Here is a 144,179-nt window from a genome sequence, read left to right as displayed (position 1 = left end):
TAGCGTAATCATGGTCTTGAATCTAGCCATGTGTACCTATGGGTCATCAGATCAGTCATATTCCATGTTAATGGGTTTGTAGTGATGAGGCAACAGATCTGCCAAGATGTACTCCGAAAATGGACTTGATCCCGTCCTAGCAGTAGTTTCAGGATAATATTGGTGGTGACGACTTTCTTCTTTTTCCTCACCTGGGAAGCGCCGACTAGCATGCTTGCACTTACTTTTGCCAGCTCTGCTGGTATGCTTGTTTTTCTCCCTCAAATGGTCACGTTGATCCCGGTGACTCTCAGCCCTGGAATGGGTAGAGTCTTCATAACGTCCCCTCTTTCATGAGACAACCTTGCTTCTTTCTTTCTTTCTCTTTTTCCTCAATCACTTCCTCTAACTCTTGGAGGTGTCGTTGCATAGCTGAGACCCTCTCTTGCAACCGGACTGGATCCTCCAGCTCTGTACCCTTCTCTTGTCGTTCCGTGACATATCTAGTTTGACTGGAAGTGTCCCTGATATCCTCAATACCCTCCATATCTCCCGGAAACAAAGGTTCCGGACGACGCTCATCTCTGACCTTCTCAACCCTGGCCTCCCCAGTCCCTTTCAGGGGAACAACAACAGTGCTCTTTACCAAGGGTGTTGGATTTTCAGTTGGCTGTCCCCCAGGAATAGTTTGAGTCGGCAGCCCTGAGGTCCCTAGCCCTGCAATCGTTGGTAATCCCAAGTTCAGTGGTGGTGTGGACGTTCGCAACACCTGTCTCATGCAGGCGTAGCTCAGAAAGGATAACATTTGTTCCGTCATAGTGACATTAACTAGTCCCGTTCCCTATGCAGTCGATCCCTGTGCAGTTGGAGTCACCTGCAGCCCTGACAGTACAGGCCTGAGTGGGCCAGTAGGTGTGAAGTCCTCAACCCGGATTCCCTCATTAGTTACGGTAGCAGTTCTAGTAGGAGCAGGAGCCATGCCTTTTTCTGCAAAATCCCCCATCAGATTTTTGATGATGTTTGCGTCTTCCATTACCTGTAGAAACAAAGTTAAAAATCTCAAAAAAGAATAATATAAGGTAAATTCCCCAGATAATACGTGTTTTTATTCGCAGAGATAACAGCTCATAATTCCCATGAAGAATTGCCATAAAAAGACCAATTCCCACTCGATACAGAGATCATGCAAGAAATTCCCAAGAAATTCGGTGAATCTGAAAGATCCCTGCCTCAAATAAAGCGACAGAAAGCCAAATCCCAAAAATTCCATAGATATGCAAATAAGAAACTCCCAACACCACAAGAAACATGAATTCAAACGAAAATCAGTGCAAGAAACATCATAAAAATACGAAAGACACATAGAATCTAAAATCATCTAAGATGCATGTAAAATTAGGAAGACCCAAGCAAACACCCCATCATGAAACCGATCGAAACACCACAAAATACCCACAAACGAACATATATGCCCCTCAAACCCGAATTCCCGACAAAGATATGCAACTTTTGCCAAGAAATTTGGACGAGCAGAGTTCATGCACAGATTTCTTCACGTCTTTAACTCGATCCGCAGTTCCCACAGACAACGCCAGTTGATGTGTTCGATAATTTCACCCTTTAATTATGGAGAGAATAATTCACCTGTAATGCGTAGTGAATCGAGAGAGAGTGATGAAAATAGCTAAAGCAGGAGAAAAGTATTGTATTGAGTGTTTAGAATAGCGTGTGTTTACAATGGCAGGCACATCTCATATTTATAGGCATTTACAAATAGGGGTAGATCGGTAATTTCACATTTGATAGCGACCCCAGTAGTTAGGAATTATCTTCGAGATTGTTATTGATCAGTTATGCCTTCAGTCCTTTCCAGCGCTGCACGCGTTCGCCAGCTCTGAAGCTTTTTCCCTGGATACGTCAGCCCTGCCTGAATCCGCTAGTTCTTTGTCGCTTTATTTTAGATCTAACTTCTGATCTGCTTTCCTCTTCTCTAACCATATCAGCCCTGACACCCTTAGTGTTAGAACCCTCTCGAAATGGTCCAGAAGCTTCTGCCCTTCATGTTTTTCCCTAAAAATATTATTCTAGCCCTTTGTTTCCTTTCTGTTTCCAACGCTGACTCCTCCGATGCTGCCAGGTTTACCTTACGCATATTTTACTCCTCATCAAGTTGTTTTATAGCAAAAAATTCCCCTAAAAGACTTATTTATGTTTGAGGGTCTCTTCAAAATTATTAAAAAATTGCTGAACCAAATTGAAAGATATTGAATCACAAAATGGTATCAGAGTGGGTTTTTATTGGAAAATTATATTTTTTAATTAATCCTATGTGGGAGGAGACTCCAAATAAAAATATGGATCCGAACAAATATTCGAGATGCAATGCATACAAGATTATTCTTCAAGGTATGGAGGGTATGGGAGATAGTCTACGAGACAATCTCATATGGTGCGAACAATGCCTTGGAGGGCATGCTCATCGAGAAGAAGGTGTGAAAACTATTCGTGAAATTATCATAAATATTGAATATCATCAAGACAGAAGATCCCGAGGAAGAAGATAAGAAGAGAAAGATGATGTTACACAAGAATGTTCCTCCTCCCAAGGACTATGGACGTCCGAGGGGTTCCTAATGGAATGAAAAGATGGTGGTGGTCAACAATCAACGCCACCCACAAAAACAAAAGAATCAGTTTCAGTTTCGGAGAGATGAAGGTCCGTCCAGACTGAACTATTATCAGTCTAGACCACAAAAGACCTAGAACCCTCACAACCAACCAAGGGGGAAGAAGAATGAGAAGAGACTGAATCAGATTCAGTCTAAACGTGAGCAGCAGCCGATGAGACAAACTGACTATCAGTCTAGACTAACTCAGTCTTATCTGAGACAGTTTCAGTCTAGACACTTTTAGTTTCAGTCTAGACAATTTTAATCTAGACACATGAAGGCATCAGTCTAAGCAAACATCAGTATCGCAGATGAGATATCACACTGATAGGAAGACACCTCCAGTTTGCTAGAGACAAGACATAAAGAAGAAGGAGATGCTAAAGAAGAAGCAGAATGCTCCAAGAAGGCCACCAGTGCAAACTGAAGTCAGAGCAACCTCAGTCAAACTGGACAACCTCAATAAAAAAGCATCTCCTCCGCATGCCAAAAAGAAGATTTGGGTTCCGAAAGGAACAACTAATGTGCAAGGACCCAAACAATAAATGGGTACCTAAAACTCTTCTTTCTTACAGGATAAATCCAGGAAACAAAATAAAGAGAAAGAAGAAGCACAGGCACCAAAGACCACTTGGTACCTAAACAGTGGATGCTCAAAACACATGACTAGATTCAAAGAATATCTAACCCATTGGCTGGAGAAGGGTGGATCCAAAGTCGCATTTAGAGACAACTCACTAGGAGAAACAAAAGGCCACGGTGTTCTAAACATGGGTAACACATGTATCTCGAACGTTAGCTATGTTTTTGGTTTAAAACATAATCTATTATCTGTGAGTCAGTTTTGCGATAGTGGATTTTCTGTGAAGATCAAGAAGGATAAATTCACAATGAAAAATAGCAATAAGAAGGTGGTACTAAAGAGGATCAGACAAGGAAACCTTTATGTGGTTCATGGGAAGATAGTCATCCGGAGACCTGCCTCAACAACAAGAGCCATGCCGAACTCAACTGGTTATGGCACAAGAAGCTCAACCACCTAAACTTCAAAACCATCAATAAGCTTGCCAAGCATCAGCTGGTGGAAGGATTACTATAAATAGTCTTGCAGAAGAGGCAAGAGTGTGGAGCATGCCAGAGAGGAAAGAAGACCAAAGCTTCATTCAGATCGAAAACTGGTCACTCATCAGAACGCATATTGCAACTGCTCCACATGGATCTATTCGGACCTGTGTCACCTCGAAACTATAACGGTAAAAAATATAATTTTGTTATAGTTGATGATTACTCACGCTATACATAGGTTGTTTTCGGGCACAAGAAAAACAAAACACTGGAGAAGCTGCTAAAATTGAAAAGCAGACCGGCGTCATCAGTATCAGATCAGATAGAAGGACTGAATTCCTAAATGCTACAGTAACAAGCCCATTTTTCGTGCTCTTTTTGTGCATCTTTTAGGTCTAGATCGAGTCTTCTTTTTATTTGTTTTGTGTCTTTTGTGTTTGGGAGGACACATTTTGGATATAAGGACAGGTGGACGGGATCTTGGGCATAGCATACTGCATTCCGCAAAAGAGATAAAGATTTGAGATCATTCATAGGCACAACAATTGTACTCCTATGCCCAGCCCAAGTACCGTGCGGGATCCAGTTGCGTTCCAAGGCACAACGGCGACACAGGAGCAAAATATGGCATTCAAGGGCAAAGCAGAAAATATTGGTGTTCAAGGGCACAGCCGCAAGTTAGAGGACAAGCAAAATCTAAGCAGAAATATGAAGTTGACTTTAAGGCACAACCTAGCATACAAGAGGAAATCCACTTACCATGTATAAGAGGATCGAACCTGATTTACTTGATAAAGTTATGGGATGCATATTTGATCTGGGCTAAACATATATGGAAAGAAATCTTAGCAACTTGGCTGCACCCAAAAACACTAGCCGTCGTGCCTAGAAACCCTAGCTGCTGCGTCCAAAAGTCCTAATGTACATGGACCTGGCCCAAGGCCCACTACCACTCTCTATATAACTCTCTATATAAGGATGCACTCTCCTACGCCCAGGATAACGAATTTCAAGAGCTGCGACTTTAAATCATCTTTATCATTTTGTTCACTTCACTTTATCACTATTTAGTCATTAGAGTAGTTTGGGAAGCCATGGCTTAGTTTAGTTTGTTATTTTGTCTTGTTTGTATTTGCTCTGCCCAAGGTTGGTTTTGGTCAGCGATGCTTTTCGTATTGAGCTTCGATGATAAATCCAAGTATGTTATTTTCTATCTTTTCCTTTACCTCTGTTTATTTCATTATGCCTAGTTAATTTTTTCTTCCTGGTGTGGGCATATCGAGTTAAGTTTATGGGCATATGAAATCGTGAGGTCAAAGTGGGCACAAGATTTGTGCAGTCACATTCCCGAAGCATTTGGCCTGATGCTTATACAACTTGGGCAAACCCGGCACTTATCCGGTAGGTACTGTTCTAGGCACGATCATGTTACAAGCAAGAAGTGGGCTCAAGTTAGGAGAAATCCAGCTCCACATAGTGCGGCAAATGTGGAAAAGGTGGCCGTATGCCTTCGGACATGCTTATGGGCCATTTGGGTCCGCCAAGCCAATGCGTCTTGGGTATACCCACACAACTTAAGTTTTGCCGTGGGGAATCTACCAAGGCAGAGGGAGGAGGGGTGTACACCCCCACTCGACATGAAGGGCGTGGATGAGGACGGGGTAGGCATGCGCACGTGACACCAAAAAAGGGCCCCAGCCTATTAATCGAGTTTCCATAACCAAAGATGTGTAGGCACAATGAAAATCCTTGAACCTATGAGCAATGATTGTACCCAGACTTAACGAGATTGTGCCCAGACCAGGTTATCTTTACTTTTAATATTTTTCTTTATTTTATTTCAGTTTCTCCTTTCCGGGCACAGCCTTCTGTCCCACGCTCTTACCATAGTGATACTACTGTGATTATGACATCGTGACGGGAGAGAAGTATACACCAACTCCTCGTAGGATCAATTCTATACTTATCGCTAGCGGGACCTAGCTGTGGGCATAGAAAAATTATAAATGTATTTGCACGAAGAGTTTCTTCCGCACAACGACAAAAGGCAAATGATCACCTCCATCAAATTGGCGCCGTTGCCGAGGAATTAGATTTTTCAGTATTTTTCTCTCGATGTTTTTCATTGTTTGTGTTCTAGTCTAACATGGGCTGGTTAAGACGTGAGGAGATTACCACCATTGGAAACGGAAATTCCGACATGGCTCCTCAAATTGGTGTCATTGTTGGGGTGTTAGGTTTCTAGTAATTCTTTTCTCGTTTTGACCATAGTATTTTCCTCTCTTTTGTTGGAGCCTAACATGACAGGTAATGACGAGAAAAGGGTGTGACCCGAGGGCAAAGCTAGTGCATCAGAGGCACAACGTGAGGATGGTGGAGTCTGCCCAAAGCCTCCGATCAGAGCAACAATGCAACGCTCTCTACCTAAAACCTGCTCAACCAGTCCATCTAACCAAAATGATGACATCTAAAAAATCTTGGGCATAACCCAAGAGATAATGATGGAGGTTCTCTGTGCCTAGAACGCCTGATTTGCCCACATATGATTCATATCCCCATCTTAGTGTCCTTTTTTGTTTCCTCCCTTGTCTTTTGTGTGTTTCAAGTCTTTTCTTTTTTTGTGTCTTTTTGTGGCCCTCTTTGCCCTGGCACTTTGCCTAAGGTAAAGTGTGTGAGTGGTTAAGGCCGTTTGTTGCTTGTATGTATGTATGTGTTCTTTTTGTTTTGGTTGTGTTTGCCTCCTTTCTAACTCACTTTGCCCAAAGCAAAGTATGTGAGTGGGGAGGCATTCCGTGTTGCTTTTGTGTGTCGTGTCTGACCTAGCATGATGTGTGATTTGAACTTTGGGCATGATAATTATGTATTATTATATGAATATTTGATTTGAGCATGCCTAGGGATAGTGAGTATGAGGGATTACTTATGTTAAGCATTTATCATGTGAGGTTTGAGCTTATCATGCAATATATGTTTAAACCAAGCATGATTTCATTTTTGTGTGCATTTTTTCCTTTGACTTTGAGTAGAACCAGAACTTGCCTGCATTCTGGTCAAAGCCTCATTGAATTGGTCTATGGAACTTAGATGATTTAGGCATTTTCTTTCACTTAACTCATATGACAAACCCTACGTACTAACCTTTGTACAACCCCTTTGAGTTTGTTCGTTTCAATTGAAAAATCACTTAAATTTGCCCATATAAATGAGCCTGCCCGGTCTAATGAATTAGGGAAAAGAAGAAGTCAAAAGAAAAGAGAAGTCGTAGGAATAAAAGGGGAGAGGTTATGCCTATAATCACAGATTTCATTGTGCCCCTTATGTGAAAAGAAAAAAAAAAGAAAAAAAAGAAAAAAATAAAGAAAATAAAGTCCATGTTGTTTGTGCTTAGGCCCGTAAGAATTAGTGCAAAGTCTTATGTAAGGAAGGGATGGGTAGTTGTGCCCAGAACAGAACTCATTTGACCTTAGTCCAGAGCCATAAATTTTTCCCCATGTGTCTTAAGCCACATTACAACCCTAATAAGACCTAAGGATAAGGACCTAAGACCAATATTTTTGAGAGACGGAGGCATAAGAAGGCAGGCAAGCTTATGGTGAACGCTCTGGTCAGAGGATACGAGTAAATATACTTAGCCCATATACACAGAGCGAAGAATGTTTAGTAAGAAACCCCCTCATTGCTCAACATGTTTTTCCCGAATCACTTTAGGGCAAATCTTTCTTTATTCTGCTTGCATGCATAAATGTTTCTCTGCCCAGAGTGCTTATTATGTTGATTGCTTTGGTCTGTTTGAGTCTTTATTTTCTTTATCTTTTTATTTTTAGTTTTATGCATATTGCATTAACACGCTTGAGGACAATGCATGCTTAAAGTGTGTGAGTGTAACGAGCCATTTATTCGTGCTCTTTTTGTGTGTCTTTTAGTTATAGATCGAGTCTTCTTTTTGTTTGTTTTGTGTCTTTTGTGTTTGGGAGGACACATTTTGGGCATAAGGACAGGTGGACGGGATCTTGGGCATAGCATACTGCATTCCGCAAAAGGGGCAAAGATTTGAGATCATTCATGGGCACAACAGTTGTACTCCTATGCCCAGACCAAGTACCGTGCGGGATCCAGTTGCATTCCAAGGCACAGCGGCGACACAGGAGCAAAATCTGGCATTCAAGGGCAAAGCAGAAAATATTGGTGTTCAAGGGCACAGCCGCAAGTTAGAGGACAAGCAAAATCTAAGCAGAAATATGAAGTTGACTTTGAAGCACAACATGGCGTACAAGGGCACAGCACGCACCCATCAACATAAGGAAAGAAGAAGGCGGATATCCACTTACCGTGTATAAGAGGATCGGACCTGCTTTACTTGCCAAAGTTATGAGATGCATATCTGATATGGGCAGCATATATGGAAAGAAATCTCAGCAACTTGGCTGCGCCCAGAAACCCTAGCCGCCGTGCCTAGAAACCCTAGCTGCTGCGCCCAAAAGCCTTAATGTACATGGACCAGGCCCAAGGCCCACTACCACTCTTTATATAACTCTCTATATAAGGATGCACTCTCCTACGCCCAGGACAACGAATTTCAAGAGCTGCGACTTTAAATCATCTTTATCATTTTGTTCAGTTTACTTTGTCACTATGTAGTCACTAGAGTAGTTTGGGAAGTCATGGCTTAGTTTAGTTTGTTATTTTGTCTTGTTTTTATTTGCTCTGTCCAAGGTTGGTTTTGGGCAGAGATGCTTTTTGTATTAAGCTTCAATGATAAATTCAAGTATGTTATTTTCTATCTTTTCTTTTGCCTTTGTTTATTTCATTATGCCTAGTTACCTTTTCCTTCCTGATGTGGGCATATCGAGTTAAGTTATGGGCATATGAAATCGTGAGGTCAAAGTGGGCACAAGATTTGTGCAGTCACATTCCCGAAGCATTTGGCCTGATGCTTATACAACTTGGGCAAACCCGGCGCTTTATCCGGCCGGTACTGTTCTGGGCACGATCAAGTTACACGCAAGAAGTGGGCTCAAGCTAGGAGAAATCTGACTCCACATAGTGCGGCGAATGTGAGAAAAGTGGTTGTATGTCTTTGGAGATGCTTATGGACCATTTGGGTCCACCAAGCCTGATTGGGCGTATTTATACGCATTTATTTGGGGGATTTTTGTATGTTTTATATGCTTAATTCGTGTTAAATATCATCTTTTGGATTGAATTTAAGTCTCATGTGAATTTTGATGGTATTTGATAGATTTTTGAAGAAAAGACTTGGCTTTGAGAAGAATTTTGAAGCTTTGAAGTGGTAGAGAATGAAGGCTGCGCGCACAAAGATTAATAGGCCGAAGCTTGAATTTCTATTGGTGGATTAAATTTTTGACTTTCGTGGGTTTGTCATATGCGCCACTTTTTCTTAGATCAATTTAGTTTATTAGTATTAGGCCTTTATTATGTTTTATGGGCTTTCACGCCACTTAGTTAGATTAGTTTAGGTCTTTAGTTTTGTTTAATTAGTTAAGGCCCATGTAGGCGCCCCTGATCTCAGTTTTAGTTTATTAGGTTTTGTTTTATTTTATTTCCTTATCATATTAGGCTTATAAAAATATACTTATTAGACAACACCATATCAGACGAAAATTTTGGGAGCAGAAGTCTGGACGTGAATTTTTGGAGCTTTTCAATTCAAGTTTTATTCCTTCGTCTTTCCTTTGCAATTAATTATTTATTTTGTTTGATTTATTTTATTTATGAGTTGTAGCTAATTTCGTTTATTCCAGCAACGATTAGGAAAGCACTAGCAAGATTATTCTATGAGATCTAATTTGTTCTTATACTTTATTTTATGCTTGTATCTGTGATTCTCCGTGTTTATCATCATTAATTGTTTTAATCCATTAGGTAGTGCGCAATATTTAGTGGGTTATAATTAATTATACAGCCAATTGAACCGGCCATCCGTAATTGTGGTTTAGGTTTGATTAGTGGTAAATTGACACATCAGGGTCAAGGGAAAAGCAGTCTTAATTCAATAATCCTGCGTCAGAGTTTATTGGTTTTGAATCGGGTTTCTCTAGATATTAATGCTGTCGGCTCATTAAACCTATATAGCGTCTCTTACGGTTGTCAGTCGATTAGGGTAGTAATTAGTGAAGCGTCTTCCTGGTTACCGAATAATTAAGGAGAAATAAGATCACGTCAGAAGCGTCTTCGGTGGTTATAACTGGTTTGCTTGCATAAATTAAAGTTATATATGCATCAATGATCAGAATAATTAAGCTAGGGTGGACTTAATTGATTGCTGGAATTCTTTATTAATTGTTAGAATTTTCTATTTATTTATTTATTTAATATTAGAACCGTTGCACTTCTTTTGAATTTTATTTATTTATTTCTATTTTAGTATTTCATATTTTCCCCATAAATCTCGTTTGTTGAGTTACTTTGCAGATTGAATTTTAGGAAAATTCTCGCCGATCCCTTGGGAGACGATTTTGCTTGCTACTGTCTGCGCAGTATGGGCATACCGGCTGACTGTCGGATATTTTTAGTGTAAAACGACGCACCAAATTTTGGCGCCGTTGCCGGGGATCGGTTTTTAAGTAGTAATTTTTCTATTATTTCGATTTGCTTTTTTATTTTATTTCTTTTTTGTTTGATATTGATCTAGAGCTGAAGCTGAAATGTCTGAAGATGGGGATGATGACCGTGATGATAATCTGCCACCAAGACCGTTAATAAGAGAGTTGGGCCGCCACAAGAGAAATCATCCGCTATGCATTGTGTTGCCCACGATTAATCAAAATGCTGAAATCAGGCCTGACTTCATTCAAGTTCTTCCAAAATTCAGCAACTCGCTTGGAGAGAGTGCACATAAACATCTTGCTGAATTTGATTTAGTTTGCATTACTTTACGCCCTCAAGGTTTTTCTGAAGATCATTTAAGATTACTAACTTTTCCTCATACATTGCAGGGTAGAGCTCGAGATTGGTTGTTTGATCTATCACCTGGATCAATAAGAACTTGGAACGACTTAGAGGAGCAGTTCTTGCGTAAATTCTTTCCAGAATCAAAGGCTGCAAATCTAAGAATAGCTATTAGTAGCATCAAGCAGAGGCAACAAGAGTGTTTGTCTGATTATTGGGAGAGATTTCAACAATTATGTCATAGATGTCCTAACCACGGATTTTCTGATTATCAGTTGCTCATTAATTATTTTTATCGTGGTATGTCTTCTTTTGACAGGAGGATTGTTGATGCTGCTTGTGGAGGAAGTTTGACCAACAAGACCTTAGATGAAGCAAAACAATTGATTTTTGATATGGTCACCAATGGTCAACAATATGAGGATGAGGATGATGATAGGTACAGGCCGGTCAACAGAGCAGAAGATGTATGTGTGAATGAGAAACTCGATGCTCTAACTTCCTTAGTTAGAGGCCTGGTTGGAGCTCAAATTCAGAAGGATAATCATCCAAATCTCAGCTGGAATCATTCGCCTGAATTTTTCACCAGCGCACAGCCGCAGGCTGGGCGGTATGCCCATACCGACCGCCCAGAGCCCAGTATGAGCGATATTCTTCAGAGTCTGGCACAGAGCAGCCAGATTGTTAACAATTTGGTGCAAAGTCAACAAGCTTTCCAGCAAGAGACGCAAGCTGCGTTGGGTAGTATGGGCACACAGATCACTCTGCTCACCACTCAAGTGAACAAGTTGCAAGCAAATCTTGAAAAACTTCCATCTCAAGAAGAAGTAAATTCCAAGGAGTATGTTTATGCTATGAATTTAATGAGTGATGAAGATTTCTTTGATCCAAAGCCCATGGAAGATCAAAAGGAGAAGGAAGAGCAAGAAAGTGCTCAGAATGATGAAGTTGTCGAAGAGGCACAACAATATGAAAATCTCTCTTCTTCCGAGGTAAGTGTTGAATCTGAAATTTATAATTCTAAAGCACTAATTCCTCTCACTTTTCCTTTCAGTTTGGCTCAACGTAAGAATGGAAATGAGGAAAATGAGATTCTGGAAATATTCAAGAAGGATAAAGAAGCACCACCAGAATGTTATGCTGAAATTCAAGGGTGTAAAATGCAGCTGAACCCCACCAATGATGTTCTCACTCAGCATCTGTCACGCGGTATGCCCATACCGACCAGCACTGGACAGATTGTGCCTTCGATTGTGAAACTGCCAAAGCGAAAATTGAAACCACCTGATGATTGATCCAGTTTCAGGGAAGTTCTTTTTAGTTTTCTTTCGTTTTTATTTTATTTTAGTTTTTTTTTTCTTATCTTTTATGCTTTCTTTGTTTTTTGTGTCTTTGTTCTTAGTTTTTCTCCACACAATGAGGACATTGTGTTGTCTAAGTGTGGGGGGGTGTCTTTGTTTTGTTTGTCCTTGTTTTGTTGCTCTATTGGTTTTCGAGTCAGTTTCGATTCTTTGGCAATTTTTATGATGGATGATGTGAAGAGTTGAGATTAAAATATTGAATTGGTATGATAGGCTGTTACTCTTATGATGGAATTGTGCATATGTTCGTAGGTATTCTTGTATGAGAAAAACGTGCAAAATTTGATCAAAATTACTTGAAGCCTACTAAATTGTGAGGATTGAGCCTTAATGAGCACACATGACTAGCTCTTATTGTTTCTTTGATGAGTGATTGATTCGAACTCTTATGCTGAATTTCTGGTTTGCCCTGTTGCCATAGTCAAGACTGAGTTTGAGAACTTAATGCATGAAAATGATTAAGGCATTTAGGAATAACCATTGTTTGACCTGAACATATTATCCGAACCTTCATTATTCCCTTAGTGAGCCCGTTTGTGCCTCAGTTACTCCTGTTTTGTTTGATTAAAACTCACATATATTGAGCCTAAGCCTATTTTAGCCTGCTTTTGTCCCTTGAAAACATGTGAATGCACTAGGTTATGACGAGATGAGAAATGAGTACTCCTACCATTTTAGTGTGCTGAGTGATGATTCATTGATTTATTGGGGATATATATTGTTGAAGAAAAAAAAAAGAAAAAAAAAGAAAAAGAAAAAAAAAAGAAAAAGAAAGAAGAAAACAGAAAAAGAGAAAGAAAGAAAAAGTGCAAAGGAAATAAAGGGCTTATTGTGTATACATTCATTCATTTTTATGCCCTATATGTTATATGTTGGAGTTGAGCACACCTTTTTGAGGATTGTGGATATCTTGAGGAGCTACTCTAGAGTTTCATTGATGAAAAGTCTGGTGTGTTTGCATGTTTTCAGTTACATATTGAGCATATTTGATCCCCTTTTCTTGTTTATCTCACCTATACGGACCCTAGCCCCATTACAACCAAATTGCAAGACCTTTTGATTTGTGCATTGGTTCCATATTTTGGTGGAGATAGTGACATAAGGGCAAACTGTGTTTGAAGGCATAAAGTTGTGAATTGTGTGAATCTATTCTGTCCATATTTGTCTTTTGAGAGAAATTGAGTGAACTTGGTGAGGCAGGATTGAATTTGCACAATTTTGACTTGAATGAAGAACATGGCATGATTTTTTTTAAGCAAGAGCGTGGTTAATGGTTTGTGGATGATTGTATCTTGATCAAGACTTTGAATATTATCTATCATATTGTTGCCAAAGCTTTGTTTTTGCTGTTTTGAGTCTTCTTTTGTTCCTTCCCTGTCGTTTTGTTCTTTTTGGTGCTCGAGGGCGAGCTTTGTTTAAGTGTGGGGGGATTTGATTGGGCGTATTTATACGCATTTATTTGGGGGATTTTAGTATGTTTTATATGCTTAATTCGTGTTAAATATCATCTTTTGGATTGAATTTAAGTCTCATGTGAATTTTGATGGTATTTGATAGATTTTTGAAGAAAAGACTTGGCTTTGAGAAGAATTTTGAAGCTTTGAAGTGGTAGAGAATGAAGGCTGCGCGCACAAAGATTAATAGGCCGAAGCTTGAATTTCTATTGGTGGATTAAATTTTTGACTTTCGTGGGTTTGTCATATGCGCCACTTTTTCTTAGATCAATTTAGTTTATTAGTATTAGGCCTTTATTATGTTTTATGGGCTTTCACGCCACTTAGTTAGATTAGTTTAGGTCTTTAGTTTTGTTTAATTAGTTAAGGCCCATGTAGGCGCCCCTGATCTCAGTTTTAGTTTATTAGGTTTTGTTTTATTTTATTTCCTTATCATATTAGGCTTATAAAAATATACTTATTAGACAACACCATATCAGACGAAAATTTTGGGAGCAGAAGTCTGGACGTGGATTTTTGGAGCTTTTCAATTCAAGTTTTATTCCTTCGTCTTTCCTTTGCAATAATTATTTATTTTGTTTGATTTATTTTATTTATGAGTTGTAGCTAATTTCGTTTATTCCAGCAACGATTAGGAAAGCACTAGCAAGATTATTCTGTGAGATCTAATTTGTTCTTATACTTTATTTTATGCTTGTATCTGTGATTCTCCGTGTTTATCATCATTAATTGTTTTAATCCATTAGGTAGTGCGCAATATTTAGTGGGTTATAATTAATTATACAGCCAATTGAACCGGCCATCCGTAATTGTGGTTTAGGTTTGATTAGTGGTAAATTGACACATCAGGGTCAAGGGAAAAGCAGTCTTAATTCAATAATCCTGCGTCAGAGTTTATTGGTTTTGAATCGGGTTTCTCTAGATATTAATGCTGTCGGCTCATTAAACCTATATAGCGTCTCTTACGGTTGTCAGTCGATTAGGGTAGTAATTAGTGAAGCGTCTTCCTGGTTACCGAATAATTAAGGAGAAATAAGATCACGTCAGAAGCGTCTTCGGTGGTTATAACTGGTTTGCTTGCATAAATTAAAGTTATATATGCATCAATGATCAGAATAATTAAGCTAGGGTGGACTTAATTGATTGCTGGAATTCTTTATTAATTGTTAGAATTTTCTATTTATTTATTTATTTAATATTAGAACCGTTGCACTTCTTTTGAATTTTATTTATTTATTTCTATTTTAGTATTTCATATTTTCCCCATAAATCTCGTTTGTTGAGTTACTTTGCAGATTGAATTTTAGGAAAATTCTCACCGATCCCTTGGGAGACGATTTTGCTTGCTACTATCTGCGCAGTATGGGCATACCGGCTGACTGTCGGATATTTTTGGTGTAAAACGACGCACCAAAGCCAATGCGTCATGGGTATACCCACACAACTCAAGTTTTGCTGTGGGGAATCTACCAAGCTAATTGAGTGTTGCATGTTTGTTTTGTGCCTTTATTGTTTTATCTTGTGAAATATGATACTTACTCGAACTTTGATGGATTTTACAGGAATCTTGAGATCGAATTTAGAATTATGGTCTGAAATAGAAGTTGTAGTTCATCTCGAGAGGAGTTCGGGAGCACAAATGGATTGGAAATTAGTGTTCGGACGAAGAAGATATGTCCAAATCAAAAACATCGCGCACAGTAGTCCAGATCAAAAACATCGCGCTTATCTGGCAGGTACTGTTCTAGGCACGATCATGTTACAAGCAAGAAGTGGGCTCAAGTCAGGAGAAATCCGGCTCCACATAGTGCGGCAAATGTGGGAAAGATTGTCATATGTCTTCGGATATGCTTATGGGCCATTTGGGTCCGTCAAGCCAATGCGTCTTGGGTATACCCACACAACTCAAGTTTTGTTGTGGGGAATCTACCAAGGCAGAGGGAGGAGGGGTGTACACCCCCACTCGACATGAAGGGCGTGGATGAGGACGGGGTAGGCATGCGCACGTGACACTAAAAAAGGGGCCCAGCCTATTAATCGACTGTCCATAACCAAAGATGTGAAGGCACAATGAAAATCCTTGAACCTATAAGCGATGACTGTGCCCAGACTTAACGAGATTGTGCCCAGACCAGGTTATCTATACTTTTAATCTTTTTCTTTATTTTATTTCAGTTTCTCCTTTCTGGGCACAGCCTTCTGTCCCACGCTCTGACCATAGTGATACCACTGTGATTGTTACATCGTGATAAGAGAAAAGAATACACCAACTCCTCATGGGATCGAACCTATACTTACCGCTAGCGGAACCTAGCTGTGGGCATAGGAAAATTATAAATGTATTTGCATGGAGAGTTCCTTCCGCACAACGACAAGGCAAAGGATCACCTCCGTCATACAGTTAAAGCATTTTGTGAAGAACGAGGAATCTGTCATCAAACCTCTGCGGCGAGGACTCCTCGACAAAATAGTGTAGCCGAGCACCGAAATAGAACTATCAAAGAGGTGGTGCGAACGATGCTTGCTGAATCCAAACTGCCACCAAAGTTCTGGGCAAAAGTAGTCAACACTGCTTGCTACACTCAAAATCGTTCATTTCTCACGCAGCGATATGGAAAAACTCCATATGAGATATGGAACAACAGGATGCCTTCTATCTCTTACTTTCATTCCTTCGGAAGTAAGTGTTGCATCCATAATAATGATAAGAAGAGGCTAAACACTTTCGATAGCAAGGCAGACATAGGAATTTTCCTTGGATATTCAGGAACTGAAGAATCTAGCAAAGCCTATTGAGTGTTTAAATCTTAGTCTTTAGCTGTGGAAGAAACACCTCATGTTGTTTTTTATGAGTCACTTGATGATCTCAGACAACAGGAAATTGGTGAGAGCTCCAAAACTGATGGAGCAGCCAACACTGAAGGAAGAGACTCTGAAAGAAGAGAGGTGTTGGTTTGGAGTCCAAAAGAAGAAGAAAATACTGAAGCTGAAATGTTTCAGTATACAGGTCCTAATACTGAAGGTCAAACTGAAATTCCTTCAGTAAGCATCAGTTAAGGGGGAATTCCACCCACTGAAAACCAGATAGAAGCAGAAACTGAAGTTCAAACTGATCTTCAGTCCCCAACAGTCCAATGTTCCCCAGTACGAGCATAAACTAATGCTAATGCTTCACCCCTCGTCTCCGACGACCCACAACCATCACCAGAGGAGATTAGAAGATACAAAAGACGGTTCGAGGATGACCCCCAAGACAACATCATCAGAGAACCGTCAGAACGACCCGGAGTTTAGTGTGCAACCTCATCTACAACATAAATCAGTGGACCATCAATGAGTCTGAACATTTCAGTTGTTTGTTATCTCAAACTGAACCAACTGACCTTCAGGAGGCACTGAGCAGCACACAATGGATCACGGCGATGCAAGAAAAACTGAATGAATTCAACAGGAACTCAGTTCGGGAACTGGTTGACAAACCAGAAAAGCGGAAGGTGATCAGACTGAAGTGGATCTTCAAGAACAAGAATGATGAGAATGGTTTCGTAGTCAGAAATAAGGCTAGACTCGTGGCAAAAGGCTACAGTCAAGAAGAAGGCATCTACTACGACGAGACTTTTGCTACAGGGCCAGACTGGAAGCTGTAAGACTTTTTCTCGCCTACGCCGTACACATGAAATTCAAAGTACATCAGATGGACGTGAAGTGTGCATTTCTCAGTGGAGTTCTTACTGATGAAGTATATGTAGAGCAGCCTCTAGGATTTGAGATTGCCGGACCTGATAAAATTTACAAACTGAAGAAAGTGCTTTATGGACTGAAGCAAGCTCTAAGAGCGTGGTATGACACTTTATCAGAATATCTCCTAGAGTAAAGATTCAAGAAGGGATCAGTGGACAGAACTTTATTCACACTGAAGGAAGGAAAAAATATTTTACTTGTCAAAATCTATGTAGATGACATAATCTTTGAATCAAGGTCCAAGAAGCTATGCAAGAAGTCTGCTGATCTCATGAGGAACAAATTTCAGATGTTCATGATGCGAGAGATGAATTTCTTCCTTGGACTGCAAATCAAGCAAATTGAAGATGAAATACTGATCAATCAGTCTAAGTACACCAAGGAATTGATTACCAAGTTTGGTATTCAACACGTGAAGATTGTGAAGATTCCAATGAATACAAACTGCAAAGTAGATCCAGGAACTGAAGGCAAATTAGTATCTCCAACGAAGTATAAAGAGATCATCAGATCTCTACTCTATCTCACAGCAAGCCGCTCAGATATTGCATTTGTTGTTGGAGTATGTGCAAGGTATCAGTCAGACCCAAAGGATGCTCACATGGATGCTGCGAAGAGAATCCTCAGATACCTCAAAGGTACACCAAATGTAGGACTCTGGTATCCAGCTGATGATAGCTTGAAACTTACTGGATACTCAGATTCTGATTTTGATGGGTGCAAAATCAACAGAAAGTCCACTTCCGGCACTTGTCAGTTTTTGGGCAATAAATTGATATCGTGGTTTTCAAAGAAGTAGACTTCAGTGGCCACGTCAACAACTAAAGCTTAATATATTGCTGCTGGAAGCTGTTGTTCGCAACTACTCTGGTTAGTGCAACAACTAAAGGATTATGGCATTGAAAAGAATGAAGTCCCCATCAACTGTGATAGCTCCAGTGCCATAGCTATCTCTCAAAACCCAATGTTACACACTAGGTGTAAGCATGTGGAAGTGCGCCATCACTTCATTAGAGATCACGTAGAGAAAAAGGATGTTGTTGTCGAGAAGATTCATACAAGTATTCAACGGGCGGACATACTGACGAAGGCCCTTCCCAAAGATAGATTCAATGATCTATGCGGAAGATTGGGACTGTTGAATCCAGAAGACTGACGCTGATGGAGGACCGCATTAGAAACTGAAGACGAAGTATTGGACACTGAAGTTTTGTGGTGAAAACTGAAGTTTAATACTAGAGTAGTGCACACTGAAGCAAGGCATAAGGACCCTACTGGAGATAGGGAGAAAACTGATTATCAGTGTCACTCGCTAAGGGGGAAACTGAAGACCGGTGCTACTTTTGAGGGGAAAACTGAAAATTTCAGTTTTACACGTGGTATCGATTGACTATAATGATTAGTCGACCAACAAGTAATTCTCTCTCATAATATTTTAATTTCAATTTCTATATTTCAGTATATTTGTTTCAGTCTAGCTGTTAAAATCCTTTGATTTACCTTTAAAAATAGCCTATTGATCTTCTTTCAAAAGCTGATTGAAATATCTTTTAAAAATAACCTATTTGATTTTTTAAAAGTAGTCTACTGATTTTGGTCAAATACTGATAGAAATATCCTTTTTAAATTCAAGGGGCATACTGAATTGCTGAACACGCCTCATTTTCAGTTTCAGTATAAGTTTTCTGTCTAGACTAGCATAACGTGTGTCAAAAATAATTTAAATCACACATTTTTAGGTCTACGTAGGCTAGGCATTAAATACGAATCTCAAATTTATTGCAATGCAGTTAAGGCACGTAGAAGCACCGCCTGTCGCACGTGTGAAGCCATACTTGACTGTTCACGTTCCACTTTCTATATAACTGACGTCTTCCATACTTAGGCTTTTTCTCACAAACTTTCATCTACAACTAACATTTCAAATTCCACAGTGATCATCTCTGTGAGAAAAACCCTACTCTTTCTCAGTTCTCTTCACAGGTACTCAACTCAATGGCTTCCACCACTTCCTACGCTAAAAAAACTGTGTGCTATGAGCCTTCTGTGTGGCTCCCACACTTCAACAGCGAAGAGCACCAAAAAGCGATGGTGGCTCTAAACACACACAATTGGAGGAACTTCATGACCGCCGCCCCAGAGTTCTTCCTTACAACCCCCATGAATCAGTTCTACGATTCACTGGACCTTGACGAAGCAACAGGCGACTACGTCGCCAGTATCAAGGTGTTCACTACACTGAATTTCAAGGAATCAGAAGAGTTCCGAATCAATGTCACTGCGACTGTTCGGAAACTTTTTGGTCCTCTGAACACTAGCCCGCTCCCAATCGCCATCTCAGAATAGGAGGCAATCCGTCTCCTCAGACCGTAAGTCAAAGACAAAGGGAAAACTGAGGGAACCCTCAAAGTATCATCTTTCCATCTGTGCCACAAGATTTTGATCAAGATTATCCAACGTTACTGGTTTGAGATTGAGGGATCCCCAGATCAAGCATCCCTTCCCTGGAAGGTCCTTCTGGCCACCCTGATGCAGCCAGGCCCCTACAACTGGGAGGCGGCATATCTCCGCCTCCTCGCTGATGAAAAGAACTAACCCCGTTTCTCCAAATTCCTATGCCAAGGGAATAAGGTTTCTTCTATCATCATTGAGGCCACCAAGCACCTCAATGTCCACTAGTAGGCGGTCGTGAATGTCACCGACGATCACCGCCTTTACAAGCGGTCCAACAGCACCGCTTCACGCTCATCTGCCTCCTCACAACCACAATGCTCAGCGGAGACTGAAGTACCATTGTCTCTTGTTGCTGCTTCCCGCTGAGCCCGCACCACCAAGACCAAGCCCCATTCGGGCAAAATCACAGTGGACATCCCCACGATGGCCACTACTTCCACCCCTTCTTTTGTTTTAGCCCCTTCATCTTCCTTATCTGGGTGTGAGCCAACCCACACTGAAGGCCCATCCATCATCCTCCCTTTCACTCCCACTTAAAAACCTATCCTTCAACCCATTCCTGAGTCTGGCTCTACAGACTCAGATGTTCTGATCACCAAAACTCTCCAACCTTCGAAAGTTATGCAAAGGGACATTGCACTTTTCAAGCAATCCCTCCTAGAGCGTGGCCATTCATACATCAATGCCTATCTTTCAAGCTTTGAAAATTTTCCCGAGGCCTACGACGATGTGATCCGCCTCCTCTTTCACTCCTACCTCAAAATTTTTCCCTCGACGCAGATCCATGATCTAATTGTTGTGAATCTGCAGCCAATTTAGCTTTCGAAGAGGCAGAGCTGTACAACAAGTTCAACATCTCCAATTTGTGGGATGTCATACATGACTTTGAGATGGTAGTCCAGAACTACCTTGTTTCTTGTGGTGTTTTAACTCGTAGAGACGATGCTGGTACCTCGAGCACAAAGGACCATGCTGGCATGCAGGTCGATGAGATGCTTTCTGCCACACATGAAACTGAAGTCCATGCACTTCAAACCAACGAGACTGAAGCTCCTGATAATGAGCAGCCAGTGCTCGAAGAAATTGGTACCACTGCTGATATTGATGCTAAAGTAGTGGAAATTGAAGAGCCAAAGCATCATACTGAAGCTGTTGTGATTGAAACACCGGCCCCCAAGGTCTAAACTAAAGAGAATGTGGCCAGAGTGTTGGATTTGTATACTGAAAGTAAGAACGTTTTATGCTTGTATACAATACTTCTTAAGTTCACTATTTTAATCTCCTATCTGATTGTGTTCATGATTGCATATGTATGTCCTTTGTCTCTATATAAGTAGATTATATGGTGTGTTGTAGATCACAAAAGACCATACAATTGGAATAACCTTAAGAGATACAAAATGATCACAACCGAGATGACTTTAGGACGAGTCATTGGTTTAGGCTGCGGTATAGATGGAAGTAGTTTGTCTTGACTACTTGTCTATACTGGTACGTCATAACATATTGATAGGACCATAGTGAGATGTATTCTTCTGTCTGACTTAAGTGAAGAATCAAAGATCTCGGTGACTTAATAGAATCTTAATACTAATAAGATTTCAAATATATATGTTGATTCGTATATCACTTTGACTTACTATGGGTGAGAGTTATATAGTAACTTGAGTACTCTGTATCTTGGGTGATAGCGGTCAATATATGATATTTGATTATCTGTATTAGTATGTAACACCCCGTACCTTTCCTTATGATAAGAGATAGTGTTTTAACACTACTGAGAATACTGAGATGTCGAGATGTGAAGATTATGAGTTATGAGTGGACAAACTCATGATGGAGTTAGAGTGAAGAGATTAGAGAAACGAGTCGAGTTATAGATGCCGATTATTTTGAGTCGGGATTTTATTTATTTCCGACTACCGGGAATAGAATTTCCGGATACCGAGTTATCAGAGGTTGACAGTCCTATTAAGAAAATAGGAATAATGAGTTTGACATAGAGTCAATGAAGATGCCGATGAATGGCGAGATGAGTAAAATGGAGATGTTGATAGGACTGAGAATGATGTTAGAATTGAGATGGAGATGGTAATTTGATTTTGATGATGAGATGAGAGACGAGAGATAGAGTCGAGGTAGTGATTGTGAATCACTATAAAGAGGATTAAGTTAGAGTGATGATGAGTGATGATCCGTTTTTAATGTGATAGCCTTGTGAGCTATTTGATTGACGTTATGTGATTTATTTGATATGTGTGCACTTATATTTGTGCCTGTATGATTTTTGAAATTTAGCGTACATGATTTATTTTCCACCACACGTTCCTACACTCACACCCATTATTTTAATCCCTTCTCACATGTGGGAAATTAGCCAATTTAGGCTTGCTGCTAAGGGAGGAGACAAAGAACTATTGAGCATTTAATGCTTCTTATCTTAAGGAATAAGAATCTTGCTAAAACCGAAGAGCTTCTCTCTCTCTCCGTCATTTCTCTCATTTCGGCCCTTCAACTTCTTCTCTCTCCCTCAAGACATTTACTCTCTCCTCCATGGGAGACCAAGCTCGAGTTTACACAGACGTAACCATAGTGAAATCCTCCACTAAATCTAGTCCATAAACACTTACTACTCATAAATCAAGAAGTTTAGTGGAGTTTGATGCTTGAAGAATAGAGACCGGAGCTTTCCTTTTCTTGAAACTACCTGAGTAAGTGTTTGATTCCTTTTGGATCTAGACTTTTTATGTGATCTATGTGTTTAGAAGGATGATTGAAGCATGAGAAACTCCCCCTCCACCTTTTTCTTCATTTTCGAAAATTATGGATTCATGCCCTTTTTATAATCTTCAAGTTCTTTTCGAAAACAGGGGTGAGAAATGTGTTATATGTGATGATTTGAGGTGTTTAAGATGTGTTTTGCAAAACTGAGTCTTGAGATATGAGTTTTTACAAATCTTAGTTTGATTTATGAATTTGGAAAAAATCTGTAAGTTATGTCTTGAATGATGTTTTGACGATGAGCATGAATAGATGAAAGGATTAATGTGATGTTTGATGATTTCTGGGTATGAAAAGTTGATGAAGTTTTGAGTTTACTCTTGTTCGCTTTGTTCTGCCTTGAGTTTTGCTCTGCCAAGTCGTTTTCCCGCTGGCATGCCAGAGAAGTCGTTTTCCCGCTGGCATGCCAGAGAAGTCGTTTCCCCGCTGGCATGCCAGAGAAGTCGCTTTCCCCGCTGGCATGCCAGAGAGTTCATTTCCCCGCTGCTCTGCCAGCGAGTTCATTCCTCTGACGATCGATTCCTCTGAGTTCGATTCCTCTGACGATCGATTCCTCTGACGATCGATTCCTCTGAGTTTGACTTCTCTGACGATCGATTCCTCTGATGTCTGATTCCTCTGACGACGAATCCTCTGACGATCGAGTCCTCTGATGATTGATTCCTCTGACGTTCACCATTCCTCTGGCGACAGAGAGTTCATGATTTCGCTGCCTTGGCAAGTTGATTCCTCTGCCCTGGCGAGTATTTTCCGCAGTATTGCCAAGCTGCTCCGCTCCGTTCTGCTGAGCTTTTCCACCTTGACCACCGAGCATTTCTCTGCTCTGGTCTCCGAGTCAGACTTATGTTTGTTTGTTGTGATGTGTTATGTGAAGTTGTATGCTTATGTGATTATGTGTACCTATGTGCTTGACTGCTATGAGTATGGTCCGAGTTGAGAGTTAAATCGAGAATAAGACGTGTGAATCCTTAGAAGTTGAGTATGCCTAGGGATTTAGTTTTACTGAGTAAATAGACGTTGAGTGAGAAGTTATCGATGAAACGAGATTGGATTTCAGTATTGAGTACTAACTAAGGTTGTTTTATCACATGAACCTTCGTGATGATGTTGATGATTTATGAAGACCCGAGCAAGACGAAGAAGTAAGTCCCCTGTTCCTATCCGAGCTTAAGCGAAGGACTCCAGGTGGGCATTATTTTGAGTATACAGTTTAAGAGCTTTTCTAAACTGTTTTAAATGATGATGAGATTATAAGATGTTTGATGTTTTGAGATAAATGATGTTTATGAATTGTTTGACTTGCCAAAATTTTGATGATAAGTTTGTATGTTACCCTCTACTGATGAGACGAATTCGGTCCTGCCACAAGCGGGATTTTGTGCACAGATGTGATTGTGAGCCGTCTTCGGGTCGGCCAGTCACGGTACTTGAGAGGGAGGCCTACTTCTCAGTATCGATAATAATGATGATGTTGTAGACGTGGTACATACATGATGAATATTTTGACTGCAGTCATTTCTTTATGATGTTATGATGTTTAAAACTGCATGCACAGATTTCATTGATGATAAACTTATTTCTGTGTATTGCTGATGATATGGCAAGCTTCAAACATATAGCTCTAAGAGCGCCTTTGATGTTTTTCCGGCGATTGCCCACTGAGTATTATTACTCACGCCCTGCATATATTTCTAAATGTGCAGGTTAAGCTTTGGAGCGAGATTGGACTGGTGCTGGTGGGGGATGGTTTCACCGATGAAGTTTTCCTTGTTGTTTTCCTTTGATGTTGGAGTCTTAAGGATGATGAACTTTGTTTTCCTTCTGATGTTGATAAAACCTTAGTGAGATGATACACTAATCTTTTAAAAATCAAGCAATATACTCGCGATTATATGTCTTCATACATATAATTGATACGTCTTTTGCTGTGTTACTTTTGATACTATGATTCCTTATAGAAAATAAGCAGTACCTACTTTGTTTTTCTTCTTGAAATTCCTAATATTCAAGAAGTCATAACGATATTGATGAATACACCCTTGAGTCAAACTATGAGTCTTTGCCTTGGCATGTTTTGATGTAAGCTTCCGCGCCGATGTTCAATTTAAGTCTTATGGTTCTTTATCCATTTATTTTAGTCGTATCGATACTCGTACCCCGCTATTACTAGCGTTGGGATTTCGGGCTGCGACATAGTACCTGTATCCGATATAGGATAATGACATCCCCTTAAGAAGCTCAATAAGGTTTATTGCGTTAAACCCTGCAGGTTGATTAAGTCCAGGCGCAATAATAAGGTTTGAGTGGTACTGCTTAAGGATTACAAAGAGATTAATTAATTTAAGCTGGCAGAGCTATAATTAATTAATGGATGTCGGATATTTTAAATACGAAGATTTAATAAGTGTAAATACAAGCCCCGACTCATTATCGGCAATAAAGGGGTAAGTCAGTATTAGTTCTCTAATGGAATGAACTAATATTTATAAATTAATTATGGTCTGGGCTGACCATGGAGAATTAATTTATTTGAGACCCATTTTTATTCCTTGTATCTGGTCCCTGGACTGGCCCAAAGTCTCCTAGCCCTAGCAGAGAGAATTTTCGTCCAGCACAAGGAAACTGGCGCCCCAGCTGTGATTTATTTATTTAAATACAGCTGTCTGCTCTCAGGAAAAATACACACAACAAAATATTAGGGTTTTGAGAGCATAGAGCGACGCTAGGCGTGCAGGGCTGAATTCTCTCTTGGGACTTTCACAGCTCGTTGTCCATCCAACGGTGAAAGCTGAGCGGGATACAGTTCAGAAGATCTGAGCTGGAGTCAGATTTTCGCAGGAAATCAAGTTCTGGCAGTTTCGGGAAAACGGCCATAACTTCCTCCACAGAACTCCGATTCAGGCGAAAAAGATGGCCATGGAAAGCTCTCTCGAAGACGAAGAAGTCGTATTTCTAGGAAAAATACGATTTGAGAACGGTTGAGGCTTCAAACGAAGGCTTGAAGCTGACTGGTTTGTTCAGCTGCGAATTTGACGAATTCTTCTGAATTCTTCAGGTATTTCTGAACTCCAACGTGCATCACTTAAATTCATAGGGGCATGTTAGGGATTAATCTTGGTATGATAAATTAATAATAATCCAAGAAGCGGTCTTCGGGCAAATCGAGTATTAATTCAGTTTAATATTCATTCACAGAGAGCCATAGACTGAAGCCATTCATTTCTCACTGCTACAACCACTCTTTTGTACTTCTACAGGCTCTGCTGAGCCAGCGAATACGGTTGAACAGAGGTCTCCCTCGCCAACAGCGCAGGACGTCGAGAAAGCAATGAATACGGCAAGAACTGTTGCGGAGGTGGCAGCTGATGCCTACATCATTTATCCTCCGCACTCTGAAGTCCAAATGCAGAAAGCTGAAGAATCAACCAACAAAAGCACAGCTACTGCAACCGAAGAGTCAGAAAGGCAAGAAACCGAAGCCTAGTAGTCAGAAACTGAAACGGCAAGGCGTGCAACTAAAGCAGAAAGGCCCGAAACTGAAGCCGAAAGGCCAGCAACTGAAGAAGCATCCGCCACTGAAGAAGCTAACACTGAAGGAGTTACGACTGAAGCCAGAAAAACTGATCCAGCAGCGGAAGCTCCACAAAGATAAGGCTCCAGAAGAAAGACAATCTCAGAGAGATGCCAGTGCAGCTGTTGAAGAAGAAGAAGAAGAAGAAGAAGATGTAGAAGAAATCGATACTGAAGCAGCTGTTGACATTGATTCTGATCCTGACATCTCTGCAGAGCTAGAGCTCTTAAAGCTGAAATCCAAATGGCATACCAGTCTAGCTCTCACTGGCACTGTTGAAAGCAAACAAGAGCAGCTTGAGAGGCTGGTTGAACAGCAACTGAATGAGATCCAAGAGCTCAAATACAAACTGAGTGCCACCCATCTCCTTGCAATGAAGCAGGTACACAAACTTCAGACTCTGGAGCAACTAATGAAGGACATGCATGAGGATCACGTCAACTACATATACACCTCCAGCCAAAGCTTCAAAGTCTTGAAGACAACATTCTTCGAGTATGTAAAGAAAGCAGCTCCCTTCATGGCAGGGTTTTTATCTCTGAAGAAGAATGTTGACATCATGGAATTACAGCAAAAACTTTCTGCTGCTGAGGGCAAGCAGATGTACCTCACAGCACTGGAAGAAATCCAAACCCTTCTCTATAATGACATCATCTCCAAGGTCGATGTCCGAACCATGATAAACGAAGTTGTCCAGCCACTCCAAGAGAAGGTGGCGACACTGGAGATTGAGCTGAATGAGGTCAAAGACCTGGCCAACCCCGTGAAGTTTTGGAGAATTGAGCATGACATCGACTAATTATATACCAAAGTGGACTTCCTCCCTGATGATGCCAAAAGGGGGTAGGATACATAGGAAAAAGTCAAGAATTCTCCGTCGGGTCAATTGGTCATTCTCCTTTGAAAAATGGGGAAGAAAGCAAAGGAAAAGCAACTGCTCCTGCACTTCAATATCAAACAACATCCAAGGAGCACCGAACTGCTGCCACTAAGAGGCCCCGTCCTGAAGAGAAGGATTCCCCATCAAAGAAGAAGCTAAAACTCGGTCCATCTGCCCCTGCTCCTCCTGCTGCCTCTAAGGAACTGAAGATTTCTGCCACCCAGCTATTGAAGAATTATGAGACGGCGAATCTTCTGAGGTCCCACGCCTCTATGACAACTTTTGAACACAAAGATACTTGGGTGCCCAGAGACTTAAACAATTGGTGGAAACGATTGAAAGAAATATTCACCAAGTGGTCTCAAATCTTTGCTAACATTCCTAAAGACCCCAACTATCATAGGCAAGCGTGGAGATGCTTTCTAAACAACTGGAGTGAGCGGGATAAGATCAAGAAACTCTTGGATGATGTTGTTGCTGCCCGAATTCAAATGATTCCATATCCAACGCTGACCTAAGTGACACCACCAAAGACTGGTGGACATATCAATAGGGAAGCCATCAAACAAGAAGTCCAAGAAGTTTGTCACATCTGGAGACTCAATAAGAAGAAGGACCCCAAGCAGGTGGACGCCGTGAAGAAAGCCGTTTTTGGGATTTACGGTCAAAATCCCTAACTTGTAATCTACTGTTTTCTTCCTTGTATCATCTGATAGTGTATATTCTCAGAAAATGATGTTTTATCAGTTTCTGAAGCAATGAAGCTATATCATTCCAAATCACCCTATAGACAATTTCTTTTTGTCCAGGCTCTGTTTTGTTTTTTTTTTTTTTTTTTTCTGCTCTGATTTATGCTCTGAGTCTGCTGATTTGTAAGTCAGCTTATAAGCTTTGATACTGTTATTTTGAGTTGCTCTGATGCCTTTGTTTAAATAGCTCTGATACAGGATTTGAGTGTTTTTAAGTCTTGATTGTTGTATTCTGTTGGTCCAGTTTTCTGATTGTAGGTTTTAGGACTATTTTGTTAAGGGGGAATTGTTTTCCCTCAGTATGTAGAAACTTGCTTTAAGTTTTTTGTCTTAGGATTTTTTGTATGGTTTTGGTAATTTATACCTAATTGTTCTAATTTTAGGGTTTTGCATGTGTATGTTTTAAGTATGATATCCTGAAAATTGGTGTGTTTTATGGTTTGTTTTATGCTTTGCAAAGATTTAGGTTTTATAGATGGAAGAGTGTAATTTTGGAGATTTTGGAGTAGAATGGCGTATTCTGGCGCACTCTGGTGTTCAGAGCTGAAAAGCCCGCGCCAGAGCTGAAAAAGCCCGCGCAGAGCAAAGCAGAGAGGCTCGCCAGAGCAGAGCGTAAATGCCAGAGCAGAGCTGAACTTCCCTATCAGAGCTGAAATCTCCAAAGTAGAACAAACTTGACAGAGCAGAGCTAAACTCGACAGAGCTGACTTACGCGCCAGAGTAAACTTGGCAGAGCAGAGCTAAAGATCGACAGAGTCAACATATTTTGCCAGAGTCAACTTGTGCAGAGCTGACTTTAAGCTCTGCCTTTTGCCAGATCTGAACTTTATAGAGCTGACTTTCAGCTCTGTCATACCTTTGCAGAGCCGAACTTCCAGAGTTAGCCAATCCACGCCAGAGCTGAGATAACTTGCAGAGCACGATACAGTTGGACTTACCTTTGGATGCACGATTCTATTTCCTTAAGAGTCCAGTTTTGAAGCCGAGTTTGATGCTAATTAGGGTTGAAAGAAGTCTATAAATAGGGCCATACTTTTCATTGTAAAACTTAACATCCTTTGCCCTAATCTTTAGTTTCCGCTAGGCAGCCAAAGTTTAGGTTTATTGCTTTCACAGTTCTAGTTTCGATTTCTGTTCTTAGTTAGTTTATTATAGTTCTTTCAATTCATGTTTTAGTTAGTTCTTCGTTTAGAGTTGTAATCACGCGACAGGCTGCTTCTCGAGACGTTTTACGGTATTTTTTAATCAAGTTTATTTATTTGCTTTTACTTGCTTTCTTTAAATTATGCACTTTTAATTATGCAATTTAGTTTATGCGTTTTTATTATGCTTTCCTTTAAATTATGCAATTTAGTTTCATGCTTAGTAGATTAGAAGTTTTTAATTAAAGTTATTTAAATTCAACTTGCCTAGTTAATTCCTTTACTTTTATGCGTTTAATTTTGCCTAGGGTTTTATAGTTTATTTCGCCTAGATAATTTTAAGATTGAGTTTTAGTTAAGTTTAATTTACAAGCTTTAGTTAATTCCTTTTCGCCTAGTTAATTCTTAAGTTTAAGTTTCTAGTTAAGTTTAAATTCCAAGTGTTAATTAATTTTACAGCTTTTAATCTAAGTTTACTTTCCAAGTTTTAGTTAATAATCCATAGTTTACAGTTTTCTCATGACATAATTAAAAGCCCTTAAAGATCTTCCTTGAGAGACGACGTTGGGTTAACTTACCATTGCTAGAGTGTCCTTGTCCTATTGCAAGTCAATCTAGAGGTGTTCTAGTTGAGTCAAATTTTGGCGCCGTTGTTGGGGAAGGTTTTAGGCTTTTTAATTGTGTCACTTTTCTTTCTGTTTTTACTTGCTTTCTTTATTTTACGTTTTGTTTTTACTTTTTCTCCCGCCGGTGCGTTTGATCTGTTCGTTTAGTGTTGTGCATGCAGGGATGCCGTAGTCTTAAAGGCAAACTTGTGTCTTCATTGCATAGGACGAGCGAAGGGATTTTCAGTTAGAAAAGGAGCGTGCCAGAGCAGAGGCCTTCGACTCTGACTCTGGCTCTGGATCGAACATTGACTCTGACTCTGACTTACCAGAGTAGACCGTAGAAGAGAAGAAAAAAAAGCTTCCAGAACCGCCCGCGAGCTCTGACTCTGACCATTCAGAGTAGCCCGCAGAAGAGGAAGCCAGCTATGACCGTACAGAGCAGAACATAGACACAAAGGAGGAAGCCAGCTCTGACCTTACTGACCGATCAGAGCAGAACACAAACAAGGAGATGGCGCTAGACAACTTACAGTACATGGGAGATTTCACCCGGCCCGTCATAGGAGACACTAAAACTTCGGCCATTGTGCTTTCCACCGCCGTCAGAAACTACAACTTAAAGCCGAATGATTCAAGTCTTCTACCTCTGTTCCATGGGATGCCGTGTGAAGATGCCCTACAGTTCATCCGCGATTTTTGCACGCAAGTGCAAACCATCCCATTGTTGGATCTCACGAAGGACCAATTAAAGCTCAAGTGCTTCCCTTATGCACTTAAAGATCCGGCGAGGACATGGATACTAACTCTGCCGCCCAACTCCATCACCACTTGGGGAAAAGCTTGTGAGAAGTTCATGCTAAAATACTATCCGAGCCACAAGACACAGGAGCTCAGAACGCAAATCATGGAATTTACCCAAGGAAAGGACGAGCCTTTTCATGAGGCTTGGGAAAGATTCCAAGAACTCCTCCGCCAGTGCCCGCAACATCAATTTACCAATGTGATGTTGATGCAATGTTTCTATGACGGGTTAGTGCAAACAACCCAATTCATGGTGGACAGCACGGCAAGAGGGAACATAGTTCGAAAAACTGTAGCAGAGCTAAAAGAAATATTCAAAACATTAGCGGAGAGCTCTCAACAAAAGTCGGTGCGTGGAAAGAGAGTTGAGGTCAGCTGTCACGACCGGCCTTAAGTAAGGTAATTAAACCGGGAAACCATGACTAAGGGAGGGAGATAAGAAGCGGGAGTAGAAAATGGGAGTGAATAAATAGAGAAGGATCGTACTTTTCATTAATAACGAAGGAAACATCTAATATATATATAACGAAGGTTTAGTTGCAATGATTAGATTGAACTAGTAAGTTCGGATATCTCCGACTTAGCCAAAATAACATAAGACTTCTTTGAGTACGCAGCGGAAGTAATAAGGTTTCTGATTACATGTATGAAGACATGTACCCAAGAGTTTTTCAAAACATATAACATCGAGACAAAAGAAGATCCTGCTCGTCACTTCATCACCATCGGCTACTGCTCAACCTGCACATTTAGAAATACATGCAGGGCTGAGTACAAAGGTACTCAGTGGGCACATAAGCCTATAAAGAAATATAACATGCTTCGTAGAGTTAAATATTGTCATGCCATCATAAACAGTACAGCAAGGGGGTTTTTCGCTAAAAAGGCCCAAGCTTACTAAATTCATTTGTGATTCTTAAAGTTCGTTTGCAGACTAAGTTCTCTTGTAATCTATCATATCTGGAACTCCGTGCCGGAGAGGTGGCCACCTCTCACGGACACTTGACCGGCCAACCCGCTAGATGACTCACGGTCACTGGTGTACACTAGTCCTGGCAGGATAGCTATCAACTGCTCAGGACCCGAATTCGATTACATAACACATCAGATAGATATCATACTAAACTTGAAACATTTATGGCAAGACAATAGTTGTAATAATTTCAATTCAAAGATTTTGTCATGAAAATAACTTGCTTGAACGTAACATTTAAACTCATTTGATATATATGAAAGTAATGCCCACCTGATAGCAAAGCTTTGCTACAGATTAGTGACTCCTTGACGAGCTCTTATTCTTGCGCTCGACCTTTAATTCGAGAAAATAACGTAAGACTTTAAATCGAGGGAAAATTCTCAATTAAATGAGAATGCGTAATTTAACTATGCATGAATCTCGTATGCATGAACTATTATTCTGAGATAATAATCAGGGAAATTCTATTGTTAATCCAGGCTATCGGATTTAAACTAAAGCTAAGTCTCGTCTCATGAAGCCGGATAGTTAACTAAAATTAATCCGTTCTCTTCAGGGTGTTCTAATCCGCCGATTAAATAAACCCCGCTCCTCGTAGTCAATAGAAAAGAAAATAAATAAATAAATACTTAGGCTTATTCGCTGTATAACCTCATAAAACTCAATCGGGCTTAATAAAGAGGAACAAGTAATACTATAAGTTTAAATAATTAAAAGGCTCAACATAAGGCAGCCTAATAATTAATTAAGTAGAAGTGGGCTTGAATAATGAATATGAGATGCTCAATTGAAATAATTTATTGGCTCAAGTAATTAAATAAATCTTGGCCCAATGAATAAATAATTGATTAGTTGGGCTCAAATAAATAAATCAATCAAGGCCCAGCTCAGATAATACAACAGCCCAATTAAAATAAACTGCAGTTGGGCTTTAATCTAAATAAGCTCGGCCCAAAGAAATAATGTAATAGAGGCCCATCTGAATAAATAACACAAGGCCCAACTGAATAAAAGATATTCTGGGCTCAGATCAATAAAAGTGGCCCAAATGAAATAAAACAACAGCCCATATAAAATAAGGTGCAGTTGGGCTTTAATGAAAGAATCGGCCCAACTAAATAAAATAACAAAGGCCCAAATGAATTACTCTCTCTCTTTCACTCCCAGATCAGTCAAGCCCCTTATTCTCTCAAATCAGTCAAAAACCCTCTCTTTCTCATATCAGTCGAGCTCTTTCTCTCCCTCTCTCTCATCAGTCGCGGTCTCCGCCGCCGCCGTATCTTGCTCCTCGCGAGCTCCGCCGCGAACTGCTCCGGCGAGGACGACGGCCAGCCGAGCTTCCTGCCTTCGTCTCGTTTCTTCCTCCATTCAATTGTCAGCCCTAACTCACAAATTGAAGGTCGCCGTCGCCGCTGCAACTGGGTGTCCGGCGAACGGCCGTCGTCTGCGTCTCTGAGGCCGCCGCCTTCGCTCGTCCTCCCTCCTTCCTCGAAGGGAAAGAAAAGCCCCAATTCTCCCTTGAAGTTTCAAACGGGTTTTCTCCCCCAAAATCCGATCGGCCTTCCCTCTCAACTCCGGTTGGCTTCTCCTTCCCCGGCCGTTCAGCTTCCGCCAGCTCCGTCCGGCGTCAGCTGTCTCCGTGTCTAACCCCGGCGTCGCCCCTTCTCGGTTCAGCCACGTTGCTGCTGGTCCAGAATCGGCGAGGGTCGTCGTGAGGTCAGGAGTCGTCTGCCTTTCACCGCTCGACGCCGACGATGCTTCTGTCCCCGCGAGTTGCCGCCCACTGGACGTATCTCGGTCTGAACGAACAGGGCAGCAGTCCTGCCCTCTCTAAAAGCTGAGTTCTCGTCTCCCTCTATTTTCTATTAGTCCTTAAGTCTACTGATGTTATCCCTTAGAGAACATGTAACTTTGCTAAGTTTAACATGCTTATGGCCATTTACTAATCGAGACTAGTCATGCTTTGAAATGAATGCGAACTGGTATTGAATACTTGGGATAGTGAAATACCTTGAGTATGTTCAACTGATTGGTTGGTGATTTGTTGCTGAGTTTAACGAACTGGGACGAATGAACTGAACTGAAATAATAGAATAGATCGAACTTGTTCCTTTAAAAACTGTAAGTTGTAATTGGAAGGAGATGATGAATCAATACTAATCTTTACCTTAATGTTTCTGGCAGGGAGTGAATGAGTGATTTCTCTCACTTTTCGGTTGTGGTGTTTTGAATGAACTGTAATTTGAGAACATTGGCAGGTTGAAATGGAGGCTTCCCTGCCCTTTGGGAGATTCTTGGTGAAAAGTGATAGTGAGTCTTGCATTGTTTGGCTGAAGTTGAGACTAAGAGAAGGAAGAGATGTTGCTGCACACTTGAGTGTGCTATCTAAAAGGTGCAGAGATAGGGTGGCTGGATTAGATGGGCTGACATGGGGAAGGTAGCTGGACTGCACACTTGAGTGTGCTAGGGAGAAGAATGCAGAGATAGGGGTGGGAGCTGCTGCTCCAGCATCCCCTCACGTCCTTTCCCCTTTTTCTTTCTTTCTTCCTTTTGCAGTTAGTAATATAAAGAGATAGGAAATAGGATTAGAAGGATTTGTAAGTAAAAGTTGTAAGGTATGAGAATGGGATTGTGGTGAATAAGTGAAGTATATTCTTATGTCTCGGTGATTCTGTAACTGTAATAAGAATCGCGTGCTCGTATCTGCTTGCTACTGTCTATTTAAATAAATCTCGCATTTCGATATATGTTTTCCCGCCTCGCTAAAATTAACAGATTATAAAATGAATCTAAATTAAATCCGCAGATTTAATTAACTCACGAATCGGAAATAATCCACGACTTAAGTTATTAATAAATAACAATATCTAGTTCCATCTCGCTTAAATAAATAACATGACTTCGCTAAGTCAGTTATAGCTCTGAAATAATATCATTGACTGCTTTAACAATATAAATTCAGGATCATAAGCTGAATTCATATCAGGATAATAAACGGGTTTCATTCACTGATGATAAATAAACATGCATTACTGGATTTAATAATATATAAAAGAGCGGGTCACTACATCAGCACTGTGATGCACCAGTATGAGCTGCAGAAGCAATTAGCGTCAATTATGAGAGATGTGCAGCAAATGAAGATAGGAATAATGGAACCAACCCCTGTCCCTATGCAAAATGTACAGCCTTGTGGGATTTGTGGTGATTTCAGCCACGGAGTTGATCAATGCAATAGAATGGGCGAATTCACATCGGAAGGGCATGCTAAAGTTCACTCTGCGCAAGGATTGCAGAGCAGACCAGACGGACAGAGCAGACTGCAGCATGGGCAGAGCTATAATCAAAGGCAACAGAATTTTAATGGTGGATGGAGAGGACAGCAGCCCTATGCACCGCAGCCAAACTACGCCCAACAATACCCTCCAAGGTATCAGCAGCAAGGGAACTTTCAGCGCAATCAATTCCAGAATGCACAGCAGATGCCTCCGCAAAAACAGTCTCTGGAGGATACATTGCAGGCTTTTATGGAGGTTAGCAAGCAGAGCATGGAGTCTCAGGCTGCCACTATCAAACACCTCGAGACAACTGTGGGGCAACTATCGGGCATTCTGGACCAGTTGCAGCAGCAGCAGTCCGGGAAAACAAATCAGGCGCTAGCTCTGGCAAGGATGCCAAAGCAGACTAGGAGGCCAGCTCTGGCGAGGATGCCAGAGCAGACTAGGATGTCAGCTCTGACTTGGCAGACAGAGCAGAGAAGGCCGCCAGAGCAGAGAAGGCCGCCAGAGTAGAGGAAAAGGGCGCCAGAGCAGAGAAGAGAGCCAGAGTTGATAAGGCCAGAGCAGAAACTTCACAAATCCACTACGCCTTATCAACCACCGAAGTCCAGCCCACCTCTGCCACCATCAATTGTTGATCCAACCCAACCATTACCGAAGCAAAAAGATCCAGGGAGTTTCATTATGGGTATTGGTTTGGGTCGAGCTGGAGAGTTCTCGGGCATGTTAGACTTGGGTGCGGCAGTCAATTTGATGTCGTTTGCTATATTTCAGAAATTGGGCAGGAAGGAAGAGGAGCTTAAATGCACAAATACAAGACTTCAACTAGCTGATGGAGCAATTAGCAGCACGCGTGGACTTTTAGAGGATGTTGAAGTCATTGTGAGAGGAATTACGGTGCTAGCAGATTTTGTGGCGCTCGAGGCAGGGCAAGGTATTACAGGAGAGAATGGGCAACTTGTTCTACTTGGCCGGCCTTTTATGGCTACTACCCAGACACACTGGAACTTTGAGCATGGTCGGGTCTGGTAGATCGGTAACGTTCTCCGTTTTTTATAAGAAGCCTGTTATTTCTAACTCTTCAATGCATATTTGTTCTCTTGTTGAGATTTCTGACCATGTGGAATAAGTAGAAATTTTCAGAGCTAACAATCTTTTGCCAGCTCTGCCTAGCATTCCAGCTCTCCCCGTTCTGCCAGCTCTGACGAGCCCAGTTCTGTCGTGTCCAGCTCTGACGATTCCAGCTCTGACGCTGGACGCCAGAGTAGACATTCTTCCGCCAGCTCTGGAAAGCACATGCCAGAATGTTGCTGAGGAGAATTTGATGTGCACCAGCCCGGAAGAGGACGAAATTATACAGAATTTTCTTGACAATCTGCAAGATGAGGAGGCCATTGAAGACGAGTTTTTGGCCAAGCTTCCACTCGACGTAAATGCAGAGCAAGAAGTACCGACTAATGTGAAAGATGATGCAACCGTTGAGGAAGAACGGGCTGATGTACTGCAATGCAATGATGATAATGTGCAAGGAGTGCAGAGTGTACCACCCTTGGAGGAGAAGAAAGAAGGGAGATCTCGACCTAGCTCTTGGTTCGAGAGAATGATGAATGTGATGAGCTATGCTTGCTCATTAAGAGGACCCACAGTTGACATGGAGGATGATGTGTTATCACAAGGATTAATTCAGCTGACTTTTCATAGTGATTTTGGTTAAGGGTTCCTCTACGTCGGGCTGGCGACTTTAAAACTAGCGCTTGGTGGGAGGCAACCCACCGTTGGTTTAGTTTTTTGTTTTTATTTTTCTTGTTCTTTGCTTTCTGCTTTTCATTTTTATGTTTTCCTTGTCTTTGGTTGCTTGTGCGGATGCTTTGATTTCTGGGTGTTAATGTCTTTATTTTCAGCGCTGCATTTTCTACTCTGACTTTGCCGCCAGCGCTGAAAAAGCCAGCTCTGAACTGGCCAAATCTGAAATTCTACTCTGAAGAATGTCACCACTGCACGTCTACTCTGACTCTGCCGTACAGAGTCAGAGCTGAAATTCCACTCTGCGAATGCCAGCGCTGAAATTCTACTCTGCCACAGAGCGCAAGTCCCACTTTTCGCCACCTCTCATAGTGCTTCAGTTTTCATTGCTGATAATCAGGGATGTTTTCTAACTCTTTTTATTTTGTGCCCTGAGGACATGGCATGCTTTAAGTGTGGGGGGGTGTCTTGTTTTGCTTATGCTTTCAATTGGGCGAGATTGATCTCTCTATGCTTAGTTTTTTCTTTAATACTTGCTAATTTTTATGAATTTATGGAAGAGAAGATGGTTTTCGATGTGAATTTCGGGTTTTGTGTTTTAATGGTGGTTATTCTTGTTTTACTTTTGATATATGTTTTTTGGTTGTGCAAAGAATTATGAGTTTTGTTGCAACACGATTGTAAGTAAGTAAAACGTGATTTGTCCGGTAGATGCTAGAAGGAGTGTTGTCATTGTGATTGCCTACGATCGTATCCTTATCTGTGAAAAATGCTGGACGAATTGTCAGTTCTGAAAATGCCAGCTCTAAAACATCTGGCCAGCTCTGAAACGTGACAGCTCTGAGTCTCTGCTCCTCTAGTTTTAACTATGAGCATGGGAAACCACGTGAAAAGACTTTGGATTACATCCAAATGGTTTTTATTTCATGAATTATGGCTCAACTGTCGAAAACTTAAGCATACAAAGTGTGAAAAATGGTGATATTGATTATAAAGGCGATCACATTAGGGAATTCACTTCTAGCGGAGAATTGGGTCTGATCGAATTACTTACATTACTGTTTTGTTGCTTCTTAAACTTTAAGTTATTTGCATGATCGAGAGATGTGTGTTGATTGGAAAACTATGAATTGACTTTGTTGAATGTTTAGATGGAAATAAGCATCGTTGAAATCAATCTCTTCCTAGGATTCATATTAATTTTGCTTAAGGACAAGCAAAAGGCTAAGTGTGGGGGGTTGATTAATGCCTAATTGTTCTAATTTTAGAGGTTTGCATGTGCATGTTTTAAGTATAATATTCTGGAAATTGGTGTGTTTTATGGTTTATTTTATGCTTTGCAGAAGATTTAGGTTTTATAGATGGAAGAGTGTAATTTTGGAGATTTTGGAGTAGAATGGCTTATTCTGGCGCACTCTGGTGTTCAGAGCTGAAAAGCCCGCGCCAGAGCTGAAAAAGCCTACGCAGAGCAAAGCAGATAGGCTCGCCAGAGCAGAGCTGAACTTCCCTATCAGAGCTGAAATCTCCAGAGCAGAACAAACTTGGTAGAGCAGAGCTAAACTCGACAGAGCTTACATATGCGCAGAGTAAACTTGGCAGAGCAGAGCTAAAGATCGACAGAGTCAACATATTATGCTAGAGTCAACTTGTGCAGAGCTGACTTTAAGCTCTGCCTTTTGCCAGATCTGAACTTTACAGAGCTGACTTTCAGCTCTGTCATACCTTTGCAGAGCCGAACTTCCAGAGTTAGCCAATCCACGCCAGAGCTGAGATAACTTGCAGAGCACGATACAGTTGGACTTACCTTTGGATGCACGATTCTATTTCCTTAAGAGTCCAGTTTTGAAGCCGAGTTTGATGCTAATTAGGGTTGAAAGAAGTCTATAAATAGGGCCATACTTTTCATTGTAAAACTTAACATCCTTTGCCCTAATCTTTAGTTTCCGCTAGGCAGCCAAAGTTTAGGTTTATTGCTTTCATAGTTCTAGTTTCGATTTCTGTTCTTAGTTAGTTTATTATAGTTCTTTCAATTTATGTTTTAGTTAGTTCTTCGTTTAGAGTTGTAATCACGCGACAGGCTGCTTCTCGAGACGTTTTACGGTATTTTTTAATCAAGTTTATTTATTTGCTTTTACTTGCTTTCTTTAAATTATGCACTTTTAATTATGCAATTTAGTTTATGCGTTTTTATTATGCTTTCCTTTAAATTATGCAATTTAGTTTCATGCTTAGTAGATTAGAAGCTTTTAATTAAAGTTATTTAAATTCAACTTGCCTAGTTAATTCCTTTACTTTTATGCGTTTAATTTTGCCTAGGGTTTTATAGTTTATTTCGTCTAGATAATTTTAAGATTGAGTTTTAGTTAAGTTTAATTTACAAGCTTTAGTATATTCCTTTTCGCCTAGTTAATTCTTAAGTTTAAGTTTCTAGTTAAGTTTAAATTCCAAGTGTTAATTAATTTTACAGCTTTTAATCTAAGTTTACTTTCCAAGTTTTAGTTAATAATCCTGAGTTTACAGTTTTCTCATGACATAATTAAAAGCCCTTAACGATCTTCCTTGAGAGACGACGTTGGGTTAACTTACCATTGCTAGAGTGTCCTTGTCCTATTGCAAGTCAATCTAGAGGTGTTCTAGTTGAGTCATTTGGCATCATCAAAAAGGAGGAAATTGTTGGGAAAATAATAGAAATATCATATCCTTATTTTGATGATTCCAAAACACTTAGTTTATCTTCACTAGACTAGAGTTATTCTATACTCAAGTGTTAAAGTCCATATTTGTAGCTAGACTGAAGACTGAAGACTGAAGATTGAAGTATTGAAGGCTGAAGACCAAAACTCAAGACTGTTGACTCACACTAAAGGACACGTATACTGAAGTATCAGTGTTAGGAAAACACTGATACACGCCACATTGGATAAGTAGACTGTTACTGGAGTAACGAATCAGCTGAAACCTTGGACTGATTCTCTATCCCAAACTAATTCTCAGTTTAAGGTTGTCTCATTCATTTCAAATGAAGCCACGTGGAAAGCACGTAAGTACAACCGCATTTAATACAGAGATATGCAGAATCGTTCTTCATAATACAGAGTTTTCCCTTCCGTGCTGCTTTATTCTGCAGCACCCTCTCATACGAAAAGAAGGACGGTACCTTCTACTGTTTAGAAACGACGAAGACTGAGGACCTTAGCCCAAATTCAAATCTGATTCACACGGCATAAATCTGAAGACTGGCCTCCTCCAACGGATCTATCTCAGAACGTTGCCTATAAATAGAGCTCAAAGATCAATCTCAATCTTCACCGATTCAACACACAAGCTGAAACTCTGTGGAACTCAAGAGCCAACATTTTCACTACACAAAGTTTGAATCGAAGAACAGAATCCCTACTATTGTAAACTATCAGTCATAACTGATAACATTTATTCTCTTAGTTTTTGTAGGCAATACTATCTTTACCCTAAGCCTTGAAACTGATTACTGAGATCCTGTTATCAGTATTCCTAGTTGGATATTCGAACCCCTTTTCAAAGAGAGAGAAAAGAGAGTTTGAGAAAGTGTTCGAGACAGTTGTCTGAACATTAGTACCCACAAACTAGACGTGTGGTTTACTTAGCACCAGTAAGCTAAGGAACAAAAGTCCAATAGGTGTTGGCACTGAAAAGAGTTTTTCAGTTGTAAGGTTTGGTGTGCACCCGTAAGCATGACCCTAATCAATTGTCAGTGTGATCTACTGACAGTGGACGTAGGAATCAGTATTCCGAACCACGTAAAAATCTGTGTGTTCTTATTGCTTTCAATTTTTCAGTCTCTATATGCGTTTTAAATCTGACATACACTGAATACTGATAACCTAAAGGATAAACTCTAAAACTGATACTCTTTACACTAAAGGTTATTTCTTAAATCGCTTCCGCAAAAGTGTTATCAGTCTAACTGACAAGTCTTCTGACAGTCAGTAAGATTGCTAACACTACTCTGATTTAAAAACTGAAAAGGTTGCACCCTTAATTGAACTTCAGTTTGTTGATCAGTTCCTCACATTGAAGTTACCTGACTAACTCATAATCAGCCTTAACATTTTCCTAAACTGATTATATCACTCTCTGACCAATACAAATATTTTTTTTAGAATTATTATTCATTTTCTTAGAATTAAAAATGTTACTTGATTTAACTGGATTAACCAATAATCGGATTGAAAAATTAAATTATTTGATATAGGTTAGAGGGAAATTCAGTTTAGCGTAGATGTGAAAATTCTAAATTTAAGTTATCTAATTCAATGTTTTTTAATGACGAGTGTACCACAATACCAACATTGAGAAGGTTGAAAATTCTAATTGTCTATTAATAAGATGATTTTCTTAACACTAACATTTATATATAAAATAAATATAAATAAAATAAAATTTGGCTTAATATATTTAAAACTAATTCATATTGATATGTCTGCATAAGTTTTTTGTTTATTCAACGTGAAAAAAATATTTTTTTTATTAAATTAATGACAATACAAATTGACCAATTAATTTATAAGCAATTTTCGCTGAGTATATGCTTCTTTATAGCTCTAGACGAGATGATTTTCAAAATTCACTTTTTATTTTTAAAACTCCAGACGGGATAATGTTAAAAAGTCAGAGGTGATCTATCAAACTTCATAAGAGATGTACTCACAACTCAATTTTGGTTGCAAACAATATAATGCTTACAATATAGAAGTGATTTGTCAATCTCCAAACGAGATGATGCGCATAACTTAAATTCGGCCTTTTAAGCTCTAAACGAGATAATGATTAGCAGTCAACTCCGGTATTTCAAGCTCTAAATGAGTGGTGCTTAGTGCTCAGCTCCGGTCCATCAAACTAAGGATGAGATGATGCTCACAAGTCAATTATGGTCTTACGAGTATTTTGGTTCCAAACAATATGATGCTCATAAGTTAGAATTGGTTTGTCAAGCTCCAAACTACATCGGTTAATTTCGACATTTTAATATTCAAATGAGATAATGTTTAGTACTCAGCTACGATCTTTCAAACTCCAAATGATTGATGCTTAAAAATTAGCTCCAATCTATCAAACTATGGATAAAATGATGCCCACAAGTCAGTTATGATTTTTCAAGTTCCACGCAAGATAATGGTCGCAAATCAATTATGGTCTTATGAGCTCCAAATGAGATGTTGCCCACAAGTCAGGTTTTATTTTTAAAGCTGCAGATGAGATGATACTCATAAGTCAAGTCTCATATAACAAGCTTCAAATAAGATAATGATTAGAAGTTCGACATACAAAAGTCAAATGTGATATTTCAAACTACAAACAAGATGATGCTCAAAAGTCTTGTAAGGTTTGGATGAGATGATGTTCACATATAAGATGTGGTCTTAAATTATACTCCTATAGTAAATTTATACTATGATTAATAAGAAATACGATGTATTAATCCTTCCTCATATCCCATGTCAAATACACCTAAATATTTGAGTGGATTTGTAAAATGTCTACTTTCATATTGTAAAGATAAAAGAATGTCCACTAAAATAAAAAAAAAACTTAAAAAATGTCCACTGTTACCAAATTGCCCTTCACATTAAAAAAAAAATGTCCACTTCATTTTACCTTTAAACACTACCCCTTTAAAAAATCCCGCATTTCACAACCAGTCGAATTCACAACCAAAATTTAGTTGTGAATTAGACTGAATTCATAACTAATCGAATTCACAATTTGAATTTAATTCACAATCAGAATTTTTTGGTTGTGAATTCACAACCAGAATTTTTCGATTGTGAATTCACAACTAGTTAAATTCACAACCAGAATTCTTTTGTTGTGAATTCGACTGGGTGTGAATTCACAACCAAAATTTAATTCACAATCAGAATTTTTTGGTTGTGAATTCACAACCAGAATTTAATTCACAACTAGAATTTATTTTGGTTGTGAATTCACAACCAGTCGAATTCACAACCAGAATTTAATTCACAACAAGAATTTATTTTGGTTGTGAATTCAAGTAGTTGTGAATTTGAATTTTTAAAGTTTGAATTCACGACTAAAACTAGAATTTATTTTGGTTGTAAATTCGAGTTTTAGTTGTAAATTCATAGATTTGATTGTGAATTCAACAATATTAAGTTGTGAATTCATCGAGCTGGTTGTGAATTCATCGAGCTGGTTGTGAATTCATAGATCCAATTCTGAATTTAAAAACATAAAGTTGTGAATTCATAGATCTGGTTGTGAATTCAAGAATATTAAGTTGTGAATTCATTGATTTGGTCGTAAAATCAAATTAAAATGGAGAAATAAGAAGAACATGGCGAAATAAGAGAAATATTAATTAGATTGGGTGGAATTCACCATCACACATCAATTCTACTCATCATTTTTTTAAAACACAGAAATCCCTCAAATAAAAAAAAAGAAACAAACACTAACTCTTCTAAGAGCATCAACAACGGCGGGTGCAATGGCGGGATCGAGCCCGGCCTATCGCACCCGCCAGCGTTGCCGAACCCGGGAGCGATGGAGAGGGAGCAAGCGGGCGCACCGGGTGCAAAGGAGGGGCGGTGGCAACACGCGCCCCTTTTCAAGCAAAACAAAACTATATCAAAAATAAAATTAATCCATTGCACCCAAGTGGGTGCAATACCATTGCTGGAATGGGTGCAATAGAAGTGGGGACCACTTTTATTGCACCCAACAAAGCTCACGGTTGTTGATGCTCTGAGTAAGAGTCGGGCGTTCAATATGTAAATCAACATATTTAAATTAAATTTCCAACTAATTATGGATTAAACTTTGATCCTGGACAAACAACACAAAATAGTTAGATATCACACTCCAACTCAAAAAAGGCCAGACATCATTGAAATCGTCCTGGAAGGAGTTGAATAAATCTGCATTGGCCAAGCAGTGGACGTCCAAAATTAGCCTCTTTGAGCGGCAGCTGCCGCACCAAATTGTGGATTTGGCAACACTCCTGACAGCAACAGTATTATCTCAAAAGACCACCATTCCAAGCTGTAAAAATACTATATGAATTTAAGACCAATCCAAATTTGAAAAGATAAAAACAAAAATGAAAGCAAACTCAAACTCACCATACCATGGCAGCAGATGGTATAGCAAGCTGAAAGAATTCCCTCATGGTGACAAGCACATCCCATGACAAGGGAGCTTGTGTTTCTCGACAGGCAGGCGAATACATAACATAAAGCACAAGCAGAACAACATTAAACCAAGAGGATATGGCTATGGAGATAGCAGCTCTAGAAATTTCCGAGATGGAATATGAATATGAAAGCCCAACAGAGAGGTAGCTGGAAGCACAGAGATGCTAATGAGATCCAAACCATAGGGAAAATAATGCTCTGGCTCTGCAGGTAACGAACAATGCACTGAAGAAATGCGTAGGGGAACAGCGTTGGGATGAGCAGGATTGCAAACTTCCCTACTGCAGCTGAAATTGAAGGATCTTGGACCGTCACAAGCAGCACTCTCTCCGTCAAGATGAAGACGAGATAGAGCTACAAAAAAAAAACAGATATATGATTGCACCATAAGTAAGACTTCCCACTCTTTTGTATTGCTTAGCACCGTATGCCTGGCCGCATAGAGTTTCCAGAGCACTAGATATCCCAATCTGCACAGTATCATTCACTTAATTAACCAACATCTAACATATCATTCTATTCTACATGAAGCAAAGCAACCAAGTTGTAGCAACTGGAACTATGTTACGTATAGCTAGAGATTTAGGTTAGTGTGACCAGATCGATGGATAGAACATATGATTGAGTATTTAAAAGATTATGTGATCAACTATAGGTTCAAAGTAAATGATACAGTATTTTGTATCTGTCTAAGCATCCTACCACACATATTAAACACTCAATATACTTGGATGATGAGGCAATGCCTTGTCAATGTTGGTTTTGAGTGTAGAGTTATATATAATCTTTCATTTTGGGAGGTGAATTCGGTGGCAATTCCTAGAAAGCACAAAAAATTGATAATGAAATTTGGAAATGAATAGATGAAAACTTACAACGACACTGAATCCGGTGACGTTGCAAAGAGAGGTGGCGATGGAGGCACTGGAAAGGGAGAGTTGGTCAACGTGGCCGAGCATGAACATGGGCGAAACCTGCAGTAGAAACTGCGACACCGTCACCACGATCATCAGCAGAACGATCCAATTCACACGATTAACCTCCGCCGTGAAGGCGATTTTCCTCGCCGCCGCCGAATGGACTCGAGAGTTGCGAGCTCCGCGTCTTGATCCCGAAATCGCCCGACGATTGATCATCCACCGGCGAAATTGAGCTGCTAATCTCAGGAATCTGGACCTTCAACTTCGATCCGAACAACAACAGTCTATTAATCGACATTGAGAATTTGCAGTCGCCGTCGCTGCCGCTCCGATCGTCGGCGATCGAGTCAATTAGGGTGAGCCCGATCGATTTGTTGGCAGCGGCGAAGTCGTAGTGGGAATTGGTGGCAGACGGAGGCTAAAGTCACGGCGGGGCGTGAAGTAGGAGATGGCGGAGGCGACGAGGCCGGGTCGGCGGTGCTTCGCAGTGGGGGGTGAAGTAGAAGATGGCAGAGGCGACGAGGCCGGGGCAGAGACGACGAGGCCGGGGGCGAAGCAGGAGATGGAGGAGGTGACGAGGCCGAGGCGGCGGCGCTTCGTCGGCGATCGGAGCTCGAAGGGAGGGAGGGAGAGAGAGAGAGAGAGAGAGAGAAGGGGGAAGGGAGTGTACCGTGAGGGAGAAGAGAGAGAAAGAGAGTGGAGAGAGAGAGAAGAGAATGAGAGAGGAGAAAGATGCTGATGAGGAGTAAATTCTGCATCAATGTTGTGCTTAGCAATACCAGAGACATCTCTGCCGAGGAGCAGAGCAGAGCAGACCCCAGCTTTGCCGATGAGCAGAGCAGAATAGACCATAGCTTTGCCGAGGAGCAGAGCAGAGCATGCCGAGGAGCAGAGCAAAGCAGACCCCAGCTCTGCCGAGGAGCAGACCAGAGCGGACCCCAGCTCTGCCGAGGAGCAGAGCTACCCACCGCCAGAGCAGAGATACCCAGCCCTGCCAGAGACAGAGACAGAGACAACATGACAGAGCAGAGCTATCAGCCCTGCCAGAGCAGAGCTACCCGCCGCCAGAGCAGAGATACCCAGCCCTGCCAGAGACAGAGACAGAGACAACATGACAGAGCAGAGCTATCCGCCCTGCCAGAGCAGAGCTACCCGCCGCCAGAGCAGAGCTACCCAGCCCTGCCAGAGACAGAGACAGAGACAGAGACAGAGACAACATGACAGAGCAGAGCTGACCGCCTTGCCAGAGCAGAGCTGCCTTCCTAGCCAGAGCAGAGCTACCAGAGCCAGCCCTGCCAGAGCGCAGAGCTACCAGCCAGAGCAACCAGAGACAACCTTGCCAGAGCTAACTTTACCACCGAGTTGGGCTTCATTTCTCTGCTTCATGGGCTTTAGGGTTAGGCCCAATTAGTTATCTATAAATAGAAGGTTTAGCATTAGCATGAGGGGGATCAATTCATTCTAGCACTTCACTTGTAATATGTAAACACTCTCAATATAGTGAAAACACTCGAAGATCACCTGTGGATGTAGGCCTTAATGGCCGAACCACGTAAATCTTGTCTCCTTCATTGCTTTCTAGTTTAGGTGTTGATATGATGCTTTATCAGATGCGTACCTGGAGAGAAGGAGAGAGAGTACATATTTTTAAAGGAGGGTATTTCTGTCTTTTCAATCTAAAAGTGGACAGTTTTTATTATTTTTATCTTAGTGGACAATTTTTATCTTTACAATATGAAAATGGATAGTTTTATATATTAACTCTAAATACTTTTCTTCTTATTTTTCTAAAATCTCCAACCTCACATCAAGTTTTTATGAAATTTCATCAAATAAAAACTTATATAAAAAAGCAATTTATTTTAACTATCAATAAAAAAATTAACATATAACTAACGAAAATTATTGAGATTATTATAGTTTGAAATGTACCATCAATTTATTTTGATCAGATAAAATTAATTAAAAAATAATTTATATAAAGACCATTCTATATACTCTCTCCGTCCATCAAAAATAGTCATAGAAGGGGACGAGAAGGGTTTTAATGAAAATGGTTTAATTTATTGTAAGTGGAAAAAATATCTCACTTTAAAGATAGTGTTAATAGTAATAATTCATTGTATAGTGAGTGGAGAAATGGGCCACTATGTGATAGAAAGTTTCTAAAAATGAAAAGTGACTAATTTTTGTGGACATCCCAAAATGATAAAAATGAATTATTTTTTGTGGACGGAAAGAGTATTATAATTATAAATAATACAATGATAATAATAATGTAAAGTGATTATCGGTCCATGGATTACACACTAGTTATACTACGTTTCTGTCTTGTGTCTTGATTGGGATGATCGATCAGTTGTTGTGATGTTTCTGTCTGAATTTAATTTCATTTTTATTGGATGATTTATCGCTAGAAAAACGAAAAATATGAGACTCAACAGCTCAATCAAGATTTCCCGGGCCCTTATGTGACATGTCGGCGGCCGTGAAAGATGGGTGGATTTCCGGCAGTTTGGAATCTGTGCCCAAGGAAACGGCGGAAGTGGTAGTGATAGGCGCCGGAGTGGTGGGCGTGGCGGTGGCGCGAAGGGCGGGGGGGAGGTTTTGGTGGTGGAGTCGGCGCCGACTTTTGGGACTGGCTCCAGTGAAGTTATTCATGCTGGTATTTATTATCCTCCGAATTCCCTCAAGGTAATAACATTTTCTTCTTTTTAGGTTTTCTGATTCCTGATTTTATAAAATATTCGCTGATGGGAACTGATTCTTGATTTTGTGAGTATTGCAATGTCTGAAACTTTAAATCATTTTATGTGTTTAAAGGCATGTGAAAAACGAGGCAAGACATTCTGATATTGGTATTATGTGGATGGAAAAGGGAGTATTTCCCATGAAGAACTTGCCTTGGATACCAATGTGTATTATTTAGCCTATATTTATGGGGGAAATGTTGGCTGTGAATGTGAATATCAATGTTGTGAAGATTTTGTTATTGTGGCTATATGTCTGGAGACTATATTCATTCGGGTTGTGAATTTGCAAAGCAGGCGAGTTTGTGTGACAGAGGAAGGCATTTGCTCTACGATTATTGTAGAGCACATGGCATTCCTCATAAACAGATTGGCAAGCTAATTGTTGCCACTCGGCCTTCAGAAGTTCCCAAATTGAGTGAGTTGATGAGTCGAGGGCTTGAGAATGGAGTCGAACACCCGTTTCTGGGATCATTGATACCCGTTCTTTGATGCTCTCGCTGCTGGTATGTATGTATCACTTCTATCTATTTTTGTGAAGAAATAAAAACTTTGTTGTGTATAAGGTTTGCTGTTTTTAGAGTCACATTGACAGGAATGTAGCATTTAAGGGGAAGCTGAGAGCCATGGAGCCATCTTCTCTTACAATACTAGTGTCATTGGTGGTAGATACAAGGGAGGCCGGCTGCAGCTCTACGTTTGTGAGAGCGAGTCCCTTAGAAACTGGGACGGCGTCTCCCTTGAGGCCTGATCTAATTCCTAGTCCCAGAATTGTTGTGAACTCTGCCTCTTGCCAGGAGGATTCACGGCCTAGATGATGGTATCGTCCCAACGCCCTACTTTGCTCGTGGCTGCTACTTTACGTTGGGATCGCCTCCCTTCCAGCATCTCATCTATCCCCTACCGGAAGATGGTGGGCTCGGGGTTCATGTCACTTTGGATTTGAACGGCCAGGTGAAGTTATGTCGAGTGGATTGATGGTGTGGACGGCATCTCAAACTTCCTCAACTTGTAAGATTTGATTCTAGAATGTTAATATCCGGAAACCATGCTAGAAATGATGTTTTTGTGGGCCACTGCAGACTCCTAGTGATTTTATAGTGATAGCATAAGCATGTATGAGTATGAGTTGTTTGGTGTGTATGAGAAATGGTAATGAACGTGCAGGGAGAGAAGATTCATGGCGTACGACCTCTTTGGTATCGAATTGCAGAGCATGTTGTAGCTCACATGAATGAATTACATCATTGGGTTGTTATTTGAATTACCACATATCTCTACTACTATAGAATCTTCATCACCAACGTTATCTTTTCATCTTTTATTTGTGATTCTGATGTTACAGGAGGAGAGGAGTAACCTATAAATTAGTTCATTACATGATGATTAAGAATTGAAAGAGTTAAGACTTGTGTTGCTGAATCTATACATACCAAATTCTTACTTTCCAAAAAACAGTACATAAAGAGACTATAAAAAACACCATTGACAAACAATGTGATCATGTAAGCCAAAATTTGACACACAGTAAGAGTGTGATTACTTTGATGAAAAATGAGAGAAAATATATATTTTCACTTCTTTTTCCACTATTTTTACATATTTATTATAATAGAGAAATTTTTTTTTTGGTTGAATTTTGATTAGACTTTGCACTTTCACCGTTGAATTTGTGGGAGATTCTTACGGTAGAACTCCTTTTCTTTTTGTTGCCGAAACTGTAGAAGAGAGAAATATAGAATGAAAAGGTGAAAGTAAAAAATAAAAAAATTTGTGAATGAGATAAGATAATGCACGCTAACAATAAGATAATGCACGCTAATAATATAAAAATGAATTTTTAAAAAAGAGTGCTCCGAGTGGCGAGGACAATGAGTGACCGCAAAGCATGTGTCCAAACATGCCAAGCAGCACCACCTTCAAACCACCGGTGGGGTAAATCAACTCCGGGAACCATACTCGCAGGGCATCGCCGTTTTTATAAGGAAAAAACGTCGGAGAAATAACCCCTAAACTGTAGGACTCTGATTACAGAGAAAGGTTTAGGGTTAAATGCAAGCAAGTGTGGCTCCCGGCCCCACACCCATCCTTAGGGGCCCATGTCACTCACTTTAAAGAGAAATAAACAATTGTGAAAAAGCAATGTGGGACATACTTCCATATATAATTTTATCCCTACTCATTAAATTATTGTGAAAAAGCACTGTGGGAATACATACTTTCATCCCTGCGCATTATATATCTTAAAGAGAACTTTTTTTTTTTTCAATGCACCCAAGAATCTGCTGTCGACCTCGACCATAACCTTGTTGGTATAAGAATTACGTAAGATTTTAGTTGATGAGAATTTAGAGGAAAATACAGTCCTATTTTTCAAATGATTCTTGTTTCTTCAATTAGCACATATCAACATTATCTCCTGATCCTGATCTCATAGTTGGATTTTTTTTTATTTTATTTTTTATAATTTGAGTATTAATTGGTTAAAATTGATACTTTGGAATATATTTAAAAAAATAATGATGGTTTAGGACAAATTTAACTATTTAGCCAAAAGAAAAGTTAATGAAATAATAAAATAGTGGCACGACCCATATAAAATCATGAATTAAAAAACAGATAAATCTTTATCAGAATTTTAGATGAAAAAAATAAGGAATGCTCAAAGATGATGTTGAACAGCATAGTTGCGAACTTGCGATTGCATGCAAGAACTAATTCACATCCATTTTCATCACATATTTCAAACAAAGAAATGCTCATCAATCATCATCATCATCATCATCATCATCATCGCTTCTCCTCCATCGATTCGAGTCCTCCTTCCTATTGGTGACAACTCTCAAGCAAGTTTTCCCTCTCTCTCTGCGACGAACAGCTGCCCCTCTAACCGGCCTTCCCCTTCTCAAAACCAATTCCATGAGACTCACATACCTGTTCCTTATCGCCATTAATGGATGCTTCTCCATCATCAGCTTCTTCCTGTACGCCTCCCTCAACACCACCGTCTGTGTTCTTATCTTATTCGACACGTAGAAGATCGCCGGGAAATGCACCAGCGCCTTCTTCATCCGCACCCGCCCCAGCCCTAGAAATTCCCCCAATCGGAACACGTTCTCCCTCTCCGTCTTCTTCGTCACCAGCAAGCTCAGCACCTCGTGGATCACGCCCACCGTCCATCTCTCTGCGTGATCGCTGTTTGGAGATAGATGGAACGCGTTCTCGTATGGTGAAATGTATGGTAAATTCTGCCATTCTTCCACCCATTCTTGCACTCTTTTCTGTAAATCGAATCCTCTCGGTAAATTCATCGAATACTTCATCTGCATTCCGCTTTCCCCTCTTTTCTCCATCTCTGAGATTGCTAAATCGTTTCTCCAATTAACCAGCTCCAATCCAAAAACAATTTCCCCATTCGAATCCCTAAACCCTAAATCACAGATCTGGAAATAATCCGGGAATTCAGGCAACAGTGTGAGCAAATAATCATGAGGCAATCCCAAATCGTAACCGAAGATATCGATCAAATGCAACGGAAGCTTTCCAGCTCGCGCGATCATCAGGAGCTTCGCTAATCTCTGCGCGACATCGGTTCGGTAATGCGACATGTTGAGGTGCAGAAGTTCGTCGTAGTGAACGGAGAGAGCTTTAGGGGTGATTTTGACATGGGGGAAGGGATTGGTTCTGTTTGGCGGGAGAAAGATTTTGAAGATGAAGGGGTAGTTGTCGATGAATTTGTCGGCGGTGGTGGGAAGGCCGAGATGGGGTTTTAGAGGGGAGATGGCGGAGAGCGGTAGAGATTGGGATGGGTGAGAGAGGATGAGGTTTTTGAGAGAGTGTAGGGATTTGAGATTTTTTTCTCTCTCTACGGCGGCGTCGAGATAGGGGTCGCGGACCCATTTGATTCTGGCGTTTATAAAGGTGCGGACGTGGCGGAGGCGAAGGCGGAAGCGGGCGGTGGCGAAGTGGAGGACGTATGAGCATCGGTTATGCATATTACACTGAACTTGTGCATTTGCTGCTGCTGTGGGAAACTTATGGAAGATGTACTTCAAATTCATTCATTTGGGACACAAAGACATTACTAATATTTTACCAAGTACTCCCTCCGTCCCAGTTGAAATGTCTTGTTTCTTTTCGGCACGGAGATTAAGAAATGTGTATAAAGTTGATAAAGTGGGTTGGTGGAAATTATTTAAATATTAAGTACAGAGAGAGAGTGTATTGTCAAAAAAGGAAACAGGACATTTCAAGTGGGACAACCCAAAAAAGAAAACAGGACATTTCAACTGGGACGGAGGGAGTATGATACAAGTCTAAACAAACCAAGCCCCTAGCAAATTATTCAGAGTTTGACTTGAAAATAATTCGTTCAAATTTATTTAAAGAAGATCGATAAATAAACAAATCAAACTTAAGTTTGATAATTTCGTCTCTTTAACTCGTGAACAAGTACATCAAGTGATTCAATTTTCAAAATATAAATTATTAATAGGTACTCCCTCCGTCCCACTAAAGAAGACACACTTTCCTTTTTGGGCTGTCCCAATAATAAAGACACATTTCCAAAAAAGGAAATAATTAGGGCATAAGAGCATCAGCATCGCTGGGTGCGATGGCCGGATCGAACCCGGCCTATCGCACCCAGCGCCGTTGCCGCACCCGGGAGCGAAGGGAGGGGGGCGTTCGACCGCACTCGGCAATAGTGGGAGCGAAGGAGGGGCGTGTTTTACACGCGCCCCATTTCCGAAAAAAAAAATCGAATTAAAAAAAAAAATTAAAACGGTCATTTGACCGTTGAAGGCAACAGTCTTCTCGGCCGATTTTTTTTTTCTTTTTTTTCCTTTTTCACCTATATATATCCCCTTCCCTCAATCACAAACACTACATCCACCAATTCTCTTCAATTCTTAAAAAAAATGTCTTCATCCACCAATTCTTCCAACAATAATTCTTCCTCAAATTCTTCATCCGACGAAGAAGTTCATGTTGATCCCGCACAACTTTCTCCTCTTCCCGATCCTACTCAAGCCCCCGATTTATTTTTTATGAGATGTGTTGTGAATTTTATGACAGTGGCAAGTTCATATCGTTTCGATCCACCTCCACCACGCCCGAGGAAGAAGCAGGCAGTGGGTCCAACAACGACATCAACGTGCTCCACCAGTCCACGCTATTCAACGATGTTTTAGTGGGGCAGGAAGCGGCTGTGCACTTTCTCGCCAACAATTCTCACCACACTCAAGGATACTACTTAACAGACGGTATCTATCCGGACTGGCCGGTGTTCGTGAAGAGCTTCCAGTTTCCGAACGATGAGAAGAAGCGGAGGTTCAAGGTGATGCAAGAAGCTGCAAGGAAGGATGTGGAACGAGCTTTCGGTGTTCTTCAGGCTCGGTGGGGTATAATTAAAGGACCGTCGCGTTTGTGGAAGGCGGAGCAAATGAGTTCGATCATGTTTGCATGCATCATATTGCACAACATGATCATTGAGGAAGAAGGTGGAAATGCAAGTAATTTTGACGGTGACGACGGCGAGGGACCAAGTTCTACTCCTCAAACACAATTCAATTCCGGAGCACCACCGGAGTTCGCCGCCTATTTGGCACGGAATGCAAGCTTGAAGGATGCACGATTGCATGCTCGCCTCCGCGATGATTTGGTTGAGCATATATGGGCACGCTTTGGTCCGGTTGACCCGTAGTTCGACGGCTTTAAATTTTTCGAAAATTGGATGTTTTAAATATTTGTTGTTTTTTTTTTTTTTTATTTGTAATGTTTGGATTTTTAGTTGAATGAATTTTATGTTGTTAAAATTGAAGTTGTTTAATTTAAATTGAAAAAAGAATAAAAGTAAAGAGAAAATGAAATTAAAATCTATTGCACCCGGGCGGGTGCAATACCATTGTTGGAGTGGGTGCAATAGAAGTGGGACCATGTCTATTGCACCCACTCCGGGTGCAAGCATTGTGGATGCTCTAAGATACACTAATTAATTGCACTCTCTCACCGCCTCTCTCACTCTCTCGTCTCTCTCTCTCTCAATCCAGCTTCTCCGGCGAGCCTCCGACCACCGCCGAGCACCCCTCGCCTCTCCGACCACTGACGGGGGCAGAGGGCCGAGACCTAGCCCTAGCCCCGCCGAACAGCGCGGCGCCCCTCCCCCTCTCTTCTCCTTCTTTATCGCCGCCTGCTTCTCCTTCTCCAGCCGACGGCGGCTCTGGGACCGCACCGCGACCGCCTTCCTTCTTCCCCTCGCATCTCTCTGTCCGACTCCTCTCTCTTCCTCTCTCGGTTCTCCCTCGTCTCTCTCGCTCATCTCTCTCTCGACCTCTGTGTTTGTCGCCGCCGTCACTGCTATTGTTTGTGGGCTCGATTATCTCTTGGTTTGATTTGCAATTGTTTCTGGGTTCGATTTTTCAATTTTTGAATCAGTTTCTGTAATCCTCTATTTTTGAATCAGTTTCTGCAATCCTCTATTTGCAATTGTTTATGGGTTCGATTTTCAGCGGCATAGCAGAGGGAATCGACGGTCGTGGTCGACGGCGGCGGCGGCGTTGGTGGTCGGCGGTGGTCGGAGCAGATGAGAGAGAGAGAGTTGAGGTTTAATAAAGACATTAATCAACTACACTAATAGTGGTGGGCCACAACACTTTAACAACTAATCTACCTTTTCTTAATCTCCGTGCCCAAAAGACCTATGTCTTTATTAATGGGACGGAGGGAGTACAATTTATATCTATATACTAAAGTTAATAATAATTGTATTAAATATCTAATTAACTTTGTTTCTTGTAAGAAAATAATTAATATATTTTTTTATTTTGAATGAAAAAATTATTTTCAAAAGAAAATAATTACTCTCTCCATCCCAACGAAAGCGATGCGTTTCTTTTTGGCACAGGATTTAAGGAGAATAATATTGTAGTTTAAAAGGGTGTAACGGTGTGTGAGGCCACATTGTTTGTAATGTAAAATTATTACCAAAAATGGAAATGCACCACTTTCGTTGGGACGGCTTAAAAAGGAATACGCACCACTTTCGTTTGGACGGATGGAGTAATATTTTTGACATAAATATAAATTTAAAAAGTTCATATAGTCTCAATTAAACTCGTGAGACGCAAAGTATTCGGTATAAAAAAGGTTTAGGATTCTGCTTGATACTAAACAAATCAAACTTGAGTACACCAATATTCGATTCGATTCAGTTCAATTACACCTTGCATCCCAATGACCTATAATCACAATAATAAATTCAAAATCTATGACAATACTATAAATAACTCAAAGACTTGTTTATGAAAAAATTGTGTAATTTTATTATTTGTACCCTAATTATTGCATGACAAAAAAAGTAAAGACTTTGAATCGAGGACAAAAATGTAAAATAAGAAGTCTAGTACTTCCTCCGTCCCGCGAATCTTGAGTCAATTCTTTTCGGCACGAGAATTAAGAAAATACTCCATCCGTCCCACTCCAATAGGCTCACTTCTTTTGGACACGGAGATTAAGAAAACTTACTTTTTAGTAAGAAAGTGGTAGTAAAGTGGTGTGGTCCACACCAATTAAGTACAATTTTTTTACCCAAAAAAGAAAATAAGCCTATTGGAGTGGGACATCCCAAAAAGGAAAATGAGCCTATTGGAGTGGGACGGAGGGGGTAGTATTTAGTGTGTTAACTGTGGTAGGTGAAAAAGTGAAGAGGTGAATAAAGATAAATTTTTTTGCCATATAATGAAATGACTCAAGATTCGTGGGACGGAGGGAGTATATTATTTCACCTTTGAAATTAGACATTTATTGAGAACAATATATATATATATATATATATATATATATATATATATATATATATATATATATATATATGGTTGCATTCTACGAAAACACAATATTAGATGGAGAATGGAGTCGCAATTTGGTTCGTCAGATCAATCTTGATCAAAGGCTGAGATTAGAAGTTAATATAATTAAAATTGGTAAGATTCATAATATCCCTTAATTTACTCCTTTCTCTCTCCTCTCTCCTCTCTCCTCTCCCGTCACCCCTCACCTCTCACCTCTCTCCTCTCTCTCTCTCGTCCCCTCTCTCCTCTCTCTCAAGTTCAACACAAGTTCAGAAGTTCAATACCACAAATTCAAAAGTTCACAGAATTATACGTATAAGTTCAATAAAATTATTTACAAAATCTGTCGCCCCCTTCCTCTTCTCCGGCGAATGTTCAATGCACGGAGAAGGGGGCGGCGGCCGGAGTTCAGAAGGCGGCGGTGGTGGCTGAACTTAGGGCGTTCGAAGGCGGCGGCGGTGGCTGAACTTGAGGGCGTTCGAATGCGGCGGTGGCTGAACTTGATGGTTCGAAGGCGGCAGTGGCTCTGAACTTGAGGGCGGCGGTGGATCTGAACTTGTGGGTTGAACTTGGGGCGTTCGAAGGCGGCGGTGGTGGCTGAACTTGAGGGCGGCGGTGGTGGCTGAACTTGGGCGGCGGTGGTGGCTGAACTTGAGGGCGGCGGTGGCTGAACTTGAGGGCGTTCGAAGAGGCAGCTTCCGATTGCTGAACTTGGGCGGCGGTGGTGGTGTGAAGAACATAGATCGGACGGAGGGAGGCGGCGGTCGAAGAGGCGGCTTCCGATTGCTAAACTTGGGGGGCGGTGGCTCTGAACTTGAGGGCGTTCGAAGGCGGCGATGGTGGAGAACAGAGAGATGACGGAGGGAGGCAGCGGCCGAAGAGACGGCGCCACGCTGAGGTCGGAACGCGTTAGAAGAGACGGCACCGGCGGCGGTGGGCTTGCCTGCCGCTGCGTGGGTTCAGTGTGTGTGTGTTCTGTGTGAGAGACGAGAGAGAGAGAGGGAAAAAGGGACGGGTGAGAGAGAGAGATGAGAGATGATAGAGGAGAGAGGAGAGAGGAGAGAGGGAAAAAGTGACGGAAGAGAGAGAGGAGAGAGGAGAGAGGGATGTGAGTAATTTAAGGGATACTAATATTAGCTTTTAATCTCAGCCCTTGATTAAAATCGATCTAACGAACGAGATTATGACTCTAGACTTTGCAAATATTTATGTTCTTGTTGAACTCTTCCATATATATATATATATATATATATATATATATATATATATATATATAATAGCAAAATAAATCATATCCTATAATCAATCCATTCAAAATTTTCTCAATTCTCATTCATTCTTTTTTTTTTTCTAAAATTTTAATCAATTTTCATATCTAAAAACCATTAATATCTAAAAATCATTATATTAATATTCCATAATTCTTGCACCATAAAATCATATCCTATGTGGCGTCATATAATCACTCCATTCTAATTTTTCTCAATTCTCATTCATTCTTATTTTTTTTTAAATAATCAATTTTCATATCTAAAAACCATTAAATATCTAAAAATCATTATATTAATATTTCATAAATCTTGCACGAGTAAATATTGGGAACCTTTTCTAAATTCTAATGGCTTTGACTTTTTAATCAATTTATTTATCTTAAATCCTATCCTACGTGGCGTAGTATAATCACTTCATTCTAATTTTCCTCAATACTCATTCATTTTTATTTTGTTTCTACTCCCTCCGTCCCGCGAGTCTTGACACGTTTGGGTTCGTCACGGGAATTAAGGAGTTGTAGATTAGTGTTTTAAGTGTGTAATTAATAAAGTATAAAATTGATAAAGTATGAGAGAGAAGGTAATAAAAGTGATAAAGTAGGAGAGATAATATAATAAAGATGATAAAGTAGGAGAGAGAAAGTAATAATTATTGCCAAAAAAGGAAACGTGTCAAGATTCGTGGGACGGCCCAAAAAGGAAAACGTGTCAAGATTCGTGGGACGGAGGGAGTAATTTTTTAATCAATTTTCATATCTAGAAACTATTAAATATCTAAAAATCATTATATTAATATTCCATAAATCTTGCACGAGTAAATATTGGAAACGTTTTTTCTAAATTCTAATGGCTTTGACTTTTTAATCAATTTATTTATCTTAAATCCCACATCGAAATTTTAACAAACTTCACCAATTGTAGTCATGTATTTATTTGGATAAGTAAATTCACCAACAATTAAATTTGACTAATGAATTAGTTGTCAAAAAATAGTTATACTTTTTATTGCAAAATTTAATTTGGCTAATATTTATTTGGCCAACAAGTTTGCTAAATAAATAAAAATTTAGTGAATTTTGAAAAAAGTTAGTATAAATAGATCGAATTAAAATTAACATAGTTAAATGGACAAAGCAAAATTTATTTCCTCTTAATCATTTAAATTAAAATTTTGTATACCATAATTTTATTTTAAATTTTCTTAACACTAAATTACATAGCTTTATCAATTAATTATCCACACAATTGAGTATTTATAAGTAATGAGAGTATTTGATAACATGATTTTATATATAACGGAGGTGGTCCTTTGCCTTGTCGTTGTGCGGTGGATTCTCCGTGCAAATAAATTTTTAATTTTTCTATGGCCACAGCTAGGTTCCGCTAGCAGTAAGTATTGGGTCGATCCCACGAGGAGTTGGTGTATTATTCTCTCTTGTCACGGTCACGATCACACACTCGGGGTTGTGCCCTGATCAGAGCACTGGAAACAAAGAACCTGAAATAAAATAAAAAAAATACAAAATAAAAGAAACTTGGTTTGGGCATAGTCTCGTCAAGTTTGGGCACAGTCATCGCTCATAAGTTCAAGGATTGTCATTGTGCCTTCACATCTTTGGTTATGGACAGTCGATCAATAGGCTGGGCCCCCTTTTCAATGTCACGTGCGCATGCCTACCCCGTCCTCATCTGCGCCCTTCATGTTGGGTGGAGGTGTACACCCCCCCTCCCTCTGCCCTGGTAGATTCCCCACATCAAAACTTGAGTTGTGTGGGTATACCCAAGACGCATTTGACTGGTGAACCCAAATGGCCCATAAGCATGTCCGAAGACATACGACCACCTTTCCCACATTTGCCGCACTATGTAGAGCCGGATTCCTCCTAACTTGAGCCCACTTGTTGCTTGTAAATTGGTCGTGCCCAGAACAGTACTGGCCGGAATAAAGCGCTGGGTTTGCCTAAGTTGTATTGGCATCATGCCAAATGCTTCGGGAATGTGACTGCACAAATCTTGTGCCCACATTAGACCTCACGATTTCACTTGTTCATACTTAACTCGATTTTTAGCCCAAACCAAGTAAAATAATTACCTAGACATAATTAAATAAAATAACACAAAATAAATAAATGCAATAAACATACTTGAATTGAAATAGATGTTCAAAAATAAAAGCAATCTTTGGACAACACCAACTTTGCCCAAAGCAAATAAAAACAATACATAAAATAAAAGCCGAAGCCAATCCTTGTTATTAAGGCTGAACTCTAGAAACTATGGAGTATCACGACTGCATGGCAACTTATCCCTTTAGGAAAAGGGTACTTCACTCTGATGTTTAACAATGCCCAAGACAAAGCTCGGGTTAAATCTAAACCTGTCTGGGAGCTTTCATGTGGCCATATTCGTGTTCGGGAATGGACAAAGAACTTTGATCCCTTTAAAGAACACTCTTCGCTTGCCAACGTCTAGGTTAGAATTCACTATCTTCCTATTGAGTACTGGCATGCTGAAGTTATCACTGGAATTGGGAGATATCTTGGACACCCTCTCAAAGTGGATGGAGCTTCGGTTAAATGTGAATTTGGACAATACGCCCGTCTTCTCATGGAGATAGATATGTCAAAACCTCTCCCTAATACTCTTTGTATTGTTGGTGAGATTAGTGCCTTTCATGTTGAATTTACTTATGAAAATATCCCGTTTTATTGTCCCAGATGCAAAATTACTGGACATCCCATTGAGAAATGCCACAAAACAAAAGCGAATGATGCCAAGACACAACAACCTATAGATGGGACTTCTAACAAAGGACTGGAGCCACAATCTAAAGCTTTTCAGCAAAATAATCAACATGGCCATTGGCAGGCTATCTCGAGTTCGGATAAGGAGCCTCGAGAAGTGTCCCGGAACGCTGTGGCTCTTTTGGATTCCGGATCCTCAGATCAAACTAAACAGGCGCTGCAATTGACTCAAAATAAGAGGAGAGGGAAATCGCCATATCAAGGTAATAGCTTTGATGTCTTATCGGGCCTGGGAGGGGATGATAACCTCCAAAACAATATTCTACAAATTGAGTATTAGGAAGGCAATGCAAACAAGGAGCGGTATGGCCCGCATTTATTATATTCCACTTTAAAACCGGTTCAGCATTCTGTGTATGATTACCGTTGAGGAGATTTTTGTCGAAGACAAGGAGCCGCATGGTGAGGAGATTATTGGTAATGATAAGGATAAACCGGAAGATTCTAAAGCAATTGAAAACGCGATAAAAGCGCAACGTTTGGAGCTAATTCTGGAGCTTGCTAAAGCACTTATGCCATTAGAATCTTATACCAAACGGGGACGTGGGCGCCCCACGAAACATGAATTAGCAGCTCGAGCTGCGATTTCTAAGCAGGCGGATGACACTGTCAAATCCAGATTTCGTAAATCTGGCGATGTGGGATCAAAGCCTCGAGGTTTTGTTATAGATAGCAGCGAAAGTCCGAGTATTAAGGTTATGGACAATGTTGTGAACGAAAGTTGGGCTGCTGAAGTGGAAAGAAGCGGGGATCGCTCCGCTAATCCTTTGTGATTTGATGAATATGATCGCCTGGAATGTTTGTGGCATGACGGACGAGACCAAGCGATTACTTAAGGAGCATTGCTGCTCCTTTTCTCCTGTCATTGTAGGTATTATTGATCCTAAACATGACGTTTGGAAAGTTCGTCACAGTTTTTGGACTTCTTTGAATTTGTTGCCGGTCCACCAAAACTCTCGTGGATCTATGTGCTCCAATATCTGGGTTGTGGCTCATCCGGATGTTCTCACTACTCCTATCTTTTCTTCAGATCAGACTGTGATCGTGTATTGTATTTGGCAGAGTTACAGTTTTCGGGTGGCTATCGTTCATGGATCTAACGATCAAAATGAGCGTCGTGCCTTGTGGAGGGATTTGCTTCTTTACGCTGATGGTAATACTGTTTTTATGGGAGATTTTAATGCTATTAAGGGAGCGCATGAACGTCTCAGTATGGTTGTCCCTAATCGGACTTCCTGTGTCGAATTTTGTTCATTTATTGATGAGACCAATTTCATTGAATCTCTGACTGATGGTCTTCTTTACACTTGGTCGGGTAGAAAATTTTTGCCAAGGTATGTGGAATCTATTCTTGATAGAGTTTTGTTTTCTCATAGCTTTGCGGATTTATGGTCCTCGGTGGTCACCTCAATTCTTCCTAGATTGACCTCTGACCATTCTCCTCTGGTGCTTTAATGCAAGCTTTCTTCGTCTGCTTTGGGTCGTCGACCTTTCTGGTTCCTCAATATGTGGACTCTTCATCCCACTTTCACCGAGATGGTGTCTAATTCCTGGTCAGGCACGGTCAGCACCGCCTGCCCCATCCTAAATGCGATGTTGAAGCTCAAACGCCTGCGTTCGGATATGGGAAGCTGGAATAAGGAGGTTTTTGGTAACTTCAATTCTGCCATCAATCAGCTCCAGGCACAACTCATGACAACTCAGAATCGGATCTTTGAGAATTGTTATACAGATGATTATTTTGATGAGGAAGTGGATCTTCAAGCCCGTATTAATGTGATGCTTGCCCGCAAGAGTAGTTATCTTCAGTAGAAAAGTCGTGCTTCTTGGCTCCAGGACGGAGATAGAAATACGTCTTTTTTCCACAGACTAACTAAATTCAAGAACAAGAATTCTATCATTACTCATCTTAACATCGATGGGGAGGAGGTTTATGACCCCAGTGCTATTGAAACACATATTGTGGGTCATTTTTCTTCTTTATTCACTGATGATGGCAGCCCTCTTGCGGATCAATTAGAGATTGATGCTTATGTTGATTATAATATCTCTGATGATCAGAACAATTTCCTTATTCGTATTCCCGATGATGGGAAATTGCCGCTGTGGTTTTCGATATGGATGCTAACAGTGCACCTGGGCCGGATGGTTTTTCTGGTATGTTTTTCAGAAATGTTGTTAGGTGATTAAAGTGGATGTTATTGATGTTGTTCATACTTTTTTCTGCATGTCTTATCTACCTATTGGTTGTAACTCGAGTACGATGATTCTCATCCTGAAGAAAGAGGTGGTGCACACTGTTGCGGATCTTAGGCCTATTATCCTCTCGAACTTCTTTTTCAAAATCATTTCGAAAATCCTTGCTTCTCGGCCAATGTTTCGGCCAATCAATTTGGCTTCATTAGCGGGTTTAATATTCATGATTGCATTATGCTCAGCTCGAAGGGTTTCAACTGCATGGAGATAACTAATCGCAGTAGAAACATGGCTTGTAAGATTGACATCAGGAAAGCCTTCGACACTATTGGGTGGGATTTCATTGTGCAGGTTCTTCGTGCTAATGGTTATCATGAACGTTTCATTCAGTGGATTTTGATTATTTTTAGATCGGCCAGACTCTCTATTCTTTATAACAACCATTCTTAGCGAATATTTTGCTTGCACTCGAAGTGTTCGGCAAGGAGACCCTCTGTCTCCCATTTCATTTGGCATTGCTGAGGATGTTCTGAGTAGTCTAATCACTATCTATGTGTCTTCCCGTCATCTTTCTGCTATGAGCTTTAGTCGTATGATGGATTTCCCCACACATCTTTTATATGAGGACGATATTATTCTTTTTTGCAAAGCCACTGTTCGTAATCCTCGAAAACTTCAAGATATTTTGGCTTACTATGGTTCAATTTATGGCCAATATTGCAGCCAGGAGAAGTCCAATATTTTCTTTGCTTCGAAAGTCCCTTTAGATCAGAAACGGCGCATTAAAAGGATTCTCGAATTTTCCATAGGCAGCTTACCTATGAAGTACTTGGGCGTCCCCATTTTTGTTGGTCGGCCTTATGCGTCTTATTTAATGCCCATCCACGATCGTATTGTGCAAAAGTTTACACGATGGAAATGGATTCAACTTTCTATGGCTGGCCGTTTGTGCCTGGTGAGATCGGTGATTCAAAGTTCGGTTGTTCACTCTATGATGATCTATCAATGGCCGAAATCACTCCTATATTATTTGGACAGAAAATGCAGGAATTTTGTTTGGTCAGGAAGCATTGAAAATCATCCCAAGTGTGCGATTAGTTGGGGCAGAGTTTGCGCTCCCAAAGAAGAAGGGGGCCTTGGGATCCGCTCTTTCACGCTTATGAATAAATCCTAACTTATGAAGCTTGCTTGGAAGATGATAAAAGGCGTGGATTGGGCCCATAGTATTCTTCGATCGAGATATCTTGATAATTTGGTTATGCCAAAAGATCTATTGCCAATTCTCCCATTTGGATTGGTGTTAAACTGGAAGTCAATGATTTGGTGGATAATTCTTACTCTTGCATTGATAGTGGTGAGCAAACTTACTTCTGGAAAGACGACTGGTTAGGTTATAAGCTGGTGGATAAGCTGAAAATCCCTCACTACATGCATGACATTCTTAACTTTTCGGTGAAATAGTACTTTTATGATGGTCTTTGGCACTTCTCGACTTCCTTTGTGAATAAGTTTCCTGATATTATGGCTGATATTCTTTTGATTCCCATGTCCGCCGGGAGAGACACTAGATATTGGAAGAACTTGGTGAGTGGAGATGTAACGACTGCTTTGGCTTCTGCTAATAATTGCGGTTAGTTCCCCATTGTTAAATGGGGGAAGTGGATATGAGAACTGTTTATTCCAATGAGATGATCCATTCTTTGTTGGCGGGTTATCCATGGTCGTTTAGCCACTTAAGACGTCCTTGTTCGTCATGGATTGGTTGCGCCAAATGGCTGTCCGGTCTGCCTCATGGCGGAGGAGACCATTTCCCATATTATGTGGGGGTGCTGCAAAGTTCGGTCGATATGTACCATTTTTCTTGAATGGTTTGGGAAAGGCGAGCTGCTGCATTGCATTGATATTCATTCGTTTCTGGTTGCGGCATGGAACGTTTCCTTCAGCTCTCAAATTCTCTTTGTGGAAATCGGGTATCATTACTCTTCTTTGGAAAATTTGGGATAACAGGAATGCGGTTGTCTTTGATAATGTTAAGTTCGAGTCTCATCCGATTTTGGGCTTTGTCAAGGCGTACTACAAAGAGCTCGAAACTACCTTCCCGAATATTGGTACGGTCAATAACTCTTGGGCCGATTACACTATCACTCGTGGTCTTGGGTACATTCTAAAGTGGCTCATTCTCCCTACATGATCGAAGTCCACTGGTGGCCGCCCATATGTCGGTGGATCAAAGTTAACACCGATGGCTCCACTACTGGAGCCTCGGGTTTGATTGCTGCCGGAGGGGTTTTTCGCGACAACCGGGCATGGGTTCGCGGCTGTTTTCACATTAAGGAGGGGTACTGGTTTTACTTTTGAAGCTGAGCTTTTGGCAATGATTACTGCCATCAATATTGTGCAGGATCGTGGTTGGCTTCAGCTTTGGGTTGAGGCAGATTCGATGTATGTGGTTAAGCTTTTAGAGACTCGATCAACTGACGTCCCTTGGAGGTTTATGGCTGCTTGGAAAAGAGTGCTTCATTTTCTTAAGAATTTCCAATTAATGGTTACCCACATATATGGAGAGGGAAATCATCCGACTGATATTATGGCAAATGGGGATAGGCAGGAGGGTTGGTGGCCTTTTGCCATCGAGGATATTTGCCTTGCGGTCTCTCATGACATGTCCACGCACAGCCACATCCGGGTGGTGTTCTAGTTCAGGTTCTTCATGGCTGCGTTCTTTTTTAGCTCTTTACGTCATTTTTTTAAACACTTGGTGGACGAGTTTTTTTCTCTTGTTTTTGCTTCTGGGTGTTGTTTTGGTGGTTCTTGGACATCCTTTTTAGCCTTTTTTCATGTCTCGGACTCTCAGGTGAGCTCTTACCTGGGGCTTTATTGGATTGTTTGTGGTAGGCCCCGCGGCGGCGAGGTTTCTCGCTGATCTTGCTGCCGGTTTGGGGGCTTTGACTATCAGTGGTTTCGTCATTGCTGTGCTGGTAGGCTCCGGTACTTCAGTCGTTTAGATGGCTTGTACATTCTCTCGTTCGATGTTGATCTCTTGTTGGTTTCTTTTCGCAAACAGTTGGCGGATGGCTGCTCCTCTTTGTTTGGTTGCTTGTCGCTGTTTTCTCCGTTCGTTTGGTTCTTTTTATTACTCCTTGGCATTAAGCGTGGGGTTTTGGTTCTTGTTTTTATCGTTGGTGTCTTGTTCGCAGCGAGAAGGTGTTTCGAAATTCTTGGGGGCAATGGTTAGGCCGAAGCTTCCGAAGTCTTTCCACCCTTCTCGCATGCTTTCGCTTCTTTTTTGTCGGATTTTTCGTCTCATAGACGAGTACTCTTTTTCCTTGTTAAGGGTTTTTCCCTCTCAAGTTTTCCTTAACAAGGTTTTAACGAGGCTCATCCCTTAGTCTGCTTTTCTTTGCTTTCAAGGATTTTTAGGTGTTTTTCTTTTTTTTAATATAAGCGTAATTTAATTAATATACTTTAGGTTTTGCCATAAAAAGCATCTTTCATGTTCCTTCGTCAAATAAGAAAATGTATCAACTTAAGATGTTACTAAATCACGTCAGATACACAACGTGTTACAATGATTTTAGAAAGGTGAACGACGACCTGAAAGACAATTATAAGAAAGCATGCTACACAATGGGTTTCCTAGAAGATGACAAAGAGCGTATTTTATCCATTTTAATTTTTTTGTGTTATTTAAATAATTTATTAATATTTACTTTGTAATGTCAAAATTTTATTGAGATGAATAATCAATTATTCTAACAATTTATATTTCATTATTTAAATATTTATAAATTTAAACGACTTCAGGTAGTATGCGGGTATCAATCACTATACGATTTTGGGAATACGACAAGCAATAAAATTATTTTTTAATCAAATATGAGATGAGTATATAAATTCTAAACATGCTTCGTAAATTGTATAATTTCCTAATTTATGAAATTGGATGACACGAGTTATATGAAAAATGTTTAGTTGATAGTGTGTTGAGTAGAGAAAGGTACCGATCACTTTTGAATTGTGAGGTTATTAATTGTAGTTATTTAGTGTAGATAAAGGTACCGACCACTATTATTATATATACTAGATATTATTATTGTTTACTTTGTAATGTTTTGATTTTCAATAAGACAGATAATCAATTATTGTAACAACTTATATTTGACTTTTTGGATATTTATAAACTTAAACGAGTTTGAGAAAAATTAGCAGATATTACTATACGTGTTTTGACAATAATTGATAGTAAAAACACTCATGAATTGGGTTTGCGACATGACTGGTATATAAATTCTAAAAAGATTTCGTATAATGTATAATTTCTACATTTATTATAAATTAATTTTTAATCTTTTATAATTTATGCTATTTATTATAAATGTATACTTTGTAATGTTCAAAACAGACATATTGCTTGTGTTAGGTCCCTTTGGGGTCTCAAATAGGTGTATTGGGGGGGGGGGGGAGGGAATACACCTATAGGCCATTTTTCAGACGAAAACAAACTGACACAACCCTTTTCAGTTAAAAGAGATTAGTGAAACTTTGGTTGGCGACTGATACTGAACACTCTTCAGTAAAGAGATATCAGTTAAGTCAAAGACTTTAACTGATTCACGTTAGGCTTCAGTCGAGTTTGTAAAACAGAGGAGTAATATGAATCTTACTGACTATCCGGAGATTTATCAGTTAGATTAATATTATTGGCAGTGGAAAACTTTTCTTTCGAAAAAGCCTTTGTGATTAAGCAAGTTGTCAAGGTTTGTGTTTCACTTTGCTATTAATCAGTTTCAGTTGATAAAAAGTTTGTGCACAGATAAGGAAAGTAAATACTGAAAGCGATAAACAACAAAGGGATTTTTACGTGGTTCGGAAAACACTTCCTACATCCACGGTCAGTTTATCAGACTGACAACTTCATTAGACTTGTGCTTACGGGTGCACAACAAACCTAAACAACCGAAGATCCAATCTTCAGTACCAACACACTGGATTGGATTTCTCACTCTTAGCGTCACTGAGACAAAACTATGCCTTTCAGCAAAGACTAAGATCTCTTGGAGTCAGAACACTGGTCTGAACTCCTCTCGGCTCAAACTCTCGATTCGATTGGTTGAAAAGATGTTCGAAAGCTTGCAACTAGATTACAAAGAACACGTTCTCTGTAATCAGTTATACATAGGCTTTGGATATACAATATTTTCCTAAGTTCTAAGAGAATGTATGTAATCAACAATGACTGATTTTTGGCTTTGTAATTCTCTTCTTCGATTCAAACTTTGGAATGGTTTTGAATTGTTGAGTAACGAATTCAGCAGCGTTTCAACTTGTGTAGTTGAATCGGTGAAGATTGAAGTGATCCTCGAGCTCTATTTATAGGAGAGGTCTTGAATAGATCCGTTGGCTGAAATGGTCTTCAAGAATTCATCCGTTGGAGATAGATTTGAACTTTGCTGAGGCCTCAATCTTCGAGGTTCCTTTGTTTGGTGAGAACGGCTACTTTGAGAGCAGGAGATACGACGTCTATGAAAAGGTAATCACCAAAAAGGAAGGCTCTGCAGAGAAAGAACGATCCTTGAAATCTCTGCATTTAATGCGGCTGTACTTCTGGAGTGCGTGGCTTCCTTTAAGCTTTGGAGCTTCAATACGAGCAAGAATGTTTAACTGATACTTGATTTTAGTATCAGTTCGCTGAATTCACGTGGCTTGCATTAAGTAATCAGTCGTAACTGATTCTTGGACTGGTCAGTCAAATATCAGTATTTGACTCTGTCTTTCATCGTTACATCAGTCGACAACCTCAGTCTTTAGTCTTTAGTCCTGTGGCTTCAGTCTTCAGTCTTCAGAACAGCAATTAAACTAAAAAAAGAACTCTAACAGTTGAGTTCGAGCAGTTCTCGTCTATTACAAGTGAAACCTAAGGATTTTGATATCATCAAAACTAGGATTAGGATATTTCATTAAGTTACCAACAACTTGTAAGCTTTTATTGAGTTAGATAATCAATAACTATAACAATTTATATTGTTTATTTAGATATTTTATAAAATTTAAATGTGTTAAGATAATTAACGGATATTATTATATATATGTTTGGAAAGAGATTTACTCTTTTTCATATGTTTGTCAGTTTGGACAGACAAATAATTAAAATTATTTTTAAATCGGGTTTGGCACGTGTAAAAATATATAAGTTTTAAACGAGTGCATAAATTGGATAGTTTTTATTATTCATACTATTTATTGTTAACACACACATATAGATGTTCAAGAATCCACATTTATTTTTTGCCGAAGATTTCACTAATTGTAGAATCTAGAAAAGATTATCTACATACATGAAATTTTCTGTATTTATTAAATTTTTATTTTTTTATTGTTAATGTTTATTTTGAAATGTTGTGAGTTTTTATTGGTATAGGTAACTAATTATCATAACAATTTATATTTGATTATTTAGATATATAATAAATTTAAGCATATTCGAGTAATTAGCGGATATTACTATTATGAATTTAGAATGACAATGAATAATAAAATTATTTTAAATTGAGTTTAAAATACAAGTATATAAACAAAGTTCATAATCTGCAAATTATATAATTATCAAATTTATACTTAAAATCATTAATAAAATTTATATATAATAATTAATCATCTTCAATTCAAATAGAACACTTATTCAAGAACAGAGAAAAAACAGATATGTATTTAGATCTTGCCCCATCTCACGTCTCATACTTTTTTTTATTTAATATAATACTAATATCTAAATTTTGTTCATGTGATACTATATAAACTTACCAAAAGCAAATGAGAAAATGGATTAGTTCGTGAAGCCTGGAGCGTGAGCAGTAGAAAGTTATAAACTACAACTCCACGACAAAACAATCTCATAAATTTAGATACATTACCAATTGAGGCAAAACGTGCATTACAACCAAAATTCATTTGATCTTACATCACACTTACAAACTAAACCATCAAACAACAAATAAGTACACTCAGGAAACAAAATCATCGATACAGAAGGAAAGAACAACAGACCTCTTGCTTTCAGATGGTTGGAATGAATTCTCTATACAAAACCATGATCACCTGCTCAATGGTTCATTGCTCCGATCTCCATAACTTAACCCATCCTTCATCGTTTGGCAGCATACCATGCACCCCGTAATGCTCTTCTTGTACAGTATAAGTGTATCCATACAGGCAAGCAAACACTTTAAGCATACCTCGAGAGTTTGGATGATGCATTATGTAGATACTCTTGGGGCGAATTTGTTCAAGATTCAACTTCTTCTTCCAAAGAAGATGAGCTTTCTGAAGCCCTTGGGGATTTTTGGAGAGATTTCACCATTGTTCCATTTTTTTCGGGAATGCATTAGTTGTGGACTTGCTTCACTGTCTGAAGGTGGAGTTGAGATATTCATCACTGAGATTTCGGGTGAAAAGGATAGCTTTTTCTTCTCTGCGCCTCTCTCATTACTGTTTGATAGAGCGGATTTCAAATTATTTTCCACAGAAGGATGCACTGCGATGTCAGGTGCACTCCCAACGCAATCATCGTTAGCATTAAGTTGCTTCTCCTTTGGCATGGACGAATCTTTTAAAGGGAGCGGCGTGTCTTTATCAGGTATGATCTGAATGGAGTTCTTCTCTTCTGTAGCATCTGTAGTGGAAACTGTAATCAATTCTCTATTCTCAACTGAAGTTACAGTATGTAACACGGTATCCGTCCCAAAATCTTCATTGCTGTTCTTCCTTTCAGTTTGAGTTCCTTCTGCTCTTCTAGATTCATCCGAGATCACGGGAGTGGCACCTTTGCTGTCCTTTCCCTGCCCATTGGAAGTACTCCTTGAAGGATTTGTACCCGTTTTCTTGTCTGAAGGATTGATCTTGTCCTGTCGCTCCTGAGTTGTATTTGTCTTTTTCAACGAGGAAGGTGCCATTGAGGGGTTCACCTTAGATGATGGTTTCCGGTTTTGACCCACTTTGGATTCAGTGGATGACTGCTTGTTTGTTGTTCGAGCAGTAGCTAAACGATCAATGGTGGAGCTCTTCATAACTGGTTTACGTGATGTTTTATTCTCAACAGTTGGGGCCTGAAGTTTATTAGTCTTTCCATTTGCCGAAGAACTCTTCTTACTCTCTCTTGTATGCTTTTTTGGAATTTCTTGGGTAACACCCTTAGCAGCACTTCTTTCAGCAATTCTTTTTTGACGCTGAATCAATAATTCTTCCATTTTCTTCCTTTTCTCCTCTTCCTATGTTCAAAGAAACAAGGAAGAATTAGATACATCAAAAACAAGATTACGTCAATATGAATTGCCCCTCAATATATATATATATGAATTGTGCCAAACAAATGAAACTTTCCTATAATATGGAGAATTGTAGAAATCTTCCTTTAATATGATACCTTATCAGATTTGCCTCTTGTGCTTCCAGCTGTTGATATCTTGCTCCTCAATGGAATGTCGGATTTGCTCCTTGACAGCAACCCATTTGGAGCTTTAGACTTTGGTTCTTTTCCGGCCACTTTTCTTCCCTGTCCCTTGCTACTCTTGATATTGTTTGATTTGCCATTTTGGAGAGGTGTAGCATCAATGGTATCGCGTGGTTCACTTTCAGTTTTGGACTGAATCCCAACTGTTTCATATAATGAAATATCATTACCATGATCTATATGAGGAGCCCTAGCATTCACAACTTGCTCAGAAGCAGAACTGTGCCCAAGCATCATTGAGAAGTCTTCAGGTTCAGAGAAAGTTCTAGCTTCAACCTTTCCATGCATGCTATTCCCGGATTGATTAGCTCCGACAACACCTGATACCATGAAAATGTCGGCCTTTGGCTGACTTTGCAGTGGACCATCCAATGGTCGTGACTGAACCATGAAAGAATCATCTGAAAGGACATCTCGTTTATTTTCTCCATCTTGAAAATGATTGGAGATCTGTTCTCCACGAAAAATATTATGATCTATACTCCCACCTGGATTTGAAGATAATTCTCTTTTTCCGCTTATGATCAAGTCTTCCTCTTTCGTGGTCTTAATGATGGACGATTCAGTGCCAAAACGAGCACTTTGGGAGTAGTATCCTCCTCCTTCTCTTGATGGCATTAACAAATCCTCATCTTTAGTCCTCTTAATAGCTCCGTGGAAAATCTCCTCACCTTCGAATTTAACATCGGACCCTTGAACTCTGTTTCTGGATGATCTTTCAGTGAGAAGGAAATCTTCACTTGCATGCTTTGGTTTGTTTAGCTTCTTATCTGAATTTCCCTTACCAATTGAGTACTCTTCTCGAAACTGAATATCCTTCAAACCAGTTACATTGTTACTCGAGTCTGAATCCTTCATGAGGAGGTTTTGAAAGATATCCCAGTTCCCACCTTTGCTTTCTTCTTCAGAATGACTTGTCCCTGCATTAGCAACATCAAAAGCATTCTTAGATTTATTGCTGGCTTTCTTGCTATCATCTCGGGCTTTATTTTTTTTGGTGGTCGACCTATGCTGTTTCTTCAATGATCCGACAGCTGCCTCTACCTCCAGTTTAATGGAGTCTGCATCAACGTATTCATCTTCATCAGATGAAGAGCTATCCGAATCACTACCACTTTCTTCGTTTGTGGCAGAAGCAATGTAATTTATGTTACGAATAACAACTTTTCTTGAAGATTTTCTGTTATGCTTCTTGTTATGAATCCGTTCATTTGGAGAAAGGGCTGCCTCATAGTCTTGCTCGTCACTTGAATCACTTCCAGAACTTGACTGATCAATTTCTTCTCCTTCACTTTTTGTGCCGTGTCTTCGAGCCCGGTTGACATTTCCTTCCTTTTTCTTGTTAGAGGACTTGTATCTCTTGCTATCTTTAATGTTTCTATCAAGATACATGCCCGTATCGTGGAAATTGACAGGCCATGATGGCAAATTGCCTGGATAGTGTGAGGGCGGGGCCTGCATGCCGGGAAAGATATACCCCGGATATGGTGGGGGTCGTTGAAACATTGGATTCTGCATATACTGAGAATGATTGTTTTGCCATGTCGGCGATTGAGCTGCCCTTTCTCTCTGTTGCAGATTGAACTCTGACGGTAAACCATTCTCTGTCCCTTATGTTAATGAAGTACCATTTCAGTTATCCATACTTCAAGATAGCAAAAAAGGAAATAAATTCCAAATCTGAGAACAATTACTTGAATTGCTTAATCCATAAGATGTAGAAAAGATGAATAATAATTAATAAATAAGATAAATTTTAGACTTTCTGTTTTCAGATATCACAACACAATTCTCAATATTGAGTCAGGTTTAGATAAAGAGTAAAAAGATCTTCGGCCCATAATCTTTAACTTTTATTCTTTACTATTCTAAATCGGGGAAGTCTCATGTTAGACCGTCTAATGGATCAAAACCTGGATATCTAAACACTACCAGATACTAATAAATTTACAAATACATGACTGGGATATACGTTCCAATTATGGGTACTGTCTTTTTTTTTTGATAAATTAAACAAGTAAATAAAGAAATTTTAAAACTGCATGATGGTGGACTCGAACCCAGGACCTCAGGCCTTGGGCATTAACCACCTACCGCTAGGTCAACAGACGCACACAATTGTCACGAATCTTGACTAATCAGCGGTGGTCTTTCACAAGTTTTTCTCATCTAAATGGTGTATGGATGCCTGATACAAGTATATCATTATTCTAGGCCTTCGTAAAACCATATCATTATTCTAGACCTTCCACTCACTTCACAGTTTATGCATTGTATTACATTGTCTGTCCAAACAAGTGCAAAAGGCATCATTTTTTCGATACTAGGTTTGACCATACATCAACTGAAAATAATCACAACAATTTTTTTATCTCCATTCCCATGGCGAAAGAAATTTGCTATTGGTTTCTGCATCTCTTTATTAGTTTTCATGGCAGAAAAGAGAAAGTGTAAAGTAATACCTTCACCACTGTCGGATGCTGAACTCTTAGCTGGCCCAGTCGGAAACAGATCATTATTTTCGCCATTGAATATAGTTCCAGGCATTCCCAAGTACGATGATTGCATTGCTGCTACTTCGTCCAACCAAATCTTATCATTATTCTTCTTGTTGCATAGTTCTATGAAGTTTATGCAGGCTTCCCTGAGTACAGCAGAAGTTATGGCATCCCCTTGGGGCGAGTAAAAATAGAAAATGAGCCAAATATGACAGCAAATCAAAAGTTAGAAGTCATAGTGAATGAATCTGTAGCCTCGACTAAAGGAGCCACAAGTTTTAAAAAGACATATGGATCATTAAACTGAACTTCTATATACGTTCTTAATTGCTCTGGTTCACTTCTATCAAGTATCCAAAACATCATTGAATGAGACCATAAAAAAAAAAAAAAAAAACTAGACGGTACAGTTATGAGTTTCGTACCAGATTCTCAAAACCCAATACCTCATCTTCGGGCATTTCATGGCATAACCGGTGTCTAAAGTAACTATCATGATGTGAGAGGAGAAGGTTTTTGTAGAATACTATACTTATCCACAAAGTTTCTGAATTCTAGTTGAGGAAGGGTTTATTCTAGCATTCTTCACATACAAGGTACAAGTATCCAGCATCACATTTCATCACATGGAATCCATGTTAAATTATTTCCTACCTTAAACGGAGAGCTCCAAAAGCCTCACTGAAAGATACAAGATCGTATATGTAATCCATTTCAAATCCTGCCACTAAAGCACGTGCATAAGCCATTGCTTGCTCTTTCTTGAGCATTGCTTTCCGAGATTCCAAAACACGTTGAAGATGAATCCTATCCATACCCCATGGAAATTGTTAATCTTTAACTGCTAGCAACTGTATGTTCAAGAAAGAAACAAATTAATCACAAAGAGTTTACCTTGGATTTTCTTCTGCTTCAGCATCATTGTCACCATTGGTTTCAGATTTAGACTGGAGTTATGTTAAATGGTATATCATCAATATAAGTTTTACAAAATACACCCTGAATGCAACAAGGAAAAAATTCGAAGTGTACAAAGGATGATGCACCTTAAATGGAGCAACTGAAAATCTGAAATCTCCATCAGTAGCAGGAGTGCCTGCTAAATACAAAATTGTTGAATCATGTTATATGTTGGTAGGTTGATTTACATACTACTCTACAATAGGACCTGCAAAATGCTGCAATTTCAAATGTCTATGACTAATAGATATCCATTTAGACGAATACATAAGACTAAATTCAACACTTGCTATATACTAAGAGATTGTATGACACTATAATTTGAAATAGAGAACTAGAGTGAAATCTAAAAGCAGGATGATCTCTGAATTTATCCTCTTGCAATAAGTAATTCCGATTCCATTCATGCAAAATAAAGCCAGTTCTTCAGACATTTTTACTTTAATATCAGAGACCAGGTTAATACAGCAACACGATAAACAAAAAGATGTTTCAAGTAACATATGTGAATGTCTACAGAAACAGATCAACCATAAAACGAATCCTATTTGTGTGGATCCAATTAATTTCATCCAGTACATATGTCTTGACTGTGCATCCTTTCACTCGAACTCTCCTTTGGATACACATATCTTGAGCACAGAAAACTATAAAAGATAGTATATAAGACTCAATACCAAAAGTCACATGACAATAAGGAGTTCACCGGGGATCATAAGAGCAGGACTGCTAAATTAAATCAACTAAACAGAAATCCTCGCTTCTCAAATTCGCTTTTATCATACCTTGTGCTCCATTTACTTGCTCATTTGAGCTTTCAATCTGATTGATCTCTCTCTCAATAGTCACAACTCTCTCAAGAACTTCTGGTGTGCTAACAAACTTCACAAACCTTAACATAAAAAAATAAAATAAAAACACTTTAGTAAGCCTCGGCAAGTAAAAAAAAGGGCCTAACAAAGCAAAAACCACAACATAAACTCAGACCACCTTTCAAGAATGGCCTTAGTGAGCCATGGAGAAGCATCTGCGGATGTGGGCTTAAGCAGAATCGAATAGCCGCCTTTCGAAATTTGATCCTTAGCCGATTTCAAATGGCAGAGAAATGGCTCCAACAACCCTGATGCTATTTTCTCACTCTTTTTCCCAGAAAATATCACGAGATCACATCTTCACACGTTCCAATTCAACCATTGATGAGAATAATGTTAAATACCATCACAAACTAACATAAATTTAAACACAACCAAATAATTCTGGGTGGGAATGTGGAGAGAAATACCTTGTTCGTGTCGGTGTCAATTGAAACAGAGCATAATCAAGCACAGTTCTAGAATCCATAATGCGATAAACGGCAACAGAAAATCCAGGCACACAAAAAGAAAGATGAATTCCTCTTTACTACAACATGAGAAATGCAAATTCGTGAATCTGAAGCGTTGCAGATGTGAGGAACAGTGAGGAGGGCACATGCATCAGATGAAATAAGGGATTTCCTTGAGATTGATTCCAATTATGGGACCTACATTCTGAAGGCCGACACTTTGTGTGTGTGTGTACATAGATACATGAGAGAGTATAAGTATATATGGAGAGAGAGAGAGAGAAATCAAAATCAATCTAGGAAGAGAATAATGCAGCAGTCGTTGGAGAGTCAATTCAGGATTGTATAAGAGAAAAATCTTGCTTTTGAAGGGCTCAAAATATGGGAGGTGAGATGATGATGATGAGTGTACAGATTTTGAGGGTTGCTTCGCTTGGCTGTCACTCCCATCAGAATAAGAATAATAGAGAGAGAGTGGAAGTGGACCTCTTTCTCTTCTGCCATCTCCTTCCTTTCTATCACAACTTTCATGTTTCAATCCAACACCATCAAAATACTCTGTATTATAATTAGAAAAAATATAACTCAATATTTTACACTTTTTCAAAAATGTTGTAACTAATGTTAGTAATATTTTTTTTTTTTTGAGAAGAATGTTAGTAATATTTAAGTACTTAATCTTTGAACAATCTTGCAGTTTACATTTTGATGATTAAACATGGTAACATTTTTTATACTTCCCCAATTTATACACAACAATTTTCTTGAGTTGGGTTGGGTAAATTTGCAATGTAGCCCCTTAACTTTGTGGAAATTGATAGAAACATCACATGCCCCGAGTCACTTTCATCCTCCTTTGTCGGACGGTCAATTTTCCCGCAAATCTACTTGCCTCAAAAAGGGATTTCGGGAAAGAATTTCGACCAACTTATGTCATGTGAATTTGAATATACTACAATTATAAGAATTTATTTATATCTTAGGCTGCGTTTACTTTGATGGATAAATTTATCCATAAAAAATGATGGATAACACAAATTTATGCCTTTAAATGTCTACTTTCTTTTCCAACATTTAATACAAAAAGAGATGCTCATCATTTTTCCTTCCTTATTTTCACTTCAAAGATGAATAATATAATCCCTTCATTTTTGGTGTGATAATATTATCCATCCTTCAAGTGAAAATAAGGAAGGAAAAATGGTGAGCATATCTTTTTGTGTCAAATGTTGGAAAAGGAATGAGACATTTAAAGGCATAAATTTTGTTGTCTATCATTTTCCATAGATAAATTTATCCATCAAAGTAAACGCAGCCTTATTAAAATCTAGATAAGACCAAATATTGGTTAGATGTTCGCCCTTCGTGACGTTGGGTTTTTTATTTCACAAAAATTTGGGTGAGAGCCTCATCTAGGATAAAAGTTGGATTAGAGTTGGGACAAAGGTAGGGATAGGTCTGAGCGTAGATAGACGCGGGTTGCGAATCACAGCTGGCAGTGGTGGATCTAGGGGGCTAGGGGGCTAGGGGGCTAGAGCCCCCATTATTGTTTTTAATATATATATATGTGTGTGTATAACGAAAAAAAAAATAGAACAAATCAAATCTAAATTCTGAAATTTTGCACACCGCTGTTCAAAACTAATTATTTCAATATTTGTTTTTATCTGAGCATTTAGCTCAGGTGGTTTGAACTTGCACCTCACGCATGTGAAAGTCGCGGGTTCGAATTTCTCATCCAACAGTATTAATTGATTCAATTTAAAAAAGCCTGACGCTACTTTTTAAATCAAAGGTCATGGGTAAGGTCTTGGGTGGTTATTTTCAATTCTTAATTTATACATTAATTTAACTTTTAGTGGGGTTAACAATTCTTAATTTATACATTAATCTAATACATTATTTTAACTTTTAGTGGGGTTAAGAGCATCTTCAGCGCTTCCGGGAATCACCGGATCGATGTGGTTTTGGGGGTCCACTGCGCGCTGGAAAGCCGCGGCGGTGCGTCCCCGATGTTAAGGCAAGAATTGGAGGCGAAGGGGGGAGATGGTTCGCGCGTCCCAGCGACGCACAATTAAAAAATATTAAAAAGTTGCAGAAACTAGGAAAAGAAGAAGAGAAATGGAGGAAAAGGGATACGGTGGAGAAAGGAAAAAGGAGAAAAAGAAGAGAAAGTTGGGTGGGGGGGGGGGGTTGGGCCGATTTGGGCCATGGGTTTTAGGTAGGATTTTTTTATTTTTATTAGTTTTTTTACCTAATTTTTAATTATTGTAATATTTTTAAATTTTAAAATTTTATATTTTATTTTAATTATTGTAATGTTGATTTTATTTTTAATGAAAAATAGAATTTTAAAATAGAAGTGTAGAAATGAGATTAAATGAAAATGTGGAATTAAGAACCCCTATAGAACCTTTGTATTGGATAGGGGAGGTACTAAGGTGGGGACCACTTTATAGAACCCCCTTTAAGCACCTCCCATTGGAGATGCTCTAATACCTAAGGCCAAAGGTCTCGGGTTCGAGTTTTCTGCGGGACGGTCTTTAAATTTCTTTATTTAATACTGTTAATTTATCAAAAAAATTGGCTAAACCTTGCGTCGCGTCGAGTAGGAGCAACAGCCACCGCCACGTCGACGTTGAGCCTCTGACCACCACCGTCGGCGGCCAAGTCGCACCACCACAACCAAGAAGAGCATCTCTAATGGGAGGTGGTTAAGGGGGTGATTAAATGGTGGTCCCCACCTTAGCACCTCCCCTCTCCAATGCAAAGGTGCTTAAGGGGGGTGTTTAAATCCCCATTTCTACACTTCTATTTTAAAATTTAAAATTTTCATTAAAAATAAAATTAAACATTACAATAAGTAAAATAAAATTAAAGACTTAATTGAAATACAATAATAAAAATAAAAATTACGATAATTTTTTAGGGCTTAATCGGACCAAAATGAAACCAAATGTGCTCCTTCAAATCTGAAGTCAGGCGGGCATGCATCTCCTGGTCTCGCATAAGCTTGTCGTGCCACATATGCGCGAAATTCCGACGGAGCACCGGTGCGAGGATGAGCTGCAGCTGAGCTACTCGAAGCTTCGTCGGTGACCTCTTCTTCCCATTCTGTTGTGTGTTCGTCTTCGTCTTGGATGATCATATTGTACAAAACGATGCACGTGAACATGATGTCGCTCAACTCCTTATTCTTCCAAAGACGCGGTAGTCCTTTGATGATTGCCCAACGAGCTTGAAGCACGCCGAAAGCTCGTTCGATGTCCTTGCGAGCCTCTTCCTGCATCAGCTTGAATCTTTTACTCTTTGCGTCCATCGGAAATGTAGGACTCTTCACGAAAACGGGCCAATTGGAGTAGATGTCGTCGGTCAAGTAGTACCCACTCGTTTAGTAGGAGTTGTTGACTTGAAATGTGATCGGATGAGCCCTTCCTTCTAGTCGATCGTTAAACAACGTCGATGAGTTAAGCTCGTTGATGTCGCTGTTTGAACCAGGAGTCCCAAAAAAAGCGTGCCAGATCCATAGATCTTGGGATGCGACAGCTTCGAGGATGATGGTCTGCTCCCCCTGATCACCTCGAGTGTATGCTTCTTGCCACGCCGTTGGACAATTCTTCCACGCCCACTGCATGCAATCGAGGCTCCCTAGCATTCCCGGGAAGTCGCGCTTCTACTCGTGCAGTGCTAGAAGCCTTTGGCAGTCGGCGGACGTCGGTCTCCTCAAGTATTCTGCATCGAAAAGTTGGTTGATGACTCGATAGAATCTGCTCAAGCACTCGAACGAGGTAGACTCTGCAATCCGTAAATACTCATCGTACTGGTCAACTGCACCTCCATTTGCTAGTTGACGAATAGCAACGGTGCATTTCTGCAACGGTGTGAAGCCGGGTCTGCCAAGTGCATCCGTGCGTTGTTGGAAGTACGGATCGGACTACACGGCATTGACGATGCACAGAAACAATGCACGCCGCATACCAACTCGGTGCCGAAAAATGGATTCGATGTAGACCAAATTTTCTGCAAAATAATCCGCATACAAACGTTGTGCTCTGGCTTCTCGGTCTCGATGAATGTATGCCTCCTTTATCACCCTTCTGTGCGGACGAGGGGTTTTTGGTTCCAGTTCACCAATAGCTTCAACAATTTCGTAAAATTGTTGCACGAGTTGGGAGAAATTGTTGAGCACGTTGCTAGTCGTCGCCGCTTGATGAAGAAGATGATTATGAAGAAGACATTTTTGTAGAGATTTTTCTTGAGCTAGAGAATAATTTTTTAGAGTGATTTGAATGAAATAAGAAGATGTATATATAGATATTGGAAAAAAGAAAAAAAAATTAAACAAAACCTAAAACTTACTATTTGAATCAAACGATAAAAAAAAAGAGGAAAAGTTGGGGTGCAACGGTCTGATTCGAATTTCATTTTTTTTAATCTCGTGTAGAACGCACAAAATTCCCAAACCCCCTCCCCCAAGCACCGGTTCTCAGCTAAGGGGGTGTATTCGTTAAGGATTTTTATAGATTTCTGCAGACTTTTAAAATCTGGGTGTATTAGTTCAAGACTTTTAAAAGTCTTTTAAAATCTGGGTGTATTCGTTCAAGACTTTTAAAAGTCTTTTAAAATCTGGGTGTATTCGTTCAATACTTTTAAAAGTCTATGTAAATCTAGGTGTATTCGTTAATCTACGGACTTTTAAATTGGAATGACTTTCATTGATTTCGTTCAGAAAATAGGCATCAACAAATTCGACCAAACACCACGAGAATTCAAAAATCTACCAAAATCACGCGCTCGCTGGGTTCCAGCGCCCGCGGCAAAGAAGCCAGCGGCCGCTGGACCCAGCGCTCGAGCCTGACGAAGCCAGCGGTCGCTAGCATGCAGCTCTCGCTGGTCTATGTATTTGGCTGCAAAAATTCGGTTCTGAGTCATCAAATTCGCTGGTCTATGTATTTGACAACTGTTGGCATTCGTTTTGAGTTCAGTTCTTTTGTTGTAAGTCATCAAAGGTTTAATGTGGGATACTTGCAGGGAAAGTAAACAACATTACAATTGATAACTGCACTAAGATGGGGGTGGTCTTCAAGGTTGGTGAAGGAATTATGTTAATCCTGCTGCTTATCTAGAACTCTTTAAGCTTTAAGCTGTAAGGTCTAACTAACTTGTTTTCTTAAATTTGGGAAATAAGATGTTGTGGCAGCTTGTGAGATTGTCAATTGCAGTGGCGTGGAGGTGCAATGTCAGGTAAAAGCACTAACATTCCCTTAGGTGTTTACTATTGAGTCGTGGCTACTGCTACACGCCAAATTTAAAACAATAGAGTTTGGGATGCAGCGCTCGCTGGCACCCAGCGCTCGCTGGGTGTCCAGCGATCATGGGCTCCTAGCGGGCGCTGGGTTCCTCTCTACCGCCCGTTGAATCCCAACGCTCGCTGGATTTGTGGATTTCAATTCCGTAGAAATCATGTCAAATTATTTGTAATTCATTAAAAATTAGGTCAAGAATTCATTTAAAATCATGAAGAATCTGGGAGAATTCTATAGACTTTTAAAATCTACGGACTTTTAAAATCTACAAAAATTCTGAACGAATACACCCCCCTAAGACTCAGGGACGCACCGTCGCGGTACTCCAGCGCACGGTGCGCCCCTTCTGCCGGATCGACGTGGTGTTTAAGCATCCTCTAAGGTCGATACTTATAGTTATAGACCTTTACCTGATTTGTTTTTGCTGAATTTTCGTTCTCTTTTTTTGATTTGTTGAAGAGGTGGCTACTGTTTTAGGGAATTTGATTTCTTGATTTTCGGTTCCCTTGTTGAATAATAAATACATACAAGTGTTCAATGGATTGCCCATTTACTTGAGCTTTGTTTGACAATTTATTAATTTATTTTCGGTTCTCCCACAAATTAATGGATTTTCGGTCCTCCCCCAATTTATTTGCTGATTAATTTGTCCATTTATGAGTTATGTTTGTCAATTTATTAATTTGTCCATTGGTGAATTATAAATATATACAAATTAATTTGTTAATCTGAATTAATTTGTGAATTGATTAAATTATTTTTATAGGAAATGGAACGTTTTTTTTTTCTCTAAAAAATGTAGAGGTGAATCTTCATGTGAAAAAGCAAAAGACCTTGCAACGTTTTCAGTCGATGAATACATGTCAAAATTAGTTTTCATTGATTTCTCAAATAGAAACGACTAGCTCGACTTCGCCAAGTATCTATTCTTAGATTATTTATAATGTAATAGACATTTAAAAATAGTTGTTCCAATGACAAAAACACTATTATTTACTTATTACTATATATTGTATCAAAAAAAAGAAAAAAAAATGGGAGTTCAGTCCCCCTGACAAGAATTCTTGGATCCGCCCCTGACAAGCTAGTTGAAAAATACAAATAATTCAAAGTAATTATTGTTGTGATAAAAAAGTACCTCATCCATCTCATTACAAATGTCTCACTATTTTTGGGCACAAAGATTAAGAAATGAGTAATTAGTAGATAAAGTGGGTTGGTGGAAATTATTTAAATATTAGGTATAAATAGAGAATATGTTGCCAAAAAAAGGAATGAAGCATTTGCTATGGGCAGGGACGGAGCCAGGAAATAATTTCGGGGGGGGGGGGGGGGGCTGAAACTCCGCCCCCAAGATTTTTTTTTGGGCATTCTGTATATTTAAGGTATTTTTTTATTAAAATACGAGCATAATACTAATAATAACGAACAATATTTTCATAGATTATATAGTTTCAATATATCACAAAACGTTTTTTGGACATTCCGCATATTTAAGACATTTTTTATTAAAAGGAAAGCATAATAATAATAATAACAAACAACATGTTCATAGATTATATATTTTCTATATATTACAAATTAGTTTCAATACATTATAATTTTTTTTAGCATCTCATACATATTAGGCATTTTTTATTAAAAGATAAGTATAATAGTAATAATAACAAACAATATTTCATAGATTACATAGTTTTAAATAACGGAATTATCCTTAAATTAAGTATATATATGAGAGAATATAATAACCAAATACTCTTTTATTAAACAAAATTATTTTATAATAGGTATAAACATATATCTATATATATTTTAAAATTTAAAAAAAAAACTCAAAATTTGGGAGGGGGCTCTAGCCCCCCCTAGCCCCCCCCCCCCCCCCCCTCCGGCTCCGTCTATGGTTATGGGACATCCTATTATGAAAAGTGAGGCATTTGTAATGGAACGGAGTGGGTAATAATCAATATGAAGAAAAGTAAACATTACTTTTTTTTCATTGAAACCAATGGCCTTAAAGATTGTAGGCAAAGAAGCATACCATTAGGCTAGCAAGTCTTACTTTTTTTTCATTGAAACCAATGGCCTTAAAGATCGTAGGCAAAGAAGCATACCATTAGGCTAGCAAGTCTTACTTTTTTTTCATCGAACCAATGATCTTAAAGATGGTAGGCAAAGAAGCATACCACTAGGTTTGCAAGTCTTATTTGTACAAAATCGAATAGTTTTTATTTAGGTTACCAAGTTTTATACGTAGAAAATCGGATAGTTTCTCTTTACACACTTGTACAGAAAATCAGAATTCAACTCTTATTTGTATAAAATCGGATAATTTTTGTTTATACACGTCTAATGAAAATCAAAAATTAAATAAAAAAAGTGTTTCTCTTGGGTGCAAAGAAGCATAGCATATCTCTAGCTAGACTACAGATATAGGCAAAAGGATATATTACCACTAGGCTAACGTGTGTTGTTTGTAGAATAACAAATAAGTATATTTTATTTATACAATTGGTCTCATAGATGAGACTGGACGACTCTTTTTATTTTAAGTAATATATGCATTTGGGGTCTTCCTTGTTCAGAATAAAAAATAAAATATCTTTACATATTATGATATTCTTATTTATTTTAATTTCTGAAGTAGATGCCATTTATATTATTAGTAATGACGTCCAAGCATGAACCAGAAATAAGACAATCAATTTGTATCTCAGATTTAAAAAAAATACTCCTAAGATGTTCCCCTCCCCAAGAAAAAATTGTGTTTTGCACTGCATATACCTACAAATGCAGCCACTAAAATAGTAAAATCTGCATTATTTATTATATAGTTATTTATTATGTAACATATGAAATTTCTTGAATAAAATTCTCTTTTTTCATCTTAAAAAAAGAAGGGGTTTCAAAGTAGACATGTGCACATCATATTCTTGGTAGCGTTCCAAAAGATAAGGTAGTTAATTAGTTGTATATTACCAATGCCCAAAGACATGATGAAGGAGCCAAGATGGATTGGAGAGTCTCCACTCGAGTTTGTTCGCTTAAAAACAAAGTTTATTTAGCATAACTAGTAAGATCACGAGCAAGGTTCTTTTGTTAACACTTTTTTGTTTTGAGAAAGATAATTTGATAATGCAAGGGCATTGTTGCCACATATTTGAACAAACCAAAATGTTTTAAACCTTGTCATTTGAACTCTTTTAAAATTTATTTAATTTTCAGAGTATTTATTAATTATGTTTAATTTTAATATGTTAATAATTCCTTAAAATGTAAAAAGTAAATTGTTAATGCCTAACAAATTTAATAAGTAAAAAACATTACTTTGAATTAATACATTATGCATACTCAAGTTAATAAGATAACATGTGTTAATGATATATAAATGATAATTAATGTTAAATCTTAAGATTCAAAGAACAAATATCATATAGATCATGATTTTGTTTTCAATGTGCTATGGATATTAATGATCAATGAATAAAAAACATTAATTTTCATGCACTTAGAAAGTAAATATTTTAACTATACCTATCAAGTACGTACATAAATATATTTATAATTAACAATTTATATATTTTACAAATGATCCTAAATACATTATATTTTTGCATTTTCGGCATAGCTGATGGCACGGTCCTTTCCATACTTGGCTAAAGATTTTAGAGTAAACAATAACTGAATTGATAAGAACGTTAAAGTAATCAGAAACTCGCGAATTATTTATATCATACTTAAAGATTGGGGTATGTTTATCTAGGGTTGTGCATCGGTCGATGAAGATTGAGATATGCTTATCTAGGATTGTGCATTGGTTGGTTCGGCTGACCGACCGACCCAAAAATCCAAAACCTACTAATTGACGGTCAAGAATTCTCATGGGCCAAATCGGTTGATTTTTGGCTAGACCAACCGATCGAAAATTGAATCGATAGAGTAGTTGATTTTTCAGTCAATTGAGTTCTGCGAAGGGGAGGAGAGACAGATGTACGGAGGAGAGGAAAGAAAGCGGCAGTGGCTCAGAGGGGAAAACGACAAAGAAAAGAGGTGAACGCAAGGCTACGATGTGGAAGGGAAAACGGCGACGACGGGAGGGGTGGAGTGGGGCAGGGGCGAGGCCGTGCGGAGCAGAGGCTAAGGGGAGGGCGGCGCCGGCCGGTGAGCGAAGGTGAGGCTTTGTAAAATATATTTATCCTAGAGGAAGTTCGAAACTCTTTAGCAACAAATTTTAATTTTTAGATAATAAAGTATCATGCCTTAATTAAGGCCTATTAATCTTAATTAAGGCCTTATACCCTAGCCTAGCTAGTATACTTTTAACTCCAGACCAATTTATCTAACTCTTTTGAATCTTCTTCTTTCTCTTTTAATATTTTCTTTAAATAATAAAGTATTGTATCTTAATTAAGATTTATTACTATGAGGTTGAGAGTTTGAGTCACTACAAGGGAAAATGACAATTATTGATCCTTGTTTGAAAAAAATTAAGGTCTATTAATTTTAATTAAGACCCTAAACCCTACCCTACTATAATTTTAACTATAGTACAACTTATTTAACTCTTTTGAGTCTTTTTTTTTTTTGTAGATAATAAAGCACTGGGCCTCATTAGCATATTAGTCTTAATTAAGGCTCTTGATGTGGATGGTTATTTGCGACCTATAAAAGATAAAGCAAGACTAATGGGCTTGAAAACCCACTAATATAAAAGATTCTACCGTTTACTGTTGGGTCCCGTAGGGTTACTGAACTGGTGTATGGGGGAGGAGGGGGGAGGAAATACACCAGTAGACTATTTTTGAAACTTAAAACTTCTTTTGTAAGCTGTTGTGAGTATCGAAACTGATACTGAAGTGAGTTGACTAAAGTGTTCAGTGTAAAACAAGATCAGTTAAGAACGGGCGTGGACTGATACTGATATTGGTTCAGTAGTTTAAGTTCAGTGCGAGGAACTTGTCGACACACTGATAGTTCAAGTAGGGTTTCAGTCTAATCAGTTTTAAACAATCGGAGAAGTGTTAGAAATCTTACTAACTATCAGAAGATTTGTTAGTTAGACTGATAACACTTTGGAGCGGAAATGATTTTACAAAATAGCCTTTATGTGAATCACTTTGTTGATTTTAGGGTTTCTCTTTTCACTTTATCAACTTCAGTACGAGAATAAGAGTTTGTGCACAGATAGGTAAAACTTAAATACTGAGAGCAAAAAGAACACAAAGAGTTTTACGTGGTTCAGAAAATAATTTTCTATGTCCACGGTCAGTCGATCACACTGACAATTCACTGGGCTTGTGCTTACGGGTGCACAACAAATCTTACTTCTGAAACTCAAGTTTCAGAGCCAACACACTCGGTTGGACTTTTCTCCTTCTTAATTCGCAGTTGCTAAGACAACACACGTCTAGCTTGCGGTGGTTAAGATTCTCCGAGTTTAGACAACCGTCTCGAACTCTCTCTTTCTCAAACACTCTTTTCACTCTTGTAAAGAGGGTTCAAATCTCCAACTAAAGATTACTGAGAACATGCTCTCGAGTAATCGGAATCTAGGCTAAGGATGAGGAAAATTTGCCTAGAAGCTTCTAAGAGAATGTTTGTATATCAGGTGAACTGATATTTGGCAATGGGAATTCTCTTATTCGATTCAAGTATTTTGGGTAAGTATAAGTTGTGTCTTGAGTTTGCAAGAGCTTTAACGTATGTTCTTGAATCGGTGAGGTCGAAGGTTGAATCTTGAGCTCTATTTATAGGCAAATGAGGAGGAATAGATCCGTTGGAGGGGATCCTTCAATTCTATCTGCCGTTTGACTTGTCAATTCAAATATGGCTCAAGTCTTCGTCCTCTATCTCCTATACCCCAAAAGAGGTATGGTCTTTCTGAAATATGAGATGGTGTTACAGTATAAGGTAACATGGAAATGGAAACTCTGCAGGATGAAGGACGATTCTCATATCCTTGCATTAAATGCACTGTCATTTACATTAAATGCGGCGTGTACTGGAAGTATTTAAGTTGTTCTTCGTTAACACTGAGTGTGTAATACATTACTCCAGTTTCAGTCCGTATCTGCACTATCAGTCTGAGGTTCATATTCGAAGCATTCATTTCAGTTACATTGAATGCTCTTGACTGATCAGGTGTACTTAAGTGTTTCCCTAAGACCAAGTTTATCGGCCACAAATTGCAAGACCTGGTCGACCTCATGTGAAAAAAAAAATTAACAATTGAAAGTGGTCGGAGAGAGGTGGTCGACCAGTGGAAAAATCGGACCAGCCTTGGTCTCTCTCTCTCTCTTCAAATTTAATTCATTGATATAGTGACACTTGTAATTATATTATTGGTTGAGTAGATTTTATTTAGATAATTGATAAAAATCATTATATCTTTTATATAAAATATTAAAAAAATAAAAAATTATACCAAAATTTATATTTTTTCATTCTCTATAAATAGAGACCACCCTTGCTATATTTCAATACACCTTCAAATTCTCTCATTTATCCTATCTACATATAACTTCTATTATTTATTTATCTATTCTTCAATGGATGGAGACAATAATTCTTTCTTCAACTCTAAAAATTTCAATCCCTCCCAAGACTATTATCCAAATCTTGCTGATATTCCAAGCTCCAATGAATTCCCAGAGTTTGATTATGCTATGAATTCAGAATTCTCGCATAATCCAACTGATTCTCCTATTTTTGAATATCACCAAACCTCTGAAAATTTTTCTACAAACCACCCTTCCAACAATGCTCAAAGTTGGACTGATATAGAAGATATATCACTAATGTCTGCTTGGTGCTTTGTCAGTAACAATCCAATTGTTGGCACTAACCGAAATAGTAAGTCGTTTTGGAAAACTGTTGCAGGTATGTATGAGCAAAGTCGAGCAGCTAATCCAGAAATTGGAGGTCGAAGGAGCATCAAATCATTGAGGAACCGTTACAAACGCCTCAACAAAAATGTAACTCTGTGGGTTGTTGCATACAAGAAAGTATATGAGCGACGAGCGAGCGATCAGTCTAAAGAGGATATCGAGAAAGCAGCTCAAGCAATTTACGATAAACCTAAGTTTACTCACCATGAAGTGTTTGAAAAAGTTATGAGCAGTTATCTGAACTGGGAACTGAAATTGGATAGTACTGGTTACGTACAACGTTCTCACCCAGACGACGAAGACAGTGTTGACGAAAGTCGTAGCAGCTCAAAAAAATTGAGGACAGATGAAGATGTGGATCCTACAACCGACTCCACTCCAGAAACTCCAGGTAGTGATGCTTCAAAATTTCATCGTCCTATTGGTAGGGATAAAGCTAAAGTTAAGGCTAAAAGAAAAGGAAAACAAACAGAATCATAATCTTCGATAGTTTCATATGCTTTCATTGCTGAACTACGTGAAATGAGAATCACACGCGAAAAAGAAATGAAAACATCTACGTTGAATACGTTAATGAAAAAAAACCAGTTATCTCCAGATGAGGAAGCTCTCAAACGTCGGCTAATGGCAGAACTTTATGGAATGTAATCGAACTTATGATGCTTGTTTTTAATTATTGTGTTATTTAAATTATTGTTGTATGGTTTATTTATGTAATTTCAATTTATGCAATTTCAATGTAATTTCATTTTGTGTAATTTCAATGTAATTTCAGTTTGTGCAATTTCAATGTAATTTCGCTTTGTGTAGTTTCAATGTAATTTCATTTTGTGTAATTTCAATGTAATTTTATTTTGTCACGACATTTCCAAAAGCTTTTACTTTCGGTGGCACCACCCATGTGATTTCTGAATTATTGTCACGATATTTCTAAAAGACTTTACTTTCGATGGCACCACCACCCATGTGATTTCTAAATTATTGTCAAGATATTTTCAAAAGCCTTTACTTTCGGTGGCACCACCCATGTGATATTTGAATTATTGTGTAAGATAGCATCTGACACTTATCATGCTCTTGCTTATATATTTATCTATGTACTCTCTCAAATAACAGAACAATTATCTCTTCTATACTCTACATAGAAAAAATTCATCTTCAAAAAATGGCCTCTAGTTCTAATATTGATGCTTCAAATTCTAGCGATGATGAAGCATGGGAACAAAGCGTTGATGATCATAATCGCCAACTTGATCGCATCATTGAGGATGTGGTCATCCATGCCGCAAGTCTATCTGTACAACCTACCAATCATGCCGTTAGAGGAAGGATGCGGTATATTGAAAGAAGACGTGAGATAGGCCATGAAGGTGTGTTCGAGCAGTACTTTTCAGAAGATCCAATCTATCCCCCAGAATATTTTCGAACAAGGTTTCGCATGCGAAAGCCTTTGTTTGAACGTTTAATGAACAAACTCGTCGCCACCGATAGATTTTTTCAACAACACCCTGATGCAGCTGGCCATCTTGGTATGTCTCCAATTCAAAAATTTACTGCGGCTATGAGGGTGAGGTGTTGGCATATGGCACCTAATCCTATTTGCATGACGAATACTTATGAATGAGTGTCCAAGTCATTCGTAAATCAGTCATCAAATTTGTTGAAGGTGTAATTTCCAATTTCGGAGCTGAGTACCTCAGAAAGCCAACTGAAGAAGATATGACAGCTCTTCTTCATATCGGAGAACGGTGAGGGTTCCCAGGCATGATGGGCAGTATTGACTGTATGCATTGGGAATGGAAAAATTGCCCTACTGCATGGGTAGGGCAATATGCAGAACGAAGCGGTATGCCAACAATTATTCTGGAAGCAGTTGCATCACAAGACCTATGGATCTGGCATGCATTTTTTGGAACCCCAGGTTCAAGAAATGATATCAATGTACTTGATCAATCGCCTGTTTTTTATGATATCTTGGAAGGTCGAGCACCTAAGGTCAATTATATCGTTAATGGTCGCGAAAGAAATATGGGATATTATCTCACTGACGGTATATATCCTCTATGTGTGGCATTTATCAAATCTATTCCTGCTCCACAACTTCGAAAGCACCAGTTGTTTGCTCAACATCAAGAGGCTGCCCGAAAAGATGTTGAGCAAGCATTTGGAGTTTTATAAGCGCGTTTTGCTTTTATCAAGTGGCCATGTCTTATTTGGGATCGTGATATTATGGGAAAAATAATGATTGCTTGCATCATCATGCATAATATGATAGTGGAAGATGAAAGAAACACTTACCTTAACTATCATGATCCTACAGAATTCATCAAAAATCGACTAAGACAGAATACTCGTCGAAGTGAAGATGAAGAAGAAACTAATGATTTCGTATACTCTACGAATAGGATTGCAAGCCTAGTGAGCTATATGAGAACTAGGTCCTAACTTCGCAATCGAGAAGATCATAGCTCTCTATTACACGACTTGATCAAGCATATATGGCAAAAGTTTGGAGATGATAATTAAATGTGTGGTATGTATTGTTTTTTTTTTCTATTTCGAGTTTGGATTGTTGTAATTCATATTTTTAGTTTTTTATAATTTAAATTTTTATTATTTTGTTATTTTTTAAATTTTTTTATAATATTTAAATTTATATTTAATATTATTAAAATTATTGCGATTAAAAATAATAATAAAATAATTATAAAATTATGTTTTGGTTGAGTGGTCGGATGGTTGGGGTGGTCATTGATAAATGAACAAAAATAGAGGTGGTTGGGTTGGATGAATATTAGTGATGTGGAAGAGAGAGAAATTAATTAAATATTAAAGATGGTTGGATGGTTGGGTGGTTGGATGATTGCTGATAAAGATGGTCTAACACTTATACTTCAGTGCAGATTCCGCATTGTATTCAGCATTTAATTCAGGCGGACTTCAATCTTCAATATGGTGTACAGTGTAGCTTCAGTCCTTCATACTTCAGTCTTCAAGACTTCAATTGTTCGGGGCTTCGGTATTCAGTCAATAAGACTTCAGTGCTTTGGTCTTCAGTCCTTCTGTCTTCAGTCTACAAGACTTTAGTGCTTTGGTCTTCAGTCCTTTGGTCTTCAGTCCTTCGGTCTTCAGTCTATACTAGAAAAATGAACTCCAACAGATGAGTTCAAAAGAAATTCTAGTCTAGTAAAATAAAATCTAAGGGTGTTGGGATCAACAAAACTAAGGGTAGGATATTTCTTTTTATTTTCCAACATTTACTTTAATGGAGGGAGGGCTCACAAAATTATGCACAAGTTGGCCGTGAAGGAAGAGAATTGACGATGAATCCTTAATGATGAGGAAAGATAATGGTCAATGAGTCAACACTAGAGCCAACTGAGAAGTGAAGCCTTGTGCACTGTCAACGTTGCTCAACAAGAGAGGCGCTAAAAAGTTAACTTGGAATCGCGTGATAGACCTGAATAATAATAACCATGTTAAAAGAGAATAACCACGACCGTTAGCTGAAGTTCTCGTTGTCATGGATTTGGATGATGTTACCACTAAGCACATTATACGTGAATATGTGCAATAATAAATTTACCCATGGGAGGTGCGCAAATGGACCAGGGGAAAGCTCACAATGTCTCTAGTTTAGGTTTTGTCTATAAACTAGAGACATCGTGAGACCTTTATCGAGTCATAAAAGTTCTTTTCCAAGTTTTTCTATGTTCATCATTTTCGTTGCTTTATTACTTTATATTTTTTCGTTGATTCTTCTCTACTCTTGTGTTCACTCATCTTCTCTGATTGAATCGCTCTAGTCCATTTATGTTGTTGGTTATCTAGCTTGGACTTTAAGGATTCTCTCTGAATTCCACATATTCCTCAACTAGATTCTTTTTCTTCACCAGGTTTTCTTATTTCCCTTTCAATTTATGTGTTTAATTTGTTGTGATAAAAACTCACCACAACAGTGCCAAAACTAATCCTAGTAGTATCTTCTACAACTTATTAAACTCATTTTAGTCTTCTTCTTTCTTTAACATTACATTGACGTTAACTTTTTTTTCCTCTTCTATTTATTTTTCTTCTCTTCTCTCTTCAATCATATTGTAATATATCTTCATTTTATTGCAAGATTTTTTGGAAGAAATTGATGAAAAAGGTGTTAGTGATTTTGTTTCAAAACATAGAAATAAAGCAACATTTTTTAATTAGCCAGATGCATTGATTTTTAATTTCTTGATTGTGTGATTTGTTTCTATTTTTTTAAATTTATTAGTAAAGGGCCTTTTTGAAAATTTGCACATAGGGCCCATGATATTGTTGCCCCGCCCCTGCCAATATACCATGCTCTCCCAATTGATTTTTTCAGTACATATGAAAGTAACTTGCTAGTACATGCTTTCAATAATAATTATGAACTTTTATTTTATATTCTAGGACCCAAACTGAGTCCTTTATGAAATTAACTCCAATTAATCATGCAATATTATAGTTTTATGATTTTCTACCTTTTATCTCAAAACAATTAACAACATGACAAACAATTATATATCATCAGTGAGAGTTGTTGGCCTCCACCTAATAGTGTATTTGTGATAGCATTTAGCGTAACTAATTAACATTGTCCAAATTTAGTAATCATGGTTGTATATAATAATATAAACTAAAGAATTTCATATTTCTATGTGTTGTATATATACTTAAGACTTAAACTATGACTATAATAAATGAGAAGATAAAGAACAATTTGAAGTATAAATTAGTAAGATATGACCCTTATGACATCAAACTCAGTTAGGAATGTTAATGGAGTTGGACAATCTATTCAGTTTCGGGCTATTTTATTGGGTTGTTGGACTATTCAATTCGAATATTTGGATTAAATATTTATCGAACTATAAATTTTCAATAATGATCTTAAATTTTGGGTTTCAGAATATTTGTTGAGCTAGTCGGTCTAAAAAGTTTACGAATAAAGTACAACCTATATACATTTCTCGTTGTTTTTTTTTAGGGAAAAAAGAGATTTTATTAATCACACGTACATGGAACATGAAGATGACCCTCCACAAACGGCGAGGGTTCATCCCAAACATGAAGAGTATAAACATCTTTCGCAGCTTTAGCTAAGTAATGTGCAATAGCGTTTCGATTCCTCCGAACATGACGAACCTGAACTCCCGGCATAAGCAGCAGCTCTTGGCAACAATAGGCCGTGATGATACCTTTCTCGTCGATCACTCTCTCTTGTTTTGTTATGGTATCACAAGCAAGCTTACTATCACTTTTGACCCACCCATGCATATAACCAAGTTCTTTAAGCCAAGATAAAGCCTCCTTAATGCACATAAGTAGTTCTCCTTCTTCGACACCCCGTTGGCCTGGAACATTAATCGACTTCCCCACCACAAAATCACCTACATGATTATGCACAACGACTCTGATACCCACAGAGCTCTCAGTGGTGAAAAAGGCGGCATCAACACTACAGCAAATCCATCCTTCCTACATATTATGCCGACCCACACATTGGCTAAGGGGAGACGAGGCAGCATCAGCCTTCGGGAAGGGGAGATTACTGCGCAAGCGAGCAGCTAATCCTCCCGGCAGCTAGCAACTTGAGAGACAGTCTGTGAAGGTATAGGGATAACACCCTCCCAAACAGCTTTGTTGCGATCCTTCCAAATATGCCTGAGGATCATGCTAGCTTTAGCAACCAAGACCCCATCATTATTACTCAACAGAGACGAGAGGGCGTCTTTAAAAGAATTGCAGCTAGCTCGGAGCGAGTCCAACAACACTGAAAAACCCCCAACCCTCCAACATTTTTCAGCGAATGGACAATCAAGGAAAATATGCCACAAGTTATCGTAGCCCGTTCTACAGTAACCACACTCACCGCCAACTGGATACCCCGCGAAAGGAGATTCTCCTCAGACGGGAGATTGTTCTTAGCAACTCGCCAAAGGAAAGACTTGACTTTCGGTAGAGATGGAACGCGCCAAATGAAATCCCAAGGACTATCTTCTCTGTAGCGGGGGTCAAGAGTAAGAGCACTCGCCAACTTGTAGGCTGATTTCACCGTGTAACTTCCATTGTTGGAGAAATGCCAAATAGGTTGATCAAGACCAGGAGATGGGCAGCGCGGAATGCCAATAATTGAGGTAACATCATCGGCGGGCAGCAGCTGCTCCAAAAAACCCTAGTTCCAGCCACCGGTATTCAAATCGATAAGCTCCGAGACCCTTATCTTCTCCAAGCCAGGGGGTATGTGCAGAGACCCAAAAATTATCATCACGACGCAGCCACGGGTCTTTGAAGACTCTAACTGCATTGCCATTGCCGATGCGCGATCGTACACCCCGCCTCACGAGATCTTGCGCCGAGTGAATGCTTCTCCATGTGTAGCTAGGATTACGGCCCAATCTAGCACTGAGATAATCCCCATGAGGATAATACTTTGCCCTCAACACACGACTCACTAACGCATCCGGATCATCCAAAAAGTGCCAGCCTGTCTTACCCAAGATCGCCATATTGAAGAGTCGAAGGCTCCTAAAACCCATGCCACCTAACTTCTTATCCACACAGAGTTTGTGCCATTCATCCAATTAATGCCCCTCCCCGCGCCTGCCTTATTGCCCCACCAAAAACTATTTAGCAATCGATCCATATCATCAGTGAGCCCGGTAGGAAGGGTATAGCCTAAGCCACCCCCTTAATGAGCACCTCCTTCCCAGCCTTAGACAATTTCTTGCCATTCCATCCCTGGATACGTTCCCACATTCTATCCCTCAGATATGGAATATCTCTCGCTTTCTCCGCCTAATAAGCGAAGGGAGTCCCAGATATCTGCATGTATTCAAAGAAGACCAGACCCCCAGCAGGTTCGACATCGCCCCACGGTCCTCATCGTTAATATTAGAGCTAAAGAGAATCCCCAATTTCTGGTAGTTAATCCCCTGGACAGACGCCAGCTCATATTCACCCACGCCCTTTTCAAGTTAGCACACTCATTCATGGAAGCCCTACAGAAGAAAGTACTATCATCTGCAAACATTAGATGGGAAATAGAAGGACCACTTCAACTAATCTGCATCCCATGTAGCGTGCCTCTTGCCATCTCATAGTTAATCATAGCGGAGAGCCCCTCGGCACAGATAATGAATAAATACGGGGAGAGAGGGTCTCTCAGCCTCAGGCCACGCCTAGGAATAACAGGACCCACCGTCTCTCCATTAACCAAAATATCATAAGTAACTATACGAACACATAGAGAAATCCAGCTACGCCACTTGTGGCAGAAGCCCAGCCGCTCAAGCACAACATCCAAACAGTCCCAGTTCACTCGATCAAAAGCCTTGCTTATATCGATCTTGAGCGCCATAGTTTCGTGCTTCGCACAGGTTTTCTTTTTCATGGAATGGATAGCCTCGAATGCAATGAGAATATTATCTTGGACAGAACATCCTTCTAGAAAAGCCGACTGCGCTCTATCGATGAGATGGGGCAAAACATGAAGAGTTGTATACTGAAAGCAAGACTTTATGCTTGTATACATTGATTCCTTAGTTCACTATGATTCTTCTATCTGAAATATTGTTATTGCATAATCCTATTATAGTCCAATTTATCTCATACTATAGATTATATGGTGTGTTGTAGATCACAGAAGATCATATAATTGGAAAAAGTTGAGATATAAATTGAGTTCACAATCGAGGCAACTATGGACGAGTTGCTGGTTTAGATTGTAGCATAAATGGATAAATAGTTTGTTTTGGCTATTTATTTATGCTAGTACCTTCGTGTATTGAATAGGATCACAGTGAGATGAATTCTTATATTCTGACTAATTAAGAATTAAGATCTCGGCGACTTAAATAGTCTTAACCTTAGTTGGATTAATCGGTGTGAATAATATATTGACTATTGCTTTGATTTATCCTGGGTGAGAGTTCTCTTGAAGCTCAATATACTCGATACTTTGGGTGATAGCAATTATTATTTGACATGCGATTATATTGCAATAAAGATCTGTGTCTAGCTAATAACAGGATGATAATATCCTCTCGAGGAACTTAATAAGTTTATCGTATTAAACACTGCAAGTTGAACTAGTTCCGATACGATAATAAGTTTAAGTGGTAGCACTCGAGATGTCGTTTATAATTAAACGACTGCTTAATTAATTAATTGATCGTCAGAGGAATTAATTAATTAATGGATATTAGATATCTTAAACACGAGGATTAATTAAGTCTAATGCTAGCCCCGACCCACCTAAAGAATAAAGAGGTAATTCAGTATTAATTTTCTAGTGGAATAAATTAATACTTGTGTATCGATTTTATTTTGGGTTGAATAAGAAAATCGAGCACTGGGAGGCCAAACTTTATTCGAGCTAGTAGATCCCTGCTTGGCCCAATAAAGGCGTAATTCCATAGGGGGCGTCCCTTCTCAATTATTCTCTCTTGGGCTCTATTTAGTTTAATTAAATTTATGAGCTTATTATTTAGGTATGGCTAATACCTAGTATAAATAATAAGAAAGCCCTAAACATAATGACTTGAGCATTAACGTCTGAGCAGAAAAAGAGAGAGTTCTGTGAAGAGCAGAATGAGAGAAAGGGAGACGTCATTCCTAGAAGGTGGAAAGGACTTGAAGTTCGTAGCCACCCAACGTCAAGTCTTGCCGTGGGAAACAAGTCGGAAGATTCACTCTGGAGTCGCTCATCGTCGGATTTGCAAGTAAGATTCGTTCTCTTGTAATAGACACGTGATTTTTGTATGTATTCGTTTGGTATCCGGAATTGGTCACGGACACATGAATCATATATCAAAATATGGTTCCTTCAAAATATTCTTCATTCTATTGCATAGAACTTTAGAAACTATCTTGTAAACCACGTTACACAAAGAGATCGGGCGGAGTTCTTTCATATTTGACGGGGACGCCACCTTTGGAATGAGAGAGATAATAGTATGATTGAGATTAGAAGGAAACGCCACCTCATCTAACCAAGTACAACAGCTCTGGAAAATATCAGTCCCAAGAATACCCCAAAAACGTTGATAGAAATTTGGGTTAAAACCGTCGGGCCCTGGAGACTTATCGGGGTGCATTTGCTTGACCGCAGTAGTAAACTCCTTGAAAGTAAAAGGCTTAGTGAGCTCAGCATTATGCTGTTCATCTACACACGGGCGAAGGCGGCCCAAGATACGTTCAATATCAACCCCAGAGCTAGGAGCGTCAAATAGAGCAGCAAAGTAAGCAGCTGCTGTGGTTCGAAGGTCTTCAGGCGAGGTAGCCCAACTACCATCCTCACATTGTAACCGAGTTATGGTATTCGTCTTATGGCGAGCGGAAGCCATGGCATGAAAAAACCTCGTGTTTTGATCTCCATTCTTCAACCAAAATTGCTTGGCCCGTTGCTTCCAATGCTCTTCTTCCCTCACAAGGATAGCCGCTAACTCTCTCTTAGCATCTTTCAAAATCCGAATAGAAATAGCATCACACGCACCTTGAAGTTGAGTAATACGACCCTCTAATCGTTGCTTAAGGAGTTTGTCATGCTTGCTCTTATTCGCTGCCCAAATAAAGATTGACTCAGAGGTAGCCATCAAACGATCAATAACATCAATCCAGCGGAGGTTAATCCAACAATCACGAATCACCTTCGGCAAATCAGGTTCCAAGAACCACTTATTCTCAAACCTGAAACGACGTTGATGAGTCCGAGCATGAGTTCCCATGCATTTCAAAATAAGCGGGACATGATCAAAAATAGTAACCGTAATAGAAGAAAGAGCCGTCTCCGGGAAGCGAGTCCACCAACTATCAGTGGCCATGGCTCGATCAAGCCTCTCATCCACGAAGTTCGGTGTTCCTAACCCTCTCGACCAAGTGAATTGGTACCCAATGAGGGGAATATCCTGGAGACCTCTATCCATAGTAGCAGTGCGGAAACTATTAAAAGTCCAAGTAGGATGATCAACGCGACCACGCTTATCCCCGGGGTCGAGTAAGTCATTAAAGTCCCCCATATCGACCCAAGAGAGTGTACTGGCAGTAGCAAGCTGACGGAGCAAGTTCCAAGAGTCACGACGTCTACCCCGATCTGGAAAGCCGTAGAAACCCTTCAATCTCCAAGCCCCATTAGCATCGAAGACCTGGATATCAATATGATTAAGAGAAAAACTGAGGAGTTTACAAGAAGAAGAAGTTTTCCAAAAGAGACAAAGGCCACCACTTCGCCCTACACTATCAACCACAAAACAGCCTTCAAAGTTGAGCCGAGAGCGTTGTCTTCCACATGCTGGCGATGAGTTAAGGTCTCACAAAGGAACATAAAGTTGGGCTTATTCTAACCAACTTACGTAGCGTAGGAATCGCAAGGGAATGGCCCAGCCCACTGCAATTCCAACTTATGGAATTCATTGTGTCCGGCCGGCCCCGTACTCGGAGCCCGCCGATAAAGAGTTAGTAACATCTGAGACATCTCCGGGAGTCCCTGCAAGAAAGATCACAAATGTAAAGGTAGTTCCAGTATTAGTAGTTTCCACGCCACGTCGTCGTTTCCATTCATCGGAGAGTATGGTAGTCTGATCTGCAATTTACATGAAATCAGGGTGATTAACTTCATTGCTGATATCCTGTAGAATATTCCGTGGCATGATTTGGGGAACGGTTTCGCGAGAATCTCAGTTACAAATCACCAAAGCAGATTGACCCCGATTTTCTTGCTCTTTCCTTTTCGGATCAATTTGTAACGGCTTTGACGAAACCCTAGTATGCGCGGCCTCTTCACTAGGGTTTGTTGCCGCATCCTCCGTTCAAATCCATTTGTCTCCGACAAGATTCAAACCCCGCCGATCAGCTGCTTTCAGCCACACGCCCCATGGGCGTTCTTGATCCTTCATCCCCTCATTGAAAATCATCTCGCAGAAATTCTTCGAGTGGCCCAACCGGCCGCAAAGGAAACAGAAAGTATTGAGACGTTCATATTTAAAGTTAACAACAAACGTCGATCCATCCTTGAGCTTAATCTTTTGAATCTTTTGAGTGGTTCGTTAACACAAACGCCAACTCGAATCCTCATATACTGCCTCCATACACCTGTGGAATTTGTGCTATCATATTCAAGAAAAGTACCAATGAATTTGACAAGGAGCTTCCCCACTCCCTCAGTAAGGTAGCCAGCAGGGAGATCATGGATTTGAATCTAAAAGGGTAATGTATCGAGGGGCACACTCAACGGGAATTCTCCATGTCTGAATTGATGAAGGATTAGTGGGAAATTCCCGAAGGCCCATGGTCCTCCATCATGCACACGCTGAAGGTCTAACTCATGAAAGAACTGAAATATGTAGCGCCCCTCTCCAATATCTTTCATGAATACACCTTTGCCCGGATGCCAAATACTGGCAAGGCGACTACGCATCAAGTTGAAATTAATAGGTTGGTCCGTAAGGAAGTGACCAACAAGACATAGATCGACAGAAACAGATGAATCCCCCGCTACTTCATCATCCAGTAGCAATTCGTCGTCTTTGCCTTGAAGATTTAGACCAGCCATATGCTTCTCCATAAACGAAGACCGAAGAGGCAACGGGAAGTGAGATCAGAAAGACAAGCAAAGGCTCTCAACGAAGGAGAGAAAAGCGACGGCTCTCAACGAAGGCACATTTCTCGTTGTTTTTATAATTATAATAAATTTAGTGTTAATAGGGGAATCTACCCACTTCAATAATATGTCTTGCAAAACTACCCACTTTCAAAGTCAAAGACCGAAAAGCAAGTTTGATGGTGATGGGTTGCTTGGTTTTTTGTGTAAAAGTTGATGATGATGGAAATTGTGTAAGAGTTGTGTAAGAAAACAGTTAAAATTGGTACAAAATGTGAGAAAACGTCACTTTCATGCATTATAAGATTAAATAGATTTGCAAATTTTGAATAAATTAGGGGACGTTTGTGTGTTACAAACATTAATACGAAGGCCAAAAAAATCACGAATATGTCAATTCTTAAGATTTTTTTTTTTTTGAAACCATTAAACTATGTATCCGCCAGTAATTCGTAGCCGGCCGAAGTAGCCGCTGAAGTTTGTGACCGGCGGCTACTATTCAACGGCTACTAATTACTGGCGGATACTTGTGTTATTCGCTTCAAAAAAAATACTTTGTTCATAATTAGCATGATTGTGAATTTTTATCCTTCGTGATTTTTTATTGTTACATATGCACCGTTATTTTTAGATTTTTATTTAATTTTACAAGGGGAAATATGAGAGATAGTGAAATATGTACAGTACAAGAAGTACACATGGATGGGAAATATGAGAGATAGTGAATCTGCCAAAATTTGGATTATAGTGGGGGTAATAACACTCACTTTATGCATGATTTGACTACACAAAAAATAATAGACTTGCACATAAAATAATAAGAAATTATATACCAATTATTTGGAAATTCATATATTCGGTAATGAAATAATATTATATAGCCAAAAAGTAAAGTATCCGCCATTAAATTATTTGATTTATCAGTAGCCGCTAACAAAAAATATATGGCGGCTACTGGGCTTTTTGTACGATTTTCTGGCGGATACTTGGTCTGTTAGGCAGAAAATAATATTTTATGTCAAATTATGTATAATTTTTAATTTTTCAGCTTGTTATGAATGTTTAAATATAACATACGCATTCCCCTTTTGTATTTGTTGCGATTTTTTACTTTTAATTTTTTAGTAAAAAATTAAAAGTACATACTGAGAAGGTGACTCTGCAAAAAATTTGGTTGTAGTGGGGCATTAATGCTAATTTTATGCATGCGTGAGGTGACATGCAATAATAGATTGAAGCCGTATTGAATGAACACTGCACTTCACGTGAACTTTTTGTAAGGAATCAAGTTTAGTCCTTATAAGGCTGCATTTGTGAATGACCAAAACACAAATTGAAATACTCACCTTGAATTTCATAAATTCAGGCATACCCTAAAGATTTGAGTGGTTTTGTGCGAGAGGAGGCAATTTGTGTTGAATTTCAGCCCGAAAAGGTGATTCTCCTGTATTGTTTGTATAAATTATAGTTTGCATGTTTAATCGTACGTTGTTTTTAACGTTGAGAGCATGTTTTACGTTATTTTAATGAATTTCTTTATTATCTGAAATTTAAAAGCATGTTAGGGAAATATTAAACTTTTTTCTAATATAATTGAATGTTTTGAACCCAAAAAATAAAGTATCCGCCAGAATATCATTAGAAAACGATAATAGCCGCCGACCCTACAAGGTCAGCGGCTACTGGTGTCGGATAATGATTTACTGGCGGATACTTCATTTTTCGAGCTTATTGTGATGTTTTGAACTTTTTAAACGTATTTTAATACTGTATTTTATGTGGTTTTATAGATGGACTTCGTGAGATACATATATGTGAGATACAACGGAGTCGTCGATGGTATACACTATGTTGGCGGGGCTACGGAGGTCCTTCCCCTCTTAAATGAAACAGTTGCGAGCCTGATATACAGCATCAACAATGTGCTGACAACGCATTCGTTGAGCCCGAACTATCAATTGTATTATTTGGCGACCAATCGATTTGGAAGGGAGACGAAATGCGTAATAAGTGACGACGATGATGTGCAAGGCTTGTTGGAAACTGCCGAATATCCCATGGTGTACGTTGAGCACAACAACGACCCGGTCGAAGAAGTGTACATCCCTACTTTTGATTTTGGCCAGGCTTCGGGATACGGAGATGATGAAGCACAATCTAGTCAGTATGAGACGTCGTATCATGCTCGCGAGAGCGCGCCTCCAACACAGTACTTTTCATGGGATGGGCAACCGTTGGACGAATCCGCATGGAATCTGAATGAAATGTGCGGGAGATTCAACCAGGTGCGGACGGATGACGATTCTGATGAAGAAGCCGTACAACCTGAAGACGAAGCCGAAGAACCTGATGAGGATTCTGATGAAGAAGACGAAGAATACGATCCAACGAACGAGTCGGGCACAGATTCTGCCGCCTCTGAGGATTTATTAGACGATGATCTGATAGAGTTCACGGCGACCGAGCGAGCAGGTTGGATCCGACAAAGTAGAACTCGTCACGGAAATCCGACGGACTCGACCGGTGATCTATCTAATTGGATAGTTCCGTTGATTCCAGTGGACGCCACGACTTCGCTCGTTGCTCGCGAGAGTGAGCTGTCCAGAGTTGCTGATTTGGGGAAGAACTCTTTTTACAACAGTAAAGAAGAATTGGTCCTTGCTGTTGGCTTCTGGAATATGAAGCAAGGGGCTGAGGCAAAAGTTGTACGCTCAGATCAGGGACGCCTCTATTACAAGTGCAAGCACTCTGATAAGTGCAAGTTCGATGTGCGTGCATCTTGTCACGGCGGAGGGATGTGGGGAGTGCATAAGTTTAAAGAGCACTCTTGCGAAGGGGAGTTGGGCATTTTGAAACGAATAAAGGCACATTCGAATGTGGTTGCAGCTTATGTGGAAAAAAGAATACGCGATGACGGAGAGGTCATTAAGCCGAAATCTATTATGTCGGAGTTGTTACGTGAATTTGGCGTCAGAATCAAATATGATGTCGCGCTGCGTGCAAGAAATCTCAGCTTAGAGAAGATATACGGTCGAATTGATGATTCGTTCCTTCTTCTGCCCAAATATTTGTATGCCCTAAGTCAAGCGAATCCAGGCACCGTGATGGATTTGGAAGTAGACGAAAACCACCGGTTCAAACATCTGTTTCTTGCTCTTGCGGCTTCCATCACACCTTTCTTCTTTTCGCTTCGGCCAGTGATTGTGGTCGACGGCACACACTTGAAGGGGAAGAACAATGGCATTTTGTTCGTCGCCGTGACAAAAGACGCAAACGAGCAAGTTTTTCCGTTGGCATTTGGTGTCGGGCCGATCGAGAATGATGAGTCATGGAAGTGGTTCCTCTCAAATTTGAGACAAACTTTTGGTCAGCCCGACAACTTACTAGTTGTCTCTGATGCGCATGTCTCCATTGCTAATGCTGTGAAGAGCGAGTTACCAAATGCTACTCACGGTCTTTGCTACTACCACTTGCAGAACAAAATTAAGGGCTACGGGCAAGCTGTTGTTGAGCTTTTCCGCCAGGCTGCATACGCCTACACGGACTCAGAATTTTCACGTGCAATGTCGGCTATGGCTCAATTGAAGCCGGCGGCGTACGGGAAGTTGATGCGCGTAGGCCCTGAGAAGTGGGCACGATCACAAAGTCCGGTGACCCGTTATAGTTTTCTTACATCTAATGCTGCCGAGGCTTTGAATGCCCGTTTGTTGTGGGCCAGACGCCTTCCTATATGCTCCATGCTGGAGGCAATCAGGATGGTTCTGGAGCAGTGGTTCAATGACAGACTTGCGTCTGCGGAAGAGAGCGATGACCTTCTTACTCCAGAGGCAAAACAGAAGATAAGTGCGGAGATCTCAAAGAGTCGTCGCTACACTGCGAAGAGGACCTCCGAGAGAAAATACAAGGTTCGTGCTGGTGATCGTCGCTTCATGGTTGACCTTCAAGCGAAGAGCTGTGAATGCAATGAATTCGACCTGGACGGCATGCCGTGTTCTCATGCGATCGCAGCCATTACGTATGCTAAATCTATTTTATTATAAAATTACAGTTATTAGATGCCTACTAAATATAATCTTTCTTTTCGCAGTGAGGCGAAAGAGCCAGTGGAAGATTACGTGGAAGCTTACTACCTGCGGAGTTCACTGGTTCAAACATACTCCGGTCCAGTAAATCACTTGCCTCCCTTAGAGCACTGGGAAATTCCGTTTGAAGTTGCAACTGATATTGTTTTGCCAAACCTTTCTCGGCGACAAGCTGGTCGACCAAGAGAATCTAGAATTCCTTCAGCTGGTGAGAGGCCGACTCAAAGGACTACTACAGCGGATGCATCAAGTAGTCTGGGAAAACGAGCACCCAAAACCTGTGGTCTATGTGGCTCGCCTGGCCACACACGTAGAGCATGCAAGGGTACGGGCTGGGAGCAGTAGTTTAATTTCCTTTTATATTAAATTTCGATGGATATTGATGTTTTTTCATTCCAGTAAGTGATGTTCTGAAGTTGAGAGTATTGGATACTGATTGAATAAATTTCGAAGCGGTGTCATTTGCATAATATCGATGAACTAGCAAACACCATGGAATGCTCACTATCCGCCAGTAATTAATGGTTTATCACTAGTAGCCGCCCAACAATAAACATCAGCGGCTACTGGCCGCGGATATGTATTTACTGGCGGATACTTTGATAATTAGCGGTTTTTTGATGTTTTAGAAGCTATTGTGTTGCCTGATTTGAAATATTTGAAGCAGAAAACACACGCCTTTAGTAATGACCAACATGGACATGTCTTAACAATTATGAGTTGAAATTATGAATGAGACTTTGGAGAAGTGAACAATGTTTTATATAAAAGTTTAGTTCATAGCATAAAACACCCAAAGTATGCTTTTTTATGCATTAAACTATCAAATAAGACGTTTAGCCCAAGTAGCCGCCAGAAATTAATTACCCGCCGTGATTAGCCGCTGAAATGTTTTCAAGCGGCTACTGCTTCCGAATAATTGTTTACTGGCGGCTAGTTGCATTAATCATCTTATTTCATAATTTTATCTAGGATGCAAGTGGAAAATCATAGAAACATACTCAAAAAGATACTGCAACCTCTAATCAAAACGTCATTTGCATAATTATCATTTAAATGTACAAATACATAAGCTATTTCGATGCGGGGATGCAAAACTCGTAGATGCTACTGCCTATCTTGCGCCTATAGTCGGCGGCGTGCCCATTGCCCCACGCAAGGCTCGGCGAGCCTGATATCAGACGCTCCACATACATGCACGCAAAAACACCGGAGCTGCATTGATCTGGCTGCTGGAACTGCTCATTCTCGTCGGCATATTGGATTTTCAACCTTCGCCATTGGAGGTTTTCCAACGGGTTGTCGACAATCGTGGTCCTTGCGAACCACTGGGACACTTCAAGCATCTTACCCAACAGGCACTGCAGCGGATATAGGGCGGCGATCACATCGAAGCGCGGCTGCGGCATGGTCTTGAACAACTGCGAATCGAAGATGTCGCAAACTCCACTCAGCAAATCCACTCGGCATGTAATGTAACGTCCACACACATGTATAGGCAAAATGAGCTGCACACGCAAATGCAATTGGTGAAGAGGAAATAAAAAATGAACTACTCCAACATATTGATACTGTAGATATATATGTGTACCGTTGTGGCATTCATCCAATCGCCATGAGTCGAAGATACCCCCTGCCCATGCACCATATACATCTTCTTGGAATGCGGTTGCCACGACGCAAAAACTCCGTCGGAATATATAAACCGCCCTTCTGCCTTCGCGGGAAACATTTCCCGCCACGCTGACTTCAACTGCGTGAATTCATCATCGAAATATTTCTGCAGCAATTAAACATTATATTAAAAGCATATTTGATTATAATTCTGTATCCAATAATAATATTTAATTAAATGCTTACGAATAACTCTGTATCCAATACGATGGTGGTCCTCGCATCAACACCGTCTATCAAGTCATCACCCCTCATCAACCTCGATCTCATCGTCATCATGTAGCAATCAACAGCCTGCACGTACTTAAATGTTAGTAACAAGTGACCAGACTTACATGATAACAACTGATTCATAAATTAACCAACATTGGACGAGAGGTCTCTTATCGTGTTTTGCATAGTGGTCCAAAAGCTAAACGGGAGAGGGTGTTCGCTCTCTGCCACCGACATCGTCCGGTAGTTGCCACGGTTGCCAGCTTTCATCATACGGTCAAACCCGTCAACATACTGTGAGTCGACGGGTCTCGGCACGGCGCTGTGCACGTATGGTGATCGAAGTGCAGCCGACGGGTTCCGTTCTCGGCGACTTCTGCGTGGAGCCTCCGGTGCACAAATACTGAGGGGAACAGCAGCTACTGCCTCAGAAACTGCCTCAGAAACTCCCTATAATTCACATAAAACAACGCAAGTTAAACAATGTTGACATAATTTAAATTAAATGACTTGTAAATTTAATGCAACGACAACATACCCCTCTAAACTGTTTTCAAACCCGGCGGCTACTTCTTAAAAAGATTAATTACTGGCGGATATTAGGTAATTATGGTTCTATATGTTTTTATTAGTATGTTATAAATTTTTAAATTCTGAATAACCAAAAAAACGTTATTATTTTATGCGTAATACAGTAAAATTAACCTAATGATCTAAATAGACGATTAAATATATCTAAATATGCTTCAACTAAATAAAAATTCTAACAACACTGAAACTATACTCAAACTTGTAACAGCACTCAACTACACTATATCTAACATATACGAAACATATAAATAAATCTAACAAATACTATATCTAAATCAAAATTCAATACTATACAAAACATATGAAAATTCGAAACATATAAATTGTAACATACAAACATATAAATTCTAACATAATGATTCTAACATAAAAATTCACCCATATACAAAACATATAAAAATTCGAAACATACAAAACATATACTTACTTAAAAATATACAAAATTCGAAACATATACAAAACATATAGATTCTTAACATATAAATATATCTAACATATACAAAACAAATAACAAGTATACTTACTTGGTTTGAAGAAGAAGCCATGGCGTGAATTGTGTAAAATATTGTGTAAATGGGCTGATTTTTTCCTTCTCTCAAGTGGAGTGCGGCTGATTTGAAGAAGAGGAACCAAAACAATGGATTTTTTCCTCCAGCGGCTGATTTTTTCCTTCTCTCAAGTGCGCGGCTGCTTCTCTACTTCTTAACCCTAATTTAACATAAAATATTGTGTAAATGGGCCCTACCCAATTTATCTCTCTTATCAAAGCTTCAATTTTTTCAAACAAATCCCACAAAAGCCGTGCCCGCTCAATTCTAGCCGCCCGTGACTTAATTTGCTGCAAAGCCTATAGATTCCCACCCTATAAAGCTTCACCCTTGCCGGTTGAATTGTCCAATCACAATTAAATTAGCTTTAGCTCTTCAAAATTGAAAAAAATACAACAACCATTAATTGGAACGATAATAAATAAAATTTATATATATTGTGATATAAAAAGCAGTAATAAATGACATGGTACTATTATCCGCCAGTAAAAAGTATCCGCTAGAAGTAGCCGCTTAGGGTTTCTTTCACGCGGCTAATTCTAGAGGATACGAATTACTGGCGGATAATTATATGGTAGGCTCTCTAGTATTTTACTGTTTCATAATATATGATTATATATTATTTTTATCCAACATTTTCTATTATTTTATGTGTTAGGCTATATTAATTCCTGTTAAATAAAATAAAATAAAAAATTCGAGACTTATTACACCACTATAATCCAAATTTGTCTAAATAGAAGCCTATTATGTATTTCTACTTCATAGAATATATTTTAAAAAAAGAAATACAAAATTAAGGTAAGTTTGTGTATAATAAAACAGTAATACGAGGATGAAAAAAATTGTACTTTAAGTATATTTGGAAACAAAAAAAATTATGAACCTAATGTATACATTATCCGCCAGTAAAACATAGCCGCTAGCATTAGCCGCCGGGTTTAAAAAACCCGGCGGCTAATGCTAGCGGCTATGTTTTACTGGCGGATAATGTATACATTAGGTTCATAATTTTTTTTTGTTTCCAAATATACTTAAAGTACAATTTTTGTCATCCTCGTATTACTGTTTTATTATACACAAACTTACCTTCATTATTTTCAAACTTAGGGCATTATACGTCAATCATCTTACAATAATTGCACATTTATCTGGTTTTGTGCATTTTTAACTACCTATCTTACACATTTTCTTACACAATTGTACTTGTGTAAGAAAAGTGTAAGAACTTTTACAAAAAACCAAGCAACCCATCACCATCAAGTGTACTTTTCGGCTTTGACTTTCAAAGTGGGTAGTTTTGCAAGACATTTTATTGATGTGGGTAGATTTAATTCCAACCCATAAATAAATATGCACAAAAGCTAGTGCACTTTCAACATCGACTTGCATAATTATTTAGTAACTCTTCAAGAGACAGCCCTCTTTTTTGTTCGGGCTAGATTTTTTCAACTATAACCTTTTTTTGTTCGGTATAGCAAAACCATAGTTTTCGAGCTTAATTGACATTTTGTAGCTAAAAAACTTATAGCTATAACAAATAAACACACACTAAAATGAGTGTCATTTCAATCTCGACCTGCATATCAATAAGTAACTCTTCAAGTGATAGCCCTCTTTTTTATTCAGTCTAAATTTCTTTAACCATAACCTTATTTTTTGCGAGCCACAATTTCGAGCTGGACTGACGTTTCTTTTTCTAGCTTGAAAAAGAAGTTGATTCAAATTATTTGTATTGGAAGCCCTTTACAATGAAGTCATGTTTGGTGAAGTTGAAATTTAATTTGGAGCATTAATATGTCTACCTTAGTTTAGCTGGTTATATGGTGACTATCTATCTATAATGATAATTGATGGATGACTAAATTCCCATCCCATCTACAAGGGCCCATATTATGTTTTTTATATGCTTATCTATAATTTATTCTTTTTTTGGTAGACATTGGGTACAATTGCAACCACCACCACCATTATTGTAGTATTCTTATGAGGTGTTGAATGTATTTAAGATGTACCTGCACTTTAACTAACTGCCAAATTAAAAATATAAATTACTAGAAATTTTAACACTAGCTAACCATTATTCGATTAAGATGTAATTAATCGAAAGATCCTTTCGATAGGTACGATACTACATAAAAACTACAAGCATAATAACAATATGAATCTCTTAAAAATAAAACATCACAATAAATGCAACACTACCAATTTAAATCTATTATTGGTGAAATCAGGTAGAATTTTTTCCCCTAGGAACCAAGCTTTTATATTTATACAAAAATATTTTCTTTGTTAATTATTGGGTTGAATCTCATTATTATTGTGAGTGAAATTTTATGGACTATATTGCTATAAATAAAAGCAGTAAATATATTGGAGACGGATCAAAATAGTAAAAGTCATAATGATCTTGTGGATGGAGGGAGTATTTTTTTTCCATAAGATGAAGATTTTGAATATATTTTGTTCGTGTTGATGCTGAAATCCAAATTTGTTTAAACACTCCTACAAATTTGGCGAGAACAAAAAATCTATTAAAATTTTGCCACAAAATTTTACCGTTAAAACTCGTTCTTTCATATAATATTTAAAAATATTTATATCTCGATCTATCCACTAAAAATTAGAAAATATAGGGGAATTTTTTTGCCCCCCTTGTCGTCGGGGCCTAGCTAGCTCCGCTCTTGATTTATGGTGGATGCATTATTTTGATGAATAAATACAATACCTGAGTTCGGTACCTAGAGGGAGAGAATTTTTTTTTCCATTTTTTCGAGTTTAGTTAATTTCATAGCGAATACAATAATTTTCACGATAAAACTATATATATATATATGTATATATTACAATATTGCTTGTTTTTATCACAATAATTAATAATAAATTGCGATGTTATAAAAAAAGAAAACAGAAAAAATCTAGAATCCTTGAAAAGCACAGGAAAGCAAACTAAGGGTCGAACCTCATTAAAACCTCTTTAAGGAAAACCCGAAGGGAAAAACCTTAGAGAGTAAAAAGAGTGCTCATCTATGTACACGAAGAAACAGAACCGAACAGGAGGGAAAGTGGAGTTGAGACTATTTTCGAAGCTCCGGCCTAACCATTGGCCCGAAACAGTCCCGGCTTTATTTTTATCACAATAATAGAACATACAAATTGTGATGATTTAAATTAATTCCAATTTGCTTAGAGAAAAAAAAAATGTTTGATCCTCCCCGTAATTATGTGGTTATGAGGCTATGTGGGTTACTAAAATACCGGTAGGGCTAGGGGTGGAAAATCGGGTACCCGCGGGTACCCTACCCGCAAAATGCGGGTACCCGCGGGACGAAAACTGCCGAAAACGGCACCCTCACCCGACCCTCTTCCCCGATGCGGGTACCCGAATACCCGCAGCGGATACCCGCTGCGGGTATGAGGGTACCCTCACAGTCCCGCGATTTTTTTTTTTTAATTGTAATTTTGCGGGTTTTTGGTCCCGCTGGAGGGTATTTCGTCCCGCGAGAGGGTATTTTGTCCCGCATTTCACAAAAAAAATTGAAAATATCCTTTCTATTTCATCGATTATCCATAAAACCTGTGACGAATAAAATTCCTAATATTATTAAATAAAATTATTTAATTTTATTTTTAAATTTTGGTTAATTGGTTTAATTCCTAATATTATTAAATAAAATTGGTTTAATTCCTAATATTATTAAATAAAATTCCTAATATTATTGGTTTAATTCCTATTATTATTGGTTTAATTCATAATATTTATTGGTTTAATTCCTAATATTTATTGGTTTAATTCCTAATATTATTAAATAAAATTCCTAATATTTATTGGTTTAATTCCTAATATTATTGGTTTAATTTCTAATATTTATTGGTTTAATTCCTAATATTTATTGGTTTAATTCCTAATAAAATTGGTTTAATTCCTAATATTTAATTTTGGTTAATTGGTTTAATTCCTAATATTATTAAATAAAATTATTTAATTTTATTTTTTAAATATTTATTGCGGGTATGCGGGTACCCGCGGGTATACCCGCGGGTACCCTCTACCCGCGATTTTTGAGGATGCGATACCCGCACCCGACCCTCCACCCGAATTTTGCGGGTATCGGGTACCCGATACCCGCGCGGGTATCGGGACGGGTGAGGGTATACCCGATACCCGCAACCCGATTTTCCACCCCTAGGTAGGGCCGTATCAATGCGCATTCCCATAAAATGTTTCGACTAATTACTTGTGTCAATGCTCGTGTTCGTAACCATCCTTTAAAGTGGGTATTTCTTTTACCTATTATGAATACTTGTGTGCATGCACACTGAAATTCGTGAAATTATGTGACATGCAATTGAACTTTCATCCAAAATCTTAGCGCGAATTGTTTTTTTTTTTTTTTTGACTTACGGGGAGTTGGGGAGGGGAAGTAGTGGGGTTTGAACCCGGGATCTCACTGTTCACACACAGGAGGTCGCACCGCTTGGTGTCCCCTTGGGGACAGACGCGAATTGTTTAGAAGCTCAAAAGATCGGTTTTTAATCATAAGAGTTAATGGACTCAATTAGCTCTTCTTGTATAAGAAAAGGAAAAAGTGTCCATCCAAATAAAAATATGGAAATACTAGCCTTTTTTATGTAAATATACAATTATACCCACAAAAGTGTGTAATAACGTAAAAGTGTGTAATGGCGAAAAAGTATGTAACAGTGTAAAATACATTATTACACACTTTTTCAAAAATCGTATAATGATCGCAAAAATCGTGTAATAGTGTATTTTACACTGTTAACGTAAAAGTGTGTAACAGTGTAAAATATATTATTACACACGAAAAAGTGTGTAATAATATATTTACACTGTTACACACTAAAAGAGTATTTTGATCAGAAATGCTATTATTTTTATATTTTTATTTGTATGGCTAAAATTTTCTATGATTAAAAGATTTTGGCTACACCAGGGTGTTGCCTCTAATTATAATTCAAATATTTTTCCTCGAAAAAGAAAAGAAAAGGTCGTTGAGATCTTATTGTTTGGGCAACATCGAGATTGTTATTGCCATTATAAATTAAAAGGGCCTTACCATCCCGATCCATAAAATGCCTAGCATCATTTATTTGTTTTTGTGTATAATATTGCTAAAACATTTGAAAATTCTGGGTTTCGTTTCACAATGCTTTAGACCAAAATAGGCCGTCAAAAGAGGTAATTCAATTTAGTCCTTGTAAAAGAAGGTCATTTAGAAAATTGTGTTTTGTCAAATTTGACCAAAATAGACTACAAAGTGAGCCCACTATGTACTGTACCATGTATACCTGTCGGCCGAAAGAGGACTATGATTTTGGACTGTTAATACTGTCAAAAACTAAAAACGATTCTTTAAATTTCATTAAATACGTGCTTCATTTTCTAAAATAATTTTGAAAAAGGCTGAAAACTATATAGAAAAGTAAATAAGGTTTACACAAAATCTTATGTACACCCGGATCGTACCCATATCCACTGACCCGTTTCTATTTAAAAAAAATAAAATAATACAATAAACCATCTCTTAATCTCGCTCTGTCTCCCCCTTATTTCCCATTAGGGATGGCAATGGGGCGGGGCGGGGCCGGGTAATCCCCATACCCGCTTAAAAGATTCATCCCCGGCCCCGCCTCCATACCCGTTTAAATCGGGGCGGATATTATTCAATGGGGGAAGAATACTCATTTGGTACCCGCAAAATTTAAATTTAAATTAAAATTTGCAATAATTTTAACTTAATTTTTATTTCAAATTTATTTAAACTTTTATTAAAATTTGCTTTTTTTTCTTATAGAATAAAGAAAAAATATAGCAAAGTTAATGAAGTTAAGTCTTATGTAGGAAATCTTATTTATAAAGCTAACTTTCCCCATCTGTTCTTTATATTTTTAATGTGGGACAAAAAGTGGTGAGAAATGTGAGAGAATTGAAGAGAAACAATGCCCAACATTGAAAAATGAATGAAAAAAGTGGATGAATTGTGTTATATAAAGAATGAGAAAAATGTTATATGTCATAAATTTGAATATTAACATAATATTAATACTAATATATTTCGTTAATAATAAAAAATAATTTAAAATATACTAAATACATATTATTCGGGACGGGTTCGAAGTGGGGATCTATGGGTTCAGAGTGGGGATCTATATACCCGCCCCCGCCCCCGCCCCCGCCCCAAACCCGACTCAGGTTTAATTTTTCATACCCGTCCCCGCCCCGACCCCAAAAGTATTGGCCCCATCCCCGTCGGGTATCCGAACCCGCGGGTATAATTGCCATCCCTATTTCCCGTCTCTCCACCTCTCTCTACTCCTCTCCAGCGACGGCCAGCTTCCTCTCCGGCGAACAACGTAGATCGCCGCGACTCTTCTCAACTCTCTACCTCCCCTTTGTTTCTCTGCCCCTCTCACGATGAACGGCGTAGATCCCCGCCGTATTCCCTCTATTCACGGCAAAATAGGAGCGGCAAAGCCACCGCCTCCTACCTCGCCGCAATGATTTCATCTCAACTGCAACATTTTGAAGGCGTGCGTCCCAGATTTCATCTCCTCCATGGGAAATTTACAGTACGAATTTTGAAGGCGCGCAGCGAAGGATGGATTTATTGCAAGAACCGATTTCTACTGCTTTTTTAGCTCTTCAGCTTTTAATTTTGGTTGCCTAAAACCCTTTTGACTTTTCTTACACGTGTTACACTTGTATATATAAAAGCCAAATTTAATTACTTAGCTATTTTGCATGCGTGACAATTGGCTTATTACATAATCATTTTCCTACCTAAACATATACTACTAATTGTTGAGCCACATCTCATTTCTTATGAAATTAAGTTAATAATGTCATTTGAACAACTATATAGCATTAGTGTTGTTTATATAAGATAACAGTATTATTTATATAATATGATAGTGTTATTTTTACAAATTACTAATATTACTTTTATAACTAATATATACTATCATTTATAATAGTGTTAATGTCATTTTTATATAGTGTTATTTGTGGAATAATATAGTGTTATTTTTATAACATGATAGTGTTATTTATAAAATATAAGAGTGTTGGTGTTATTTATACTAGTGTACCTCTCGCGCTATACGCGGTAAATATAATTTTAGACTTGCGTAATATTGAGTTGGGTATTAGATTCAATGGCAAATTTATAAAAAAAGTGAAGAAAATCGAGCTAAGAGCTAAGAACAAAAAAATTGAGTGTGCAAAAAATGTGGAAAAGAATATATCATTTGTTTATTTGATTTCCTCTTATGGAATGACTTGTTTACATTTAAACTTATGTGATCTATTTATAGTCTATTATTGAGATACAATACTATGGCCCATTTAGTCTGGTTTCCAGACCCAAATAATAATATTTGAAAAATACAAATCGTTGGTTGTCAAGTGTTTAAAATTTTCATTTTTGTGGTCAGAATATAAATCTTTCGCTTCCCACTTTTATTCTGATTCCCCTTTAGCCTCAGATCTGTGGCTTTATCTTCATGTTTCGTATTTTTGTTGAAGTTAGATCTGAATATATTTAAGTGCCCAATTTCATCCTCATAACGTAAGTTGTGCATATATATGTTTTATAATATTAATATAAACTAATAAAATTAAAATTTTATACCAAATTTATTATTTGCAAAGTGATCTAATGTTTTAATATAACCTAAGTAATTCATATAAAAATATAAGATGTGTCTATATATAGGTAATATCACTTATATAGGGAGTTTATGTAATTATACAAATTAAATAAGATTTATCATATAAAATAAGTTGTCTATGATTAGCTACGTAAATTATGAATTTGTTGTGAAAATGCTTAATTAAATTCAACCTTTGATATTCAAACTCTGGACACAAATTTAATAAGTGAAGCTATAATTCCATCAAAGATCTTCACAATTTAAGGGATAAACATAGTTGTTATTAAGCATATTGGTCCTTGACAGACCATATCTCAACATATTATTTTTGAAATATTAATAGACACGTAAATATATCCAAACTTAATTTAATACTTATAAAAGATAATTGTACGAATACAAAAAAATACATACATTAATAGAAAATAAAAAAGCTATCATATTTAAAAAGCAACAATAATTTTGAACAAATTCAAACATGCATGATTTTATTTATCTCTTATAACTTTTGATTCAATAAAAGTTAGATATTTAATCATGAATTCAATTTTCACCCATTTGATGATGAAATAAATACTGAAAATTAAAATCAAAATTACAAATATAAAAATAATTGATAGCATGTTTTTATTATGCGTGTGACATTTTAATTGTATTTTTTTATTCTTTATACAAAACATATATTTTACTATTTTTGTGTGAATTGTTCTTGACCATTTAGTGTTTTAGCATAATTACATAATGTCCTATTTATAATTTTCAATATATAAAATAAATAATTAAAAATAAAATATTAAAATAGAGACAAAAAAGAAAAAATAAAAAATGAAAAATGTTTGGAATACAATTGTTATTAACCAATTGTACATTGAATAATATACATCCTTAATTAAAAACTCAATTGCTGCGGTTTTGTAGATTACATGAGCGGTTTTCTTCTATTTATATTTTCAAAATTTCCAATTATATCCTTGCAATTGAATTAAATATACTTTGCTTCTTATATATATAAAGATAAGATAATAGTGCTAGTATCATTTTAATACAGTATCATTTGTAGAACAATGTAGTGTTAGTGTCATTTGTATTTTTTATAATAGTATTAATGTTATTTTTATATAGTGTTATTTGTAGAATACGATAGTATATTTGTATAACATGATAATGTTAGTGTCACTTATAAAACTATATAGTGTTATTTTTATAACAAGTATATAGTGTTATTTATGATAGTGTTAGTGTCATTTCGATATAGTGGATCACCCGATAAACCAACCAAAACCACTCACACTTCCATCGCCAAAACCTCTACTTTAATCACCAAAATTCACACCTTTTTTAAAAAAATATTGAATTTTAGTAAGTATTACTACTCCATATGTAAATAAAATTAAAAATGGAGTAAAATAAAGAGTCCATATTTTATTACTAGTATTGACGAATTTTAAAAAATCAATATTTTTTAATACAATGAGAACAAAATAGTATTTAATTTCATAATATTAGTATTTAATTGTATTCTAAAAAATACAAAATGAATAGGAATTCCCAAACGCAAACATACTAGTATTAATTAAGAAATAAATATCATTTTCATAAATAATTACGAATGACACCATATAAAAATGACATTAACACTATCATATTATATAAATAATACGATCGTATTCTACAAATAACCCTATATAGAAATGACATTAACACTATTATAAAGAACACTTTTCTGTTATGCAAATGACACTAACTCTATATAGTTCTACATATGACACTGTATGAAAATGACACTAACACTATTATAAATGACACTATTATCTTATATAAATAACATCAACACTATTATATTTTACAAATAACAATATATAAATGACACTATCATGTTATAAAAATAACATTATATAAATGATACTATCATTTCAAAATCTTAAAGCGTCATTTTGAAATGTTAAAGTGTCATTTGAAATGTTAAAGTTTCATTTGTATATCGGAGTAGTGTCATTTCAAAATCTTAAAGGTGTCATTTCAATTCTCATAATGTCATTTTGAAATGTTAAAGTGTCGTTACTAATCTTATATTGTTGTTTGAAATCTTAAAGTGCCATTCCAAATGTTTTAGTGCCATTTGAAATATTATAGTGTCATTTCAAATCATGTAGTGTCATTCTAAACGTTATAGTGTTATTCGAAAGGTTATAATGTCATTCCAAATCTTATAGTGTCATTCAAAATCATGTAGTTTCATTCGAAATATTATAGTGTCATTCGAAATTTCATAATGTCATTTGAAACGTCATAGTGTCATTCGAAATGTTATAATGTCGTTCCAAATCTTGTAGTGTTATTTGTATGTCGGAGTAGTATCATTTAAAATACTAAAGTGTCATTTAAAATATTGTAGTGTCATTCGAAATGTTAAAGTGTCATTTGTATATCAGAGTAGTGTCATTTGAAATGTTATAGTGTCATTTGAAATCTTGTAGTGTCATTTGTATGTCGGAGTAGTGTCATTTGAAATATTAAAGTGTCATTTAAAATATAGTAGTGTCATTTGAAATGTTAAAATGTCATTTGTATATCGGAGTGGTGTCATTTGAAATCTTGTAGTGTCATTCGAAATGTTAAAGTGTCATTTGTATATCGGAGTAGTGTCATTTGAAATGTTATAGTGTTATTTCAAATCTTGTAGTGTCATTCGAAATGTTAAAGTGTCATTTGAAATCTTGTAGTGTTATTTGTATATCGGGGTAGTGTCATTTGTAGAACTATATAGTGTTATTTATATATTATGATAGTGTCATTTAAATATAAATGTAATATTATTTATTAATGCATATAGTGTTATTTATATAATATGATAGTGTTAGTGTTATTTATAAAACATATATAAAAGTGTTCTTTATAATAGTGTTAGTGTCATTTTCATGTAGTATCATTTGTAGAACATAATAGTGTTATTTATATAAATGATAGTGTCATTTATCAGAAAGAAAAGAAAAATTGAAAATACAATTTAAGAAAAAAAGAAAAAAAAATAAAAAGAAAAAGAAGAAGGCAAAAATTTAGCCAAAAAAAGAAGAAGGAAAAAACCAAAATGAACGAAAGAAAAAGAACGAAGAGAACAAAAGAAGAAAGAAAAAGAAGGGGAAAAAAAATGAACAAAAGGCAAAAATACAAAAGAAGCACTGGAAACATGTAAAATGTAGAACAATTTCGCATAAAATGGGATTCGAGAACCCGCGACCTTTACTTATGAGGCACGGGTTCTAACCAGTTGAGCTAGCTCCATTTCATTGATAATTGAGACGCGATTTTTTTTTTATATATTATATAATTTTTAATCGGGTCAGATTTGACTCGATTGTACCGTACACTTGGGTGTACACAAGACTAGCCCATAAGTTTAATACAGAAAGAGAAGCAAAGAGAAAAAAAAAAATCGTATGTTAAATTTAGGAGAGATGAGATAGAAAAAATATTACTTTTAATTTTTATGAGGGAAAGGAAAAAAAGGTTTTTCTTTAAAACTGTAACTTACCATAAATTATTAATTTCAAATTCATTTTTGATGATTTTCCAAATTAAAGATGGTTTGACAATTTTTAGAAAGTAATCAACACACACAAAAAAAGAGAAGAGAAAGAGAAGATAAATGTTGGTGAAAAAATGTTATATAAATTGGTGGAAAAATATGACCGTTAGAACTGTATTTTTATATATTATATAAAAACTATAGATATTTTTTGTCAGATTTTCGGGATAAAGAAGATAAAATAAAATTGAGAAAAAAAAATTAAAACAAAGCAAATTAAATAAACAAAAATATAAAAGTAAATATAAAAATCATATAAATAAAATAAAATCAAAAGATAAAAATGAAATAAGTTTGAGACTTTTAATTCCTATAACATTTTTATTTTAACTCTATTTCAAATATAACATATAGTATTAAATTAAAGCTCTTATTATAATTTTTAATTTAATATACATCGAATGTTTTATCATTGTTAAATTAAAAAAATTAGAAGGAAAAAAAGAAAAGAAAATGAAAATAACAAAAATAAAATATAAAAAAGCTAAATATTTATTTTCGAGTGGAGACAGTAAACAATTACTCCTATTTGTTAGTAGAAAAGATAGTGTTTCTTTTAGTGGCCAAAAAGTAAAACATGAACTAAATTATGGTTAGATTGAGTTAGCTGAAAAATAGGCCTAATTAGTTAGAATAAAAACTGATTTTCAAAATTTGTCGGTAAATTGTTATCGTTGAACTGCTTTTTTATATTATATATAGGTATATAAATATTGTTATATCTGATGTAAGGTTGCCACATATATACGAGGAGTAAATATATAAAACTATCCACTTTCACATTGTAAAGATAAAAATTGTCCACTAAAATAAAAATAATAAAAACTGTCCACTTTTTAACTGAAAAGACGGAAATACCCTTAACTTTAAATACATAAAAACTAACCATTTTTCTCTCATTCTCTCTCTCACTACCGCCGCAACCACCACCATCTCTCTCTTCCTCCACCACCTCCTGCTTCACCACAGCCGCCATACTCTCCGATGCCGACCTCCGTGCCACCGCCTAACGAGATCTACACCGCCTCGACCTCGTCGCCTCCGCCATCTCCTGCTTCGCCCCCCGCCGCGAAGCGCCGCCGCCCCGGCCTCACCGCCCCCGTCATCTCCTGCTTCACCCCGCCGCGACTTTAGCCTCCTCCCGCCACCAATTCCTTCGAAGTAGAGGAGGATGAGTGCGGCAGCGCTTCGAGTTCCGCGGCAGCTGCGGAGGATCTCACCGACGCGCCGTCGTTTCTAGGGTTTCTGACGAGCTGGTCGGCGATCAACAGATCTCTCTCTCGACAGATCTCCCCCAAATCTGATGTGAATTTGAGTTTTTCTAATTTCTCTCCCCCAGAAATTGAAGGCGGCGGCGGCTACCTTTCCTCTCCAGCGACGGCGACAAAGTTCCTTTCTCCATCAGCGGTACTCCAGCAGCGCGGCGTTCTCCAGCGGGCGGTGCTCCAGCGGTGGTGATTCTTAGAGATCCAGCGGCGGTGCGACGTTCTCCGGCGTTTTTCGGCGCTTCTGCCATCTCCTCTCTCTCCCTCTCTTTGCTGCGACGACGTTCTCCGGTGTTTTTCATTTGCAGTGACTTATTCTATGAAAGAGTTGGAGTTTCTCATTTCGTTGTTTCTCTCATAAATATTCAATATAGGTCGTTGGTTTACTTTCCTCTAAATGAAGTGATAATTGTTCTTCTCTAACAAACTATTCTTCAGTAGCTGCTGTTTGTGATATTACTCTTCAAAAATTCAAGCAGTCTCAATGTTTTCTCTTAATGTATTTCCTGTATTTTTCATTGCTTATGTTGCCAAAATCAAGATAGCTTTTTGTTGTCATTCATATGTAGTATGTTTGATTGAGTGTTGATCATCTTGTTTGAGTTGATAGGGGTAGAATGGATTCAAGTGCACACAACTTTGGTTCGTCAGAATTGGAGTTGGATTTGGAGAGGGAGTATGAGATCAATCTAAATCTTCCCGGTTCAAGTCCACCGCCATTGCAGAGCTTCGTTGCAGCAGGTTTTGAGAGCAATGCTGCATACTTCTCGTGGCCGGCTTGCAGGATAAGTGATGCAGCAGAGGATTGCTAGTGCTGCGAATATTATGGCCTATGAAGTCTGTGGGAATCAAACCAAGCAAATGTTGTAATTTCTTGAGAATTATGCCTTTACCTATGAGATTTCGATTGGTGAAATGTTTTATTTTAAAGTTTTTAGAGTTTGTGGTTGGCTTGCTTGGTACAGTAAAGTGCCATTTATTTTGATTCGGAATAGAGGATATACGTACGAATTCACAATTTAATGTTTTTGAATTCACGACCACATTTATGAATTCACAACTTAATATTTTTAAATTCACAACTAGATTTAAGAATTCACAACCACGTCGATGAATTCACAACTTAATGTTCTTGAATTCACAACTAGCTCGATCAATTCATAACTTAATATTCTTGAATTTACAACCAAATCTATAAATTCACAATCAAAATAAATTACAGTTTTAATTGTGAATTCAAACTTTAAAAATTCAAACTCACAACTACTTGAATTCACAACCAAAATAAATTCTAGTTGTGAATTAAATTCAAGTTGTGAATTCGACTGATTGTGAATTCACAACCAACATAAATCTGGTTGTGAATTAAATTTTGGTTGTGAATTCGTTTGTTGTGAATTCACAACCAAAAAATTTTAGTTGTGAATTCAATTGGTTGTGAATTAAATTTTGACTGTGAATTCGGCTAGTTGTGAATTCACAAACAAAAAATTCTGGTTGTGAATTCACAAACAAAAAATTCTGGTTGTGAATTCTCAATTCACAACCAGTGTGAATTCACAACCAAAATTTTTTGGTTGTGAATTCACACTGGTTGTGAATTGCGGGATTTTTTAAAGGGGTGATGTAAAGTGGACATTTTTTTAATTTTTAATGTGAAGGGTATTTTGGTAACAGTGGACATTTTTTATGTTTTTTATTTTAGTGGACATTTTTTATCTTTACAATATGAAAGTGGCCATTTTAAAAATCCACTCTATATACGAGCACTAATATATTTTTTTTTTGATGAAATTACATTATAAATAATACAAACCACACACACACCCCACCTAGTGGTTATTGTGGCCGAGAGTACTCGAACCTGTGACCTCTTGGACAACAGGCAACCACCCCAACCACTAGGCCATCCCAAGGGGACATACGAGCACTAATATTAATACTCGATTGAATATCCCAAGTGTTTCTAGCTTTTAGAGATTAGTTTCCCACTTAGCTTTCGCTATTATTTAAATTAGCACTTGCCTATTGCACGTGAAATATTTTTTAATTTATATAAAATTGATATTAATTTAATTTTTATATTAATAAATTAATAATAAAAAAAATTAATATATTTAACCGAATATTGAATAAATAAAAATAAAGAAGACTTCACAATAATAAAAATTGACATTATGAAAAAGAAAACTAAGTTAAAATTGAAAAAACTAAAAAATAATTTAAAATAGATTTATTAAAAAAAAAGATAAAGAGATAAGAGAGAATTTATTAAAATTTTAATCTTTAAATAAATATAATTTTAAAATTTTAAATCAAATATTCATGTAAAATATATCAAATTAAAACTCTTATCGTGCGTGATCTTTAATTTGATATGCATATTATATATTCTTACCGTCCCACTCTAATAGGCTCACTTCTTTTGTAACAGCCCGGCTCCAGACTTGACGATTGTCCCTACAGATCAACACGAGTTTTTTCTAGCGTGTTTTATCCTCACTCGCACGCTCCCCGAGAAACTTCTCAGGGGGTCACCCATCCTGAAATTGCTCCAAGCCAAGCAAGCCTAATCTTGGAGTTTCTTCCATATGGGCACCAGAAAACAAGATGCAAAACACGCTACTTATATTCTTTTCAAATTAATTTTATAATTTTTTATATCAAATTAAAATCTATTCAAATTTCGTCTAAATCCTATTTTCTTTATTTATATTAGTTGTAATAGTATATTTTTCATTTTCGTTCAAACATTTGTTGTCATTCAATCTTCTTCCCTCTAATTTTTAATCTCTACATTAGTTCCAGAAGCAGCAGAAGGGAAAGAAAGGTTTTAAAACTAAAATCAAATGCATCAATCAAATAAAACAAGAAAAAATTCAAACGTGCAACAGAGACATATGAGTCTTTTTTGAAAAATTTAAATAAATGTTGATTGTCAAGTCTTCATGAATAAATGGTAAGCTAACAAATTCATTTTTTTTTTTAAATCGATTGCAATGTAACTATATAAGTTGGGGATTGTGTTGGAAGTACTGTTGCCAGACATACAAAAATGAAAATGAAAAACTTGAGTTTTTGTTTAGTTACATCATCAAAAATCTGAAACATATATTAGCAAAACGTTGCCTATATTGTTAAAAGTCATCCATCTACCAAAACTAAACAACAACAAAATAATCCACCTGACAATCTATTTGATCTTTTTCTTTGGTTTTTGTGTCCACATTTGTTCTTCCTGGAGTTGACAGCAAGCGAGCATAACATTTGTGGCAAATCATCTTGTTCTGGTATCTTTCCTAGCCAAAGCCATAAGAGACGGCTTGATAATTCCACCCTTAAGCCTCATAACTAAATGCAAGGTAGATTCTTTCTGAATGTTTAATCAGCAAGAATTTGTCCATCTTCAAGCTACTCTCCAGCAAAAATCAGACGATGTTTACTTGGAGGGATTCCTTCCTTGTCTTGAATCTTGACCTTGACATTATTGATTGTATCGAGCATTATGATTTTTTTTTCAATCAAACTTTTCACGAAGATTTTCCGGCTCAAATAAAAAGCTTGAATTATTGGCATTCTATATAGAGACAGTGAAGAGTCTCCAATATACGTATTTAGATTTCAAAGCTTGTGAAACTTTTCAAATACCACTACGCCAGATTCGCTCATAGATAACGGATTTTATCCGTTATCTATGTGAGAAAAAATCCGTAATATATAATGGTGTAATGTATGTGGATTTCATACATAACGGAGATTTAAGCGTTATCTATTCTATTATACATAACGGATTATATCCGTTATCTATAGTATTATATCCGTTATCTATTCTATTATACATAACGATTGTTTATATATACGTAACGGATTATATCCGTTATCTATAGTATTATACATAACGGATTATATTCGTTATCTATAGTATTATATCCGTTATCTATTCTATTATACATAACGATTGTTTATATATACGTAACGGATTATATCCGTTATCTATAGTATTATACATAACGTTTCAAACCGTCATGAAAGTTTAATATTCACTGTTATGTACACACCTATACATAACGGTTTTTTTATATTAATAACGTTTGGTAATCCGTTATGTATAACGTTTTTGACCGTAATTAGATTTCTATTTCTCCGTTATCTATTAATTTATACATAACAATATAAATGATAAAACCAACAATAATAATATTATATATCATCCAAAATATTTAATTTTATATTATTATCATAAAAAAGAATTCATACAAGATTTGAATATAGTCAAAATTCAACAACTGTTCTATCTATACTATTATGCCTTACAAAAATACTAAACATATTAAATATGCAACTAGCTAGCCATATGGTACAACTTTTCTTGTGAATTCACAAGTCTCTTCAGCTCAACGTACAACTCATTTAATCCACCACAAACCTGCCACAAAATCATACAAAGAGCCAACCAAGAATCACAATATACCAATCAAAATGGGAGATTTTTTAGAATAACAAAAAAAACTCAAGATGCAAAGCCAAAATGAGACTTTTCAAATTTCAAAAAAATCAACTAATTCAAATATCATGTCAGATGTGAAATTATTTATATCTTAAAATGAGATAAACTTTTTCAGATATCTAGATTGCTTCGAAAATGAGAGAAACTTTTCAGATGCCAAAAAAAAAATGCATGGGAAAAAGTTTTTGGCAGGAAAAATTTACCGAAGACTACTTTCCTTTAGTATAATAGATAGATATGTAGGACTTCAAATCTATAAGTTGAAGCTCGCCTTCAAAACTATCCATTATATTTGTGATACTATTAAGCACCCAAAACATTATACAATCCAAAATTACCAAAGACTAGCCATTAAAACAGCTTTCCATCAATAGAAAATGTGAAGCACCAGAACTAAATTTGGAAATCAAAGTAGAGCTATGACATGTTGTTAGGTCCTGAGGGTCTCGAATAGGTGTATGGGGGGGGGGAATACACCTATAGGCTATTTTCAAATTAATCAACCGACCTCAATCAGAGGGATCTTAGTCAGAGATCAAAACGAAACTTTTCATGCAAACAAAGACGCCTGTTTTAATGAAATCAGTTTTGACCAAACAGGGTTGACGACTGATACTGAAAGCTCTTCAGTAAAGAGTTATCAGTTAAGTTGCTGGAACTTAACTGATGCAAGTAAGGGCTTCAGTCGTGTTTGCTAAAACAGAGATGATAACACTCTTCCTGACTATCGAAAGATAGATCAGTCAGACTGATATCATACGCAGCGGAAATTAAACTTAGTTTCGAAATAGCCTCGGTGGAGCAAGATGTTGGTTATGGTTTCTCTTTGCAGTTAGTCAGTTTTCAGTTTTATCAATTGAAATAACACAAGTAAGAATGTAAAACTGAAAGCTGTAAACAACACAGAGACTTTTACGTGGTTCGGAAAAACCCTTTCCTACATCCACGGTTGGTTAATCAGACCAACAATCCACTCCGCAAGTGCTTAACAGGTGCACTGCAAATCGAACCGTGTGCTTGTCGGGTGCACACAACCGTACACTGAAGAAAACCCTTCTCCAGTACCCGCGCTTCACTCGCGTAGGATTTCCCTTGCTTAAAACAACCCGTGCTAAGACTCTCAGAGTCAGAAAACCCTTCTGACCTCCGAATCACTCAAAACACTCTTATGGAGGGGAGGTTTGAACGAGTGCCAACTATACTTACAAAGAACAAGTTCTTTGAAGCAAGTTTGACCTTTGGCTTCTGGGTAAACAGATATATGCCTAGGGTCTAAGAGAATGTATGTAATCAGCAGTGACTGATTTTGGCTTTGGAATTCTCTTCTTCGATTCAAGCTATGAGGAGTTTAAGCTTAAGGCTGAGTATCAATTTCGGCAGAGCTTCAGCTTATGTTGTTGAATCGGTGAAGGTTGAAGTGATCCTCGAGCGCTATTTGTAGGAGAACTCTTGAATAGATCCGTTGGCGTAAATCATCCTCAAGATTTCTTCCGTTGGAGAGCAATTCGAATTTGGGCTGAGGCTTCAATCTTCGAGGTTCCTTGTCTGGGTGGAAACGGCTCTCTTTGATGGACAGGAGATGTGACGTCTCTGAAAAGTAACCACCAGATAGGAATGACCTCTGCAGAGATAAGATCCTGAGATCTCTGCATTTAATGCGACTGTACTTTGTGAGTACGTGACTTCCTCTGAACGTTGGAAGATCAGTCCGAGGAGGAATATTCAACTGATATTTGACTTTAGTATCAGTCCTTTGCGCGCATTAAGTAATCAGTCTTCAACTGATTCTTCAACTGATACTTCAGTTGGGATCTGCAGTCTTCAGTCTTCAGTCCTTCGTTCTTCAGTCTTCAGTCTTCAGTCTTCGACACTGCACACTAAACTAGAAACGAACTCTAACACTTGAGTTCTAAACAATTCTAGTCTATTACAATTAAGTCCTATGATTTTTGGTATCATCAAAACAAGGGTTAGGATATTCAACAAGGTTCCCAACAATTTCCTCCTTTTTGATGATGCCAAAACCACACAGCAGTTCTAGACAGCAAAAAGACTGAACTCACAGTACAAGTTCTAAACATGGGGTGAAAACAGTTCCCCCTTAACAATAGAACCTAAAAACTTGTACTTAGAGTTAAGAACGAAAATGGTTCTAAAACAGAACAAGGAGAAGACAGAAAAACCATAATCAGAGCCTGGACAAAGAGTCATTGTCTTCAGGTTGAGATAAAAAAGAAGTTCTTTTCATTAATAAAGACTGATAAGTCATCAGTCGAGGTACAGAGCAAGACTTACATTGGAGTAAAAAGAAAAACAAAAACATCATGGGAAACCCATGGACTCCAGCAGTCTGCTTGGCTGCGCCTTGAACTTCTTGATCTTCATCTTCTGTCTTCGTGTCTTCATGTTCATGAGCTTGTTCCACTCTCACTTGTGTTCCGTTGATTTGAGGTCTTTACTGGAACATTGTCCTTACAACTTCTGGTAATCCTTTGCTGTCCCATCATCAGTCAAGAGCTAGAGGACAGGAGTAACCTTAGGGCAAGTAAGGTTTCTCTCTGACTTCTGACTTTCCCCCTTTTTGGCAACATCAAAAAGAGAGCTGACGATGGAGGCTATGATCGGATGAGACTTCAACTCTGATTCCCAAGCATTCGTGGGAGAGCTTGGAAATGGAGGATTGATCCCGAGATGGAGAAGAAAGATGACGCCAGTGGAGATGAGAAGAGAGACAGAGAAACGATGGAGACTGAGAGATGAAGAAGAGCAGGGTGAAGGAAAGGAAAGTATGCATAGCATGTTAGAGATAAACATGAGATGCAGCTATGCATACAATCCGGAGGGCGAATAGACAGACGAGAAGAGAAGAATTATAGGAGTGCGAGAAGTGGGGAGAAGAAGTGAAGGAAATGCATGGCGAGGCTTTGATGAAAGAAGTATATCAAAGCGCGCCTCGTCATACATGGGGGAAGGAGGTGAAGATGAAAAATCGAATCAGTGGTAGTCGTGAGGACTAGCACTGTCGATATTGCGCCGGATGGCAGTGAGCTCCTGCTCATTGCTGTTGCATCACATCGAAGCTTCACCAAAAGGCGAGAGGCTTTCCTGAGAACCAGGTGAAGTCTGTCTTCTTCAGACAGGTACTTCAAGCCGATGTGCCGGGCATGAGGATGGAAGACACTCGCTTCGCTGGATACAAGTGAGGGTAGAGCAAACTTTGACGTCGGTGAGACGCTGAAATCCAGTTGAAGGGTCCGATGAAGACCAGGTATGTGAGCGTCATTCTTCCACTCCATGACTTTGCAGTCATAGATTTCTCATTTCGTCGGAACAATTTTTCTCTGCAACTTTAGAAATATTGAAAATTTTTCTCACAGTGAAGGCTGTGGAGTGTTGTTAGTTGATGCAGAAAAAATTGAGAAGACAACATGGTATAAATAGACAAGATGTGAACCATGAGAGAAGATGAAAAGTTTTTCGAAAATAGTTCACGTCCGTCGTCACTGCGAGGGACTGCGTCTTCAAAAAGTTGAAAGGCATCATTGCATTCTGTCATGTCAATGAGCTTCTCAAGAAATTTTATTGCAGAGGCAAAAAGGTTGGAAAGATTTTTGGTAAAAGATCAGGACAAGTTCAATCAAAACAGATTTCCTCTTTTTAAAGATTTTTGTCCTTCTCTGATATTCCATTTTTCAACAATCAGTTAAAGTTTTTGAAAGAAACTGATCAGTTAGAGAAAAGTTTTTGAACTAAAAACACAAAACTCTAAACTGAAATAACTGATTTTAAAAGTAAGCTTTTAAAATACTTACTGATCAACTGAACATTGTAGTCAGTTGATACCACTTGATCCTGGTTGATTCATCAGGATGTCTTCTTCTTCAGATGAGCGATCAGACTTCATTGCTTTTCACTTCGTAGAATCAGCAGTTGGTGACCATCAGTCAATCATGACTGTTTTGAGAAAGTCTTCAAACACAGCACCACTCTTCAGGGTTGATGAGGCCGATCTTTCCACATAGATCAATGAACCTCTCTTCTGGAAGAGCCTTGGTCAGCAGGTCCGCTCACTGAACAGCAGTGGGAATCCATTCCACAGAGATATTCTTCTTTTCGACATGATCACGGATAAAGTGATGTAGAATAGCAATATGTTTCACTCTTGTGTGATGAACTGGATTCTGGGAGATTGCAATAGCACTGGAGCTGTCGCAATAGATAGGAACTTCCTTTTCAACGCTCAGTCTTCTCAGCAGCTTTGGCAGTTCCTCCAACGTCTCTTTCTTTTTGAAGAGAAAGATAATCCAAGTATATCGTGAATAATCATCCACAACTACTAAGGTGTACTTCCTACCATTGTAGCTCTTTGGAGTGATCGGGCCAAACAGAACCATGTGAAGTAGATGCAGAATCCTTTCAGAGGAGTGTCCTGACTTTGACTTGAATGACATCCGTGTCTGCTTTCCTCTTTGGCATGCTTTACATTCTTGCTTCTTCTGAAACACAATAGAAGGAAGACCTTCTACCAGTTGATGTTTAGCAAGTTTGTTGATCGTCTTGAAGTTGAGATGGTTGAGTCTCTTGTGCCACAGCCAGTTGAGCTCCGAGCTGCTCTTGCTGATGAGGCATGTTTCTGGAGGGCTGTCTTCCCAAGAAACGACGTAGAGACTCCTTTGTCTGAATCCTTTCAGAACCACCTTCTTTTGATTGTTTCTAACAGTGAATTCATCTTTCTTGATTTTCACTGTGAAACCGCTGTCACAAAATTGACTCACAGACAACAAGTTATGTTTAAGACCAGAAACAAAGCTAACATTACTGATACTGGCGTTACCCATGTTGAGCACACCATAGCCTTTTGTTTCTCCAATTGAGTTGTCTCCGAATGCAACTTTGGATCCAGCTTTCTCAACATACTGAGACAGATATTCTTTATAGCCCGTCATGTGCTTCGAGTAGCCACTATCCAGATACCACGTTCTGATTGAAGCTTTGACCTCTTCCTTCTTTTTGTGTTTTTTGACATTGACCTGCAAGGAAGAGTAGCTTCAGGCACCCAATCAAGCTTTGGGTCCTTCGATGTTAGTTCGAGTTCCCTTTGGAACCAAAATCTGCTTCAGAATTGGTCTGGCTGATCTCTTGCGCTTTGTTGATTGTCTGATTGACGTTGTTGGCGCTTCAGTTGGTACATGAGCATTCTTCTGTTGAGAAATTCCTTTGAAGGCCTCACTCTTGTAGCAATTCTGTCTGATGAGTGGTTGAGGTCTTCTTTGCTCGGCGAAGTATCTTCCTTGAGATACTCGAGTCTTTGTAGACTAATGGAGACTTGACTGATGTCCAGGTGGTTGTTGTCGTGGATGTCGCTTGGCTCGTCTGGACTCAACATTGCTTGGTCTCCATGGATGTTGTTTCTTCTGAAACTAAACTAATGTCAGTTTCTGACTGATGTGTCCTTTCTTCCCCCTGGATTGGTGAGGAAGATTCGTTTTGACTCCTGATGTTCCTTCCCCGATCTTTGACTGAAATCTGCTTTCCAGTCTTCACAGTAGGGTGATCTGATTGGGGGCCTCCTTTGCTCGTCTATAGCTCCGTGGAGGTGGAACATTTGATCTAGCCATCAGTCTGCGCTTGCGAACTTCATCCATATCATGATCTCTAGATTCTTCTGATGTTGTGATTTCAGAAGGATCATCATTTGAAATGATCATGATCTTCTTTCCTTTGTCAGCTGCAACCTTTCCTCCAATGCTTTTAACAAGACCTTTCGATGGAAAGTTGCTCATCATGGGTGACTGCATCATGCAGTTCTTGACTGTTTCTTCCAGCTTGTGATTGAGCCTCTTGATCTCATGAGATGCTCTCTCACATTCTGAGTTGGAGTTTCTGAGCTTTTCCTCCAGTCGGCTGTTCTCCATGATTAGCTGATCAAGACAAGTTTCATCCGGAAAGTAGATGATTGTCTGATTCTTAGCTCGTTCATCATTGATCTCCTTGTCCAATTTCTGATTCTGCTTGAGGAGATCTTCGAACATTTTCCTCAACTGACAGTGATCAGTCATGAGCTGATCAACCTCGTCAGTTTCATAGGATGAGCCATCTCCAGATTTTGAGTGGTCTCCTGAAAGCATCAGGAAGTTATCAGTATAAGGAGTTTTCGAGTGAGAGATTACCTCTGAGCCATTCATTTCATTGTCGTAGCTGTTGTCAGCCACACTTTCTGATTCATTGGCCATCAGGGCTCGGCTCTCATCGTCTGAGCTGGAACTGTCGAAGTCGGATGATTCTGATGTGTCTTTGAAAGAATCAGCATCGTCAGCAACCATCGCTTTCTTCTTCGAAAAGCTGCGTTCTTTCTTAGCTCTCAGTTCTCTGCGCTCAGCTTGAGTAAGATCAGGGCATTCATGTCGAAAGTACCCTTTCTTTCTACATCCAAAGCATTCCATGTCTTTGATGTCGTAATGTCACAGCCCACTATCCCAATGACGGGTTAACCGGGGTTATGACTTAGGGTGAACAATAAGAAATGGAAATGGACAATTACTTAACATTAAAGTATATGGAGATGTCACTCATAGATAAAATGCTAGGATCATATATGATTATTTGGATACTTATAAAACACATACATAAATGAGAACTGATTAAGGTGGGTTACCCAATAACACGTATCCCAACTTCATAACATAGAGCTATCCTAATCAAAGTATTTTACAGCGGAAAACGTGTGAGATATACATATGAAGATGTATACTCAAGGTTACATTTCTTGAAATGATCAAAGGAACACCTGCTCAACACCATTCCATTCCATCAGCTGCTCAACCTGCACATTTAGAAATACATGCAGGGCTGAGTATAAAAATACTCAGTGGGCACGTATGCCTAAGTATAAAAATACATGCTCAAAACTGTAAATTGTCATGCCATCATAAACAGTACAGCAAGGGAGTTTTTCGCTAAAAGGCCCAAGCTTACTAAGTTCATTTGTGATTCTTAAAGTTTGTCTGCAGACTAAGTTCTCTTGTAATCTATCATATCTGGAACTTTGTGCCGGAGAGGTGGCCACCTCTCACGGTCACTTGACCGGCCAACCCGCTAGATGACTCACGGTCACTGGTGTACACTAGCCCTGGCAGGATAGCTATCAACTGCTCAGGACCCGAATTCGATTGCATCATTGGCAAAGCCAAAGCAGATAGATATCATACTAAAATTTAAACATTTTATGGCAAGACAATACTTGAAATAACTTTAACTCAGAGATTTTGTCATGAAATAACTTGCTTGAACGTAACATTTTAACTCATTTGATATATATGAAAGTAATGCCCACCTGATTAGGCAATGCCTGTCGTTTATTCTTAACTCTAAATCGGTATAGCAGTGTTACTCCTCACGATCCACAAAGCCTACAAGAAATCTATAATCTTAATAGGTCTCCTGAATCTAATATTAAGTGATAGTGTAGTGCTTATCATCCTATGATTCACTTAGCCGGGTTTTGAAAATTTAATAAATAAATAATTGAAAACTAAATTCTTGAGTTAAGGACACCAACAATATCCATACTCGATTTTCTTAAATAATTGGATTTATAAATAAAACCAATTAAATCATAAATACTTTTATTGCATGATGCAAATGCATACTTAACATATGGTAAGTAATTACTTAAAATATGCACATAATAATAATATAATATTATTATGCAAATCATCTCATGCTTAATCGTATATGCACATAATAATAATATTATTATTATGCAAATTATTCTTTAAATAAAACTATTTAATAGTTCAATTAATTAATATAAGTATAGTCCATTTACTAAAAAAAATCTGCACAATCCAAGTAACAAGGCCCAGCTGTTTTAATTAAATAAACTGAGCCCAAGTTACTAAATAAAAATCAGCCCAACCAGTTAAAAATAGAAATTCAGCCCAACATAAAGAAATAACCCGGCCCAACCCTCGGCCCAACACCCCAAGCCCAAACCTAGCCCATCATTTAACACCCTCACACACACAAACACACGCATATACTCACACACACAAAGCTGCGCGCAGCAGCACGCTCCCCCTCCCCCTTCTTCCTTTCTCCGTTCACGCCGCCCACCGTGGAGCTCGCCGGAGGAGCAGCAGCGACAAGCCGCGCCACCCTCGGCTTTCTACACACACCAGGACACATAGACGGAGGTAGCACGTAGCCGCTGTCCGCCGACTCTCTCTCTCAAAACTCCGGTGGTAAATAAAGCCCTCAGGCTGTCGCCGATCGTGCCCTTCATCTCCAGCCGAAACCCGCCGACGCGGTCTCTCTCTCTCTCCGGCGAAGCAGCGGAGTCCACCACAGACCCGACGCTCGTTTCCTCTCGCTGAACAGATCCGACACCCCATTTCCCAACTCTCTCTCTACTCCATCGAATCTCCTCCGGCCGTGGCCGAGCAGCAGCGGCACTACCGCCGTACCCTGCCTCCCTCCGCTGAACTTTGGCCGACGGCAGCAGCTTCATGCCGCCACCATCGCCGCCCTCTTCTCTCCCTCGAAACTCTCTCTGTGACTCCCGCCGACGAGCAGCAGCCGGAGCCGCCCGTCGGAGCCCTAGGTTCGGCCTCCTCTCCTCTCGGCCTTCCGGCGACTGCAGCAGCGAGGCTGCCGCCGACCGAGACTCCCATCTCTCACTCTCTCTAGTGACAGTGGCCAATCACCACCACCACCAGACGGACAGCAGCGATGAGCCGCCGCCGACCGCATCTGCCTCCTTCCACCCTCAACTCAACTCATCAGCAGACACACAAACACAACAAGCAAAACCAAAACTCAAAACTCCTTTCCTCTTTCTTTTAAAACAGTCATGCTTCATATACGTATACATACACAGATTGTACTTATCATGCCAGTAACTTGACATCAATATAACGTGTATGCATTTTGTTTTGATCTGGTGTGATGGATGTATGAACAATTATGTGAGTTATGCGCCTCTACATGTATGTCTGCAATGGTGTGTGTTGGGTCTCCAATTGGAGTTTTGATTTGAAAGCAATGATTGAGGGAAAATAGTTGTAACTAGAATACATAATTTGAATGTTTTAAAGAAGTAAAACCTTTAGAACGAAGTTGCTGGTTCGTTAATCTGGTGCACCACAAACTTGGCCTGCTCGAAATATTTAGTGGAGGAAAAACTAAAGTTGAGCTTCTGGTTGCTTGATCTTTCACAACGAATGAGTAAAATGATTATAGATAGAAGAAAAATCTGATTTGTTGGAGTGAGATTTGTAATTGTATGGCTTGTGCACTGTAGTTGATGGTAAGGGTTGAAAAAAAATCATGATAATGATGGCAGCAGCTTATTTTGACAAGGAGTAGGTGGCGTATATAAGGTGAGGGAGGAAGCATGCTGATCATGGGAAGACATGATGATAGATGACAAGTGGTAGCATGTGCTCATAGAATAATTTAAACTAAGGCTCGAAATGTGAATAATTAAATCAAGCACACATAAATAACTGAAGACTTCAATTAAAATCTCTATAATATTGAAAATTTTGGATATGTAAAAATCCTTTAAAGTTTGCTAATTGAAATACTAGTGCAACTGTTTAAATACTCAATTTACATAAATATGAGATGCACAAGAATTTAAATAACATAAACTTTCAAAATTTATTTTTGTTGGAATTAAAGTAAATTCATTTTCTTTTATTTGGCGTGAATCATCTTAAATTCTAAGTTTGAAATCTACTCTAAATTTAGCTAGGGAAAAGCGGGGCGTTACACGTAAGCGGCTGACTTCCTTTCTTCGCTTCGATCTGTGGAATGTCTGGTGTTGCTTTCTCTTTCCTTTCCTTTGTAGTGCTGCTTGTGGAACCTTCTGTACTTCCGGAACTTGGACTCCATCTTGTTGAATCTTTCAGTCAACAATGCATATTGACTGAAGAAGTCCTCTGGGTTGAGTTCCGTTGGTTCCTTGATCTGCTTCTTGCCTTCTCTTGTTGAGGCCTTCAGTGCAACTCCTCCAGAGGTTGATGGACCATCTTCGTCTGATCCTCCAGCCTTCTTGTTTCCAAGATTTCTCAGAAGGCCGAACTCATTCGCCATGAGATCGGAGAAAAGCTTGTTTGTCGGGAGCTGACTGAATCCTGGCTTATGCTGATAAGCGACTGAGTAGATCTGCCATTCTCCACGTGGCAGTGCTCGAAGAATCTTCAGGTTGATTTCTCGTTGAGTGTATTTGTCTTTAGAAATGGATTGAACTTCATTCAAAATTTGGTTGAATCTAAGTTCCATTTCCTCGACAGATTCATTCTTGAGCATGAGGAAGGAGTCGAACTTTTGACAAGCTATAGATAGCTTATTCTCCTTGATTTCCTCGGAACCTACGCACATTCTTTCCAGGATGTCCCACATCTCCTTTGCAGTTCCGCACTTGATGATCTTCATGATATGCTTGTCGGGAACGGTGTCGGAGATGATGCTTTTGGCGAGGTTGTCTAGCTCATCTTGCTTCCTTTCTTCGGTGGTGAAGTCTGCTTTTTGCTTGGGCTGGACCTCATCGTAAGGATCTTGTTGTGGATCAACAAGAACCCTTTTGACAGTTTCGGTGATGGTGATTGGTCCGCTGGTGATGACTTCCCACATTCGGCAATGTTGGGCGGTAAGGAAGCTTTCAAGCCGAAACTTCCATATGTCGTATTTTTCAATACTAAACATAGGTAGAGAAGATAATCTGTTGTGGTTAGTCTCCATCAAAAAAGAGAGAACAGATAACAGCAGATAGAACAGATAACAAGCACAAAAACAATGAGAGAACTTTTTCGAGACCTTTAAGAAAAAGGATCTAGTTCAATTAGAACTAGTCAGATACAGGTAGTTCTTGCGAACAACCTGCTCTGATACCAATTGTTAGGTCCTGAGGGTCTGGAATAGGTGTATGGGGGGGGGAATACACCTATAAGCTATTTTCAAATTAATCAACCGACCTTAATCAGAGGGATCTCATACAGAGATCAAAATGAAACTTTTCATGCGAACAAAGACGCCTGTTTTAATGAAATCAGTTTTGACCAAACAGGGTTGATGACTGATACTGAAAGCTCTTCAGTAAAGAGTTATCAGTTAAGTTGCTGGAACTTAACTGATGCAAGTAAGGGCTTCAGTCGTGTTTGCTAAAACAGAGATGATAACACTCTTCCTGACTATCGAAAGATAGATCAGTCAGACTGATATCATACGCAGCAGAAATTAAACTTAGTTTCGAAATAGCCTCGGTGGAGCAAGATGTTGGTTATGGTTTCTCTTTGCAGTTAGTTAGTGTTCAGTTTTATCAATTGAAATAACACAAGTAAGAATGTAAAACTGAAAGTTGTAAACAACACAGAGACTTTTACGTGGTTCGAAAAAACCCTTTCCTACATCCACGGTTGGTTGATCAGACCAACAATCCACTCCGCAAGTGCTTAACAGGTGCACTGCAAATTGAACTGTGTGCTTGCAGGGTGCACACAACCGTACACTGAACAAAACCCTTCTTCAGTACCCGCGCTTCACTCACGTAGGATTTCCCTTGCTTAACACAACCCATGCTAAGACTCTCAGAGTCAGAAAACCCTTCTGACCTCCGAATCACTCAAAACACTCTTATGGGGGGGAGGTTTGAACGAGTGTCAACTATACTTACAAAGAACAAGTTCTTTGAAGCAAGTTTGACCTTTGGCTTCTGGGTAAACAGATATATGCCTAGGGTCTAAGAGAATGTATGTAATCAGCAGTGACTGATTTTGGCTTTGGAATTCTCTTCTTCGATTCAAGCTATGAGGAGTTTAAGCTTAAGGCTGAGTAGCAATTTCGGCAGAGCTTCAGCTTATGTTGTTGAATCGGTGAAGGTTGAAGTGATCCTCGAGCGCTATTTGTAGGAGAACTCTTGAATAGATCCGTTGGCGTAAATCATCCTCAAGATTTCTTTCGTTGGAGAGCAATTCGAATTTGGGCTGAGGCTTCAATCTTCGAGGTTCCTTGTCTGGGTGGAAACGGCTCTCTTTGATGGACAGGAGATGTGACGTCTCTGAAAAGTAACCACCAGATATGAATGACCTCTGCAGAGATAAGATCTTGAGATCTCTGCATTTAATGCGGCTGTACTTTGTGAGTACGTGGCTTCCTCTGAACGTTGGAAGATCAGTCCGAGGAGGAATATTCAACTGATACTTGACTTTAGTATCAGTCCTTTGCGCGCATTAAGTAATCAGTCTTCAACTGATTCTTCAACTGATACTTCAGTTGGGATCTGCAGTCTTCAGTCTTCAGTCCTTCGTTCTTCAGTCTTCAGTCTTCGACACCGCACACTAAACTAGAAACGAACTCTAACACTTGAGTTCTAAACAATTCTAGTCTATTACAATTAAGTCCTATGATTTTTGGTATAATCAAAACAAGGGTTAGGATATTCAACAAGGTTCCCAACACATGTTGAACCGTACATTTATATATATATATATATATATATATATATATAATTATTTCCTCTTGTCTATTCTTATGAGATATCATAATGCAACAATCTAGAAGGTGCATTGTAAGCAAGTATAAAATGATCAATATAGTCAAATATTTTTTTCTCAATGTAGTTTGATTAAGAATGATGTAAGAATGCATGTACTAGTACATTCTTTAACCTAATGGAACATGTTACAAAAAGTGATTGTGACAGCATGAGCATATATGTTCATACTCTTAAGATACTAAAGTACAGAGGCTTGTTCCTATATAAGGATCAAATTGAAATTCTCAGAGCTAAAACAAGATCTAATAAACCTATGAGAACTTCTCACAGGAAATTAAGCTTTGAAAGATCTAATAAACTGCATGATCTAGAAACAAGATATGAAGCCAAGTTATTCAACTATAACCATAATTAAAGATGCTCCTCAACAAAATACTTGATGCTCACATTTGTTTATTGACTTCAACTGTAAAACCTAATTTATCACCAGTCAGAATAGGACCATATATTATTTTATGCCAAAAATTGTTGAAGAATCTACAAACTGAAAGATAGAGCAGTATATCAAGCCATGTGTTCGGTGTTTACCTGCAAACTCAAAAATGACCGTGGTATTGGTGGAGCTAGTAGAGCTTGCAACTCTTCACCAATTTTTATGTTATCTGTCAAACAGTGAAACAGTAAGGAATAAGTCAAACATAAATAATGCTTTGATAACTATCATGATATGAGAGGGGATAAAAGAAGGAAAAAGATAATATATTTGTTCATTAGTTTCAGAAAAAAGTAGTAACAAAATTCACGTCATAATTATGTGTTCATTAGTTTCAGAACTTGCTGCTCTAAACAGAACTATGAATTGACTATAATAAATCAAATATGATGAGTTCATTACTTTGATGCATCTACAATAATGTAGACCGATAACTTAAAGGGATAAAGATATGCACTAAGACTGATTTCGACATTGGCAATAATCACAAGAAACTGCAGTAACAATCATATCAAAACCATTTGTATCGGGACAGAAACAGATGTCTTAAAAGATAAGGACTGAGAAGATAAAGCAGGAAGCATCTAAATTAGAGCTACAAGGTAGGCACAAATTATTAAATTGAGGTTTTTTATAAAAAGAAAAAGAAAAAATCCTTTGAAAGCACAGTAATGCAGACTAGAGGCACGAGACTCGGAAAGGAGCTCGTCAAACAGGAAACAAAGCAAAAAGCGATTTAAAAACCATTCAAAAAATCGTCCACCTCCATTTCGTCCGACCAACGGCCTGTGGCGATATTATTCATAACACGCAAACTAGCACTTCCGCTATGATCAATGACGAAGTCCCTCGGCTTCTGACCCATTTCCTCCGCATTTCTGAAGCGGCTTTTTATGCTATATTCCTGATTCTGTGGAACGCGCGGACGTTCCATACCTTTTGGAGGACGTCCCCGTCGCTTAGGCGGTGCTTGCTCAACAAGCATTTGCATTCCTTGGCTAACCTGCGCCTCTAACCGACTGATACGACTATCAATATCTTCTGGAGCAGTAGTGTGCGAGTCTTTGCTTTGCCCACCCAAATCACCATCCAGTTTTTTAGCCTGCTGACTAACCAACTCTCCAGCTTGCTTAGAATGGCGAGCTTCATCCAAATCAGCAGAAGCCGTAACAATCTCAGTCGGATCCCCAGCCGGCATCTCCATCTCAATTTCCTCGTCCACCTCGTCCTCACTACCAGTCGTCTTATGAAGCTCCTGATCAACCGAAACCAACACCGCTGCCTCCGGCTCGTATAACGCTATCTCCTCAGAGCCATGATCGTCAACCCTCTTGGAATCCAGAACTGGGTTACTGCCAGCCATCTCATGGCCTTCATTATGGAAATCATGCTGCTGCACCCCCGTCGCCAAATGGCCAAAACCAGAAGTGTTCTGCTGTTCCCCCGTTGTTTGCACGATTGGGACAACAACCTTCTTGCCCTGCTCCACAATGTGCCATTGTTTATGAGTCACCACACCAGACTGATTGTTAGGAGCAGCCGTCAGATTTTGCTGAATAGCTACCGGCTCCACACGTCGCTTTTTTCGACATGTTTCTTGAGAATGCCCAGTTATTTTGCAACGACGACAGTAAAGAGGCAAATTTTCAAAGACAAATTCAACATGGAATGATGTATCCTCACCATCAATTAAAAGAGTAGAAGGTAGATTTTGCGACATATCGATTTCCACAAGGATTCTAGCGAATTGTCCGAAGTCACGTCGTGCCGACGCTCCATCGATCTTTAAGGGGTGACCCAAATATCTGCCAATTCCAGAAATAACCTGTGGGTTCCAGTATTCTATCGGCAGATAGTGTATGCGAACCCAAACGTCCGCCAAAGGGGAATTCTCTTTGAAAGGATCAAAATTTCGAGTCCATTCACGGAGTCGGGGGAGCCCTTTTGAGAGCTCCCAAACTGCCTTTCCCTTTGCTGTAGCCTTATCTTCAGACGTAGTAAATCGGAGAGTGAAAAAACCTTTTCCCAAAGGAATTAGTTGCCAATCAGAGGCTAAACTCCATAATCTCTGAAGTTCCCACTTTAGTTCCAAAGTTGATCTCGGTTTGTCTCCTTTCTGAAGAAACAAACGTCCTGTCAAAGCAAATTCAAAGGCCTTAATCTCCTTAAGATATAGATCCTTCGGTATTTTGAGGGAGAACTGATCGCCCTCCTTAGTAGGCCGCAGATCATGAAAAATGTGAGCAGCCAAATCCTGTATTTTCACCGGCTTCTTGCCAGTAGCCTCGGCATAAGAAACTCTATCGTCATTCTTAGGGGAGATGCTAACGATGTCGGAATAAGTGAGAATCTGGGTGGGTTATTTATCTGTCAGATTTGATGAATTACCAGTAGATCGCATTCCGACGGCAACCGCGTCGGAATCAGTACCCGACCCCCTGGGAGGCAGACGCATACCATGGGAGAGATCAGGTTTAGTTCGAACATCAAAGTTGGAAGAAACCGGGGGAAGGTTAAGACCCCCCTTGTCTCGACCGATGATCGGCGAACTGGTGGCCATCCGCCGGAAGGGTGAGCCGGAAGGGTGGGGCGGCGCGGTGCAGATGCAGGCGGCGATGCAGGCTCTGGAGCAGGCGACCAATAAGCACAGCAGCAGCGAACGAGACGTCCGGAGACCAATGCCGGGCTTGAGGCAAGTGACGCGGCGGCCCCTCCTTAGCCGACTGCTGCCGGAGTCGCGTGAGGAGAGCAGCAGCAGAAGCGGGCCGGCTAGGTTGCTCCGAGCGCGGCGATGGCTGGCTGACGGTCTGAAACAGCAGCAGCGAACGGAGTGTCAGCGGGAGTGCAGCAGCGAACAACAGCGAACAGCAGCGAACGGGATCTGAGAACAACAGCAGCAACAGCAGCAAAAGTCACGCACGCACGCTCAGCGGGCTCACCGGAACAGCAGCAACGAACAGCAGCAGCGAACCAGCAGCGAAGCAGGGGCCCGGCGAACAGCAGCAGCGGCCCGGCGTGAACTTTGAAGCTTTCGGTTTCAACGAAGCGTGCCTTTCGGTGGGTCAAAAGTTCCCCTTTCGGTGGGAGAAAAAAATCTCATTTTTGCTCCTCAAGCATTCACAAGGTAGGCACAAATAGACATACAACAATGATGCAGAAAATCAAAGAGATATTAAAGGAAGACAATAACAAATTGTAACATAAAAACAACAACGAATAAAGAACTAACATGCTATCATGCAAATAACCAGTTTAAAAAGTATTTTTGGCTTACCAAAAAAAAGAGTAGGACGACCATCTAAGTTGAAGCATACATTATATTTAACCTCAATAACCAAACAGAAGTTCAGTTGATTACCAGAACACCTCATTTACTTTTAATAATATGCTTTCTCATGTATGGCAAGCTCTATCATAGCCGCTTCCAGTCAAGTGATTGAGCAGAACACCAGCTGCAACAATTCTCAACATTGTCCACATTCTCATCTCCTGTCGGCATCAAATCCACCAGGATCGGAATCCTAATTAACTGAGTGCATCATCTTTCCACCAATAGCCTCAAACCAATTCTCTCACTTCCTCGAACCAGTATCGTTGGAGCACCGGGAACAACTTCATTCAAAGGAATAGCTCTTGGAGAAAGTGCGCCTCTAAGAACCCGCCAATCATTTCCACCTGAGGATGTCACAATTTTAACTACTGTCGTTAATTTTTAATTATTTAAATAATTAATATTTTTATTTTTAACTACGAAATAATTATGTCGTTAATTTTTAATTATTTAAATAATTAATTATTTCTTACTTTTAACTATGGAATAATTCCATAGTAAACGCTTATGACGGAAATTTTCGTCGCTAATCCCGTCGTTAAAATATTTCCGTAGCAAATTCGATGTAAATTCTATCGTTAATTGTCGAAAATGTAAATCGTCGTTGATTTGTCGTTAGTCCGTCGTAATTTTATTATGGAATTTGTTTCTGTCGTTAATTCCGTCGCAGTTAGGCAGTTAGGGTGTGGTTCTAGAGAGAACTACATTATTTGTGAGAACGTGAGAACCATCAAATCTAATGCATTCACTGTAAAAATTAATGCATTCGCTGTTAAAATTAATGCACTCAAAAAAATAAAAAAAATTGCTCCCTTCAGAGATCGAACCCAGGATCTGCATTCATCCAACAAGTTGATACATCCACCGTAGATCTTGATGATCGAATGGCTGAAATTGGTTCTCCGTTCTTTTTTTATTTATGGTTCTTTCCTGAACCTCTCCCTATATATATATATATATATATATATATATAGGAATGTTATATGAGGAATGTTATGCTACATACCTTATGTGAGCACCTTACGTGAGCACCACTCACGTTTAGCCCTTGTTAGCATTATCTTTTTTGTTTTAGACATTTATTAATTTTTATTCTAATACTTCATAAATCGTTATTAGGATCATTAATTTTATAAATAACAAAAAATCAAAGTCCGATTCGTTCATATTCCCTTTAACTTCAAATAATTTATAAAATCAATGATCCTAATAACGATTTATGAAGTATTAGAATAAAAATAAATATCTAAAACAAAAAAAGATAATGCTAACGATGGCTAAACGTGAGTGGTGCTCACGTAAGGTGCTCACATAAGGTATGTAGCATAACATTCCTCTATATATATATATATATATATATATATATATATATATATAGGGAAGGGATCAAAAAAGAAAGCTAAATGTATGAAGAATAAAGAATGAATCTTAGCCTTCCAAATCAACCCATCTAACGGCTGTTAATTAAAATATCATTCTGAATTAATAACTCAAGAAAAGGCTATAATTGTCATAACATGTTATAAGTTATCCGAAAATATCTTGAGTTATTATGGCAAGATTTGATTCTTTCCTTAAGTTTAGCTAGATATTAACGTTAGAGATTAGGTATTTATCTTTTGTTCTCCAAAATCTGTTAGTATCATCCTCTTCACCGCCACACCCCATTACCGTCGATCAATTCTGAAAAAAAAAATCTAAACTTAAAAAATCAAATCAATTTTGGCCTTCGGTCGTCGTGTGAAGTGAGGCGGCGAAGAGAGCTCACACAGGAGCTTCGGTTGGAGTTCCAGTGGTTAAACGAGGGGAATCTGAGCGACGGAGGCGATGAGCTTCAGAGGATGTGTTCAGTGCGAGGAGGAAGAGGTGCTGGTGGTTCGCGGTGATAGCGAGCAACGGCGTGAGCTCGGTGAGGGGGAGATGGAGCTCGACCAAAGGGAGGATGGAGAGTGAAGCGGCGGTGCAGCTTCTTTTGTTGTGCTGCTGCCGCTACTTGTGGCGTGCCGTTGCTGTCCGGAGGTGGCGAGACGAATGGCATCGACGGCGTGAGGCGGCGGTGTTTGGTGAATGCAAAAGAGAGAAAAAGAGAGAGAGGGAGAGAGAGTTCAATAATGAGAAAGAGAGAGGGAGTGATCTGTTGTTTAACTGAGTTTTTCTGTTGTTTCAGAATCGTAATGTAGTTATTCAGTAAATTATAGAAGTTATTAGTATATATTCAATAAATTATACAAGTTATTCAGTCATATGTTCAAGTCTGAACAACATTTTTAATTAATTTAGTTGGGTTATTCAGTACATTATATGTGTGCTGCGCGGAAGGGAGGACGGAGGGTGAAGCGGCGGTGCAGCTGATGTTGCTGTGTTGCTGTTGTTGCTGTTCGGAGGTGGCGAGACGAAGGGCGTCGACGGCGTGAGGTGGCGGCGACGGTCCCTACGAGAGGGAGAGAGAGGCTTGAAGGCGGTGGTGTGAAGGAGGTTGAAGAAAGAGAGAGAGAGGTGCTGTTTGGTGAATGAAGAGAGAGAGAGAGAGAGGGAGAGAGAGAGAGAGAGAGAGAGAGTTCGATTGAGAAAGATGCTCTTTAATTGAGGTTTTCTGGTGTTTCAGAATAGTAATGTATTTATTCAGTAAATTATGGAAGTTATTTGTTTATATTCAATAAATTATACAAGTTATTCAGTTATATTTTCAAGTCTAAACAACATTTTTAATTAATTTATTTGGGTTATTCAGTATATTATACGCGTTATTCAATATCTTACAATTTTTATTCTCCACAAATGTTACATCGTTCAGTGAAGCAACTAATCTAAATAAAATCATTTTGAATCACAAACACCATCCGAAACAATGTCCCACTAGCAGATATTTTACTGAGAAATTATAATTCTATAATTTCACATCACAAACCAATGAAGTCAAACAAAATCAATTGACACAAAATCCAGACTTTATTGTATCATCCAAAACATATGTTTCAAATGACTTCAATCATCTAAAAAACATATTTTTTTTATGGGACTCCTCTGTGCCCAAATTTCATCCCAGTAGAATCGAATTTACATTGAATTTTGGATCCTTGCATTTCTTCGAAAGTATTTGTCCACAACAGCATTTTTCACCTCCTTTTCCTCCCAAGACAAAATGGATGCACAATACCGTATGAGCATCCTTGAGAATTGTTGCGATCGTTTACTAGATATGTTGCATTTCCAGTCCTGCGTGCCATCACCCATGAATGAACAAATATGACGAATCACACATAATTTATATACATTATAGAGTAAATTAATGAATAAATATCAAATTTATTTGAATAAACTATAAAAGTTAATGAATATATCTGGAAAATTTATGAATAAACTACATAACATACTGAATAACCTATAGTTAGATATTAATTTTCATACAAAAATAGAATCTCGGTTAAATTGTATCTGCCTCAAATTAAATTATATAAATAATAAATAAACAAATATGACATGACCACACAATTTATATACATGATAGAATTATTAAATGAACAAAGATCAAATTTATTTGAATAAACTGCAAAAGTTAAAGAATATACTTAGAAAATTTATGAATAAACTTCATAACATACCGAATAACCTTTAATCAAATATTAATTTTTATACAACAACAGAATCCTAGATGATAATCTATACAACACTACCAATCTCGCCTCATGCACTCTCAAATGGATCAAAATACTAGTTCAGGAAATATCCAAATTCATAATAACAAATACTTTAATACTAATTCAATCTAAAACATCAACCACAATATTAAACTAAACAAAGGAAAAAAAAAATCAAGGCACGACAGTTGCACTTCAGCACAGTGAGAAAGAGAGGAAGAGTTTGAGCTCCAATACCTGCTGCAGCGGCGCAGCAATCAATGGATTTCTCATGTCTGAATGAAGCACTCACGTTCAAGTCCTACAACAAGGTCACAGATATATGCGACACTCTCATGGTCCATTCCATTCCATTCACGGAGAATATTGGATCTATTCAGAAACCAAGAAGAAGAATCAAATTTCGAAATTCGACGTTGCGATTTCCCAGTCGCTCGCACGCCATTCACCAACCAAGAAGAAGAAATCAAACAATAATACATACAACTAACCACGATTTTCAGTAAGCGCCACCGGAAAAAATCGAAATCGCCGTCGAAAACCAGCCGCTGCCGCTGTAGATGGAGAGTGAACGTGGTGAGCGTGGTGTACTGATTAGGGTTTCTGTAGGTGGTAAATCATTAATTGCCATCTATAATTTCGGGAGGTTTGTTCAGTAAATAGGCGAAATACCATTCATAACCCCCAACGAATTTGCTACAATTAAATTTGATTATTCAGTAAATTAATAAAAAGGTAATAATTAGAAATTGGGTGTAATCTTGACCGTGAATCATCATTTAATTAAGGGTTAAGATTAATTCTTTAATCTCTACACTAAGGGGATTCTTTATAGATCCCCACCCTATATATATATATATATATATATATATAAAATAATCTATAAATAACAAAAATAAGTTAAATCGAATTTAAATAATTAAGCATCACCTATTTTTGACCTAGTTTAAAAACACGATCAAATTAATAGAAAAGAAGATTGATATGATTTTTTTTTTGTGGGTTTCAAGTTTCTTCGGGCTAATTTTTTAATTAGTATCATCAGCCCCAAAGACCCGCCAAACTGTTTGAAGGGGTAAAGAAGATATTCCTACGGACCACTCCATTACCAGAAGAAGACAGAATTCAAGCCCTTCTACTACATTTTCAATTAACTAGGATACGCCCATTCGTACGATGCACGACGGACATCGGAATTAAGAGGTATTCAGATTGAAAAATTTAAGGAGGTTGGTAAATTTTAAATAAAAATATCCTTAAATTTTATGAAAAATATTTTAATACGCATTCTTCATAAAGTAGGGGATTCAAATATTATATGAAAATTTATTCACATGCCTAGTTTATATATGGATTGGTTATTGTGAAAATTATGTTTTTCGTAAGAATGTGAGAATACTGTGTTGAATTTATAAAGTTAATGCATTTAAAAATATATATATTACCTAAAAAATTATTGTTAAATTAAATAAATATAAATCGTATGTTCAATTCTACTTTTTTTTACAGGAAAAATAAATTACAAATCTATGATTTTTTTTTCTCTATTAGATTAAAGAATTCTAAAATAAACGAATATAAACTCCTACACCAAGTTGGATTTAAAAAAAATATTATAATTAAAACTCATGTAAAACTCAACTGTAATCATTAAATTTTATATTTTTATATATAACCAATACGAAATAATCTATTAAGGCAATCCAAACATACGACAAAAGATATGAAAATAATTAAACGCACTATGGTCCATATCTCTCTACACTAATAACAATAATAAAAAAAACCTATAAGTATAACACAAAAAGAAATTATGAAAAACTCATGCAAGTTTA

General features: G+C 38.5%; 10 protein-coding genes, 2 long non-coding RNA genes and 2 pseudogenes across 15 annotated transcripts in view; 6 read left to right on the top strand and 8 right to left on the bottom strand.

The window, feature by feature from the left end:
- The window catches only part of LOC131008267 (uncharacterized), a 546-nt gene extending 516 nt beyond the window's left edge, over window positions 1–30 (bottom strand). Inside the window, exon 1 of the mRNA XM_057935154.1 lies at window positions 1–30. This exon is cut by the window's left edge and continues 516 nt beyond it. Within this exon, the coding sequence (XP_057791137.1) occupies window positions 1–30 (30 nt within the window).
- Window positions 31–10,378: 10,348 nt separating this feature from the next.
- LOC131008266 (uncharacterized) lies at window positions 10,379–11,917 on the top strand. The gene has a single exon (XM_057935153.1). The coding sequence runs from the start codon at window positions 10,379–10,381 to the stop codon at window positions 11,915–11,917; it is 1,539 nt and encodes a 512-aa protein (XP_057791136.1).
- Window positions 11,918–43,108: 31,191 nt separating this feature from the next.
- Window positions 43,109–45,647, bottom strand: LOC131008265 (protein DETOXIFICATION 12-like; annotated as a pseudogene).
- A 929-nt stretch (window positions 45,648–46,576) lies between these two features.
- LOC131013258 (L-2-hydroxyglutarate dehydrogenase, mitochondrial-like) lies at window positions 46,577–48,324 on the top strand (annotated as a pseudogene).
- A 1,294-nt stretch (window positions 48,325–49,618) lies between these two features.
- On the bottom strand, window positions 49,619–51,118 carry LOC131013257 (protein WHAT'S THIS FACTOR 9, mitochondrial). The gene has a single exon (XM_057941327.1). The coding sequence runs from the start codon at window positions 51,083–51,085 to the stop codon at window positions 49,787–49,789; it is 1,299 nt and encodes a 432-aa protein (XP_057797310.1). The 5' UTR covers window positions 51,086–51,118; the 3' UTR covers window positions 49,619–49,786.
- A 959-nt stretch (window positions 51,119–52,077) lies between these two features.
- On the top strand, window positions 52,078–52,728 carry LOC131008263 (uncharacterized). The gene is made up of 2 exons (XM_057935152.1): window positions 52,078–52,426; window positions 52,526–52,728. Exons 1-2 carry the CDS (start codon window positions 52,078–52,080, stop codon window positions 52,726–52,728), a joined length of 552 nt encoding a protein of 183 aa, XP_057791135.1.
- A 15,307-nt stretch (window positions 52,729–68,035) lies between these two features.
- Window positions 68,036–75,020, bottom strand: LOC131013256 (COP1-interacting protein 7). 4 transcript variants are annotated; one of them, XM_057941325.1, is made up of 9 exons: window positions 74,392–75,020; window positions 74,100–74,279; window positions 73,895–74,001; window positions 73,196–73,248; window positions 73,044–73,096; window positions 72,804–72,956; window positions 72,114–72,295; window positions 69,565–71,255; window positions 68,036–69,409 (listed from the first exon to the last, which is right to left on the bottom strand). In XM_057941325.1, the coding sequence occupies exons 1-9, from the start codon at window positions 74,448–74,450 to the stop codon at window positions 68,435–68,437; spliced, it is 3,453 nt and encodes a 1,150-aa protein (XP_057797308.1). In that variant the 5' UTR covers window positions 74,451–75,020; the 3' UTR covers window positions 68,036–68,434. The 4 variants fall into 4 exon arrangements, with proteins under 4 accessions (XP_057797308.1, XP_057797309.1, XP_057797305.1 ...); XM_057941326.1 differs by having other exon boundaries at window positions 73,196–73,245; window positions 74,392–75,019; XM_057941322.1 differs by having other exon boundaries at window positions 69,565–71,261; window positions 74,392–75,016.
- A 2,345-nt stretch (window positions 75,021–77,365) lies between these two features.
- LOC131008262 (uncharacterized) lies at window positions 77,366–77,752 on the bottom strand. Its single transcript, XM_057935151.1, has one exon. It carries the CDS (start codon window positions 77,750–77,752, stop codon window positions 77,366–77,368), a length of 387 nt encoding a protein of 128 aa, XP_057791134.1.
- Window positions 77,753–86,284: 8,532 nt separating this feature from the next.
- Window positions 86,285–87,103, top strand: LOC131008261 (uncharacterized). Its single transcript, XM_057935150.1, has one exon. The coding sequence runs from the start codon at window positions 86,285–86,287 to the stop codon at window positions 87,101–87,103; it is 819 nt and encodes a 272-aa protein (XP_057791133.1).
- Window positions 87,104–87,788: 685 nt separating this feature from the next.
- Window positions 87,789–88,375, top strand: LOC131008260 (uncharacterized). The gene is made up of 2 exons (XM_057935149.1): window positions 87,789–88,152; window positions 88,272–88,375. Exons 1-2 carry the CDS (start codon window positions 87,789–87,791, stop codon window positions 88,373–88,375), a joined length of 468 nt encoding a protein of 155 aa, XP_057791132.1.
- An 11,685-nt stretch (window positions 88,376–100,060) lies between these two features.
- Window positions 100,061–102,786, top strand: LOC131013255 (uncharacterized). Its single transcript, XM_057941321.1, has 2 exons — window positions 100,061–102,255; window positions 102,328–102,786. The coding sequence occupies exons 1-2, from the start codon at window positions 100,298–100,300 to the stop codon at window positions 102,665–102,667; spliced, it is 2,298 nt and encodes a 765-aa protein (XP_057797304.1). The 5' UTR covers window positions 100,061–100,297; the 3' UTR covers window positions 102,668–102,786.
- A 558-nt stretch (window positions 102,787–103,344) lies between these two features.
- LOC131008259 (uncharacterized) lies at window positions 103,345–117,587 on the bottom strand. The gene is made up of 5 exons (XM_057935148.1): window positions 117,498–117,587; window positions 104,363–104,659; window positions 104,183–104,290; window positions 103,914–104,102; window positions 103,345–103,830 (listed from the first exon to the last, which is right to left on the bottom strand). The coding sequence occupies exons 1-5, from the start codon at window positions 117,585–117,587 to the stop codon at window positions 103,396–103,398; spliced, it is 1,119 nt and encodes a 372-aa protein (XP_057791131.1). The 3' UTR covers window positions 103,345–103,395.
- An 11,320-nt stretch (window positions 117,588–128,907) lies between these two features.
- Window positions 128,908–131,628, bottom strand: LOC131013254 (uncharacterized). Its single transcript, XR_009097608.1, has 3 exons — window positions 131,488–131,628; window positions 129,717–129,792; window positions 128,908–129,206 (listed from the first exon to the last, which is right to left on the bottom strand). It is a non-coding gene; the product is annotated as an uncharacterized LOC131013254 (long non-coding RNA).
- Window positions 131,629–141,611: 9,983 nt separating this feature from the next.
- On the bottom strand, window positions 141,612–143,138 carry LOC131013253 (uncharacterized). The gene is made up of 3 exons (XR_009097607.1): window positions 142,836–143,138; window positions 142,582–142,716; window positions 141,612–141,922 (listed from the first exon to the last, which is right to left on the bottom strand). It is a non-coding gene; the product is annotated as an uncharacterized LOC131013253 (long non-coding RNA).
- Window positions 143,139–144,179: the final 1,041 nt, after the last annotated feature.

The sequence above is a fragment of the Salvia miltiorrhiza genome, chromosome 2 (assembly GCF_028751815.1).
Source record: "Salvia miltiorrhiza cultivar Shanhuang (shh) chromosome 2, IMPLAD_Smil_shh, whole genome shotgun sequence".
Classification (NCBI taxonomy): Eukaryota; Viridiplantae; Streptophyta; class Magnoliopsida; order Lamiales; family Lamiaceae; genus Salvia; species Salvia miltiorrhiza.
Note: the sequence above shows the minus strand (reverse complement) of the source record. Positions and strands in the feature narration are given on the sequence as shown.

What these genes read in the sequence shown, in the direction of transcription:
- LOC131008266 (XM_057935153.1), top strand. Translation starts at nt 10,379, where the DNA reads ATGTCTGAAGATGGGGATGATGACCGTGATGATAATCTGCCACCAAGA.
- LOC131013257 (XM_057941327.1), bottom strand. Translation starts at nt 51,085, where the DNA reads ATGAATTTGAAGTACATCTTCCATAAGTTTCCCACAGCAGCAGCAAAT.
- LOC131008263 (XM_057935152.1), top strand. Translation starts at nt 52,078, where the DNA reads ATGTGTTGTGAATTTTATGACAGTGGCAAGTTCATATCGTTTCGATCC. An exon ending in TGTTCTTCAGGCTCGGTGGG is followed by an intron (nt 52,427 to 52,525) that starts GTATAATTAAAG and finishes TTGAGGAAGAAG; the next exon opens with GTGGAAATGCAAGTAATTTT.
- LOC131013256 (XM_057941322.1), bottom strand. Translation starts at nt 74,450, where the DNA reads ATGGATTCTAGAACTGTGCTTGATTATGCTCTGTTTCAATTGACACCG. An exon ending in TTGACACCGACACGAACAAG is followed by an intron (nt 74,280 to 74,391) that starts GTATTTCTCTCC and finishes GAACGTGTGAAG; the next exon opens with ATGTGATCTCGTGATATTTT. An exon ending in CAAGAGGCAAATCTGATAAG is followed by an intron (nt 69,410 to 69,564) that starts GTATCATATTAA and finishes CTTTGAACATAG; the next exon opens with GAAGAGGAGAAAAGGAAGAA.
- LOC131008262 (XM_057935151.1), bottom strand. Translation starts at nt 77,752, where the DNA reads ATGGACGCAAAGAGTAAAAGATTCAAGCTGATGCAGGAAGAGGCTCGC.
- LOC131008261 (XM_057935150.1), top strand. Translation starts at nt 86,285, where the DNA reads ATGGATGGAGACAATAATTCTTTCTTCAACTCTAAAAATTTCAATCCC.
- LOC131008260 (XM_057935149.1), top strand. Translation starts at nt 87,789, where the DNA reads ATGGCCTCTAGTTCTAATATTGATGCTTCAAATTCTAGCGATGATGAA. An exon ending in TGATGCAGCTGGCCATCTTG is followed by an intron (nt 88,153 to 88,271) that starts GTATGTCTCCAA and finishes TTCGTAAATCAG; the next exon opens with TCATCAAATTTGTTGAAGGT.
- LOC131013255 (XM_057941321.1), top strand. Translation starts at nt 100,298, where the DNA reads ATGGTGTACGTTGAGCACAACAACGACCCGGTCGAAGAAGTGTACATC. An exon ending in CATGCGATCGCAGCCATTAC is followed by an intron (nt 102,256 to 102,327) that starts GTATGCTAAATC and finishes TTCTTTTCGCAG; the next exon opens with TGAGGCGAAAGAGCCAGTGG.
- LOC131008259 (XM_057935148.1), bottom strand. Translation starts at nt 117,587, where the DNA reads ATGGCGGCTGTGGTGAAGCAGGAGGTGGTGGAGGAAGAGAGAGATGGT. An exon ending in TAAGAGACCTCTCGTCCAAT is followed by an intron (nt 104,291 to 104,362) that starts GTTGGTTAATTT and finishes AAGTACGTGCAG; the next exon opens with GCTGTTGATTGCTACATGAT. An exon ending in ATTGGATGAATGCCACAACG is followed by an intron (nt 103,831 to 103,913) that starts GTACACATATAT and finishes TTGCGTGTGCAG; the next exon opens with CTCATTTTGCCTATACATGT.